Genomic DNA, 144,179 nt, shown 5'->3' with positions numbered 1-144,179 from the left:
TACAATATTATTTCAAACTAAATAAATAGTGTTCATTATTGCACGCGCTCTATAATACTTGAATGTGATTGGTCAATCGCGAGATGTAGTAGTCAGTCACTCCATAGCGATGCAGTTTATTAGTCAGCTCGTCCATGTAAAAACAACCAATCAGCTACCCCGTTAAAAGTTCTTTCAGTCAGTAGATTTGCTAAGACCGATTCGGTTTCTTGTGACACACCGCGAAAAGGCAAATGACACGTCATGTGTCTCAGCAGGTATCGATTTTATATAGCTACTATAGTATTGTTACACTGTTCATATTGATGCTAGGTCGGTTGTTTTGTACATTTTAAATTTACTATTTTATGAAAGTAACTTACTCCAAAAATAAATAATTATAAATAAATAAATAATCGCAAAATAAAACTCGTCGGGCTGTCCAGGACACATGAGCAGTTGAGGAAAAATGTGACATTTCATATTTGACTAGGTAAAAATTACAATATCAAAGCCACTGTTGGGTAAAACTTGACTTATGAAACAAACTCATAATGTCAACTACACTTGAAGGTTCAACCTGCTTTAAAAACAAGATAAAACAAAATACCATTAAGTTTTGGCTGGGTGCAGCAGATTTGTTAGAGGCAAAATCTGCTTACCTTGTCAAGAAAACAGAGCTGTTCTTAGGTTTTTGAGTCCAGAATTTCGACCTGGAAGATTAGAGCCATAAATCCAGCTGGGTCAATAGCTGCACAGCACAGACACTATGAAGCATACTTACTTTTTAATTCAATCAACATAAATCAAGTTGATTTAGTGAAGGCCTGGCCTCAGGGTGAAGCTGCCCATCACTTCTCCCAGAAATTTCTGCTTCATGAATGCATCACAAAACTGACAACTGAAGGAATAAAACCTGAAGCTGTCACATATTTTCATATTAATAGGACATAAAGAGAGTTTAGGAATAATTAGCAACATGTTGCTCCTTGAGTAATCATAAAAAATGTGCTGTGAAGTGAATAACCTAAACTTTTTAATTCTGACAGTTTTCCAACTGTATCCGAGAAGCCCATGAGCACCCAATGAGGGCGGTTATACCGATCAGAGCTTCAGTTTTGACAGCTCTGTCCCTATTTAAGCTCATTGCAGTCATTCATCAGTAAAAAAAAAGCTGAATCTCCGCTATCACCTGTTTCTGACCAGTCAGAGCTCTGAATTCCAAGGATATATCTGTTTGCAGTACAGGGGTCTTTTTAATCTTAATTAAAAGGCGTCAGCGTTGATCTACGGAGTACGCACTGTGAGTTGACTCTGCTGCAAAGCACAGCTGTCAACCTGACACTGCTGTTAAACTGGCTAGTGGAATAATCGTCTAATGGGCACACAGGATTAGCCTGATGCTCATCTTAAAGACAGAATCCTGTTGGTTGACTGGTTGAGGTTATTCTGCAGATGGAGATGTCTGGGATCATTACCTGCAGATGTTGCACCTGATGCGGATTTGTCTAAATTCAGCGGGGAGTTTTCTAAACTCTCACACTTTTATGGCAGATGTTTGTTGAAAAGTTATCTGTGTATTGCAAAAATTATATAAATATTTTTGGTTTTTATATTTGTGTCGGTATTTAAAAATAAGGAATAATATTCTATATAATAATAATACAAATATATTCTATAAATAATATTGCAGATATGAATATGCAAAAGTGACCAGAAACACATTTTCACTTTGCTTTTCTTGTTAGATGACTAGCCATGCAGTAAACTTGTCCCGTTTTCAATTAGGCAGAGTAATCAATAAAAGCACTCTCTGAATTTCTGAGTGCTATTGACAGGACGTCCTGCCTCTGTTATCCCCATCCCCCAGTATTGTAAATACATCAGTAATGATGAGGACTGTATCAGCCTCAAAACATCGGTTTTGTTCGAGGCTTTGAAGTTCTTGTTTTCTTTGTTTACTTCTCGAAGGCGGTTTGGGACATTAGATTGGAATGTTTGATTTCTATACATTTAATTGTGAAGTTGTTTAATGCGTGTTAATCAATAGCACAGTCTCTGGTGGTGTTACAGTAGGCAGTGGAAATGCCTGAGAGAGTTCATTAGTCCTCCACAGATGACAGGCCTGTCGGTTATGGGCTGAATTATATTTACTTGTTTATGTTCAGCAAGCGTAAAATTAAAGCAATCCGGCATACAGCAAATTTGCTCTTACAGTATGATACCCAACTGGAGGAACTGAGGACTAGATAGGAATAGATAGATAAATAGATTTTTCTATGAACTGATTAGAATGGAAATGCTTGCTTTTTGTTATTAAATAAATGACCTCAAGGCATTAATACGATGGAGATATTTTTCTCAGAAAGAGATGACAGAACATTTTCTACATTAATTCCCAATTATTACCAGGTTCCAGGTTTTGCCAGTGTTTCCCAGTTTACAGTCATTTCTGTCTTCGTTGTCAAGTGAGTCTAGTCACGTCTACGTCAAGTGGCTTAGACATGGCGATTGAAGCTTGACTCTTTGTTGAAGTGTAGTGCAGAGGCCCTTGGTCTCAGCCCAGCAAACTCAGTCTGAGTGCAAAGCATGTATTCAGAAATCTTCCAGCACTTCAGAGAGCTCACATATCTGCCGTGCCACATTCAGTGTCCATGACAGCATCTGCTGCCATTCTGAAGAAACCCCAACCTCTGCTGGTAATAATAACCACAGACAGCCCGAAAGACTGATCATGTTTTATCATTCTTCAGGAGTCTTGGGTGATGTCTCTAAGATTGTCCTCAAGGTCAGATTTGTTCTCCTGTCATGATGGGGATCCTCTATTTCTCACCATTTTCACGTCTGTGGTTGCTCAGCCACACAGGCAAAGCCCCCGTCACAGAACTTCTGACCCAGCTGCCACAAATGTGTGAAATTCAGATGAAGAAACTCTCTGAATTGCCAAAGGCACTCAAGACACTTCAGGGAAGTCGGCTGACAGAGTTCCTCTTCAGCATTCAAGGGCAAAATGAGCACACAAGTACAGCCCAGAGAGTGTTTATTTGATAAAGGGCTGTGGACCAACTGCATGAGTGTCTCACTGACAAATTGGGTAAAATATGAAGGTATTAGTGGATTAACTAGAAACAAGGGAGATGAGCAGAAACTCTGTTTGGGATTATATTAAATTTGCCACTAGAGGGTGCTGTAAACTTGTTAAAGCATCAGTGATTGTTGACACCCTTCACGCGTGGAGGAACTTAAAAGTGGCCTTCTGAAGATATGCTGACCTAAGACATCTCTATATTACGTAGAGATAACATTTAACGTTTCTGTTGATTTCAGTGTCAGGTTTCTGCTGGTGCATGACTAGTTTGTTTAATTCTGAATGTGCAGATGCTCTAATTATCAGCCAAACATTGAACCCTTGGGCCCTTGACCTGTGGAGGATGTCTTCTTGATGTTGTGCAACTTAAAATGAACATTTAGGGCTTTAGCTGGTGGTTTAATTAATTGATTTTAGAATAAATTATTTTTATAGTTTTTTTCAGTCAACAAAGTTGGCCTTGAACCTGCAAGCCTACTTGGTCTGCATCTTAAATTAAATTATTTTTAAATTAATTTTTTGCTGCTTGTTATCTGCTTAGCATCAAAAAATAAACCCCGCAATGCATTGCCCAGGTATCAATTTTGATTTTAAATCTGTCCTGATTACCTTTAATAAAAGAAAACTCAATCCTGCAAAAGCCTGGCCCATGATGCTGACATTTTAATTTGAGCATTTTCAAATAATTAATTTCGTCTCTATGGAAAGACCATTTTCTCTGAGAGCTCAAGAAAAAAATTCTAATGTGCCATCTGTTATTAACTTTTTCAGCATTCACTATCTGTTTTGAGCATGTATTATGCTGGTGTTGCCTTGGGGTAATTTATGATTTTTATTTGTAGTACCCCATGGCTTTGTTGCATATCCATAAGCCCTCATGTTCTTTGTTATTCCCTTTGATTTTGGTGAGATGTCTGCCATCTCTTGCTCTGTTTTGATATCTGACAGGATTTCAATCTCGAGGCTTGTGAAGTCTCCGAGTTTTGTCTCACATCTCTCTAGTTATTTTGCCTGAACTCATACAGGCGTCATCCGAACTCACCAACACCTGTTCATTTGCTTCCCTCGCCATCTGCCTGCTTTCCATTGTGCCGTTTAAGATGGCTCATTAGAGAAAATCCATATAGATCTGAGGTGCTGAGTGTTTCCTGGTAGGTGTGTTTTGGCTGCAATGGATGGAGTGCTAAATAAAATTTTCAAGAAGGGCCTCAGGAAGGCTAATTGCCGCCTCATCTTAATGTCACAGAGACCGACGTGAATAAAAAGAGCTGATATGGCATTAAAAGCAACCGTTGTGCTTTACGCCAGTTTCCCTTTGTCAGTACAAAGAACTTAACTTAATTGGTAAATTAATGTTATTGATCTGGCACAGCAGGGAAATCCTTCTAGTGTGCTCGTTTTTAGGGAGCATTTTATTTGGCTCATTTTATGTTCTCAATTTTTTTGGGGGGGTGGCTGTCCAAATGATTTGTTTTCTTCTTTTGTGCCTTAGTTTGGCTGAAAAAGACTACTGTAGTTAAAGGATTACATTTTTCTTTTTTTTTTTAAGCGGATGTAAACAAACTTATTCAATATCTTCTCATTCCACAAAGTCATTTTAATGTCTCCATCTGTAAGAGGCAGCAGGCTCTAAACCATCTAACAATGCCACATCTGTGTTTTTTTAAATACATATAGACATGCCTCTCAGACCAACTTCCTTCCTTTTGTTTGGCTTTGTCTGTCAGAACCCCCAAATTCTGGCAAGTTAAAAATGTCTTTTGCAACTTTATAAATCATTTGCCTCTTAACCGACACGTCCTTATTTCAGTAACTTGCATCAGCCAGACTACTGGTGATTTATTACCCAATTACTCGGCCTGCACACCTAGTGTTTAAACTCCTGAATCTTTCCCAATCATTGGCGTCCGTTTTCGCGGTTTCACATATGAGTGCTCGCAGACATTTGGTCCTTTTGTGAGCGTGCTGAGCAATGAAAAAACCTGTGGTCCTCTACAGACGCCCCACGTTCTTCTGTGCACCTGCATTTGCATGCAAAGCGAGCAGTCGTGTGCTGCACTGAGGCATCCAGCTCTGTGAAATGTGTAGAGCGCTGTTGGTGTTTTGGTGCTGATCAGATTTATTGCCAGAGGCGCCTGAGTCACAATACGATAAAACAGGGGTGGGTGACAGTCGGGGACACTGTGGTCATTAGCGTTTATGTGCAGGCATACACCCCACGCGATGAAGATGAAATAATGGTGAGTCTAGTCAGCTGTAATCCTGTGTTGTAACAAAAGCAAAGCCAGAAGGGCTTTAAAAGAGCTGCTGTTATGCGCCTCTGCAGTTAAGAGAGCCATCATATCTCTTTGGGTCCGATTATCAAACTACGCTCTTTTAGTGAGGCCTCAAGCAATTTACAATTAAAAGCAAAACATTTAGAGTTAAAAGCAAACTTTAGATTCCATACCCTCAGAAATGATGCAAGCAGAGAAAATATTCAGTTGAATGCATAAATATATATATATATATTTTGATAATGGGCATCATCCGATGAAGACATAACTAGCAAAGCTAACTGCTTTCATTCTATATGGATATTTGCGATATTGTGATATTTGTGTATTTTTTAAATACACAAATATCTCATGATGTAATTTCTTAATACAAGGAGCACAGTATTCATTATCTTATAGAATGGTTTTCACTAAATTCAAGAAATAAAGCTACAAAAGGCAATAGCGTATATTCAAAACATTTATATTTAACATTATATTATATTATATTTGTGACTTTAAACTTTTAAAAATAATGAACAAAAAATGTGAGGGAAATGTATTCACCCTCAGGCCGGCCCATATGTACAGTAGATGAGTTTGTTTCTTAATTAGAATAAATTTGGAGAAATTATGGACTGCTATTTTGGCCATAAGAGACGGTTTAACGTTAAAACACCATAATACGTTTCTTACAAACTTGCAGCTTTTAATTGAGATTAATTGATGGAATGGAGTCATGTGGATTATTGCAATGTTTTAATCCGCTCTTTAGACTCTCGTTCTGACGGCACCCATTCACTACAGAGGGTCCACTGGTGAGCAAGATGTAATGCTACATTTCTTTAAATCTTTTCAGGTGAAGATTCAAACTCGCCTGCATCCTGGATGTCCTGAGTGTGAGTAAATTTTCAGCAATTTAAAAAAAAAAATTGGGCTGAACTAATAAAATCTAAAAGTATGCTACTATTTAATTAAGTGTTTTATTGATTTAAATATTTTGCTATAAAATAAAAGGCCTAAATGCAGACTCATTAATTAGATTTTATTAAATGAATTACACTCAATAATATGCAAAACAAGGATCTGCTACTCGAAGCTAGAGAAGCCAGTGATCTGAGCACTCAAATGTGTGCATGCTTTATATTCTGTCTGATGTTTACAAGCCTAGTTTCATTCATTCATATTTTTGAATAGCGAGGGCTAAATGCATCATGTTCTATTTCTCTCCGTGGCCCATTTTCTGAAGGCTAGGTCAGTCCCCACTCTGTTTTATGATGAAGTCATTGCTTGTTCCAGCCTGGTCAACCATGACAGTCCAGCTCTTATTAACAGCGTGGCAGGATCCCTCAGTCAAAGCAAGAGAGACCTAGAGCTCTTCCACACCTGCTATGTCGGAGTACATCATTGCTCCTGGCATATTGAATGTCTGGATGGGCTCCAGACTCTCTCAGCATGGTAGAGGAGGTGGGCAACAGCCAGAGCTGTGAGCTGAATGAGAGAGATATAAGCAAATAACCTCATCTGAACTTAGCTATGCTAATCATTGACAAAAGGAACGCCAAGGCTGGAAAAACAATAGAATACCAATCTGCTTAATGGGTGACTGTTTAGTGGCCGAAGTCACAGATAAAACACCCTTCAGATACCTTTGTGTTCACTGCCAGGTGTTCATGAGTCATTCAGTGGAGTGAAGAAAAAATATAAAAAATAAATAAGAAGTCAGAGGAGAAGACAGGGATATAATAATGTGCATTTTAAATAATCGTTTGATGTAGAATTTTTTATTTGTTTAATTTGGTTCAAATATGTGTTAAATGTTTTTTTTAATTCTGTTGATTTATACTTCAAATGTGTGTATTTTCCTTTTTATACAAATCTGTTCAGAGTTGTAGTTTTCATTTATTCATTTAATATTTATTCTATTCGAAATTTGGTTTGCCGATATTAATAGCGAGCATCGCAAATGAAGTGGAATTAAACAAATGCAGAAAAAAATTATATTCCAAAACATAGTATGGCCACAATCCACTCACAGACACTTTGAGGCAAACATGGGCAAAGCAGGATGCTACATGAGAGTGATGGAGGACAGCCTGACAGCCTGGGTTGTACTGACGTGTTTTTATGTTTGTGCTTCAAGAAAGACTTGCCTGTAGCTTTCGGTAAGCCTTCATCACCCTCTCGCTGGCGGTTACCATGGCACTAGTGCGTTAGGTCAGGCTGGACCCACAGACCTTTCCTCTGAGCACAGCAATCCCAGAGGACCGTCTAATGAGAACTAAAATGACGAAAACAAAGCAGATGAACAGCCTGACGCTGCCACTGCATTCCTTTTTTATTTACTGCTTCTCTTTTACTTCATCAAAATAGACTTCAGATTGGGTTTATCCATCGTAGCAGAGAATGAACATCTAGTCCTTGAAATGCACCAGACTTTAAAAACATCTTACGTGATTTAGCATCTTTCATCTCTGCGGTCTATCTATCATGTCACAAGCTGTTTCTCTCGGTCGAGAAGCGAGATTACATGATGTTATTTACAAAGAAAGGCGCCCGCTGAACCATGCGCTCGGTGACACATTCACATGTTCTTTTTCGTTGTGGAACAAAAAGTTAATTCGTTTAAAGTCTGTGCATAGACGGGAAAGTAATTACAGAGCCGAGGAACATTTTCCATGCCATACAGAGTGTTCACTAATGAAAAAACAGGTGAGTGACTCCGGTAATTAATTTCCAAGGAGACTGAATCAACATGTTGAAATTATTGATGTTTATTTGAAGTCTGCGGCACATTTATGATGATGCTTTTTGGAGTTGGATGGGCTTTTTTATTTTAACTTTTAAAAAATTGCGTGTGGGTGTAATCCAATCATGTAACCAGATTCTAAAAATGAAGTAGGGCTACATGCAGGTGAGAGTTTTTTTTCAGGGTTGGCGCTGAACTCGCCTACCCCTGCACTAGACCATGATGTCTGACTGATTGGCTCATTTTAAGATGGGAACTGACCAAGATTCTGCATGCAAAAGTGACCTTGGCCACCACATGTACGTTAACACATTGCTATGTAAGCATAGTCAATCAACAAATGACACACTCCTTGCACAAACATGCATGTTCATCTCCCTCTGTTGGAACAAGATAAGAGGTCAGGGCAAACAGCGATAGTGGAGCAGAGCTTTTTGGTTCACTTGACCTCAGATGCCAAGCAAATAATCCCTCAAATTTTATTTTGGTTTTGGGCTTGCCTGCTTCTATTTAGAATCAACCAGTTCTAATGTAGTGACACATTTGCTCGCTGCTTAGAGTAATTATAGAGACAGAAGAACCTCTGTATTGCAGATAAACAGATAATAAATATCTTCAAGAAAAATGCATGTTCATACGTAGTGGGTTTATTGCAGCTGCAACAATTATTCCTTGTTACTTGCAACAGTTCTTTTGGCTTCTCTTAGCAATCCCTCCCTTGGGACCTTGTTGTGGTCTCCGCTTCAAGCTGAGTGAACTTCTTATTTGACTCATCCAGGAGAGTGATCAACAGGGGAGTGATGTGTTTGGAGTGAGACAGTTACTGGCAGTGCACCTGGATGGAAGAGACGGCTGCTGGACTCATTATTGTCAATGACATTTTAAGCATCCCTTTATAGCAAACTGCCATTGTAAGTCAATGCCAAAGAGATGATAAGGGAATTGTGTGCAGTACAGCTAGCCAACTAGGTTCAACTGATCCAGCATTAGTCTGTGGGGCAGATTTACAACTACTGGCAGTATTTACTAAAGGCACAAAGTGAAAAATTCACTCTGAAAAGGTGTGGACAGACCTTATTGCATATGCATTTAGGAGTTTCTGTGGTGGCCCAGTAGTGTGCAACACAACGAAATCTCCACAACACAACGGAAACGAGCACAAAGTAGCACAAGACAATGGAATAAAGCCTCAACAAAATTAGCACAAAACAATCGATACAAGACACAACATAGCTTAATTAGTACAACACAACAAAATTAGTCCTATGTGTTGTGCAGTACTGGGTCACCATAAATTTCCCTTTCAGATGCCAAATTTATCGAAAGCAGATTATTTAAAAGAATCTCGCAACATGATTTACGAAGGTTTGCGATGCATGTCTTAAACCAAACTCTAATTTCCACTGTTCTTGGTAGATTGTGCTGGTTATTATGCTAATTTAAATTCCTATTCACCTGTTAGATTAAGCAATATAGTGATCAGTAATGCAATTGCATAAAAGTATCCACCTAAATAAAAACCGGACATACATAAAACACTCAGATTTTTTTTAAAGTTGTTTGTATTTTCTTCAACTTATTTTATTTATAAAAACACAATACTTGATCAAACGGTGTCTCTTTGATTGGAACTGATCTTGTGGAATCTATTAATTTTCCAATTAAGTGCCAGGCTCAGTCTGCCTTCTGATGCAAATGTGATGGTATTTACATGGTTCCCTCAATTTGCATTTATAGTGCTTCTCAGCCTGGATATATACAAACGTTTAGCACTTAGTCTTAGTATTAGTTGACCAGCCATTCAAGCGGGTATAAAATATATATATATATACCATATATACTGTATATTCAGAAACACTCTCCAACACCACCTTAAGAGAAATCCATACAAACAAAGCCTAGAAACTTTATCTAGCTTCAAAAGTGAAGGAAAATTCACTCAGAACAGAAGGAAATAAAGTAGTGAAAATAAGATTCATGAGGATAATTTAATTTGAACTAGGATGTAAATAACAAACAGAATGATTCATTCTTTCTGAAAAGTGACACATCAGGTTTGTGTTGCTTTCATTAGGAAGGCTCGGAATAAAATGTAATCAGTTTTCATTAAAACTGACACAACTTTCCTCCTTTATCCTAGAGGAGTCCAACGATGCTACACCACACAGTATGGATTCATCTCACTGTGGGATTTTAATAAGACCTGCATATGAAACTGTTAAATTGAACTAATGAAATACATTTTTGAATGTATAGAATTAAGTTAAAAGACATGAATTCAAATTTGGATGCATAATGTTACTAAATGTACTGTAATATCACATTAAGAAGCCCATTGCCTGATTCTTCATTGACTGAGCATTGAGATGTCAGATTATGCACCCTGTGATTCAATATAGATTTTTCACTCTCAAATATGATTTTCTCACTTCCAATAGTATAGACCCTAAATAGCTGGAGCTACTTAAACATAGCCATCATTTCCCAAGACTACTATATATGATTAAAAACAACATGCATAATGATTTTGAAAGATTCAAAATAGTAAAAAATACCTTTTTGATTAATTTTTAAACATAATATACCAGAGAAATGCTAAACAATGAAGGCCAACCTTTTGATTTCCATATTTTGCTTCCCTCAGAAACAGGTTGACTGAGTTTGAATAACTTTCAGTCGAGAGATTGATTTGCCCATGCCTTTGTTTCATTTCAGTTATGAAACGACCTTTGTATGCGTGCAGCACACTTAAGGTGAGCACACTGGTTTCAATGTGCTCACATTTTCACAAACAGATGACCACAAATTATCCGAGTGTCACCTGCCAGCTAGAGTGTCACCTGTCCATCTTATGGCTCTTCATGATGTTTCACCATTGAGTCTGTGTGGTATTTCCACAAAAGTAATCTCACATTCTAATCAATGGCGGAAACCTCAAGGGTGAGGAACGCGGCTTGCTGGCACGTAAAGACAGATAAGAAACCGCAATGATAAGGATAATAATTGGAATTTTTTTTTGTGTGGAATATACAGTAATTGGACATTGAGGGAGAGACTATTAATCTGACACTGTTATTTGCGAAGTGACCTGATTAGGCAGAAATGGACTGTGGAGTAGTGCTGATTGAACCGTGTCTTTCCCTTGCGTCTTTATTGAAATTCATGGCAGTGGAAAACCTTTCCCTCAGGTGCTTACCTCTCTCCATTTCAAAGATCCTTCACAAAGATTTGATGTGCCTTTGTTTGGGTGGTGGGGTTGGGGTGAAACACTTTACATTTCCTAACATAACACTGGGCGACACCAGCAGTGGAGGAATCATAAAGAATACCAATAATACAACGCTGGGGAGCTCGACGAAACGAATCACACGTACACGCACACACAAGTACATTGAGAAATAACAGGTTACCGTGATTGATATGGAAATCAGTGTTTTTTTTTGTTTGTTTTTTTTACTCTTTTAAATGTGAAATGAAATGCAGGCCGCTGTTGATCTGCTGGTGAATTACTCTCCGCTTTAGTTTGAGCCAGTGACAGGATGGCAAAAGGCAATGTTGGAATGCTAGACTTGTGTGGGGAAATAATCAAAGGTTGTTCAGTAAATACCACTCTACATTCATAATGTGGTGGGATATTGAGTTTGAACATATATTGTAGTGCTCGGCTTTCATCTTTTTTTTTCTTCGTCAAATTGTATTGAATTCTCTCTAGAGCTGTTGGGATTTGGGGAAAACAGCAAATCATCAGTGCCATGAATATACCTTCTAGGGCTGTGGATGTAACATGCAAAATTAGTATAGTTGATTATACAAACAGTAAAGAAAGAAAACTAAGTGACACAACAGAAACTAACTGAAAAAAAGTGAGTTTATGTCCATGCATGAATCATGAATTAACCTGCGATGTCTGATGCTGCTGCATGTAAAAGTCATTTGGCAATGATGTTTAAAACCAGTGTGATTAAACTCGTAATTGCCCAATTTGACAAGAAAAGCTTTAATCAAGAATCAAGTCGACCATCAGATGTATTGTGTGATCTGAACTTCCTGCTGGGATCTAAGCCTGCTGTTAAAGAAAGACATTTGAGACCTAAAACGTCTAGCTGAACACTGTATGCCTTTTAATTGGTGGTTGTTTAGAGGGCCAGAAAAGAAACTCCCTTGAGAAACAGCAGCACTTCAAGAAGTTTATGTCTTTATAGTGAAGATCTGACACTCAAGACTCACACTGCAGCAGCCGTGCCATATTCAAACTCATTTGCATAATCACATAAGTAATGATCTTTCTGAATAAGACGAAAGCCAGTTCAGCATTAAGGACAGATGTTATCAGCTCAAGCTACAGACAGATGTCTTAGATCAGTGTCGCAGACAGATGTCTTTCAGGAAAAGAGTGAAAGCCAGATTGGTGTTGGTTTTTTTCTCTTCTCATTATATAATTGACCCAGTGTTCCTAATCTGTGCGAGAAAACTCAATAAAATAAGAACGCTTTCTAAAAGTCACTGAAAAGTCAGAAGTTTGTTCCTTTTATCATGCAGTCTCCCTTGCGGCATTAGTTTTCTTTTTAAACTCAGCCTTCATTTCTTGACTAGTTAGTGGAGAGATAGCTTGAACAAATTACTCGGATGGAGTATAGATTTAAAATGTGATTGCATTTCATCAAAAGATTGTGGGAATTCTGTGCTATTGATTTTTATGCAAATTATTTGTGGCTTTGGAGACATCAGAATAATTTTCATGTGACTACAATTTTCTGCAGATTTGTTGTCTGAAAAGCTCGCAAAAATGAAGTCCCAAGTAAGGCTATAACTGAATGCTCGAATATGAATATATTTTAATAATATTATAAAATAGTAGTGGACATTTCTGTGAATTTAACATCTCTTTTTGAATATCACATGGGATTCATATTCGTGATTCTTCCACAAGCAAGTTTTTTTTCCCAGTAGGTTACAGAAAAAGGGGTAAAATGGGTCTAAATATATCTGCGAAAGAATGGAGAATAGAAATAGTATGGCATCCCACAGACTTTCTCATTTTTTTCGCACATTCTCTGGAATTTTAGATGAACAATGTAAAATACAGATTGCCTTAACCGAAACTGTCAGGTGACTGCTGAGGAGATATTGTTTAGTATCAGTCTTGTTTACATTTATCATCTGATAAAACAATATTATGAATTATAAATTATATTCATATACTGTAGACATTGCTCCTCTGCTGAGCTATTTATTTTATACATTTGTAAAACAGGCCTCATTATAATGTGGCCCAAAAAATACCAAGCTCTTATGAACAATTTACAGACCCACAGGAAATTGTGGCTTCCCATAGCAGTAGTAAAAATTTAGGAAAATACAAAATTTGGGGCTTTAAATAGAAATTGTTATTTTCAAATGTAACTTTATTTAAATAAAGTATTAAATATTTAAATTTACATTTAAATTGCTGCACCAATATAAAAACTAAAAAGCTATTTAAAGGGGTCATATGATGTTACTAAAAAGAACATTATTTGGTGTAATGAAATGTGTTTATGTGGTTTAAGGTAAAAAAAAAAAACAACAGCATTATTTTCCACATAATGTACATTATTGTTTCTCCTCTATGCCCCGCCTTCTGTAATGCGTCAATTTGTACAAGACTCATTGCTCTGAAAAAGCGAGGTGGGCTCTCATTGGCCAGATATCTAGTGCATTGTGATTGGCCAAATGTTTAAAGCATCTGATGGAAATGTTACGCCCCTCAACATTTACAGTTATTGCGTGTCCCGGTCAGCACACCGGCATGACAGGACAAAAACAATACAACTCGTTACAAAGGAGGCAGGTGTTGCATTCAGTGGGATCATAATTACTGATTATAAAGTCTTTTTATGCAATGCATTGCGTATCGTGCCGCGTAAACATAGAACTATGTCTGCATTTGTGATCGGAGAATTGACAAACAAGTGCTACTCTACACTGCTCAATACTCGCGTTTGAATCATCGGTGGCAAGTCCTTTACATATGAAAACCTACTTACACACCGTGAGTCAGAAGCACCAGACTGTCCTTGCAAAGAGTGAGGAATGGCCGGGGGCTTGAGTGAGGAACAGCCTTCGGCTTGAGTGATTGGGTGGCTAAAACAAGGAACGTCCTGCGGATTTGACGTAGGAGCAACTGGGGGTTGTGACCCAGGGCTGGACTCTGTTTCGTCCACAGTGAAAGCCAATCCTGCGATCCATAGCACAAAGTTGATGTATTTCCACAGTGACCAGCACGGATCAGCTCTAAGCATGACGAAGCAGATATGACGCTTTTTTGGAAGGCCAAACAAAGTAGTTTCACTTTCAAAATAAAACACACAGCTTCTCCACGAAATAGCACAGGCAGCAACCGTGAGAATAAAAGGTACGCCTTCTTCCTTTGTGTGTACATTTGGGCGGCGTTTTGCAAATCTTCCCACATCGTGACATAGAGATGTGGGGGTGTGTTTAAACGAGGCGTTTTAGGGGGGCGTGGCGAGTCTTACATTTTATAAAGAATATCTCTTTGGATTTGACACTTTAATCTTTGCAACTTTACAGATCTTCGTCATGCACCAATAGCTTGTAACACTCCAAAGAGAAAGGAAAAATTGAAATCGCATCATATGACTCCTTTAAACTTTCTGCTAGCAGATATGTTACAAGACTATGTTGCAAGAAATATTCATAAGAGATGCACTGGATGTGATGAGAGGAAACAGCAGTAAAAAATCCCTATGGGTGATCTATTCCCAACACTGAATTGATGGCGGTAAAAGTGCATTTAAATTTCCAGTGCCCTAGCAGACAGGGAGGCTTGACACAGACATGAAGGGAGAGGAAATTGCCGAGAGGAGTTGGAATCATCCCCTCCCAGCTTCTGTGCCCTTGATCTTGATTGAAAATGCCATAGGACAGCATTCAAAGTCATCAAGTAAGAATGGCTGCCCATAAATGAATGTGAATGCAACTGCAGTCGGGCTTGTCACAATCATCAGCAAATGACCTCATTATAACCCAGACCGAATCCTGACGAAATTGCTCTGTGTCACACATGGACCTTTTCTGTTCTGTTGTTTACATTTATGGATGTAGATTTGTGGCTTCATTCCAGCTGATTTATTGTTTTGTTCTAGATTTAATATAAAATGTTTCCTCTCACAGTGACAATCAATGTTACAGTCGTTTACATAGGTTCATATGCAGGGCTCTACAGTTTGTACAACTAAACCTGACACAACATTAGATTACCAGGAGAGTCTGGAGAAATCAGAGTCGCCAAAAACACACCACTATATAAGAAAATGGAATTTCTGGTATATAGAAAGACCACGGAACGGATAACAAATGCGAAAGAGTCAGACATTCATGCAGTAGAGCAATCCATCTGTGGCTCACGTTGTGATATATTGCAAGTAAGGCCTAACTTTCACAGCAGTTATGAGCAGATGAATAAAAGAGCTTCAAAACGTTCTGTTTGTAATGACATTGCATCATCAAGTCTTCATGTGTCATCAGTCACGACGAGACAATGCTTGACTCAAACTGCAATCTATGGTGAAGTACAGTTAATATATCTCATTAATTTGGGGAAAAGAACGAGTAGAAAATAACAGCAGAAATTCAAACTGAATTGTCCTTCTTTCTTTTATCCTTTAAGTCCATTAGGAGTCATCTTCGGTTTTGATGACATGAAAAAGCGTGACATTGAAAAGGACCTGATGTCCATTGTTCCAGGCATAAAGCGCCCGTTCTCGAGCATTGTAGTCGAGCATGGAGATGTGAAAGTACTGGTTGTGGAACGGGATGTCCATGTACTCATAAGTCGAGGTCTTTGTGTTGTACGAATAATACACCTTGGCTCCGGTCAGGTGGGAATTGGTGATGTAGAGCGTGCCGCAGATCATGAAGGACTCACCTGCGTTCCTTTTGGAGTATTCCGTGTTCCACGTCTGGAGAACTTCTAGCGTCTGAGGTTCTAACTGAGAAATCACAATATTTCCTGCGTTCTGGTTGGTGGCATATACAGCCCACAAACCCAGCTCGTCCGCCATCAGGTCGATATCCGAGAAGCCTCCCCAGGTGTAGGGGTAGACGTTGTGGAAGCCGGCGTACTCCAAAGCACGTTGGGCGAGTACCCGTCCGGTCTCGAAGCTGTATTTGACAATGATGTTGCTCTGCTCCTTGTTATAGTATAGAGAGCCATTGTAGACAACATGGTTGGTTCCAGCCCATTTAAAGGGAAGGTAATAGGTTCTTGATTCCAGGCCGGAAATGAAGTCTGCGATGCTTTTGTACTCTCGAACCACCTTGCTGTTGGTGTAAGTGTCCATATACCAAACCTTTGGGAATATAAAGAGTGAGATTAAAAGAATGTAGATGAGTAGCTCACTAAATTATTTTTTACCCCTGGTGGAAAGCAGGTGTAAGTAATCCTGGGGAGGAAGAAGATTAATCAGGTATATGGCAGAACATTCATCAGACTGAAGAACGTAGTGCCGCCCACTTCAGAACTCACCCGGTTATTTCTTGGAGATGCAAGAGGGTCGGTCATCCATGCGCCAAACCGCGTTCCAGATGTCTTTATAGTCACAGGGCCGGCGATTTTCATTAATTTCCCACATGCTGGAAAAAAAAGAATATTCTTTATTTAAATATAATCATCTTCTATTGTTCAAACGGCTGTTTTCGTAGAAGCAATTTCATGCATTGTAAAGACTGTTGCTTTCAGTGCATGTGAAAAACAACGGCAACTCTTAATGATGTACTAGCTTAGTGCATCCAACCCTCAACACAAGGATGTAATTATCAGATATTAATTACATATTGGAACATCTGTTGAATTTGCCTACTAGCTAACTTATTAATAGTATAAGGCTTTTTAGCACTTCATCTTGAGAATCACAAGTGTTATGTGAGGACCGCTGAAAACACATTGTTATTTAATTGCAAAGAAATAAACCACCAATACAGAAGAACAGAGGTTGGAGGTAAATCTGTGATTTTTGTAATTTGCTTTGAGCAGGATATTTTTTTTATTTTTTTTTAACTGAGCCATCACTTTGTGTCTTTATTTTGCAGGCTGTACTTTAATGTACTTTTTTGCTTATCAATTTACACTGCGCTATAAATCAAGAGCCGGGAAATGGAAAAACAGGATGTTGAAAAAAGAAAAGATTTTTACACCCAGAGCGGTTTAAATTTTGGTGACAGTATGATTTTTGTAAAATGATTCTGTAATGATGCATTAAATTGATCACTAAGACACTAAACAACCCTTAATATTGAGCAGTACAGCTGTTTTCAATGTTTATAAAAATAGGATATTGTTCTTAAGCAGCAAATCAGCATATTAGAATGATTTCCGAAGGATCATGTGACACTAAAGACTGCAGTAATGGTTGTTAATAATTCAGTTTTGCCATCACAGGAGTAAATTACCTCTTAAAGAAAACAGTTATAGATTTAATAATAATATTCCACAATATTACTGCTTTTACAGTACCTTTGGTCAGCTAAATGTGAAATAAATTGTAATAGTTTTGAAGCACTGTCACTACAGCCATATTTCATCCCATCTCATCTTTTTTTTGAGCATCCTGCCTGCCATGAATGTAGCATTTTAAATATTGCCTGTCGTGTTAAAAAGTCCAACTAAAGTTCAAACCCAACATTTTATTTACATTGCTTCACCTCCACCTTCATCAAACTGTTTTTAAATGAGCTAGATGTAAATACCCCTCTTTGGAGCAGGTGAGTCTGAATCCAAATTAGGCTTGTTGGCTATTAATTGATATATTAAAGATATACCAATGTATCTTTAAGTGTTCTTTCAAAATGAAATAAAACTAGTAGAATATGGTCCTTTTAAAAATTCACAAAAACTGCTTAAACTGTGCATAGCTGTGGATTACTTACTGAGTTTGCTCATGCAGTTTCTTAGCCGACTGTCCAGGCTGAGCACTCTCTGATAGAGCTGCTCATAGTCATAAGCTCCCAGCTCCTCCTGGATGCCCGTCAGCACGGCAGACAGATTCCTGATTTCCTCTTTGAACTGAGAGATCAGCTTAGCATCTGTTTTGTACTGCTCTAGCACAGGAATCAATGGCTGGAGTTCATCCATGCGATCTTTCAGCTCCTGTAGACACACACCCACACAGATGTTCTTACGCTTCACACATTGCTCCCAATAAACAATGTTTAGCCGTAAAACGCATTCCATTATGTAGTTATAGTGTAATTCTATTATACATATATTTCACCATTTGAGATAACACATGCAATATTCATGGCTAATGCTGATGTTTGCATTTCCAGCAGCTGGTCTTTTGTAACCTAATAAAAGCACACCTTAAAGTTTCTAGCCATTATAGTTTTCCTGTCCTCTTCAATTTGCCGGAACTTGGTGCGTAACCCTTTCATTTGATTTTCCATTTTCATGACATACTGGAAATCACGCTGCGTGCGCAGATTCAGGACTTCAATTGATTGTGACATATTCTGCACCTGCATCACAAAACCACAAGTCAGGAAGTTAGACAAGAAATAAACTAGAAATAGAAATAAACAGCATAAACGATTTCAACATTGCTAATCAGTATTAGAATGGTTTCTGAAGGATCATGTGACACTAAAGACTGGAAAAAAGTAAAAGTATTTTAAATTGTAATAATATTTCACAATTCACATTTTTTTTATTGTATTTTTGATTAAATAAATGCAGCCTTGGTGAACATACTGTAAGACACCTATTTTGTACTGTCCCAAAATATTTGAATTGAATTGTAGAACTGCACTTTCGTACCAGTAAACAATTGTCCATAGACATTTTCAATTAATTTACTATTTTGTTTGTTTTGATCCTTGACAGCAACTGGTCACCATTTTTATGAAAAACAATACATTAGTTGGGCATCATGAGGGTGAGTCGTTGAATTTATTATTTTGCGATCTATCCATTCTACCTCAGCAGGTCTGCGTAAGACATATTGGGAACAATTTTCCAAAAAACACATTTCATAAGTTATGGATAAACTGACTACAATTAATGAATCTTTAAAAAGGGGTTGATAAAAAACCCTAAACAGTGGCTCCAATCTCATTGTGTTTGTCTCCGTCAAACGGTCTGATTAGCTACCTTGACTGGGGTGCGAGAAAAGCGGAAATCCATGAATCATGAATGAGATGCATCCTCTGTGGCGCCCGACTTTCTTTTCAGGCTATAGGGGAAATGGAGGCGTTAAAAAATGTACATATCAATATTAACGGCAGTCAGGCTCCCGCTGGATTGCAGCATGTATCATTTATCATAAAATCAGGTATTAATGACCTGCATATAATCAACCTCTTGCGAAAACAGTTGAAGCAACTAACAGCGCCTTTTTTTCTTTTTTTTTTTTTTTTTACTTGTGTGCAAGTGTGTGTGTGTGTGTGTGTGTGTGTTTATGCCAGTATTAGTGGCAGGCTAAAGTAGCTCCTGAAATGTGTCCCTGAGGCAAAACAGTACATTAGTTGTCCACACAATATATACTAGACAAATGATGCCTATGTGTGTTGAAAGAAAGAATAGAACGCATGAAGAAATGCTTCATGAGAAAAAATCCTGTGCTATTACTAGGCTTTGCGATATTTTGAATATTCAAATTATTTTTGCAATGCATGTGCTAGCAATATAAAACTAAGAAACAGTGTAAATATCATGATTTTAATCTGTTGTTTTTTTAGGCCATTAAGGGCCAGATTTACCAAACGGGAAATTAGCGTTAGAGCGCAATTCCATAAAAGCGCTGTTGGGAGCGGAAAATCCTGTGGGTGATTTACTACCAATGCACACTTTTAAGAACATGCAGCCAGATCATTTCCATAATGACCAGGATAATCTACCAGGAGAAGCTCAAATTACTGCCTGCTTTTTTTGGGGTGTTAAATAATGGTGCAAATACCAGGAAATTTAACCAGCGCAAACATTATTAAATGACGTTGCGTGATTCATTTTAATACTCTCCTCCCATAAATGATCTGTCTGAAAGGGAAACTCCTCCAAATGCATATTCAGTTATGTCAGGCACAAAAATAACTCTGTCCATGCCTTTTCAGGACCAATTCTTCATTGCGCGTCTTAAATCCTGACAGTACTATTTTAATGCCAAAAGATGTATTGTGCTGGCAAAGCTGTTAGTAAATCTGGCTGTCAGTTTCCAAAAGACCGTCCCAGTAGGCAAATTTTTTTACCATTTCATGAGTATGAGAAGATAAAGACAAATATTCTAATAACATTAAACGTGTTAAGTATTCAATTGTAAATAACACATTCGATTTGTAAGTTTGATTCATTGTGTCATATGCACTATACTGTTCAAAAGTTCTACAGTCAGTAAGAATATCTTTTGCTCAACAAGGCTGCATTTATTTGATCAAAAATACAGTAAAACAGTAAAAATTTTAAATATTACAATTTAAAAGAACTATCTTTTGTAATAAGTTATATAATGTAATTTATTCTTGTCAAAGCTACATTTTCAGCACTATTAATCTAGTCTTCATTGTTACATGATCCTTCAGAAATCATTCTAATATGCTGATTTACTGCTCAATAAACATTTATTATTATCAATGTTGGCTGCATTTATTTGATCAAAAATACAGTAAAACAGTAAAAATTTTAAATATTACAATTTAAAAGAACTATCTTTTGTAATAAGTTATATAATGTAATTTATTCTTGTCAAAGCTACATTTTCAGCACTATTAATCTAGTCTTCATTGTTACATGATCCTTCAGAAATCATTCTTATATGCTGATTTACTGCTCAATAAACATTTATTATTATCAATGTTGGAAGAATTTGTGCTGCTTAGTAGTTTTGTGGAAACCATGATACATATTATTCAGGATTCTTTAATAAACAGAAAGTTCAAAAGAACAGCATTTATTTGAAATAGCCTTTTTGTATCAATGTAAAAGTATTTACTCTCACTTGATAAATGTAATGCTTTTTATTTTTTGCTTTTTCTTTAGAAAATAAGCTTTTGAATGGTAAAATATATATATATATACTACAAATATTTTATCCAGTATACAGTGTGATTGTGATATATATGATATATTTATCAGAAGAATAAAGAAGCGCAGTAAAAATGTGTGTGTTTATGCATGAGACCTTCTCCAGCAGCTGTCGGAGCTGTCTGCTCTTGGCATCCCTGGAGCAGAGGTTTTGTTCCGGTGCGACCACAGTGCAGATACAGCGTCCGTCAGCATCCTGTGCTGAACTATACACCTGCCATCCTTCCTTGGGACCAATCGTCTGCACACACACACACACACACACTCACTTTAAAATACTAGTTCACCCAAAAAAGTCAATTCTGTCATCATTCACTCATCCTGATGTCTTTCCAAAACAATATGTTGTGACTTTCACATTATGACACTCTTCTGCTTGAAAGAGAATACTGTTTTTTATAGTCTTTTCCATGCAGTTACAAAGAACAGGGACATTGCCAGTGCCTCAAAAAAGCACAGATAAAAGCAAATTAAACGTACTTTGAAGAGGTCCATGAGCTCCGGACAAAATACAGACAGGAATTTACATGTGTTATTTTCTGAATAAATAATGAATTAATAAATTATCATCAAAACTACTACTAATAAAAGTGATAATTATTTTTAGCATTATTAATATTAATTACTTTTAGCATAATGAATATTACCACCAATAATAATAATAATTTGCCATTATTATTCACTTGTAATCTTCACCAACAATTAATGTTATGAACATATCATTTAATATGTTAGTTTGATTCTTAATTAAACTGGATCAGGTGTTTCATCGAAAAGATCCAAATAAAAAAAAATATTTGTTTATGGATTGGACATTGCTACTTGTCATGCAAATACCAAGTCAAACTAGGGCAGATGTCAAGATTTTCAGTGAATTTCCATCTATTTGGTGCACAAAGCAATCATACGGTATGACTTCAGAAGACAAATATTTCACACAATGAAATATGGAGCTGTTGCATGCTTTTTGAAGTTTGAAAACTGTTAAGCTATGGCTAAGTCATACCAGTTTGGACTGACATGAGGGTGAGAAAGTGACAGATTTTTTTTGTTGTGAACTGTCCCTTTTACTTATCATTGAACTTATTTATTTAATTGTGCAGTAGGTAGAAAATATGACAGATTTTATCCACTGAGTGAATTCAGAGGAATGTCATTTTAAATATTTATTTCTTGTGTAGCCTTTAGGTCACCTTTAACAACAAGGCTAAAGCGTGAATGCTAAAACCCACGGTTGTCATTTACATGAAGCATGCGGAGGCTTTGCTAACTGTTAAAGGCTAGTTTTTGCAGACTATAACAGTAAATCAGGCATGCCATTACCTCAGACGGCAGTTTCTCAGGAGATGAATGAAATAAATTGCTTAGGTGGACTGAAAAGCCAATGACCTGCTTTTATCTATTGGAAATACTGGACCCGAATGTGTGTGACATCATAAAGTGGGCGTGTCCCTGTCAGTCACAATGATGCCAGTATTCTCTTGCTCTAATCCACTTGCGCTGTAACTGATCCAATTCCCCAGCTTTGATGTATAATTTGTACAGTCGAGTCTGAGAGTTGATATGCGAGACGTGTAACTGTGCAGTCAACGAATCCACAAATACAAGCAGCGATTAAAAACAAACAAAAACAATACAGGAAGAAAGAATCTGGATAGCGAAAAAACAGGATGGAAAACTTTAGGGAGGTTTTGAGGATTCACTTGAGAGGACAAAAAGATAAGCTGAGGACAGAGGAATCGCATGTCATATATACATGTGCACACACTGATTTTACTACTGCCATCCTTGACTGCCTCCGCTTCTTCTTCTCTTTTGCCACTGGTATATATTTTCAATTTCTTAAAAAACATTCTGTTCTCAGTTTGAGTTTGACATTACTGTGATACAACTGTTCAATTAACAATTTGATAATACTGAGTAACTTACATTTTAGACACAAAATTGCCAGTTACTTACGGCTTTTTGCTCTGTCAACAAAATATTACAAATGAAGCCTAAGGAACACACAAGAGCATCACTTATTGTTAAACGAATCAAAATAATTATTATTTTCCCCCGTTTCTGAATAAATGTTCTTTTTCAGGTGAATGAATAATAACTCACTCATAAAGAAGGCAACTAGTTTATTTCTTGAATGAATTTGTTTTTAAACAAATCTGTACATTATTGATTCAGTGACTTACAAAGATGGCCGCTTGTTTTGATCCTGAATGAATCAGTTTTGAGTAAATTCATTACGAAGATGGCTGCTTGTTTCATTCAAACATTAGTCTTAGTTCATTCCTGAAAAATTTGGAGTTTCAATGAATTGGTTAAGTGAATGGTGACTCGTTCATAAAGGCAGCCACTAGTTTGGTTTCTGAACAGTGTTTTTTTTTTTTTTTTTGGAATGAATCCGTTGAGGGAATGGCGACTCCTTCAAAAAGACTGTCACATCTTTTAGTCCTGAATGAACTGGTATTTTGAAAAAATCAGTTGAATGGCCCTAACTAGGGAAGTCGTGGCCTAATGGTTAGAGAGTTGGACTCCCAATCGAAAGGTTGTGAGTTCGAGCTCCGGGTGTGTGTTCACAGTGTGTGTGTGTTCACTGCTCTGTGTGTGTGCACTTCGGATGGGTTAAATGCAGAGCACAAATTCTGAGTATGGGTCACCATACTTGGCTGAATGTCACGTCACTTTCACTTTCACTTTTTAAACGAATTGGTTAAGGGTATCATTCAATGACACAAAGTCAATCTTGCTTTTTTCCTGAATAAGTGACTCGCTCATAAAAACAGCCACTATATTTCCGTTCCTGAATTAAGCACTGTTTTGCACAAATTGGTTGAAGGCACAAAGGCGATCACATGTCACCATCTACTGGGAAAACTATATAACTCGCATACAGAGCGACTGAAAAATCCCCACCACTAATGGACAGACTTGACAGCCTGTGTAAACCAGTAGTGAAATTGCTTCTATTTTGCATTGCAGTATTTTCCAAAATAGAGTAATTTATGATAAATGCAGCATAAGGCAGTTATACGTGTACCTTACATTACGACATCAGCAGTATCTCAACAAAGCGCTTCAGTTAAAAATGATGGATTCTTTTACAGTCACACAGAGTACGACATTCGCGTCCACTCCCATTTAAGTTGATGAAAACAAATCGTGCATGCCATCCAGACAGAGAGAGAGAGAGGTTTGAAAAACAGAATATATCACTACAGAGCATGGAAGAATATACAATGACCTTTCAGGTACTGATGATCATGTCTTTTAAATGGACTCCCATTTCAGTCCTGATAGTGGAAGTTATGTTTTTAAAAGTGACTGTTAAGACTAAATTCAAATAGTTCATTTGAAAAAGTTTGGCGGGGAAAAAATGTGTAAAGTTGTACATTTGTGTGTGTGCTGCTCACACACTAGTAAATGTTCATGTCTGATATTTATACTGTGATAATTAAATACAAAGCAGAGAAAACAGTCCTCTACTATTTTGTTCTCACTAGTATCTGCCTCTGCTATGCTTTTCATCAAGTGCTGGTATCAACACACCTGTTTGAAAATTAAAATGCTTAGCCTGCTGCTTACAGAAATTGCTATTTTTTTCTCCCTTTCTGTGGCTTGCTTACTCTTGCTTTCTTGTGCTCTGACCTCTAGACTATATCTCCATATCTGAGTACACTTCTGAAAGCAAGCGAGGCATAGAAAGATAAAAAAGGCTTTCATTCATTATCAGCCATGTTTATAAATCTCAGCAATAAATCTAGTGAGGGTGTAGCAGTGTTCATGCATAGCAGATTTGTTATTTATTGTGCAAGTATGATGGTTTATTTCATTCATCATACGTGTGTACTACAGTTATCGGTTCTGCTATGCTAAATGAAAACACGTGTATGCGGTTACTTTCATTCATTCATTGTTGTTCATAATGTTCAGATTAGAAAAGTATAGTCAGCAAACATATCTCTTGTGATTACATAAAGTGATTTATGAATGTCACATAGGCTACATCAATATTTTGAGTGTATTCGGGGTCAGATCGCGAAAGATATTCACAACTGTTATTTTATTATCATTGAGATACAGTATAGTTTTATTTATCATTTTAATTTGTTTATATTGTTGTATTTTGTTTTTATTTAGTTTTTATATTTTAAAGTTTGTCATTCTGTTGTGTTTTTATCATTTTTATTATTATTAATATTATTTTTTATGTCAATATAGTTTTAACTAATTACTATTTCTGTTTTAGTTGTTTTAATTTATCAAGTTAAAGTAACTGAAAATGGCCTTTTTTCTGGCTGAAATAAAATGTTTTTGTATATTTTATTTTATTTCAAGGAATGCAAATGCTTATGGTTTTATTTTTTTGTGAACTGTTATAACCCTGATCCACAGCACCACATTAAGAAACATAATGACATTGGATCAATACATGACTGAATTGACTTTTCCATTCAAACTCGCACAAAAACTGTCCTGCTATAAAACTAAACTCTGGATGCTAAATGAGGTGAAGGTTTGTATTATTATGGATCCCTTCACCAACATTAGAAAGCTGTATCCCGTAGGTGTGTAATGCAATTTGTCACCATAAAAAGCGCATTTCAGCACATCAAATTAATCATCATGAATCACTCATCCCACAAGCAACAACAATGTAATTAGAAGCCCATTACGCTAACGTCCATTCAGTTTCATAGTCAGACAGCTCAAACACCCTCTTGCTGGGGTCTATAGGGGATTTACAATTTTCTTTTGTGTGAGTGTTTATTTATGGACCTTTTGGCATTCTGAAGAATTTTGATGGGGAGGTCAAAAATCCAGCATAGAACTACTAGCAAAGTTGTTCATTGGTTAAACAAATGGTTTCCACTAAAAGCCATTCACTGTCTAGTCCATGCAGACATATGTCTGTATGTGATTAGTTCACTTCAGCACCACGACGTTGTGGACAGCTCCTGTCCACCTATGACTTAACAGCTGAAGCACATCACCACACTCATTTTAGCACTTGTTACATCTTTTCATGGGGATTTTTTTTTTTTTTTCAAGAGAAAACTGCTTAAAAAAATCTGTAAATTTAATGAAAATGCTATTAGCAAACTAAAATTTATATATACTTTATTATATATTGTATTTACATTTTATAAGTTATTATAATATTATATTTTGTTTTCATTTTATCGATATTTTAATACCAAAAATTTGAATTTTTTGTTGTTGTTAAGGCTGTAATAGACTGAATATGACTGTGTAAATCCAACCAACTGCAAATAAGGAATTTTAAATTTATATGCATTTCCTTTCAGTCCCATGTGTCCCCTTCCCAAGGTGTACTGGGGCATGAATAATTATGGTTGTGTTTTCTAACTGTTTGTCAGTTATATTTACACTGAAGTTGATTTTTTTTTTTTTGTCACTTGTTAGTCTGTTTGCATTTAAAATGATCAGATTGTTGTTACCTTGTCTTGTTTCATAAAATTTTAGGTACTCAATGCATATTTTTTGTCACTTTATGTGATAAGTGATGTTGTCATTACAAGCACTTGGGTTCAACAAAGGAAACAGTTTGCTTATCATCTGATACAGCATTTTCAAATAATATTCTTAGTTAATCAATCTAATACTTTTTTTTTATACTATACATTAAATTGGAAGTTGTTTTGCAACAACAGATGCAGTTTCTCATTTTAATTATTCACTTTAGTGGAGCCCATATGATTAATACTTTTAAACATTTTATTTAATTAATAATATTGCTTTATATTGCTTCCTCTATCATTTTTACAGTGACAGGTTATTTTGCTTATTTACTGTGCTGGGCAGTGGACCAGAATTTTGCATTACACCATTATATTCACTGGCTGGTGAAATCATAAGCATGCATCTTATGAATATACACTGGCGACAGTGTAAAAAAATAATCTACAAAATTCACATTTCCAGTGCTTATAAATATCTGCTGCATGTCACTTTATCTGTTTGTGACTCACTAATGCATTCCTAGCAAAACTGGAAAACATCTGGGAAGACAAATGGTGCTTCATTCATGCTTGAATAAACCAAAGTTTATTATCTGTGGACCGCAGATGCAACATATTTATTTTCCTGCAACACGTACATATCATGTATTATATGATGCATAATACTGAGGACTCCAGTGTTGAGGAAATTATGTTAAACAATTCTATACCGATTTACATCTTTGAAGGCACCTTGCTATAATTTTAAATAATAACTAAATAATTTCATATATACTCACACAGAGATAAAAAATCAAGAAATGCATTATCATGAAATATTTTAGCTTGCAACTCGTCACATCAACTTACCATGGATGGGCACAGTCCGAAGACGATGAGGAAAAGCAGGGGATTTAATGCACCGAACAGAAGGATCATGCTGTCACGGCTCTATCACACTTTTCTGGCGTTAATATCGCGTCCTCGGCGTGGCAGATGATGCCCGAACAGAACAGGGCGGATAGATCCACATTCATTACCGTGCTGCTCTGCCGCGCGAGCTCCCGCGTGCAGCCAATACTGAGCGCGCGCTGTCCAAAGTTGCGACCGCACGCGCATGAGGATTCAGCAGACAGCGCGCGAGATCATCCAACACTACCAAGGAGTCATTCACAGCGGATGTGACATCATTTCATTATTCCAAACGTTAACTTGTTGAGCAAAGTTGGCGAGTGTATGCGGAAACTGCAGCGTCAATAGAGCCCGCAATTCCAAATACACGCAACACTTTGCTTTGTGAGCTGAAATGGTCATATTGCCACAGTCGCCTGTGGTTCTTAGGACAAACGTTCACGGAAAAAGTTCCACCTGCAATTGCATATACAGGTTAATCTCAATAAATTAGAATGTCGTGGAAAAGTTAATTTAGTTCAGTAATTCAACTCAAATTGTGAAACAATCCACAAAGACTGAAGTAATTTAAGTCTTTAATTTAATTACTGTCTCAATTCGGCATGGCATGGAGGTGATCAATATGTGGCACTGCTGAGGTGGCATGGAAGCCCATGTTTCTTTTACAGTGGCCTTCAGCCCTTCTGCATTTTTTGGTCTCTTGTTTCTCGTTTTCCTCTTGGTTCAGGTCTGGTGAGACTCCATGGTCATTTAATCAACTTTTGGTGCTTTTGGCATAGTGGGCAGGTGCCAAATCCTGCTGGAAAAGGAAATCAGCATCTTCAAAAACCTGGTCAGCAGAAGGAAGCATAAAGTGCTCCAGAATGTCTTGTTAAACAGGTGCAGTGACTTTGGTTTTTAAAAAACAAAATGGACCAACATCAGCAGATGACATTGCAAATCATCACAGACTGTGGAAACTTAAACACTGGACTTTAAGCAACTTGGGCTATGAGCTTCTCCACTCTTCCTCCAGACCTTGGACCTTGGTTTCCAAATGAAATACAAAACTTGCTCTCATCTGAAAAGAGGACTTTGGACCACTGGGCAACAGTCCAGTTCTTCTTCTCCTTAGCCAAGGTAAGACACCTCAGGAGTGGCTTAACAAGAAGAATACGACAACTGTAGCCAAATTACTTGACACCACTGTGTTGTGGTGGCTCTTGATGCCTTGACCCCAGCCTCAGTCCATTCCTTGAATCTTGAATCTTGAATAAATATTGTTTGACAATCCTCATAAGGCTGCGGTTCTCTCGGTTGGTTGTGCATATTTTTCTTGCACACTTATTCCTTCCACTCAACTTTCTGTTAAGATGCTTGGATACAGCACTCTGTGATATGGCAATGAATGTTTGTGGCTTACCCTTCTTTTGAAGGGTGTCAGTGATTGTCTTTTGGACCACTGGCAGTCTTCCCCATGATTGCGTAACTGAGAGACCATTTTGAATGCACCTTTGCAGGTGTTTTGAGTTGATTAGCTGATTGGCATGTCACCATATTCTAATTTGTTGAGATTTGTTGAATTAGTGGGTTTTCGTTAAATGTGAGCCAAAATCATCACAGTTAAAAGAACCAAAGACTTGAACTACTCAAGTCTTCACGGAACGCAAGCAGCAGAAAGGCGCTTTTTTAGTTTAGCCAAGTTTAACTTGAGTCACACTTTCTGGAACAGTGTGTCTTGCAAAAGACACAAAACTCAAGCGAAGCTCTCAATCACGTCCATTTAGAACAAATTCCATAGGAAAAAAAGGTGACATGTACTTTTTGAGTAAAATGCTGCTAAAGAAGATATAAGCATAAGTTGGAAGGTGGTGAACAGTAATAGGATGTTCCCAAATGTACCAACTTTAAACAAATTTGATTAAAATTATTATTTTGTTCCCGATACTTTAAAGCAACTGTATGCAGTTTTGTGTATTTTTGTGACTTATAAATACAAGTATGTACTTGTAAATACATACAGTTACAATACATATAATTACACTTCAATGTAGTTTTGGCGCCTGTACAGCTGTACAGGAAATCTGATTATAGCCTAATTCAAATTTTAAAACAGAAATTGAACAACATTTTTTAAGTTTAAGTAGGTGGAATTATATATATAGTTTTTTTCTGTATTATTTCAGTGATGACGCTTTGTGTCTGTACCAATGAATAGTGTCTACATATGTTTATTAGTCATGGCTTATGAAAAGGTTAATTTCGAGGAACTTTAATTCATCATGTGGCCTTCTATTTTACCACCTTCATTATTATAGTGAATGCATATTTTAAAGGGCAAAGCAGATTTTAATCAGTGTAATAAGTTGTTATATAACAATGTTTATCAAATAAATGCTTATAAAGACTCAGATACACAAATAATTCTTCAATTCAAGTTTACACTCAAATGTTTGATGATAATACAGTAGTACAGTGCTGTTCTGACAGAGACAGAATGTACTGAAATACAGCATCCTAAAGTGTTAATGATTTATGCAAAATGGATGCCGAACATCTTCCAAACCACCCACATCTGTTGAACTGATGTCCATGAGGGATGTCTAAATGAGATTCATTCAGGCAAAGGTGGTTGCTCAACACACCTACTGCCAAGATAATATTTCAATATGGCACAGTGGGTATTCTTTAAAGATCTGGTCATATATTGTTATAGATAACTGCTACTTCCTTTCTTTTTTGGATGAATGTAGTTTTTAACCACCTGCATTTTACTCACTTTTTGCTAATGTTAGTCACATCAGTTAATTATACAGCCAACAGTATAATTAGACCCTACTCCTGTCTCATGTAGAGTAAGTAAAAGCTTTCCATGAGAGTTTGCAGCTTGGGCAAGACAGCAGCCTCCAATTCAAGCTAATACAAGTAAATATTAAAGCAGTTAAGAAATGAGAGTTTCTAGATGAAGAATGTTGATTCGCTTTCAGGCTCATAACCTGAGCTGCTTTCTCTTATGAAAAGTTATTGTTACTCTAGTTAACGAAATAAAACAAATCAAAGTTATGAAAGTTCTCCGCCGTACATGGTATAATGGCTGTCGGATGGTTTTGTTCACACACAGCAAATCCTCATCGCGGGCAAATTATGCTCGGCAAACAATTTGAGTTCATCGCTGGCGGAGCGTCTTGTTTGAGGATGGTAAATTGGAGAAATTCTCATCTCGCGTTTATTTGCACATACAGCCTTCTGTGAGAAAACAAAGTCAAGTGTTCGAAAATGAGCTTTTGTTGAATCTTTCTCCGCATGTTTATGTAAAACTTATTGTAATTTGCCCTTTCATATTTCCCTTGCATTATTCATGAGTCTATCAGAGGACTCTATAAAACTGTTTACTTTTGCTAATGATCAGGAGACGGTGTTGTTCCTTACAAATTCTCCTCCTGCTTGTCTTCCTATCTGTTCAGTTCACTCTTGTACACTTACATACTAATAAGGCAAAGTTTGAGTGCTCCTGGTCTGTATTTCGCTCGTGAATACAAGCTTGTTGTGTTTTTTGAGAGTAGGTGTGCGTGTTACTGTCTAGTGTTAATGAGCCACCGAGCACCTGAGCTTCCCACACCACCTCACGATCACATTAATCTCACTTGCCCTCCTTGATCTTTTCTCGCTCAAACCATTTTCTTTTCCATGTGACTTGGCATGGTGTCTTCTCTCTCTCTTATTCATTATTGCTTTACTCAAGAGCTCAGTTGCTCAGCAACACCTGCTGATGCCTTTAAAATTAGTACGTTTCTGCGTAATTTTGTTTTACTAAAAAGCTAAAAGATACCGTTACGTCCATTTCGATTATCTATACTGTTTTCCAATTCTGTCAGAATTCATCTTGTATTTCATTCTTTTAAAGAGTTCACCCCAAAATGGAAATGAACTGAAAATCAGGGTGCCGAAGATGTAGATGAGTAATTTTCTTCATCAGAACAGGTATGGAGAAATGTACTGTTACATCACTCTCTCTCCAATTTGTCCTCTGCAGTGAATGGGTGCCGTCAGAGTGAGAGTCCAAACATCTGATGAAAACATCACAATAATGCACAAGCAATCCAGTCCATTAATTAACACCTTGTAAAGTAAAAAAAAGAAGCTATTTTGGAGAGTTTTCACTTGTAAACAGTGCTTGTTCTGTGCATATTTCTCTCCTGATTCTGACGAGATAACTTTTTTTTTTTTTTTGTCAATGTAAAAAGCAATATTATGGATAGAGGACTCAAGCAATGGGCTAAATTTAAAAACATTTTAATGTTGCTTACAAACCTTCAGCTCTTCACTTCACAAGATTTTAATTTATGGATTACTTTTGGATTATTGTGATATTTTTATCAGCAATTCAGACCCTCATTCTGACCGCACCCATTCACTGCAGAGGATCCATTGGTAAGCAAGTGATGTAATGCAAAATGTCTCCAAATCTGATGAAGAAACAAACTCATCTACAACTTGGATGTCCTGAGGATGAGTAAATTTTCATTCTTGGGTGGACTGTTCCTTTAATGTGTAGACATACTCTTTTAAATATAAAAAATATATACAGTGTATCAAATTTTTTTACCTACATGTAAAGCACTTTGTCTAATTACCACAGGTTTTTGCAAGAGGAATCTAATGCGGAACAAACAAGGAACATTGCTTTTCTATCATTCTCCGGTAACAGGCCACAATTTAGCAGTACACTGACTGCTGGAAAATAACAACTACTGCATCACATGCATACACAAAAAACCCCTGAGATTTATATTTCAATTGTGTATGATTAATAATGACATATTATAATTTAATCAGTAGTATAAATGTCTGAAGACAAATGTTATATGCTGCTCTAGTGAAAAACGTATACAATTAATGAATACAAAAGTAATACAGTAAATTTTTTTGAACCACAGAACCTCAAGTGTACTGGTACTGCACTAATTACCGCAGCGAGGAACCCAATGCAGCAAAAAACATTTTTTTTCCTGCCTAAGCTGCTCTCCAGTGACAGAGCACAGGGAAGCAGTGTCTCCAGACAGAAATGATTACCTGAAATGGTCATTTTGCACCAGCTCTCCTAAAATTATTATGGATTTTAAATGCAAGTTTATTAGTAGTTGATTTTGATATAGATTTTTCCCCCCCAGTCAATGCAGGTTTAATTTAGGTTTATCACTGTTCAATATCTTAAAAAATATGCCTGGAAGAGAGAGAAATGACACTGGAGAAATAGGATGGGTGGTTCAGTATTTGAGATATTAATAGAGTGCAGTATTTGAAAGCGTGTGTATTTATTAGTGGCATTGCATTGGGATATAATCTTGTGCGGTTGCAGCTATCTGCAGCAGCACATACTGATTCAAAACAATGATACAAACCCCAAGAAATGCAGAAAACAAAAGCAGCTACTTTCCCTCTCATAAATCACTGGAAACCTCTTTTCCATTACAGCTGAACAAATAACATCTCCGTATTACAAAACACCTGAAGCGCCGGGAGGCTTCTGCAACAGTCGATGGCCAATAATAATCTAATATTAGCTTTGTCGCAACACTCTTTGTTGAGTGTTGTGAGGAAGAGTGACGGTAAAAGTGAGAGACAAAGAGAAAATGCGGATAGAATGGATAGAGGGGAGTTCAAGGTGAGGTGTGTAATTTTCACTTCATTAATACTGTATATTCAGTATGTGAGATTTGGAATAGTTAATCCCAAATCATAATATTTTGAAAGCAGTATGTGTAATATTTCAGGTGGATTCTCTAAGTACTCTACGTAAAAAAATATTTTTTTCAAATGTTTTTCAAATCTGTTAACTGAGAGCAATAGTGCAATAGTATAAAGCATATGTGGTATCAAGATTGTAATTTTATTATGTAGAAGTTTGTTCCATTACTACCATATACATGCTTCAGCCTACATACTTTCCATTCACCAGCGAAGTACATAATTGTAGTGCATAGTAGCAGTGAGTGAATTATGATGCAGCCAGTGAGCTGTTAAACTGATTTCCACTGTCTCGTTTTCTCTTTCTTTCTCTCTCTCTCTCTCACCTCTGCAGAAAATGAATAACGACAGTTTATTCCAACACAGAGTTTGGTCAGCCCGTCCCATGATGCACATCTCAATCATCCTTGTCATTATCCTGTGCTGATTAGTTTAAACAAAGTGTCGACGGAGCGCATCAGGGAGAAACGGCTCTCAGGGGTACTTTTCGTTTAAACCCCCAGCATGGTGCAATGCATCCAAATGCCTCCTTACATCACTGTGTGCCTGCAGGGACGAGGAAGACATGGTTGATCTTCCTCACTCCCTGTGTTGAATTCTACAGGCTCTCCTGTGCGCCTGCTTCACAGATCTCTGCTCAAACAAAAATGGCTGAAGGAGTGATCTGTCTCACGGCCCATCAGACCGAGGCATCCTGTTTCTGTTGTTGAGGTGCTGCTTCATGCTTGCACGGGGGATTCAGCGAATCCCTTTGTTCCCAATTTCCTCCCTTCCTCGCCCCCAGTGGAATCAGAGTTCTTCTCACAAAATCACTGATTTTCAGGAAGGCTTATTTTAAAAAGTTGTTCTTTTATTTGCCCTCCCTCTGGGCTCAGAGTCTGACTTTCTGTAACTGATCCAGAGAGGCCACGTTTGATCTTACATAAAGACAGATAGAGCTAGAAGTTTTAAGAAAGTTTTCTAGAGTTCAGAACTTACTGAGTCATACTGTAAATGTCCCTCATTGCACAAAACCCACCTGACTCCTTGTTTTAGTGCAGGATTGGCATCTAATCATATACAAGAGTCAGTCTGTCTATAAGGACTCAGTTTGAACAAATGGATTCTGACCGTAGGACTGGACACAGCCAGACGGTTTTTTTTTTTTGAGTAGAATTGATTGCAATTTAGTCTTAAAGAGCAGCAATTCTTCAATTGCATTTTCAAATATTGCAACATACAGTGTGCATTTAGGATTTAATATTAAAAACAGAACACACAGCATCTTGTGCAAAATACATAAAAATCACACACATTGAAACAACACTTAATTGTACTCTTTTTAGCTCTCCTTATACAGTCCAAATTAAAATATGTGCTGGAAATATGCTGCATTAGCTGTTTTTACTTGTTGTTGTTGTTTATTGGCATTTTCAGTCATCTTCTTCAACTAAGACTTAACAAGCAACCGTGAGTGTCTGGTGGACACACCAATTAGTGCAGTTAATTCCAGACACGTGCAGAAGATACACATGTGCACAAGGTTGGAAAAGTTATGCACAGTCTAGCAAGCACTGCTAAAAATGACATTTAGATTATTTAAATTGTTTTGTGTTTCTGAGCTGCCTGATGGTGAAATTTAAATGATGTGTTTTTGAGCAAGATGAAAATGGGGGTATTTGTTAATGTTTAATATTAATGTTATTTGGGCATGTTGGGGTCTACCATTTTACTGAAGAGCTGTGCTTGAAGATAATTTCAAACCGATGGGACCAGATTGTTTATACCCTAGTGCCGAATAGGCCATTCCAGGATGATACAAGTTGTAATCTTTGGAGAAGATCCACCAATATGTTCTTTCTGTCGAAAGCCCTTATGCTTGAAGCATGGTTTTAACCTTGTGAGAAACCTTTTTTACTCAAAGTTAAACCAAATAGTTTTAGAGTATCTAGCAAAAATAGATATAGTATAACTATAAACTTTCTCACCAGGAAAATAGCCACAGAAGCTGACATGGCGTTTAACAAACAAACTTTGGTTTTCTATAGCAAAATTTGTTTTACTTTTTTACATGTTGCTACTCAGTTGGTTATTGCAAATATCATTGTAATGCCCAGTCACATTTTCTTGCATTTCCAGTTAGAAGAATACATTATTTACAGAAAAAGGAGAAACGATAGCATTGTTAGCTATAAAACATTTACTGTAGGACAAAAGGGTTTGAGGGTTGTTCTCTTAATATAAAGGTTTCCTCCAAGTGTTTTTCTTTCTTCTTCTGAAGCCGAAATAAGACTCTAAAATTGAAACTAACCAACTAGATCTCAGCTTTAGAGTGAAATCTAATTATACACAGCAAATCATTCTAAAATTGGATTTTTTTTTGTCACTCTTGCGGTACAACGTTTCAGGATGTAGGATGCTAATTCATATCAGACCTGAGGCAACTTCAGCATAAAACATTTAATGAAACATGCTAAGTGGAGTGACTCTAGCCTGGGGAGTAACATAAAATCCATATAATCCTTTTACTTGCCATGTTGTCAGCTCCTGTCAAAGTACAAAATACATTCCTCATATGAGAAATAACAAGATTTAATTGACTAAACTATGTGCATGTGGTCTGAGTGTTGGAGCCACAGGAGCTGTTACTGACAGAGTGCTGGAAACACATAGCCACACCAGACACCATAGCTGCCATTGTTTCCGCAGTTTACAACTTGTTGTGGAAAGGCAAAGAAAGCATCTGCCCAACAAATGAACATATGTTAGCAGATGAAGCCTGTTAGAGCCAAACAAATGAGGTTCCCTCCACAACTGATGAGTCTTCATACGCAAGTCTGTTTATTAGAAACTTTGTTGGAAATATGAATGGAGTCTTGGGGTTGTGGGATGTTTAGAAATATAAAAAGCGATGGATGTTTTATTGAGTCAGTGTCTGTGTGAGTGTCTGTTGGTGGATATCTGATCCATTTATTAGTGCTGCTATTTGAGGCACATATTGAGCAATTAGACAGTAATGATTTTCCCTTGGCGACTGAGAAAATTGGAAAAAAATCCCATAGACTTCCACTAAAGGGGGATATAAATTATATTTCTATCTATCTATCCATCCATCCATCCATCAATCACAGTGAATGGACGGACGGTCCGGAATGACATTTATTTACATTTTTTTTATTTTTATGCATGGGTCAATTTATACTAAATACAACAAAGAAACACTCTATTTAAGATTAAATTATGAGTTGAAAATATAGCACATAGTACAGTGAACTGAAGTGGTGAATCGTTTTTATGGACAAGTTAATTTATGTCTGATAAAATGAATCAAATTTTCCTGCACTACTTATATGAGAGAGGGATGAATCGGTTTTCCCTGAGTTATACACATGAGAGAGAGAGAGAGAACCATTTACAATAAATTGATTCAACGGAATGAATCATTCTATGTAATTATGAGACCAAAATGATGATGACCAAACCAATGCACTACAATGAATACGAGTAGCATTTTCTTGCACTTCAAATGAAGAAAGCAAAAAGAGGTGTATGCATTTGATTAAACTCCGCTGATAAAAAGTAAAGCCTTCTAACACACTACAGTGCTATTTGCCTTTATAAGTAGCTAGATTATTATATAAAAAAACAGCTGTACCACTGTCACATTACAGAGAATGTGGTTAAATTAGTATGCTTATTTGGATGGGCTTGTTATAGTGTTGTTTTTTTCAACTGCAGTGTGGACTTAGTGTTAAAGTGGCAGACTTGATAGAAAAAAATAATGTCTTTTGCAAAAATCCTTGAGGGCAAAAGCCACAGCACATTCACATCTTATAGTAAGTGCAAGCAATGACTGTGTGATAGGCTAATTGCCCCAGACTTCGAACCATTTAATGTTTGTTTCTTTATTTTTTCACCCTTAAGTACACACAAATCCTTATCACCAACATCATCAATTAAATGTTGAATCAAATGGCAACCCAGGAGCCAACAGAATCAGAAAACAACAACAGCTCAATAGAGTGAAGAGACAGACAGCAGGCTAGATTTCCTTCTCGAACTCAACATAAGCTACTTTTACTTTTAACAAATGATAGTTTTTATCCAAAACAAACTGTACGCAATTTATATACTAGAGCACTTATTAAAGTGATAGCTGGTGTGTTCAAAATCATAAGTTGCATCCGAAGTTGCATAATGCATGACTATATTTTAGGTAAAAACAGTATGTGAAAAGAAAAGTATATATTCACAGTATAAAATAGAAGCAGAAAAATCTCTGGATGACCTATTATTTTCTGTGAGATTCTGAAGTGTGCATCCAATAGACACTTTAAGAGGAGTTGTGAAGCGATGCAAAACTTTTTTTGTTCTTTTTTTTTTACCAAGTGAATGGCTACCAGCAGCTATTTGGTTACCAACGTTCATCAAAATATAATTTTTTATGGCCCACTCAACATAAACTCATTCAACTTGAGGATGAGCATCATGAAAAAGATAAAAGTTTGGGGTGAACTAACTTTCATGGCAAACACAATAAAGATAAAGATATAGATAAAGCTATCATTTTTTAAATCTTTCTAAATGTAAAAGAATAGCAGTGTCTTCACCTCAGCTATAATGATAATGGCAAAGAGGAACGATGTCACTGGAATCATTATCTTAAACATGTTTTTTTTTTTTAGCTAATGAATAATTAAAAACATTGACAATCAAAAATCCATCCTGATTTAAAGAAGTCGAGCATTGAAAGTGACAGAACTGCAGCATGCTGATAACAAACAGGATGTTTTGCATTGGTGTGGATGATAATATGGTTATCAGTTTTGGTATGAATGGGCCTTTATGCTCAAAAGTGTGTACTTTCCCAAAATAGACAACACATACTTTACTTTCACTGCATAGTAAAAGTATACAAATTGATACAACCTATATCGCTCCCATTCTAATCAAGCTGCAAGCATTGGGACGTAGACGGCTTTGTTGATTAAAATGGGAGCAATCTAGTTGTCACTTTGCTTGCTTGCAGTTTAGACAGAGCGGTGCACTAAAATTGAGGCCGTGGGAGTCATTCATATACAAACCCATAAAATATTCCAGACAGTCTGCGATACACATTGTTGATTGATTTTTTTTCAATGTTGTTTGCTTCCTTTGACATAACTGTGTCTGGGATGTGTTACTCATCAGATTTCTAATCTTTTTAACATAAGCAGGGAACTGCAGGCGGCTGGAAGATGCCCTGTGATTGTCGGTGGTTAAAGCTGAGAAAGAGTCTCCTGTGGCTGCTGTGGTTTGCTATTCTATCACATGTGCACATTAACATGAATATGAATTAATGTAAATGCTCATCATCCTGTGCGTTTGCAAACTATAATTCAGGTGAGTTCGATATAATTTTCTTGTCCTTGGTAATGAGTTTGTGAACACTATTGTATTCTTCCTTGAAATTATATCATTTTATTTTTTGTTTCAAAAGCGAGTCCTTCACAATAGTCAGAAGACAGTAGCGTTTCAAACTGCTTTGTGCAACGTCTTGTGTATTTGAAATTGCATTTGACCCTAAACGCTTGCTGTGCATGTTCAATCAGCACACATTTATCAAAAGAAAAAAAAGTTTCTTTTTGAAATCTTTTACTGGAGTGAAATGATTACCTCTGCCTCTTAAATGACTTCTGTTTTTGATTGAAATCATCTCATTTATTTAATTATTTATCAATTGTAAAATGTCAGCAAACTGCAATAAATAAATGAATGAATAAATAGATAAGAGGGTCAATGATGAGTTTTAGTCCAGTCTATTTATTAAAAAAATACGTTAAAAATGCAAATCTTGTAAATTTTCTATAACAAGCATATTTAAATTAAATCAAATGAACAAATTCATGGCATAAAAAAAAAACAAAAAAAAACTTTACCCTGAAAAATAATGAAAACGTTTAAGATTTGGGCATTGTTTATGGGCTTGTGCTTTTTTTTAATTAAAAACACTTAAGTATGTCACATTACACAAGGAAAATTGGTCGCAGATGCGGTTTCATGTTGATTTAAAACCGTTTGTGTTTACTGTGAAGTGACCAACTTGCAAAGAACAATTTTAGCTAATGACACTGAGCAATGTTTAATTTTTAATACAGATAGCAGTAATTACGAAGCCATCTAAACACAGCCTTTCACGGTCATCAATAATTCAGCCAATCAATTCCAGCAGCACTTGGTTAGCAGCAGGCTTGGCAGAAGATTTATACCGATCTGTGGAGCATGGCTCCCTCTCGCAGTGTCAAATCACCGTTGGAGACAACGCAATAACACTTTTTCTCTGGTGCACATCACGTTAGATCTTTTTGTGCTGTTGCTTAACTTCATCAGTCAGGCAGTCTAAAACAAGCCACTGATTCATCTTTATATCGTTAATATGGGTTTAATGTAACTTTAATGTTATATATTGTCTGCTGGCCGAGGTCCAGAAGTCAATTTTTCCTCTTTTGGCACCAAACCAACTTGGAATATGGGGATATTTTCTCCCAGGTAGGATCCAAACCATCATAAGGTTCCTGGACTATCTGAAAAAAAAAAAAAAATCTACTTTCTGGTCGAGACTAGTTTTGTAAAAACTGCATCAAATAAAAGTCAGTTCAAGAGGACATCCTTGAAACATCTATTAAACATATTTTCACAGAATATTCTATGATGAGAGCCACTTTACATTCAGAATCCACCTACATGAGTTCTCAGTTTCCCGTCTTTTGATTTGTCCTTTGATCGTAGTTGTCAAGCGATACGCCTCCTCTCTTGGAGAACACAGTCTTCTCACCTGTCCTTTGCACGGCCAGCACTTGCCCCGTCCCGCTGGTGCCGCTGACCATCTTCTGAGGGGCCACAAGCATTGAGGTGGATGAGGCTGGCGGTTTGAGCGTTATTCGCCTCGACACTCTGCTGCATCACGTTACAGTCCGTGGCAGCAGGACCTGATTGAACTTATTCAAATGCTGGGGTGTCTTTGAAGAGGGTAGATGGGAAGCTTTGTAAGGCAGCCCAGTGGGGCTCCGTGTTGACAGTCTCTCAGGTCTCTGAGAGAGAGAGAGACCTCGCAGAGCGCCTCGGGCCCTGTTCAGCATCGCTTTTCTTCTTTCTCTGATCACCTCGCCTCTTGTCTCAGCTCTACCCTTGAAGTCCGTGCACACTATGAAAGACAAACAAGTGATGAGGGCTCACTTTCTGCCAGATTCACGTCACTGTCAGTGTCTTTCTGACATGTTGAACTTGGTATCCTTGAGTACTGAAGGTAGTTGAGATGAGAGAGTGCCGTGTTGAAGAGACATCAACTTTGGAAAAGACAACTTTGAAAGAAAGGAAGATCCCTTGGTTCAAGTGACTTTAAATAGAACTTCCAAAAAAAAAAAAGTTTCATTAATAACAAATGGGTTAATGAATGAATGAATTAATGAATGAACACAAAATGCTAAAATAAATAAATTGTTCAAAAGTGTCATATATCAAAGCAAATATGGATATTATAACATTTATGGTGCAAACTGTGAAGTGAAAAAAAATTCTCCTGGGCAGTGTTATTTGAATATTATATACATTACATATGCATATTGTATTTTTACTCCAGTTAATTTTATTAGTTTGTAATTTTGGTTTGTATTTTTGACAGTTTTATTCATTTTTATTTCACTGTTTGTTTTAGCTGTAGCAAGTTTTTTTATGGTTTTAATTTTAGTTTTAGTTAACTATAATAACCCTGCTTTATTGTTTGTCACATAATGAACTAGTTTAGTTAAGGTGAAGGAATTAGTTAATTCAGAAAAAAGTAATTATGCATTCTTACACTGCATTCAAGTCTGGTATTTATTTTATATCACATTCCTCTTTACATTTATAAGTTCAACTGCATTGAAATGCACAAAGAACCAAGTAAACCAAGACAATTATTGCCTCAAAAATAATAGGTGCAGGACACCACAGGATGCAGCCATGCACACACACTTACATCACTGCTATCACACACTCTTAAGTTGTACACAGAAGCTGTGATTACAGTGTGGTTCAAAGATCAGATCTTAATGACACTTCTGAGCAGTAACGGCTCATTAGTCGATGCCTCTGCCATAATGAACACTTTTCCACCCATTAAACTCATTTGTTGTCCACAAGAGAACACTGAGCAGGTGAAGGAGATTAGCAAGTCTTCCCCCACTAAACGAAACCATTGGTTGGTCTCCCACTCCCCCCATGCACACTCACACACAGACCTTGCTGCCCTGACCCTTAACAGCCTCAAATCACACGATCAATAAATAGCAGAGCAGCTGCACTTGTGACTGGATGCTACAGCAGACTCATCAGAATTTGGCAATTTTTTTATTTTATTTCTAGCATTGAGGTACAGAACCATCCTTTACATTTACACTGAATATATATATATATATATATATATATATATATATATATATATATATATATATATATATATATATATATATATATATATATATACATATACATGTATATATGTGTGTGTGTGTGTGTGTGTGTGTGTGTGTGTGTGTGTAAATTCATAATTATTTATTGGCTTTTTAGAATTTAAATTTAAATAGAAATTTTCAAATATTTTTAGACGGTACTTATTCTGATATTGGATCTTCAGACAAACTATCAGTATGCATTAGTATTTATAATTCTTCAGTGACTCTTTCTGCAGAGCAGATTTCAATGTTCCACCAATGTTTGTTAATGTTTGGTGTTTCTCAATTGGCATTCTTAAGCAGTCTTGCATCCTTGTATTTTTTTACTACATCGTCATCAACTGCTGAAGATCAGTTTCAGTGGCCAGATGAGTTGTTGATGTCAAGAATGCATCGAATGTAGATTTAAGAGAATCAAACCATTAGAAATCCCAGAAGACGCTGTACCTCTCACAAAGATGCATTCTCTGTCTTTCCATCCTTCCGAGTTTGTTCTTCCAAGGTAGCCTGGTAATACCAATCTCCACGAGAACAGAAGTCTGTTCTTTGCATTCTTAGTTTGTTGAGAAACAGCCTCTTTATAAATGAGTCATTGAATCATTTACTTAACCAACTGATTTAAAACACTGCATTATTCACTGCTGCGATTGTTCTGCTTTTGTAGAGGCTTTTGTTTGAAACGATTTTTATTGGTGGATCAAAAACAAAGTAATGGCAATGTTGTTTTAAAGATTTAAGTTACTAAATCCACTCTGTAAGAAAGTTTTCCAGTAGTAGATATTGATTTGGTGATCACTTTGTTACCAAAAATCTTTAGCCAAAATGACATGATATTAGATTTTGAACAAGACAAAACAAGCTTTTGTTGGACTTTTGACTCAAAACATCATGGACAGCCCTGGTCACTTTTACAATAGTAGTAGTCTAGATTTCATTCTGCACTGATATGAAATCATGCTTGGACTATTTGTGAAATTGCCTGTGAATTCTGATACCCTCAACCATAAAGGAAATTTTATATTCCAGTGTCAGGCCTGTACAAATGCGAGCCAGCAATAAAGCCTAACCACCATTATATACAAAAAGCTTATGTCTCTCACAGCGACAAGTTGTTAGTGGCCATGAGGTTCTGAAGGTTATGTGTACAATTACATCTGCCCACCAGGCGTTAAATACTCATTTCTGTAAAAGGCAGCAAATCCATACACCACCTGCTGTACTTCCCATCATAATCAGTGTAGCTTTAACACCTCTGCGCTTGTGCATTTTTCTAATAGCCGGACTTAATTACCTGCATAGAGCTTCATATCCTCATTGCAGTAGTTATGAAACGTCCCCGTTATGCTGAATTCCTTGTTAAGTTTGCTTTAGAGTCTTTTTAATGCACGGCTACCTTTTAGCTTAGCAATTCAGAATACCTCCTCCTCTTCTTTCAGCTTTTCTCTTTGAGGATTGCCTTGACTGACAGCGACGGAAACTCTCCTGATCTTTATTTTTTAAAATGGGTGGCTGTTTTATGATTTGAGGCTTAGCGTTCCTTTTGAAGGAATTATGGGCTGGCAGTTACGTGGCGTCTCTCTGTACCCATGCAGCCTGAATATTCAAAGTTAATGCCATCGGCCAGCCCTGTTTGATCTTTGTTCATCTGGCTTTGAGGAGACGGAGAAGAGACAGGCAGGTCCCATAAAGCCCCTGAAGAGAGAGGTGTGGGTGTTTTTCCTCCATTCCACAATAATGCTGCAAAAGACAGCACATGCAGAGAATTAATTGGGCATTTTCTTTGTTGGACAGCTCAGGTAATTACTGATGAAGTGAGGAGACAAAACCCAGGCAAACACCTCTGTTATGGTATATCTTTCGGAACAAATTAGAAAAACTACATCTTTCAAGTTTCCATGCATCCAGCAGAGCAATGCAGGTGATGGGGGGAGGGTTTATAGTCACATCTTCCTGTGATTGGATGATATATGTGTCAATCAAACAGTAGTGATCTGTGGAATCTTAGGAGGGTGTTTCCAGCCAAACACTGTCTGCTTTGACTATCGACGTAAAATAATATTTATAGCTAAGTCTTAGCCCAATATGACTTTTGGCTCATTTTTCAGAGATTTGTTAACTGTTAAGACGTCCATAACACTGAATCAGTAAGCGGTTAATTCGAAATCACGAATTAATCATTCAGTGCAGTTTTTTTTTTGGAAGCCCATTTCTGCCACAAAATAAAATAAATAAATAAATAAAACTGTTATAGTGCCTTTTTTTCTTTTCTTGCAGTTCTATTTTTATATCTCACAATTCATACTTTGGTTTGGTTTGGTCTGTGGTGTAAAAAACATCAATTTCAAATTGAGAGATGTGAAACTCGAAGTCATTTTTTTCTTCTTCTCACAATTCCAGGTTTACATTTCACAATCCTGAAAACACGTTTCGCAATGTTCATTGCTGCTTTTAATTTCAGACGCTAAATAAAAAAAATAAAAAGGTAAATGTGACTTTTAACATCACAATTCTGACCTTTTTCTTACAATTGCAATTTTATATCTTACAATTCTGAATTTTCCGAACTGCGCGTTTTAACATGTGGAAATTCTGAGTTTATATTGTTTCGATTTTTTTTAATTATTATTTTGAATTTTATTTTAAAGATATTATTAGTTTAGAATTGAACTATAATATCATTTTTTTTCAGTGGAGAAAATTGGCTTTGTAAGATTTGGATACTAGTAAAGGTTTATTCATTTTAAAATATTTTGTTAAAGTGCAGATAATTCAAAAATCTATTACCATTAGAAGAAATATGCGAAGTGAGCAACCAGTTCGTTAAGGTTTCCCCCCAAAAATGCTTTCTTATCTGAAAAAAAAAAAAAAATTGTTTTCATTGTTTGTCTTGGTTGTGTGCTTGGGATGTACAATGTCTGTCTAACCACCAGAAACAATAATACAGAGAAGGAACAGCTTCCTGGAAGCTCCACTAAGAGCATGAACTGATTTTAAGCTTTAAACATGGATATTTGCTTTGGCTCTTACGCTGTTTAAGAACAAAAACACACTCCCACAGGCATATGGTCTTTTATGCATTTCCCGCTTTAGCTTTGTGAAATAGACTAAGCATACATTTTGAGAAAACCATTTCACTTTTATTTTGACTATAAAGAGGTTACCAGTCTTTGATTAGGCAACCAACCCCCAGACAAGTTTGCTCAATTATAACACCTCTCCTCTTATTGTATGTCATATTTTTAAGTCACAGTTACCTCATATATCTTAGTAGTTTGAAATGTCATGCAGAAAAGTTCTTGAGATGCCGCTCAAATGGAGTCCATCCAGAGAGAGTCAAATCCTTTGAAAATCTCTTTAAATGCTAAACAGAGAATGCCTGCCACAAAGGCTCGTGGTGAAATGGCACACTCAAAGTCTTTGCCTAAAGAAAAATATCAAATTGGCATTCCTTTGAAAGCGTGAATAGAGATGTCCAATAATAATGCAGAGAATTCATTGCTGATCGAACCAGTGAGGATACACAGACATCAAACAGCGGATAGAGAGAGAGCTCTTATTCTTAAATGGAGACGGGGCTTTCACATTAAACGCAGTGCCTAATGAGACTCCATGTGTAGGTACCATCAGATTGTGTAGCTTCCAGCACTCGATTAGGAAAGGAGCCAGAGGGACCTGTGTGAAATGAGTGTGAAAGTTTTTCTTAAGTAAACACGCTGTTCTCATCCTGTTCAGACATCCCAGACGACCTGCTAATGAGCTGTAATGCATGATAAATGATACGAGGAAGTAATTAATTAAACAACGTGTTATGCATGAGTTAGCAAACATTTATTTTAACCAATGCAATTTTGGGATATTACAGCTCACATATTGGCATCTTTCAAACTGAAGGTATATGGGTCAGATAGATTGCACAGATGTCATTTAAAACCTTTTAAGATCTAAAGATGCACATACCAAACAGACAATAAAACGGACTGATCTGACGAAGCCAACAAACAATCCACAACTCCGTTTCATGGTTGGTTTGGAATCCAGTTTTTAATAATGAAATGAACCATAAAAAGCACATTTAAAACAATTTCTCATTTTAGTTACAAAAATGGGTCACCGAAAAGGCCTTAGCATTGCATTCACAGAAGGTTTCGAACAAAAAGAGGCCTAACAGATATGTATTTTTCCCATTTAAAAAAAAAAACAAAAAACAAAATCCCCACCCAAAATATATAAACTTAACTGTATAACCAAGTTATATACAGGGCACATCATACTTGCATCGGTATGGTTAATTTCAAGATAGTTTGAGGTATGCGACCGATCTACAACTGAAAAAATAAAAATCCTAAAAACAAACAAATAACAAACAAAAATTAAATTAAAGTGAATGAATGGCAAGATTACTTAAATCAAGCACAGGAGCCAACATCAGTTGCGTTGCATGTGCTGTAGAATCTTCCTCGAGGTGTTCAAGGGCCAGACTGTGAGCGACTTTGGGATGGTCAATATATACAAAGGACTTACATTATAATTAATAATAGGGAACTGTTTGAATGCTGTCTTTTATTTGCTTAATAATAAGTACACAGTATTTCATCCACAAAATATCATTATTTCATTCTTTATTTATTCAGTTCTATAACTTATAAACCTTTGTGAGGGATTTGGAAATTAAGAGCCAGATGCAATTGTTACACACATGCAAGTTTTGAAAGTGGATTCAGAAACAACAATAATGTACAAAATAATAATTACAGTTTTATTAAAATACATCCTCTTTCTCATAGCACCTCTTTTTTTGTATTTTGAACAAGCACCATTGTTGTCGTCTTTTTTTCTTTTAATTTATTTTTTATTTTTTGCGCTGCACCGATAGACTCCGGATGAGAGGTCCTCCCTTTCTCCGTCTCGTGGACCTCCCAGGTTCACCGATTGCCTTGGCTTGACGTTGTCCTTCACCTTTTCGTTTCATAACAGGTTTCATGTGATCCTTGCCCTACAAGGGCAACAAGTATTTTCCTGGGTAATACATACATACAAGGTAAGACGTGTTTGCAACCCCATTTATTTATTTTTTATTCAAAACTTGCATGTGGCTGGAACAGGGTCTTGATGGTTTGATGAGATCAAGAAAAAAAGTCTTGACTCGTGCGCTAACCCGTCCTACCCTGCCAAGTTATGGGTATTTTTTTCTTTGTCTGTGTTTTTATTAGCCAAGGAAGCAGACTGGACCAACTTCGAATCCAAATTTCTGATTAGGATCCCCAAAGTCAGTGATCATCACATCGATGATCGGAACCTGATCGATCTTGGGAGTGTTAATCTCCAGCACCGTCTTTCCGTAGCCCTTTTTCACCTACAGGACGAGAGAAGGACAGTCAGAAATGTGCGTTGCATATTTAAACGATGCATATTTCAATCTATGATGGAAGACTTACCGCACAGCCGTCTGACAGGGCCTTGATGAAGGGGTTGCTGTCATATGACAGCTCCTCGTCATTGGAGCCGAGGAAGCGAATTGCCTTCTCGTAGCTGTCCGTAGTGGCGTCGTGCCAGGCGACCGACTGGTGGCAGCTGTAGGTCAGGTTTTGCCTGGCGGAAGCTGTCAGTAGTTTGAGGAAGGTCATCTGGACCTCGTTTATCGAGTTGCCTTCTGCGTCCACGTATGAAAGCTTGAGGGTGAAAACAAAAACAATAGAATGTTTTGCGGAATTCATCAGCAGTATTTTCAATTGGCACATTAAATAAGTTTTTGTGTAAATGTTTATATTTATATATATATATATATATATATATATATATATATATATATATATATATATATATATATATATATATACACACACACACACACACACACACACATATATACAGTTTAAATATTTGTAGTAGTAGTAGCAGAAATAGTAATAATAATAATAATAATATGTTATTATACATTTTTTATTGAGCACTAATTATTCTTTACGAAAAATACTTAGGTTTTTAAATATGCAATAATACCTTTTTAAAAAAATCATTAAGTATTAACGTTAAAGCAAGTCACTGGTTTTCATTGGCACCAATAAAATGAATGAATTAATGAATAAATAGTAAATTTTGAACTTTGAATAATAATAAAAAAAAAATCAAAAACACCAATACACTGATTTAATACTGGTGAAGTTCGAAACTCTGAATAATAGAAAAAACATTTCTTCTGACAAAGTAGAAAACAGTCAGAATCATAAGGTGCAGCGGTGCCTTTATAACTGCATCAAATATAAATGTGGTATGTGTGTTTGTGTTTGTAGGTGTGCTTGGCTTGTTGATGGATCCAGCGCTGCAGTGACAGCATCTTTTAAAAGCTGGTGTCTGTCCATTGGTTGAGTAAAGAAAAAAGACCAAGCAGACCACTCAGGTCCTTTTAGTTTTCGAAGGACAAGATGCTGTTTTTCATAAAGGAGAAGATGAAAGAAGAACGAGAGAGTGCACTTACCATTTTGCCACGCTTAAATTCACTGAACCAGGAGCCAGGAAGCTCTTTGGGCCATGAAGATATTCTCACCTTAAAGACGACACAAAGATGAATGTGAAAAAAATAAATAAAATAAAAATAAATAACAGAAGAAGACCAGCTGTGCGCATAGTTCTAAATAAACAGGAAATTTACTATCGCAGGAAATTCAATAAAATTAAACCCAGCTATTTATCATACAGCATTTGTTCCAACAATTGGAATCAAATGGAGAACAATCTCACTGAAATATACGACTTTGTTTAACAAAGCATGAGAAAACTAGTTTATTTTAATGTTGAGAATGAGGTTTCCACTTAAATGTAATTTTGTAAAAAAAAATAATAAAAGAAAAATTATATATATATATATATATATATATATATATATATATATATATATATATATATATATATATATATATATATATATCCTAAAATCATAAAGGTGTTATACTATTGTGGTATTATTTTCAATGGAATTCCTCCTCCTTCCACACTCCCTTTCTTTCTTTCTTTTTCTTTCTTTCTTTTTTTCTTTCTTTCTTTCTTTCTTTCTCTCTTGATTTGAAAGTGACCCAGATAATGTCATACGTTTCACCCTTTAAGGTGTTTTTAAATTGTCACCTCCAAAAACGAACAATCCCACCAAAAGCATCTCTTTGAAGTGACTGATTCAAGCACTCCCATGGTCTTTAGGAGAAAACCCTTTGTATGTGACAGAGGTAAGATGTTGTGATCTCGTCTGGCTGTTATCGGCCAGTTCATCTTTAGGGGGTTTCAGAATGCCACTCACTCCATTTGACTGTTTATCAGGGAAGATGCAGGTCTCGCCTCCCGCCGTGAAGTTGCAGTACACTTTGAAGGAGTCCCCTGAGCATCCCTGGTTGGGATCAATGTAGTAATCACCTGAGAGAAAAACCCCATCAGACATCAGTATCTAGAACGACCACAGGTACAGTAAGAAATCATTTAGATCATACACGAAGATATCCTCCCACCCCTGCCTGGCTTTCTATTAATTTCCTCCGCTAAAATCACACACTTCACAGGCATCAGCAGTGGCGATGCATTGTGTAAATAAAATAGCAGGCTAATGCGAGTGCGGAAAAACCAGCTCTGAAAGGTCAGTGTAAGAGCTGGCATTTTGTAAGCCATGATTTGGGAGGGAGAGGTTAGCTCTCGCCGGAGTCCGCAGAATGCTAAACATCTTCCCAATCAGCCGTCGACTGCTGCTGCTGTTATTCAAATCCTCCTGAGTGACACACTAAGAATTTTAGAAGCACAGCCAATACTGAGTAGCTTGGAAACCAGCAAACGCTGCATGTTTTCCTTTATTTATCTGTTCGCCAGGGTCTCTTCTACCCTCCACCTCGTTCACTCACCATCTGGGAATTCTGGGTGAGCGAGCTGTAGGTCTTTACAGCTTCGTGCGGGGTTGCTTTGCGTGCCCATGGGGTACTTCATGCGCTCGATGTCCTGTTTGAGGTTATTCAAGGAGCTGAAGATGTCTTCCATGCCCTCTCCGTAGTCCAGCATGGTGCCAGCCTCGTCCGCTTGCATGTCGATGGAGCGACGGGACTTCTTGGGCATCTGGAAAGGCAGAGGCTGGATGATCTCACCAGGGGGACCCTACAGAATGAGAAAATGAGTGTACGCTCCAGGAGCCTTTTGCATTTTATATAATTAAAATCTCCTTGAAGCGGGCAGAAGTTCACTTACAGGAGGACCAGGAGGTCCAGCTGAGCCGGTGTCTCCCTTTTGACCGGCAGGACCCTGCAGGAAGACCATTTAAAAATCATAAGCTCTTTTCTCTTTATAGCAAGCCCTTCACATTTATTGATGATTAAGTGGTACTTACAGTCGAACCCTTGGATCCCTTTGGCCCTTGTGGACCCTAAAGAAAAATAGAAAATGTATTCTGTGAACACTGATTTATATATATTTGTAATATATTTTATATTGTTTATAAGTGTTGAGCCAGCCAAACAGAGTTAAAATTACAATTTGTGTAGAATTTAAGAAGAATCAGGTCATTTATTAAAAAATTAAAAATGATATGTTACAAAATAAAATATCAAATGAAAAATTAAATATGCTCTTTGATCAAAAATACAGTAAAAAAATGGAATATTGTTAAATATTATTACAATTAACAATAACTGTTTTCTCGTTTATTTTAAATAATTTCATTTATTCCTGTGATGGCACAGCTGAATTTCCAGCCGTCTTCAGTGTCACATGATCCTTTAGAAATCATTCTAATAATTTTAAAGATTTTTTGATGACTAGAAAGTTCAAAACAACAGCATCTGTTTAATCTTTTGTAACATTATAAATACCTTTACAGCCTTTTTTTAATAAATGTAATGTGTCCTGGGTAAATAAAAACAAAAACTTTACTGATGCCAAATATTTGTCAAAATTTTGAAACTTGTATACATTTTAATGATGAATACGGTCAGTGTTGGCAAGACTGCTGAGGTGGGCAGTCCAAAATTACAATTTTAACAATAATTTGATGTATTTAAAATGTATTACTATTCATGCTGTCTTAATTTTAACATATCTTATAGTTCTTTTATTTTAATGGTTTACACAGATCACCTGACAACAGTGTCAGAAAGTGTTCGATCTGACGGCAACACAACATTGAATGCAAGATGCCAGAAACAGAGCAAATACTCACAGGCAATCCAGGAGGACCGGGTGGACCAAGCGGACCAGAAGCACCACTGACACCCTACAGTTAACAGAGCAGCAGGTTAGAAAGCAGAACTTCATGTGATTCGTTTGTAAAGATGAGATGCATTCTCTCTCAAAGAACTGTCTTTAAAATTGCAATTCGTTTGTCACAGAGATGAAAATGACTCCTAATCCTCTGGTGTGTATTACACACTGATCATTACACTCCATTAGAGTCAAGGACTTTTGAGTTAATTCTGTGGAGAGGAATGCAGCCTCTGTTACTAAACACAGCAGCAGATCGCAAATCTGTCTAGTGGGAAATGTCAGTGAGATGGGATCGTTTTCAATTTTTTTCTAACTCACAGAAGGGGAGACTACAATTTCATTAAGCTTAATCGGAGTACATCTAAAGTTGCATTGCTTTAAACTACTGAAAAAAGGCGGACCAATGCAATTTCTAATAGATTATTCCATCAACTTTCAAAGGTTTTCTATATATTTACTGAAGCGTTTGACTGCATTGGATAAGTGTTGTATGGTTCTTCAATGAGGTAAAGAAAAACAAACATTTCACAGTTTGACTGTGAAAAAATGTAATCGCACTGGTGTTTGATGGGAATGTCTGGTGTAATAGAATTACCGCTGGCTCTGAGAACCTTTCATGACAGCATCATCCATAACACAATTATGATGATGTACACAGATGCAATAAGTGCAGACGTTATTGTTTCAGTCAGTCGTTACTTTAATTTGCAAGCATTACAGGAGGAGACGTCCTGATAGGTGCGCTGCTGGAGGTCTGACATTAGTTGTGTGATGGGGTGGAAAGGACACATAAATCATTAGTGACTCACAGAATCACCCTTGCTGCCAGCATTGCCCTGAGGACCAGGCAAACCCCGATCTCCCTTCTCTCCCTGCTCACCGGGGGGTCCGATGAGACCAATAAGACCGGGGTGACCCTGGAAGAAAAGCACATATGATAGTGGATGTCACAGAGCAGAAGATCTGATGGTCGACTTTTCAGCAAAATGTACAGACAGCAATGTTTTTATACACAGAGCCTGGAGCCAACAACCAAATTACCAAAGACAATGACCATGAATTCACATTGTACCAAAGTTTTTAGAAATTATTAAGAAAAGAGGAAAAAAATAAAAATTACAAACTAAAGTAACACACAAAAAATATATAAATTAAAAACTAAATTGGCAACTGGGAAAAAATTTACTAACGAAATAATCACATGATAAATTATTTAAATTACATGAATAAATAAATAAATTTTCATGGCTAATCATGGAAAAAATAAATAAATAAATAAAATAGTTTATACATAAATACATTTTCATGGCAGTGTATGAAAATTAAATCAGTCAAAATCACTAAAATGTAGAAAATAAAAAAAATTAATAACTGGAAAATGTCATGATTATATTATTTACCTCATATAAATAAATACATTTACATGGCTATATATATATATATATATATATATATATATATATATATATATATATATATATATATATATATATATATATATATATATATACCAAACACCAAAAGACAACAAAAAATTATTAGTATGTATACAATAAAATTAATTATATTTTTTTAAATTAATGATTGAAAGTGGATTGTGAATTAATGAATTCAAAGTGGATTCCTAAACGTATATTATGTTTAAAATAAAAAGGTTTTTAAATAAAAACAAAACACTTCTGTATTTCATATTGAAACTTTTCCTCTGGCTTCCTGGAGTGACCAAGTCTAGTCTTTATCTGTGACCTTGAGCCTCTCTGAAATGTAAGACCCCACATTAATAAAAATGTCAGGAACAGAAATAGAATGTCACTCACCTTCTCACCCTTAGAGCCGGGGTCTCCTTTCAGGCCTGGGAGACCAGGAGGTCCCTAAATATCAAAGAACCGATAGTGAGAATTCAATTTGCACACATATCCTCACATGTACACACACACACACACACACACACACACACAGACACACAGAAAAGAGAGAGAGAGGATGAAAGGTAGAAAAGAAAGAACGAGCAAGGGCAACAGGGTCTCTTTTCTTACCATTGGTCCAGGTGGGCCGTCTTGTCCAGGAGCACCAGGAAGTCCTTGTTCACCCTGAGAAAATCCATCCAATTACAATAGCCATTATTGCATTGTTTTTTGCTTATGGTCTGGCATTGATTTACTGTGGGCTGGACAATGATTAATAGCCAAGATACTACAAAAAGTGTTTTCAAATAGACAAGAAACAGATACAGATTGTAGAAGAGAAAGATACAGATTGTAAACTAAAAGAGTTTACTGTTCCTGTGCATATTTATGCTATTCAGTGGCCGCACAAATTATTTGAATACTTAAACCACATTAAAAATGCATGAATTCCATTGCATTGCTTGTCCGCAGTGTAAAGAATACAATCATAGCTGCCCTTGTACACCGACAATTATAAGACCAGGCAAAAGCCGCTAACATTGGCATTGGTGAGAACAGTTAGAACTATTGGGAAAATGCCATGTCACGTATTAAATATTCATGAGCTTGAGAAAGTTTAGAGAAAAGGTTAAACATCTTATATTTACAGAAACCTCTTGGTTTCATATATACATTATGATATTAAATTCACAGTTCTTTAAGTGCATCTTGAGTGTCCTAATACTGTTTGGGGTCAATGTATGTACAGTATGTGTATGTATTATGATGAATGGATGGGTGATGAATGACATGGGAACCCACCACAGGACCAGGGATTCCTCGTAGACCTTCGGGACCAGGCTTTCCGGGAGGGCCCTGAGGGCCAACTGGCCCAGTTTTACCTGGTGGACCCTCAGCTCCTGCCTCACCCTAAAGAGAAGAGAGGAATACAGAAACGATTTAGATTTCTGATGCATACATTTGACATGCAATGTCTACTGAAATATCACTGAAAAAGAAAGAAAACTTTTATAAAATAATATCTATATTTCATAAAAAGTGCATAAATGGAAGCATACTGTACACACTACTGTTGAAATGTTTAATGTCAATATTGTGGTTATTGTGAAATATTATTCAGCAAGGATGCAAATAAACTGATCAAATATGTCACCGTTATACATAAACAAGCTTTCGCATCGTATTAAAAATTTATTTGTTTTCATACTCAACTTTCTATCAAAAATTAAAGGTAAAAAAAAAATATATAAATATAATTGTATTATATTATATAAATGACTCTTTGAAGGTAAGATACACTACATTAAAAACACTCAGCATACTTCAAATATGCAATTTAGATCATAAGGGTTCAGTTGATGAACTGAAGCTAAAACACAGCCTACACACTTCAGTCCCACAGTGACAATCTTTCCACATGTATTAACAGTGAGTCACTCTGTCAGAGATGTGCTTTTCTCCCATGGCTCGCTGTGCTTTAATTATGGCAGTGGAGGCTGTGCCTGGGCTGAATTGATTTGGAATGATGCGTTACCTTGGCGCCCTTCTCTCCTTGTCTGCCTTCAGCTCCAGAAGCCCCCGGGGGTCCCTGCGGATACAGAAAAGGAGATTTTTTCTCTGCTAGGCTGTAAAACAAATTAGGGGAAAAGGTCACGGTGAGACATCACGGTAGCCCTTCGGGGATCTTACTTGATGGCTATTAATGGGCAAATGGATCCGCTTGAAGGTCTTTTGTGCGAGCATATACTCATTCTGTTATTTGTAAACTTGACTGGAGCTAGTTGTCACATATTTACTTTAGTGAATATTTCCTTAGAGAATTGGCTATAAAAAACATTTCCCTTAAAGCAATGGTTATTGAACATGTCTCTCATTACATCCGGGAAAAAAATGTAAACTATGTCCAGCAAAAAATGCTACAGGTAACGTACAAAAAAAAAAAAAAAAAAATTGGATTTCTACTACATAAAATGTGATAGCTTGCCCCAGTCTGACATTTCTGAAAAATACCCTTGCCCTGGTAACATATTTCCACTTTTCTGTTAAAATCTACCTTCCTTTCATATTTAAACCTTGTTTGAAGTGTTTACGTAACAAGGTTGTTAAAAAAAAAAAAAAAAAAATTAGTTATGGTGATAATAACAAATTTAAGATGGTTTGAAGTCAATGTTTGAAATTAGCATATAATGTAAAACCACTGCTAGAGAAAATATACATTTGTTTAATTGGACTTTTGATCTTATACTGTACAGTTACTGAGATCAAATCTGCTTGACAATTGGCCCTTGTCTTCCTTGTGTGATTTTAATTTAATGAAGAGCAGGAAGGAATCAACTAATGACAGCTGAAAGATTCACCAAATCCAATTATTCTCAAGATAGTTGAAAGACTCCCTAGTCTCTTGGGTCCAAGACTGAACAGAGTCAAAGAAATAAACAGAGAGAGAGAATACGCAAAAGGAATCTCCATATTTATTTCCAACCGCAGTCGGTAAAATGCTGAGAAAGCAGAACATCCCTTTGTTTGATGCAAAATAAGCTCTAGCTGGAATTGTTGATGCAGGAGACTTAATTCCACGAGATCAGTCTCCTCTTGCAGGATTTAAACACCTTTGCTGATGATATGGCAGTTTCTCTAGCCACAGTTGGTCAGCCATTGCTATCCTCATGTGCTGATAGGATGTATAATTTTTCCAGGGAGAGCTCCATCAAGCATATTGGGAAAGTGAGTGGGGTTTTCTCTCCATTTTGCATGGATAATGGATGTGTGTGAAAAGAGATGCTATAAAGCTTTATGGAGGAATAATGGGATAGCATAGCACTGCTGGGCTGGCTAATAAAATTGAAGGAGAACTGTTTGCCTGATAGTTATAGTAGGAGTCTTTACCAAACGATCCATGACCCCTAGAGACTGCAAAGTGGTACTATAGGGGGTCCAGCACTCATATTATCACCCAGTCTGGCTGGTCCAGTCAAAAATAAACAAGAGGTCCAAAATATCAGAAACACGCGACCACTAAATTGTGAAAATGCAAGTATATGACGTTGTGCATCGATGAAGATCGCAAAAAATCTCCTGCAAGTTCAGTGTAAATGCAGTAAAATTTATATTGTCTACAAGACAAGAGATGATAATAATATTTCACTTGCCGGTTTGATAGAGTGCCGTGAGAAACGCCTCAATACAATCTAAATTGAAAAAGTTAACTTTCTGGCGAAACAACCCTGTTTTCTGAGAGGCGACGAGGTGTCATTTGGCAGAACAAATTTCTCTTGATGTGGCAGTGGGAGAGGATTTCGAATTCCTGTCCCAAATGTGACAGTTATATTTCCTCTTCCTCTGTAACATCCTTTACACTGCTGTCCCCTCATCGCTGTCACTCAAACAGGCCAGGGATCAATATAACGTCTGGACTGATTTTCTTCTTTCATCCTGAGAGAGATGTAGGACTGCAGTGGAGGAAATGAGTTCTGGCTCAGACGCCGTTTAAACGCTGTTTTCGATTTCAGACTGATGATTTAGTATGCACTATTCATCGTGCTGTGAAGGACTTTGTTTTTTCGGTTTGCCATTGAATAGTGCGACCCGGGGGGAAAAACAAACCGATTATCTGTGCTGATGAGGAGGAGTCTTTAAACAAGATGAATCTTCAATCAATACAATCAATAGCAGTTATAGTTTATTGTTCCATTCTTAGCGAGAAATGCTATTTTGTCTATTCCTTGGAAAACACAAAATATTGATCATTAGGAAAGCTTGTTTTCCATGCCAGGGATGTAAAAAAAGAAAAAAACTGCTAAATAGATGCTGCTTAAAATATAATAGAGAAGACTTATGCATACTCTTTTGCCAGGAGGTCCTGGTGGGCCAGCTTCTCCAGAAGGACCAGGAGGACCCTGAAACAGAAAGAAGGAAGAAACTCAATCAATAACAACACAAATGAACCAGCCTAATGTAGATAATAGACTTTAGGTTTAAAACAAAACTTTTCACAACTAAACTGTCTTTTATAATTTGGCAAAAATTTACTGAACACAATAAATTGACACTGATTGTTTCAAAAGCATGCCAAAATTATTCAGCTGTGTGAATGGTTTGATTTAAAGAGGATAAACTTCTAATTAGAGAAGGGTAGCTGTATGCATTTTTGTGAAAGTTTGTTGCTCAAAACAAACCTCCTCTCAGTAAATTTTCATAGAACTGTAGCTTATAAATGGGCTTCGCAATGAGACTCTCAATGCAAGACGTTCACATTTGTAAACCTGTAGATTCAGATACATTGAATTTAATGGTAAATTAACCAATTTCCCTGCACTGGAAAATCCAAATTACAATAATAAATGTTAATAAGGACTGCAATTTATGGGCTGCCACTGTAGGCTCAGGCAATTATGTCTGACTTCTGCATATCCAAAAGCAGTTTATTAATCTATCTGTACTGTATATATACTTATACTATAGGAAAAAAAACGAAAGAAAAAAACAATGCTCTACAATTTAATGTGTACAGCAGGAAATAATAATAGAAGTCATACATATAGTCAAAAAAAAAAAAAAAACCTATAGTCAAAGGTATTCCACCTAAATATGCTGATACTCACAGGTTGACCAGACTCTCCATCCTCTCCTTTTTCTCCTGGGCCTCCATCAATTCCCTGATAATCCACAATATTTCAGAGACAAATAAATTGACAATTGAAAAACTAAACAAATGCCTTGCTGACAATTTACACTGCAAAGACATTTTAATAATTCAAAATCAATGGTATGATATAATATTATAATAATTTACAGGACTTTTAGTGATGGATTTTGGCACTTACAGCAACACCTGGCTCACCAGGTGGACCTGGGTCTCCAGGAAAACCAACAGGGCCCTTAAGTAAAAGATTGAAAACACAGGTTTAACAGAATAATGTATCAATAACTTAAGTGTCCTTAATAAATATTAGGACCTGCAAAACCAAATGTATCAGTCAGAGGCACAGTATCGTTTCAATTTAATTGAAATCTCATATTTAATTGACATAATCATCTAAAAAAAACTATTTCTTTCAGTAAAGCTCACCTCATTGCTGTAGTGGCATCTAACTTTTCATGCCGTTTATACATGCATAAGACCTCACCTAGTTGTGTCACACTTACAGGATTACCCTTGGGTCCATCATCTCCAGGGGGTCCTTTGGGACCTGCAGGTCCAGCAGCACCAGAGGGACCAGCTTCACCTTTCTCTCCTCTCTCACCTTTTGGGCCCTGCAGCATATATAACAAAGATGAAAGGGCAGAATAAAGAGCCCTGAGGCACTCCATGAACAAAAGCACCCTGAGAACAATGAGTGCAGCCAAGCTCTACATTTTGATATAGCAATTCAAAAGAGTTAATCAGCCATTCATGTCGGTATTGACAGGTTAAGAGTTTTGACAGGCTGTAATTTAGATTTTAAACACACACCTTTATTCTAAAAGTTTGAGAGAAATGTTATTCTTCATGATATAAAGTTAACTGACAACAGTGTGAGAAATATTATATTGCAAACATCACTGTATTAAACATTTCATTATATAAGGAAAGGAAACACCTTTATTGGAAGCATTTCTGCAATTTAGCCACTCACTTAGTGTGGCTGCTTAATTTGAGACAATCAATAAAGCCAGAGAAGCATACAGGAAGTGATTACCCGCACCATCACACCGATCGCTCTCGAAAACTTCACTTACCCCAGGTCCAGGCTCGCCAGGAGGTCCAGGGTTTCCAGCTTCTCCTTGCTCACCCTGTTAAGAATATTGCAAGTTATAAGTTATTACACAACACCATATAATTGTGCTATATAATGTTCCATCTGACTGGAAATCCAGAATTTCGAGCATTCAGGTAGGCAAAATGCAAACAAATCATACTGAAATTAAAGCTGAACTTACATTATGGAAACGTTAATGGAAGTTTTAAATTTAGCTCTAGTTTCTTCAACTTCAGACAATTAGCAGCACTAACATTTTGTTGCTTTATACGTCATCTTCAATGTTTTTGACAAATGACTGAAGATCAGAGATGTCAAGTGGATTCTAATGGAATGAATCATAAGTACTATTATCGAAACAAAACTGCAAGTTGTTTCTTGGTTGTTTTCTAGCTTAGCTGGTCTATAGAGGACATAACGTTTAGCTCCAAATGGATGTAACCTCATGGTGACCTGTTACATATTCTTAATTCATCTCCACAACCAGCTACAGCGTTAAATATTGATGGCCTGTAGGCCTGCCAAATAGCTGTGAAACTGAGGGGGTTTATCAGAACGGCGGTAATGTACACATGGATTGTTTTGTTAAACTAATTAAGACAAAAACGATGACACCAATAATAAATGAATGAAGTCTGTAACAGAGATTTGAAACCATATTTTTGGGAATAAACACCAAAGATGGGAATATTCTTACCTTCTCACCTACAGATCCCATTCCTCCTATTCCACCAGGAGGACCTTGTGGACCCTTCAATAAATGGAGTCGATTTGTTAAGCGGCATACATGAAAACCATTAACGCTAGAGCCATTTAGTTAAACAAAGTAGTGTAATTAATGGATTTGCTGATAGGATAAGAAGTTCAATGGTGAGAGATGGTCTTACGTCAGCACCGGAAGGACCTTGAGGACCTCTGGGACCAGGTGGGCCAGGGGGACCCTGTGGCGAAACAAGAAGAGAGACAATTGAGACTTAATAGCTGTAGATTAATACATAAAAAATAAAATAACATAATGTGAATAAATGACCAAATCATATAAAGTCACATCAAAGGCAGTTAAAGAGATAAATAAATTATAATAATTAATAACTAGTTAATAATTGGATAAAACATCTTACCATAGGACCAACGTCTCCATTTTCTCCTTTCTCACCAGATGGTCCAGGAAGACCCTATAAAAAAAAACAAATGAATATTCTTGTATTATGTGCATTTATAATAATAACATAAACTGACATCAGCAGCCGTGCAAAGAAATGTGCAAAGACACACTGTTGCTGTAAGGCACCGAAATGGTCCCGTTGATGAAAAGAGAAGAATAATCTGGCTCAGACGCAGTTACCGGAGGACAGCAATAATGCTTCATTTCAGAATTGGCGGAGAAAGGCAAAAGGGCCATATGGCAAATGGAAGAGGCAGAGGCGGAGTACAGGAGTGTTTATTGAGTTTCGCTGTCTGTCCTCTTGAAATCCAAGAGAGCAGCTAATATCCTTTGTCAGATTTTTAGCTCATGTTCAGTGTGAACACTATATTGTTTGTCACCTTTTCATATGCGGCGAATGGCGGGAGGACTTTCAACACTAAGTATAATATGAAAGCTATTTTACCCAGCACAGAAACCCATCTATGCACATTTACCAAATATATTTCCCCAGAGCGGAACAAGTTTTATTTGAACATTTGGGGAAGGACATGTCCCCCATCAAAACACTATTACTCCCTAAAAATGCACCTAGGACGAAACACAATCCGGAACATTGTGAGAATAAAACGGGCCACCAAAAAGAAGTTAGAAGGCAAGCAGTGTACCACTAAGGGGCTATCGGAAAAATTCTAACCGTTTTTTTAAGCTTAATTAATTGCCAATTAAATGTTTTACCCAGCAGAAAAGGTGAAACATCCATAAGTGTGAGAAACCACAGAAGCATTGAAGTCCAAAGCACTATATCATTAGAGACCTCGGATAAAACACAGCTGCGCTGGAGAATACACAAGCTAGGGATGTGACCCTGGTATCATATCTGTTTGATCCTTGACATTTACTCCCTAATTGCGCTGCTCATTCAAAGGCATTTCTTCGCTAACCGTAACATGTCAGAAGTGAGCACATCTAAAGTCTAATTTTGTCTGATATTTACTCGTCCAACACGTGCCCTGCAGACTTGGCAGACCAACACGTTCTCGCTGACTGGTAATAGATCTCATCGGGGCAGAAGCCCTTAGTCAGAGACCATTAACATGAACACTCATGGAGTTGCCTGAAGGGTGTTAGTGCACTGCTCTAATGTCTATTGGACCGGGTCACTAAATGCAATTAATGAAATCCAAATGGAAGTGCATTACGCCCAATTAAAACTCAATTGTATCAAATGGCTCTGAGATTTGGTGGCGTAAGAGGACTATAGGAGCAGTCGATGTTACTCCATTACAGCAATGACTTGCCTTCAGAGGAATCAGCTAATTGATAGATAGAGAAATGGCAGAACCTTCAGGTTTCAGATCGTAATGTGATTAAAAAAAAAAAAGAGAGAGATGAGATGATTAATATAAATCTTCTACAAATACAGTGTTTACCACTCAAACATGACATGACTGTGATTTGTATGTTTCACAACACTGAAACTACGAGTATATTCGTTGACAGGTGCAAAAAAAACTAATTATAAAAAATATTATAAATTAATATTTGCTGTTACAATAAAGAATACATTTATTTCAAATTATAAAAATAACTCTGTATTTTAATAAAATAAATGCAGACTTAAAAAACATAAAAAATGTTTATACAAATCCGATTCCAAAAAGGTTGGGACACTGTACCAATTTTGAGTAAAAAAGGAATGGAATAATTTTTAAATCTCATAAACTTAAATTTTATTCACAATATAATATAGAAAACATATCAAATGTTGAAAGTGAGACATTTTGAAATGTCATGCAAAATATCGGCTCATTTTGGATTTCATGAGAGCTACACATTCCAAAAAAGTTGGGACAGGTAGCAATAGGAGGCCGGAAAAGTTAAATGTAAATATAAGGAACAGCTGGAGGACCAATTTGCAACTTATTAAGTCAATTGGCAACTTGATTGGGTATAAAAAGAGCCTCTCAAGTTGCAGTGTCTCTCAGAAGTCAAGATGGACAGAGGATCACCAATTCCCCCAATGCTGCGGCGAAAAATAGTGGAGCAATATCAGAAAGGAGTTTCTCAGAGAAAAATTGCAAAGAGTTTGAAGTTCTCATCATCTACGGTGCATAATATCATCCAAAGATTCAGAAAATCTGGAACAATCTCTGTGCGTAAGGGTCAAGGCTGGAAAACCATACTGGATGCCCCATCACATCACTGGCTAAAACTCTATAGGTAAAAAAATAAGTTATATCTAAACATGATCCAGAAGCACAGACGTTTTCTCTGGGCCATGGCTCATTTAAAATGGACTGTGGCAAAGTGGAAAACTGTTCTGTGGTCAGACGAATCAAAATTTGAAGTTCTTTTTGGAAAACTGGGACTCCATGTCATCCGGACTAAAGAGGACAAGGACAACCCAAGTTGTAATCAGTGCTCAGTTCAGAAGCCTGCATCTCTGATGGTATGGGGTTGCATGAGTGCGTGTGGCATGGGCAGCTTACACCTCTAGAAAGGCACCATCAATGCTGAAAGGTATATCCAAGTTCTAGAACAACATATGCTCCCATCCAGGCATCGTTTCTTTCAGGGAAGACCTTGCATTTTCCAACATGACAATGTCAGACCACATACAGTACTGCATTAATTACAACATCATGGCTGCATAGAAGAAGGATCCAGGTACTAAAATGGCCAGCCTGCAGTCCAGATCTTCCACCCATAGAAAACATTTGGGAACTCATAAAGAGGAAGATACGACAAAGAAGGCCTAAGACAGTTGAGCACCTAGAAACCTGTATTAGACAAGAATGGGACAACATTCCTATTTTCTCCTCAGTCCCCAGACGTTTGCAGACTGTTATAAAAAGAAGAGGGGATACCACACCGTGGTAAACATGGCCTTGTTCCAACTTTTTTGAGATGTGTTGATGCCATGAAGTTTAAAATCAACTTTATTTTTCCCTTAAAATTATACGTTTTCTCAATTTAAACATTTGATATGTCATCTATGTTGTATTCTTTGAAATTTCCACATCATTGCATTCTGTTTTTATTAACAATTTGTGTCCCAAAATTTTTGGAATCGGTTTGTGTATATATATTTTTATATATTATTTTAACACATTGAGAGCTCATACTCTCCCATAAAAAAGAAAAGAAAAATATCAATAAAAATTAATATGACTGAATTTGTCTGAATATGTTTGTTTTAATTGGTCAAGAATGGTGTCAGTCAATAATGGCAACAACTCATTGAGCAAATATATATTTTAATGCATAAATATATATAGATTACTAAACTCTAGGTAAAATTACTGTGCAAACATTTTGGGACTTATATTGCACAAAACCTTTTCTACTTCTAATACATTCTCTAATTAGTAGCAGAATTGAATTGGTAGTAATTATACCACCAGCAAACCATCTGGTTTTAAACGGTTTATGTACTGGACCCTACTCTTGCATGTCTGTACTGAGTCTGTACTTGTTTATAGGGCGATTCCAGCAGAGGGGGAATCAAAAGGAAATCAATTCACATCCCAAACACCTCCCAATGCATCTACTGCCCAGGGCCACCAGTTAATGTTGTTTGTGCAGCATTAGTCTGAGTTACCATGGGACTGGGGACTCAGTGCTGCACAAAAATAAAACATATTTGGGCCGTCATTGGCACAGCGGCACTCACCTGCAGACCGATGGGACCAGGAGGTCCAGGGAAGCCTCGGGATCCTTCATCTCCCTTCTGTCCAAACATACCCTGCTGTCCACGAGGACCTGGCTCACCATCACTTCCCTGAAAAAGACATTAGTCAGAGTTGAGATGCATTTCATTATATGCAAAATGTCACAAATAAAAGATTTTTGTATGTGCAGTCAAGAATTACAGCAGGTCCAGGAGCTCCAACAGTTCCCTGAAGACCAGGTGGACCCGGGGGACCCTAATGGACACAATAAAAGAACATAATCAAAACAACAGATCTGTACTAAGAGATGGGAATCTTAAGTAATTCAACAATTCTGTTTCCTTAATAATTCAAATACTGTCTGTTTCTGTACTTTTGAGGCAATTGTTTACTTTTAGTTAATTAATTTTAAGTTGGACAAGATGGTAAGTGTGAAAATCATTCAGTCATTGCATTTTAAGCAAAACTGATTCCAAATGCAAATCGTACTGTGTGTATAATAAAGGATTTTACAATTGAATATACTCACATGTTCGCCTTTGTCACCTTTGCTTCCTTTCTGGCCTGGTTCTCCCACTTCTCCCTGAAAAGGTTTAAAAATCAGTCATGCAATATCCAATTTGCCTTATTAAATCTATGTAACACATAAATCACACACACACAACTGAAAGAAGCTCCATGTGAAAGTAAACCATTTACTGTGCAGTAAAAGATATGACATTGCCGTCAACATGCATTTAGTTTTACTGTAAATTAAATGCTAAATATTGTCTCTGAACTAACAGACATGACCAAATAAAGCATTTCTACAACATATTCTTTGCACGTAAGCTCATGAAGCTTGTTAGAAGATACTGATGGAGAGACAACGTTTATGGTACTCTGCGCTAATTTGATTATAGGCGGCCTTCGCTGATGATGATGGATTGGCGGCAAGGTAGAGTGACTGAGAGATGGCCGTGCAGTGTGTGTTTGTGATGATAAAGATTGATCGCTGTCCTAAAAGTGAGTGCAAGTAATTCTGGGAAGAGATGTGAGATATACTAAAGTGATATGAGATAAATAATATTCCTGTTTTCTAGTACAATATTTAAGAAGCAACATTGTAAAAGTGTTCTTCTTGAATAAAGTGTATTTTTTCTTTCTTACCTCACTGGCAAATAGTTTTTTTAAGGACAAAATGAAGACATTTTAGTGAGATTTATTCTTGAAATCTATTTAAGATATATTTTCTGAAAACTCTTTCATTTCACTCCTACTTAGTTTTTTTTTTAGCCGTGTACAGCCTGTTAATGTAGCTTTAGAAATTGACAGAAAACCTCTAAATTAAAGTAAAGATGAAGTGAAATCCATTACAGTCGTGTTTTAGTGGCTGTGAATAGTCTTCAGGAACTGACACATCAAGAAAAGCAGTGTATTAATATATATATGTGGTAATGTAATGTATCCCCTCTGTTCTGTGTAAACGTATTAAAGTGAATCAAAATTGCAGTTAACCTTGTCACCATCTTCTCCAGGTGGACCCTGAGGTCCTGCTGGACCTGGCAGACCAACTGGACCTTGTACTCCATCCCGACCAGCTGGACCTGGGGGACCTCTCTCTCCCTGAACAAAAAAAATAAAAAGATTTTTCAGCTTGTGCAAAATCACATTCCGAATTGCAATCTTAATCATAACCTTTTTTTGTACATTTACGGAAAAATAGTAGTATCATAAGTGATGCTGAGGTGGAGCCTATGCAGTTGCTTTGCTATAAGAAACCTTAAACTTTTTAATGTCACTGTAATATAAGAAACAAATTGATCATTTTTATGTCTAATCAGAATAATTACCGGTCCACCCTTCTCTCCAGCAGGTCCTGGGGGTCCCTGAGGTCCAGTGCGTCCAGACAGACCAATGGGGCCAGCAGGTCCTGCTGCTCCTCTCTCACCAGGGGAACCCTATAACAACAGGTGATTTAACATATTTGACACGTAGATACTCCATAGACATATACATGCTACACGAGTCTAATTTATTGAAGCATGTAGACCACATTAATATGCTTCTAAAGATCAGGCGTACCTCACTCATTAGTCATGTACAAAGGATTAAACCAGTTTTTCCCAAGCAACCACCAAACCACGTCCTATTAAGGATGTATTTTTAGTCCTGAAAATCCAAATGAGGAGCTTTTGCTTTTGAATCATTTTACTCTAGTCCGAAAAATCAAGCCTTGCTGAAAAATTTAAGCCCTGTCAAAATAACTCCAGACCAGCCAAACATGAAGGGCTCTGTGTAAAACTATGTTTACTGTAAGTCTGTGTTGATATAAGGGGGTTGCTATGTGGTTGCTACGGTGTTCCGAGTGTAAGTTGTAAGTTTGTAACGTAATAAGTGTTAAATCATAAGTCCCACAACTTTCCTTAATAAAGCTGATAAATGTGTGGTATCATATCGTATCATATCATATCCACGGTACAAGCCATGCGGGACAGTATATGCACCAAAGTACACCTGATAGTGATCTTCAACACATGTGAATGAAATTGCCCAAACCTGTGTACTGTGTTATGGCAAGTTCAAAAAGCTTCTATACAACAGAGTGTGGATGATCACATTGGCACAAAGCTGTTCTTCCTGTTGGGTGCCAAATCTGCTCTTACTAGCCCATTGACGCCACACCTCTTTTTCTAAACATGGTTTAATTGGTAGACCCCTACATCTTCATACAAATGCAAATGTATCCTTTATAGGACTGACACAGCTGAATATAAAACTCCTCAATGAATTTCCATCCCTCTATTCTAATCTGGCAGCACACTGTCAAGGCCTGAAAAAGAGCAATTATAGGGTGATAATACTTATCTTTTTTTCCTTAAGAGAAATGAATCAGTGATGAAAAGAATGTGGTTTTAATTCGAGAAACTCTTGAGGACATTCAGCCTCATGCTCGTCACATTAAATCTAATGAAACGGCTATGGTACAAAATGTCAAGAGGAGGTAAGGTAATTACAAACCAGTGCAGTGAATTTATCTCGAGACACTCTGGTGGTCACCATCACACCCTCTAGTGTTAACTAATGCCACTGCATGAGGCACTGTGGGAGACATTGATCCAAATCTGTTTGCTTCGGTTTTTCTTGTTTATTGAGAGTATGAATCAGCGGTACACTCTTCTTTGTTTGTGCGTGTGTTCGGTGGTGAAGAACACTTTTAAAATCCTTAATGGTGTTTTTGAGTCTTAGATCTTCCTGACCACTCCCTCTCAACCCTCTCAGACTCCTAAATATTGAATGTTGCTTTTGGGAGAATGAGCTACTCGCATTGAATGATGGGAAACCAAGGATACAGAGTACTTACAACAGGACCAGGTGGGCCCTGAGGGCCCTCGGCTCCTTTCAAACCAGATGGACCCTGCAGAGGGCAAAAGAGAAAGAAAAAGAAGAACAAAATATGAGTGAGTAAATAGACCTAACAAGAAGGTTCATATCAAAGTGTCAGCATTCATTGTTTTCTCTTGCGCATTATTCAACATGTCATCTATAGATGCACAAAGCCAGATATAAACATGTACAGTAGGTTTTAGTGCACCGTGCCAGAGCAAACAAATCTAGCTATGATCAACACATAATATGATCAACACATAATGGAGATTTCACATTCAAAGCTTTTGAGAATCCATACTGAAAGTGTCTGTGGTTGTGCTTTTTTAAAATTCAGTTCTTTCATGTGTTGTGACCAGTCATGATGTACGACAACCATTGGTGTTTGTCTACATTATTGACATTAAATCTAATTTTAGGCATCTCTCGTGCTAAGTTTGAATCTATGGAAGATAGGCTATTTGAGAACTGCAGCTTAAATTTCTGACTTTTTCTTAGGCTATTGTATGACTTCAGAAAACTTGGAATATAGTGCAAAAATGATATTGTTTTGAAAAAATATCTTTTTATACTTAATGAAACTCATTACATGAAACAAAGAAAGAGTTTCAAATGAATTGACGGTAAAGGGTTTTTGAGATGACAAAATGTCTATCTATCATTTTTAGAAGAACTATTACTTTCAGCCCATGATCATAATTACTCTACTCCTGCTCTTTTTCTTGCCCATAAACTTAACTTCTTCAAATATTACCTTGAACACTGTGGGAAAAACAAAATCCCGAAAGAATGATGCTCTAATGAATTCCTATGAACTCCTATTCTGCAATTTCATGAATACATCCAGAGATATGGTGATCTCAGATTTCACCAACACTATTGTAAGCTTTTTATTAATGGTAATAGCTGACCAAAAAAAAAGAAAATACCTACCCTCATGTTGCTTAAAACCCTCACTTTGAAAGAACCTTTACAAAGTTCCAAAAAGCACTATAAACAGTCCATATATATTATTTATTCCAATTTCTCCATCTTCTGAAGTCATATCAGTGACATTTAATGTTATTCACATCCATCCTGTACCATGGACACCATATTTGGTTCAGGAGTTGTCACACAGATAGATTATAACAAATTTAAATCTGTTCCTCACTTGAAACATAGTGCATAGTGGACCCCTTTTTATGGGACTTTTTGTCCTTTTTGGCACTTGTATAGTTAACTTGAAAAATTAACATACTGTGTTGGTAATAACATGAATGTGAGTAACGAATTCTGAGGATGGGTCACCATACTTGGCTGTGTCATGTCACTTTTAAATTAATGAACTACTTCTGAAAGTAAGCACAATTATGTAATGAAGAAATTATTGTAGAACTTTCACCCACAAAATAGACTGTTGAGTTCTTCTGCTTCTAAGCTGATTTTTATACTCGCACAAACCACAGTGCAAACGGACAGCGAGTTTGGTCTCTTCTGACTGTGGCTTTCATTAATCTCCCATATGGGAGAGAAATCCACAGAACTCGACTGCCTGCTGGTTCTGCCTCTACCTGATTGATATTTACTGGCCCCTTTTTCTCTCACAGGACAATTGTCAACTGGGACACAGTAAAAATCAAAGAGCTGACAAAAGCTCTCATGTGTGTATATGTGAGAAGATTTCTGAATCCACATAGAGTAAAATAACTTTTGGTCCCATAAACTATGCTTATATGCTAATATGAAACTAATATAAAATATCATGTAGTTGTTTCATGAATGTTATTATAGGTGCATCTGTGTGTGTGTCAGGTCTCATGCTTTGTGAGTGAGGGCTTGAGACAGCCTCTCTAAAGGGCAGACACACACGGTGGTCTCAGTAATGACTGTTGCTGTCCTAAGAGAGAGGAAAAAAATTGCCCCAGTAGAAAACAATCAGGCAGTGCATGGAGAGCCAGTCTCTGCCACTGACCTTGAGATCAGACAGCAACAATGAACAAACAACCTCGTCTCCCAAAATCTAATTGGCAACATTTCCAATTAAATCATTCTCTGGACAGATAATACATATAAAAGACAACAACCCAGCCGCTTCAAAAGGTGGCAAAGGGAAAAAACGTGAACAGCTATCAAATTAGCATAATGTATCTCCGCATTAAACAATGCAAAGTTAGCTTTTTTTAGAGGTTATATGCCCTTTTCAAGTTTTTGTGGAGTGTATTGAAGTCCAATTCTGTGGATGTAATGAGCCTGGGCTGCTGTCTTACTCTCTGTCTACCTCTAAGATTAGGAGGATTTATTGCAGCGATTTATTCGTGATGGGAGCATGATCTTACCGTCACTCCAGGAAGACCTCTCTCTCCTGGGAACCCTCTCAGTCCTGGAGGACCGTCTTTTCCTGGACTGCCCGAAGGACCTGGATCTCCCTGTGGACAGACAGTTGGCAATTGAATACTTTATTGGACGTCAAATATAATGAACAGAAAATTTACACAAAATGAATTTTCAGCTGATGCTAATGAGCTCTGAACTGATGAAATGATCCTGAATTATTGCTAGCTTCGAATCCAGCGTCGCCAGTGCTGGCAGGTCGATTCCATTACTATCTCTGACTCCACAGCATGATTAAAACTAAAGTGTGTAAATTCTAGATAATGAAAAATGTTTTCAAAGAGATTTTTCATGGAATCCTTCTATCTTAAATTGGTCTGACAAACAGAAACTAAAATTTGCAGGCCCAAGAAAGTTTTTTGGACCAACAGTTTTTGAAAGAATTAAGCTGGAATAGGAACCTGGAAGGATTTTATGAAAATAAAATGTAATATGTCCAACTTGTATTCATTACGCTAATTGCAACTGAAAGACAGAATTGTGTACACTACCATTCAAACGTTGGTGTCAAATCGATTTTTTTAATGTTCTTGGTTCTTATGCTCAGAAAGTCTGCATTTCTTCAATCAAAAACAGCACAAATGATTGAACGATAGTGTACATTATTGATAGCGCCAAATAAATGTAATAAAAAAACACAGTTAATATTTCAGCACAATTAAAACAAGCCTGCCTAAAACAAGTATTAAGGATATTAAAGTGTCTTGAGGGGCCAACAAGTGCCTTCGAATGGTAAACTGCAATCAGACAGGCCTGCATTAGGCACAAGACACTCAAGAGTGAATTTTAGATTTAAAATCGCTAAAAAGCTTAACACTGTTTTAGCCATTTGAAAGACGACCTCCACTTGACCTCAGTATCTCTGCATTTTGATTGGGCCACTGAAAGTGTCATATTCAGCTAATAAGATGAAGAAACCAACGAGCGGAATCAGTAAAATGACTGCAGGAAGACCGTGAGTCTGACCGCTTAGATTGCGGCAGCGTAATCTGCCTCCGGGGTGTTCACTCACGTCTGACAGCCCGTCTGAAGTGGGCCGATCCAGCTGATTAAAGTGTCTCCATTTAGGAGTGGCAGAAATTGAAACCGAGACAGGAAGGTTGGACACTCAGAGAAATTCAGTTCAGCATTAAAAGCCACGTCTACTAACAATTTAGACTCTATTTACAAAGGGAATTCGGCAATTCTCCACAGTACGGACGTTATAGCTCTTGAAAACTTGGATACACTTGGACAGAACGAGTTCTTAGTTTGATCAACGTATTGATCTCCACTGGCTCTTTTGTCCTAAAGATATAATAACTGGGAGTCATAATACATCATTTTTAGTTCTGTTTGACATTGCCTGCTGGGCACTTTTTGTTTTTGTTGTTACATTATGTAGTTTTTCAATAAGAAAGGTTTGAAATTGAACTTAACTATTGATAACAAGACAATCAATTTCTGTTTGTACTTGCCCTCCTTATATTCTATTTGGCTAAAAGTCATGTAAACATAAACCTCATTCACCTTTGCACCTTCTTTTCCACCAGCACCTGGAAGACCTTGCTCTCCGGGGGGCCCAGGGGGTCCAGGATGTCCTCTCTCACCAACAGGGCCGGTTTCTCCTGTTGGACCCTTTCAAGCCATTACAGACATATTTGTGCGATTAATAGGCAAATCCTTGTGCTTATCTCAAATAATATGCATATGTGTATATAATATGCAAAAAACATAAAACACCTACCTGTGGTCCAACAACACCTCCAGGTCCTGGTGGGCCAGTTTTGCCTTGGAAACCCTAGGGTAAAAAAAAAACAAAAAACACTTACTGCCTGAAAAGCAACCATCTATTGGTGGACCATCAAGTACAACTGGATTTTATATGTCACAGTTTCACAGGCAAAATATAGCTGCAGTAATTCCCACTAAGTTTATTGCTCTTAAATGTGATAAATAACCATCTCCTGCTCGGTCATGTCATTAATAAAGCCTCTGCCTGATTCAGACAGAACCTCCATACCTCCTTCAGATTTACACATAACTCAGAGGAAGTGGGCTGAGCTCATTCAGTCCCTGAACACACTCTTGCTGGAGTAACTGATCAGTGATGTCTGCTATAGGTTATCACTTAGACTGTTTAGGTGATCTATAAGCGTGAGTGATCGGAAACACTTACAGTCTCTCCCCGCTGGCCGGGGTGACCGGGCAGCCCATCCTTTCCAGGTGGTCCCTAAAACACAGAACAAGATGAAATATATTGTAAATGTCAAATTTGTCAGCATCTAAAAGAGTATAGATAAACAGGTACTTACAGGGGGGCCCTTTGGTCCTGAAAAACCAACGGGACCCTGGGGCCCTTGAGGTCCCTGGAAAAGAATGGTGAAAAGTCTGCTGTTTTATTTCAAAATAAGGTAACAATGGAGTGCAGAGCGCAGATTGCAATATCAGAATCTGAAAAGTGAACTAAAATAAATTAATGTTTATTCTGACCTGATCTTTTGTCTTATAATCTCAGTAAAAGGAAAGAAGCATAATTTATAAATACTCATGATAACAAAACTTTAATAAAATATTACAAGCTGAAACTAAGCACAATGTAGGTAAAGTCAACAGAAACCCTGAGAAACCGAATAAATAAACAGGAAAACACTGAAAAATAGAGGAAGAAACAAGAACAGGATTTCACAGCAGAAATAAACAGTGCAACATCAGATTTCGAGTGATGTGAGCCTTGGACAACAGACTTCCAATGGTCTAATGCTCAAGAGCTCTTCATAAATCTATAATAGCTTCCAGACGAAAACACAGGTCTGGTGGTAAGTCCTCTTATCTGGAGTACACCCACATGCTGAGCTAATCCTCACTGCACTTCCTGCTAAAGCACCCTCTCTGAGCGCTTCAAGCCGTACACAATCTCACTGTAGATGGTATGATGGGATAAAAATGTTTCCTCCAATGCATTCTGGGTGGCACTTACTCTCTCGCCGGGTGGGCCAGGTGGACCATCGTTGCCCGATGTGCCCTGTTGGATAATGAGAGAGGAAAGCATAAGAACTGTGCAATGGAAGTGTTAACAAAAACAATGTCTGAGGGAAGTAGTACCTTAGGGCCTGGTTTTCCTGTTGGGCCTCTGGCACCGCGTGCACCACGGGGACCCTATAAAAATCAGCACATTTAGGGCTTGGTGACTTGCATAATTAAATAAAGCAAAATTAAGTAAAAATGGAAGGGGAAAGTGCTGAAGCAGTACATACCGTCGGACCTCTTTGACCTCTTGGACCGGGTTTCCCTGCAACTCCCTTTGAAAAGAAACAAGAAAAATGAGTGTGGTAAAAATTGAGGGTGAATTCAATAGCTACACAAAGCAAATGCAATCATTGCAGTTGCTGCCGTTCTTTTTGCCAAGATGAGATGGCAGTGTGTATGGGGGAAAGCAAGCATTGGTTACCTTCCCCTAGGATTTCTTGGAGCCACGGCAATATTTGTTTCAGATGAGGTGCAGGTGTATTAGAAGCACACAAACATACACACATACAGTACACTGTCATTTTGCTCTCTGCTCATGGGCAGGATCTACACATTTGGGAAAATAGCAGCTAACCTGACATTTAGTTATGAATAATCATACACGTTTAGGGCAAAGTTGATTTTGCTAAGAGGTTTCCCATTAACAACATTGGACAAACTCAAGGTTCATTTGCAAGTAAGAGCGATTTCCATTGAATTATTCGGTGAGGGTCTATCAAGGGATATTTTTTATTAGATTTCCTTATCGATGGTCAGCACAATTTACCCTTTCCATGTGTGATGTACAATATGCAGAGCAATAGCACTTTTTGCTCCATGATTATTCTGCATTTCAGTCAGGATGTGTTGTAATTTCCATCTACTGTGATGAATTATTGAATTTCTACTAGTTAGGAAAATATATTAGTTAAAAAAATCACTTAACTTGCATCTAGCAAGGCAGCTGTATTGGTAGGTTATTTACCCTTTCAAAAAATCATAGTAAATGTGTAGTAGCTAACCATGTTTTTTTTTTTTTTTTTGACATTTTGATTACAATTTGTATAAGTACAAAACCATGGTTATTTTGTGGTCACCATTGTTTACTATGGTAACTGCTTTATTGTTTTTATTTTATTTGTTGTAAATCTTTGGTTGATTTTCATAATTGTAGACTTAATTTATCTTTAGGATTCTGTAAACGAAATAGTCACAAACATACAGTATATACCCAATGCTTTGATAAAATGTCTCTAAAATGTGAATCTAAGTGGAATGTACACAGTAAAATCCAGACTCTCTTATGGAAGGATTTAGCACAACAGTGCTACTGATGTAGCTTAATATGCTAACGAGAGAAAACATCCTGCTAACTCTCTAAATGAGGTAATTTTGATGATGCAATTAATAGCTAATTAAAGTAAGCTAAATTAAATGTCATTTAAAAACAGAATTAGCTTAAGCTAAGCTAGTACACTGAATGGCAGCTTGAAAAAGGAAAGCTAACTAAATAACAACAACAACAAGAATGTTTAATTCAATCTTCTTTGGTAATATACTATAAAATATAACAAAGTGATTTGGTTACAAAGTGATCTCTAATCAGGCACTGAATAATTTCAAACAGGATTCAATTTAACAAGTCTTCTTTTAACCGGTGGGTTAAATTTTGATGACACTACCTCTATTTTACTGAATACCATGTAAATCAGCCTTAAATGTGAAGGTACAGTACGTTTAGTCTACGTGTGAAGATAAATGCAAATGCAAATGTAAATGTAGTAGCCTAAGTAAAATTATACATGTAAAGGCAACTGTGATGGTGAGTGTCTGTGTAAAGGAAAGTACATTCAGATGACCTTTGACCCAACATATTTACGCACTTCTGCCCACTTTCTGCAAGTGAATAGTTTTCCAGATGCGTGATTTTTGTTGAATCACCATGAACACAATTGTTCCAGCATCTTTTGTAGTCACATATTGATTCGTGCCCATGTTTTTGTACAAAGTCATCATACAAATCCTTTCATAAAAGGAATCAATCAGCCTTTTTCATATGTTTGTTATAATGCAGTGTGCACTTCACACAAAGCAGGTTGGAAGAATCCATCTCACCCTGCCTCCTTTCTCTCCATTGGCTCCTGGGAATCCGGGGAAACCAGTCGAACCCTGCAAATCAAAGAAAAAGACTTAAGGGAGGAAGAGAAGACAGCAGGACCTGCATATTAACGAGGGATGAACTCCAAGAGTCCCGACTCTCCTACTGATTCCGACAGTTAAATGCCATTACAATCTGTTAGTATTAGCATCCTTGGCTTTGCTATACTTCCACTGTAGAGTTTTAAATAGCTGTGAGACTGCATTGTCCCCACTGTTGGCAAGCTTTTTTCTCAGAATAATTCAGCGGTTGAAAGATAGACTTTGAATGCGTATGATATATCCCAAGATAAACAAGGCCAATCTCGATTATCAGTTTCCTTGTTTTGTTTGCACAAGACTAAGCAAAGGAGAGCTTCGGGAAGGGATAGCTTGTCAGTGTTGAAATACAAAGGGTCCACCGAGGACAGAGGACGATATAATCAACTGAAACAACAGACGTTGGACAAAAACAAATGGCCACTCAGTCAGATAAAAAACCAGAGTTTAAGATGAAGAGTCACAAATGATGAGTCTTAATCGCTCTCATTCACACTTCTTGTCTGTTTCTTTCTCTCATTTTCAATGCAGTGAATTAAAAAACAGCTTACCCACGTTCCTCAATCCTGGCAGCGGAATAAGCATTCAAGAAAGAAAATCAATACATTGTTTTACACATTCATTTTAAGGCCAGGCCTCCTACAGAGAAATCAGATTTGATTTACCACAAAGGATATTATGAAACTGTAAAGGTGAGACTTTGACGAATACGCAATGACACTCTATAAAAAATGCTACAACTCTGACGCCAGTAACCACTCAGACAGTGATGGCTGGTCTTCAAAAGTGCACTTCATGATAATTTGAGAGTTGGCAGGCTGTTTGAATCCATTCCAGAGATGATGGCATGTCAAAGTGCTTGTAATCACATCACTTGTTTGTTGTTCATTAATGCTTCGAAATAGGAGTGGATTTACGAGACCATAAGTCTACCAAAGGAGTCAGCACCTTCGCTAGGACTGGGCTTTATTCCATCTTATTCAAACAAATTCACGATAAGCTTTAAAGGTGAAAAATGCAATTTCTACTCCACTATTGACTACTGCAAAAATAGTAAACAAGGTTTCCCTGAACACTCCCTCCGTCTGCCACTGGTTTGACAGACAAATACTCACGCAGTTGGTTTAGCCGAATGAAAGAAAATCTAGTAAAATACAAAATTAATTTACATAATTTGGCATTGTTGGCTTCATTTGTGTTTTCATGTGGACATAGATTTTTTTTGTAGAAACAGAAGAAGGAAAAGCATCTCCTTTACCCCAGCTTCAGTTAATAAATGTTAATATGAATGTTAAAGAATTTGGCATTGTTGTCTTTATAATATCTTCTTTGGTGATGGAGTTTTCATTAATAGTTGACAATTCAGTTTCAAATTTAACTTCATTAAGCTATTCATATTCTGAAAGTATACCATTTTGCATGCAGAAACAGTGCGTTGATTTAAAAATATTTATTTTTATTTAAATAAACAAGTATTAATATCTTATATTTTAGGATGTTTTATGACAAAACATACTGATTATAAATTTTAAATGACTTTGATGTGCACTCCATATACATTTACCAAGCAATGTATCAAATTGTGAACTGAAAACTCTAGACCTCCAAGGCCACTTAAGGTCTGGTTTGGGGCTGGCTTGAGCCAGATTGGTAACTGACTGCTGCTACAGCTGATGCTGTTGTTGATGAAAGGCACTGAGGTCTGACACAGGCATCTGTGCTCCGACTTCTTCTTGCTGCCTGCGTGACCAGCATCCCCAACAGCACAGGGAACAATCCTGGCATGAGCTGCTCGTTTTAAAAAAGCCTCACTCGGTGCAGCATGCATAATGCATTCTCAGGAGGGCATTAGTTCATGCTAATGAGCCAAGTTGTTGTTTTGCTCATAAGTGAAACAATCGTGATGCAGATACAGGTGTCATGTTCAATTTAAGTGCATACCTTTGGCCCTTGACGTCCTGGATAGCCGGGCAATCCCGGAACACCAAGTTTGCCCTGGTGGAAAACAAGCCAAGGATCATTAGTGCAAGAACATCTCTGGACAAACAAACATCATTTGATATTAATATTCCAAACACAATCTCGGCATCACTTCCTGACACCCCGAGCCTAGGTAATCAACTAATAATGGTAATCCGTATTCAACAAGCAAAGTACCTTTTCTCCAGCAGGTCCCAGGGGTCCAGATTCACCATTGGGACCTGCACGACCCTTCGGGCCCTCTGGTCCGTCCTCACCTCTGGGTCCGGCCAATCCAAGCTCACCCTAAACATGCACAGAAAACCATCCAATCAGTGCAGTCCTTCATGGGTTAAATTAGCATGGGCTTGAAGCCAGCAAGGCTGGATGCTGTGTATTTACCCGGTCGCCTTTGAGACCCATGTCTCCCTTGAAACCTGGAAAACCATCCTCGCCCTGAAAAGTAGGATGACACATTTAGGAAAACAAATGTGATAAAGCTATAGCTTCTGCATATAAATGCAGCACCATGAATTCTTTAGCATTGTACTAGATCTCCATCTGCTGACAAAAATGCAATACTGCAACACTGTCAATGATTTCATTAAGTCTAGAAGTTGCTGTATTGTATATATGGAATAAATTAGACCAAAACTGTGGGAAGAGTGAACTACAGCTGAAATATACTTAATTGCTAAATGTGTGCTAACGGCTAAATGTAAGCTAACAGCTAAATGTATGCTAATCGTTATGATACAGAGTGTTGATCTATGATTTAATTCTTATTTAACAGCCTAAATTTTTGACACGTGTGATTCATTTTGCAACTTTGTGATCACCTCACGGCACTTGATTAAATGCGTGCTAATGGCTAAAAGTACACTAGCAGCTAAAGGTATGCTAACTATTATGGTGCATGCTGTTGATTTATGATTGAATTCTCATTCTCTGTCACCAAATATCAGTCTTAATCTCTCGCCTGCATGTGCAAGATTCATTACGTAACTTTGTGACCACCTGACAGTGTTTTATATGGATGTGGACATAGCTACACACTCAATCTTGTTATGATGGCACTACAGCATCAATCCCACCATCAGTTGAGTTTCATTCTCAAACATGTTTTTTCTACATTGCTAAATTACAGATTCAGATTAGCATTTGTTTCAAAATGTCTTAATGGTTTTTGAGAAGGGGAAAGAAGAGGTTTGTGCAGCTCTGGACCTACTTAATAGTGATGGAGTGATTTTGTGTCTTGAATAAGTGTTATGACATTCTCTCTGCATGATTAAACAGCACTTATAGTATTATGTTTAAGAGGAGAGAACGTGTAGTGGCTATTGGATTTTTTTAATGCAGATTTAGTGACCAGTAAGTGCCACTGCAATGATTCTTAGTGCAAGCATCAATTTCTAGCAGCGTCATTCAAAAAAGATGTGGATTTTTGTGTACCTTCTCTCCTTTGCCTCCCTTCAGTCCACGAACGCCATCAGCACCCTGTAAGACACAGAGCATGTGTTCAAGCAAAGATCACAAACTCCAACAAAACACCAATAAATCTCTATCAAATATAAAAAATGCTTTACCTTCACACCGCGAGGGCCAGGATAGCCGATGGGGCCCTGGGGGCCGGGCTGGCCCTGAAAGTGACAACATTGAAAAATTATGAAATGTGTGCGGCGAAGAACAAATATCTGTGGCTGAGGTAACCTTGCAAGAGGTTTATAGCTAAACATACTGAGCAGATACTTTCAAACAATGTTTTCTAAATCTGAAAGAAGAAAACCAAAGTCAGGGACAAACATTAGCTAAAAGATCAAGACTAAATGCTCTCCGAGACACATTTGGATTATAAATTTTTGCTGCTTTTAGCTAAAAAGCAGCCTGGCATTAGCATCATCACAAAATTAAATACATTTTATATAACGTATCCATAAAATTATAATAATACATATAGAAAACTGATTGACCAGTATACATTCTGCATAAATGCTCCCCTAAAATAGTTTCCTTACCAAAGCTCCTTTCTCTCCAGGTGGACCCTCTTTACCAGGATGTCCCTGTAAAATAAAGAGAGATAATTAGTAAAAAGTGACAGGCAAGAGATGTATTTGTATAGTATGTGACATTAACTGTAGTTCTCAAAGTTTGCTGTAAATATTTAAAGACTGTGTTTTAAATCACTTGAATTGCATAATCAACATACATCTTTGCTATGATGCTTCTATAGAATCATGCCAGCAAGCAAAATATGTAAGAAGATGGTCTTTGTCAGAGTTTTAGACAACGGGCTGTCAAATATGTTTCAGTCATCACCTATCAGTAGTTTAGCAGACATGAATCACTTAATATATCAGTATCACTGATACTTACAGGAGGTCCGTCTGCGCCAGGCAATCCTGGCAAACCGGACCTTCCCTGAGGACCCTGTATGAAGAGACAGAGAAAAAGATCTTCGATTGGATTAAGAACAATTTCTAAGACCATAGATGCCCGACAGGCAATAACATGCTACAGAAATAAATGCATGCTCCACCGATGTTTCAAGACTAAGTTACATCTATCATGCATATATATATATATATATATATATATATATATATATATATATATATATATATATATATATATATATATATATATATATATATATATGAGCATGTGTCTGTATATATATATATATGTGCATGTGTCTGTATTTATATATAAATGATAAATGTACACAGAACACACACATATATTATGTAAACAGACACTTTTATTTTGGATGCAATTTATCGTAATTTCGTGATATGAATAAATACCTCTATACATTATATAAAATAATATAAAAAAATACATAACTCTTTGACAGCAGTAACACACACACACACACACACACACACACACACACACACACACACACACACACACATATATATATATATATATATATATATATATATATATATATATATATATACATATGTTTCAAAATCTTTCTTTTTGGTCTCCTTCTGTTCAAAGGGACTCCACAGAATTATATGCATGAAAACCACAAAAGACTTACTTTTTCTCCAGGAGGTCCGATGGGGCCCTGTGGACCTGGAAGACCCTGTACAACAGAAAACAGACAGCAAACGTCAAACTTTGTTGACATGGCAGCAGGGCAGGGAGGATAGAAGGGTAGGTGTGTGGTAGAGAGGAGCCCAAACTGATGACTTACACCCAATAATGGACTTATTGTATTGTCCCTGTGTGTGTGTTGGCAGGGTCGCTCATGTTTGCACAGTGTGCTTGAGTGTGTGTGCATACACACGTGTGTTTACTGTGTGTGTGTGTTTACAGTGGCTGATTCAGTGTATTTGTGTATGGGCTGACCAGGAGTTCACTCCAGGGAAATTTGAGCTCACTGCTCCGATGCGACCGCTGCAGGTGGGGTGTTATGAATGAGACGCTTTCAGCTGCGCACTTCCTCTGAGCCCAGCAGAGGCTTACAGAAATATTTCAAATAATTTCACCATGCCCTCTGAGCTTCAGAGTCGTTCGGAATTAAAAATGATAGTGGGGATTAGAAATTACAAAAAAGAGGTGCAATGAACTGGTAATAATACTTAATATACTAAATAATAATTCAGAATTAAGTTGATAAATTAATTAAAGCTTAAAATCAGTAATTAAGCTAAATCAAGAAAAAAAAAAAATATATATATATATATATAAAGATATATATATATATATATATATATATATATATATATATTTTTTTTTTTTCAGATATGTATTTATATATTTGAATAATTAATAATACATACATACATATATATATATATATATATATATATATATATATATATATATATATATATATATATATATATATATATATATATATATATTCTATACACATAAGTTATTATTTATTGTGGAGCTATATATTAATTATTGTTTTTAAGTTTTTCAATCATAGGATTGCACAAAACAATAGTCAAACCTTGCAGGAAAACCTCTAGAGTTTGTTTGTTCTCACCTGTGATCCTGGGATTCCCTGTTGACCAGGAGGCCCCGGCTCTCCCTGGGGTCCCTGTTCAACAAGAAAAATTACAGTACATGTCATATATGTGCTGTGAATATGATGCTAATATAGTGAACACAATGCTAACAAAACTAAATTTGTTATATGAACAATATTAATGTTAAAGCTAACTGAAAAAAGGCTAATGTATACCTTGTCAGCTTCAGAATGCCTGTCCTCATATTTGACAGAAAGTTCAGTGTTTAACATGTGTTTAGTTGAAAAATGAGCAAGATTAGCTTATTCTAACGGAGTAGCTTTATTTGAAACTCTTATATCTGATCATGACATATATTCAAATAAACAGATGACTTAACTGTTGTTTTTGTTCGTCATAATTTGGTTCCAAAACAGCTGCGTTTCGTATTTGATAGGCCAAACTTTTTTCTAGTTTATTCGACCACTGTGATGTCACTGTGGCAGTAAGAAATGTATTTGTATTTCATTACGAAATGACATTTCAACTTGACAGTGGTCATAGTAAACATACATAAAGGCTGAAACATGTCTAAAACCCACAGTGATTCACTCAACAAGTATTATCAGCATCTGCTACGCTGATTTTATCTTAAAGAAAATGCCATATTTACGAGATCCGTGTCTCTTACCATGTTTCCTTTGGGACCCTGTGGACCATCAACACCAGCAATGCCCTGCAGAAATCAATTGTGAAAGATTAGAAGCGAGCAAACAGCACCAGATCCACAAGGTTATAAATTAAAAATCACTTACAGGTTGTCCAGGAGATCCAGGAGGGCCTCTGGGGCCGAGCAGACCTCGTGGCCCCTGAGATAAAAAGAAATGAGAAGGTTCTGATTAAAAAGAGCAAGTATTCTCTTCTGAATTTTAAATAGGGATCGTCAAGAGTCACTGTTGAGTGACTCTGCCCCCTGGTGGCAGACTGGAAGTAAAACATTTAAAAGGAAATGCAACACTTACACTCTCACCAGCAAGTCCTCTTGGTCCAATCTCTCCATCTTCTCCCTGTAAAGGAGAAGAAGTGAAGAGAATATGGTTATTCTAATAGCCGAAACAATTAAATGATACGTTTTTTCTTCTCTTTTTTTTCTTCTTCTTATTTTACAGGTGATTCAGAAAAGCATTTACCCTTGGTCCGTCCTCTCCGGGAGATCCAGGTGGACCAGGAGGACCGTTCTCACCCTGCCAGAAAGAGACAGACAGGAAGCATCATACTTTATTACATCCAGCTTAATATATAATCATTCTATCTTAGCTTGAAAGTGTTCTAGAGAGCAATTTTGGATCCTATAATTATTATCTGTGCTGACATGGGAAAAGGCTGGAAATACCCTTCTGTAAAGTTTCAAGAGTAGAAGACTTAATTTCACCTTGGAAGAGCTCATGATTCTTCTCTGGATCATTATTTGTTATATATCCTTAGTGCAACGAAGAACAAAATGATCAGCTAATGTTGTGTGTTTGATGTCCATGTTTCTGATGTACAGTACGGGGGTCAGATATTAGTTGAGAGAGCCCTAGTCATTTACTCTTCTTTTACTGCATTTGTCGAATTGATTTGTATGCGTTCATACTCACCCTGTGTCCCTTCTCGCCGGGCAGACCTGGAAGCCCATCAAAACCTCTGTCACCCTAAGAGGTAAAAGATTCAAACAATATATTTCTATGTGCTATATAGCATATCAAATATATGTGGGTGAGATTTTTTTCTTGTACCTTAGATCCAGATTCTCCAGGCATTCCACGGGCCCCGTCGGCTCCAGCACGACCCTGAAAGGTCAGAGAAGACACATGACTATTATGTATCCATATGCTAACTGAAGACTCATTCAAATCAGAGCAAAAAAAGAATAATCGTTTGTCCTTGTGAAAAATAAAGAAAATTGTCTTACTCTCTTGCCAGGTTTTCCCATTTGCCCTGGTGGGCCTTGGATACCCCTTGGACCCTATGGTGGAAAGATAAATGATTATTTTAAGTAGATAATTAGGTAAGATGACCTTTGGTGATGAGAAATGATTTGTTTTACCTGAGGACCAGAGTCTCCACTATCTCCCTTCAGCCCAGGGGCTCCTGGAAGACCCTGAATGTGATTGACACCAGAGAGAGAGAGAGATGTATTAGACCAAGACTAGATCAAACCAACATGTTTTTGACAGATACAGAAAAGATTGAAATGCCTGCACTATATACAAAGAAACAGCAGATGGCAATATTCCACAGCATATACTACTCTTGATCGTCACTCACCCCAGAGAATCAAAATAAGCCCTGAATAACAGTAAATGTAGTTGACATAATGGGTTGCACTTGTTTAAAGATGTAGTTATTGCACTTTACTTTAGGGAATCGTGCCGTTTCTTTTGCATCACACCACATGAAGTGGAATACTCAGAAAATAAACTTGTTGATTTCAAAATTGCTGCCTTTTCAGACAGACTGTCCTAGTATTTTGTAACTGATTTCAAAGATAATTTAAGAGTTGAGTTGCATTTATTCCTAAAAGTACACCCTACTGTAAGGAACCATTTGGAAACTTGATTCTCATTTGCCTGCTGTTTAAATGACACACAAATTCCCAACTAGCTATTAAACAGCAGCTGTGATTATGATTTCAAAGTCTCTCTTAAATTCCCAGCACTCATTTCATGCTCAGTCAGTTACCTAAGATAGGTATGACATGACATGGCTGTGGTTTTCACTTCTCAAATGCTTATTTGAGGTATTTTGTCATGAGTTTGGTTGCATCTGAGTAGGATCATTTGTTGAGTTCACCGGCCCATCGTGTTTCAACTGGTCTGCTCTTAATCTAGTTACCTGGTCCAGTGTTAGAGAGATATTATTATGGTTTTTAATAATATTTTGGATACATTTTTTATTTTAATGTTTTCAGTTTTCATTTAAAGTTTATTTAAAGTTTTTTATTTAGTTGTTTCTTAAAGTCCTTTTCAGTTTTTAGACTTTAAGTATAAGATTACATTCATTTTAATTTAATTTATTTCGTTATTTTAGTGTATCTAGTTGAAATAAATGAAAATGCTTTGGCAACAACCTGAAGTTGTATGTTTTTATATTTTACTATTTTCCAGTTAAGGTTTGTTTCAATTCAGGCAATGACAATGTTAACTAAGATAACCGCGAACCTTGCCTCTCTACCCATTAAAAAGTAGTTATAGAAAAAATATGGTTATATAAACATGTTGGAGCCCAACGTGTTTTCTTATAGAGGACATTTGTTGGGATGATTTGGGATGTTAAAAACATTTTACATATATAAATAACAGGACATTGATGGTGTTTTGCATATTGATCGCTATGAAATTTGAATCCATGCATTTAAATGCATTGCTCTGATTGGAAACTGATTGGGTGGGACTTTTGCAGAGGTCATGGGGTCACTGAAACTCACCACTGGGCCGGATCTTCCAGTGAGACCCATTGGACCTGGTGGACCTCTCATGGCGAGCTGCGAAAACAAACCAAAGAATCAAAATCACTAAAATATTATCAAAAATATACAAGAATTGGCAGACATAAACTCTCTTCAGTCAGAGGAGGAGGGGAAGTGACTGCATTTGTCTAGGACAGATCTGAGCACTAATCTGCAGCACCTGTCGGGTTGCCCTCATGCAGGTCATGAACCTTGCTAGTATTTTTAACTAGTTTCTCCGCATGAGTCAAAGCAGCCTGTGCTGCTGTGTTTCACTCTGGTTTTAGTGCAAACAAGGCCGGAGCAAATCCCCTCCCCACCCTGTGACCTACCGCCCCACCTCTTCCCTAAAACAGTCAAGAGCCCCCCACCTCCCCCTCAGCAAACAGCTGGGTGAAGCTCAAGGGCCATTTGGCCCTTCACTTCTCATACTCACCCTGGCCTGAGAGAGAATGGCCTGAGCCTGGGCCTCCTGAGCCGACACCACTGGACCCTTTTCCCCATCACCTCCAAACCGAAACTGTCAAACATGAACCGAGTATTCATTATTATCATTTTCATAAGAAAAAAAATAAAACACTTCAAACTACAGTATCCTATACTATAAATATTGAGTCAATCCAACGCAAAAAGCAATATTTTGAATATTTAATAGGAATGCTCTAACGAATGGAAGTCTACAGTCACATAACACTTTATACTGTACTATACTGGAAATACTAAGTAAATCAAATCTTTTGGATTTACTCCTATATGCTTTAAAGAAATTAAATATGCAATCATTATTTTCATTTTATAGCTTCATTGCATAAAACACAAAATACTATATTATGTCTAAACTGTATATATTATTTGGTTAACAAATGAAAAGCAGATACTTTTGCAATTTACTAAACAATATTATCTAAACAAATGAAGTATGCAGTATGCCACTTTATACTAAAATATACAAAAATATATTAAAATACTACATTTAACAACTGTGAAATGCTACATTTGGAATCTTTAGTCAAGATTTCGATTTTCAATGCATTTGTAAAGTCCTAAAGAATACTGCTTTAAAGAAGTAAAGTATGCAGTTAATATTTTCATTTATGTATCAGTATGTATAACACTTCATATTATCATTTACTATACTGTAAAAACTATGTGCTTAGGATTTAGATGTTTTTCCAAACCTCAAACTACTTCACAACAACGAAGTCTAAAGAAGTCAAGAATGCAGTCATTATATATATATATATATATATATATATATATATATATATATATATATATATATATATATATATATATATATATATATCATCATATATCCAGGATTTTCAGCTTACATATAAATAAAAAACAATGAGATATAAACATTTTTTATTACTTTTCAAGCTACTGCACAATCATATACTCTGAACAAGTGTGTTGTCCTTGTTTTCATGTATGTATTATTGCTGAATACAAGCATGAAACTGATGTGCAGAATAGGCTAGACATATCTGCAAAGATTTTTGGTATTTTTTTGTCTTACTGGCAGCATCAGCATAGTACCAGGGGGTCCTGGCATGCCATCCGCTCCGGGAAGACCAGCACGGCCAGGAGGACCCTGAGGAAGCAGGAAGAGTCGGGGTGTATCAGTAATTTGACACTTCTCGACTTGACAACACAGAGGTAAGAGAATTCCTAAACAGGAGAGACCCTCTCACTTCCATTAACCTTTAGTGAAGTTGTCCATTTTTAAGATAGCCCACTGATCCAGATAGTTCCCTGTTGTCTTCACCAAGTCCAGTCACAGCTAATTATCACATGGTTTCATTTTTGCTACAATAATAGCTCGGCAGGTTATGCTAAATAACACTAATAAACAATATCACATGCCATTCTGGAGTGTACAGGTCTTAGTTTGACAAAACCATTAACAGGAAGTACTCAGATCCCACATTTTGTTGATATGCATTTCATAGCTATTTGTGCTTTAACAGTCTTCTATTTAAATGGTCTTTACTTTATTTTCACTTGTAAAATGGACTGTATTTGTCTTCAACTGAATTATATTCTGATGCAAATGATTTACTTAGTTTCATCATTAGCATTCTTGCATGCGTGCAGTTCTGTCTGAGTGTGGGTTTACATAGACGTGTAATACCCACGACACAACCTAACATCAGAACTCCAGACAGACTTTGGAGTTGGTTTGGAAATTTGTTATGATAATTATGCTCAAACAGTTTAAGGAAGACGATGTTTTTTGTCAGCAATGGGTGTTTTTTACATACAGAAATAGGCTGAGGGTAACATGCTGCATTTGATCAGAAATTTGACGATTGAACAATGCCTGCTCATTCTGAAGTAATGTGAATTACTTCAATTCGTCCTCTTGGAACGTTAACTTGCTTTAATCTGTTTCTAAATAAAGCCACTCAGGGTTTCACATCTGAAAACTAAATGTGTCAGAGAGGGTGTAAATGTGCCCTCAGGGTCAGGAATCTGCCATGACCCTGTTCAGAATAAATCAGCATTGGGTCTTGTTTACTGACACATTTTCAAACGGACTTGCGGTTTTCTAAGCCTTTCTTGCTAGCACACAAGTTTTTCTCTAGCCTAGCCTGTGTCTCAATATGTTCAAATATGTTCATCATTTTTTTCTTCTCTTTCTGCTCCCAGCTGCTGTGGAGGAGCAGTTATGAAGTATTAAACTAAAGTAGCCAACAACAGTTACCTTACAGTGTTCAGGAGTGCTTAAAAAGGGTTTAAACACTGAATTTTGAATTTCTTCTCGTAAATGTAGAGATTGGGAATCAGACGACAATTGAAATACCACACGACAGGTTTGGTAATTCGGCTTTTTATGGGGGTGTTGGGAAATAAACACCGACATTCTGGATTTGGCTGGCTATAAAATCACTGACTACCCCTTTGTAAATGGTGAAAATTACTTACGTCTCCATGAGAAACAATTATGACAAAAGAAAGATCAAGTCCTAAACCTTGTTAATGAACTGAAAATACCTGTGGTCTTCATAAGTAAACATAGCCTGGAGTCAAAGACTGAAAATTTTTTTTACCCTGTCACCAGGATCTCCGGCTGAACCAGGGGGGCCTTGTAAACCTGAAGGGCCTGGAAGACCCTGAACACAAAAGGAAAATTGTATAAACAGACAAACTGGAGCACAATGATGATGACACTTTTACCAAAAGATTTTAGACTTTAAAAAAACTTGCTAGAACACAGTGGTTAAATATTGCATTTTACAAGTGACGTAGACAAAAATGCAGGTGACTTACAGCAGGTCCAGGTGGTCCAGCAGGTCCTTCAATCAGCATTCCCTACGGATCACAACAAAGCCAGAGTAAAACAAACTGACCAGAAGAGACTGCAGCATCAAATTACTAAATTCATGTTTATAAACTAATATCAGTACTGCTCCCAAGGTGATGAATGTCCATCATTCGCTTTTTTAACTCACCGGCTCAATCACTGCAGGTTCTCCTTTTTCTCCCTTCTGACCCAGAGCAGCACCACCACCCAACTGCAAACATATAACAGAGGTTAGACACAACATATGATAGATAGAACCACAGAACTATAGATAACATAGAGAGAACAGACAGACAGACAGACAGACAGACAGACAGACCGATAGATAGATAGATAGATAGATAGATAGATAGATAGATAGATAGATAGATAGATAGATAGATAGATAGATAGATAGATAGATAGATAGATAGATAGATAGATAGATAGATAGAAGACCAATAGAGACCAATTCTCACTATTAATTAGTTACATATTAGCATGCATAGCATATTGGCTGTTTATTATAATTTATAAAACACACATTAATGATTTATTCTGCATGACCAAATTTTAGATCCCTCAATTCAATCCCATTCCTAAACTTAATAACTATTACTAACTATTAAGTTTAGTTTATTGAAGCAAACATCATAGTTAAAGGTGCTGTAGGGAACTTTTGTAAAAAAATATTTTTTACATATTTATTAAACCTGTCATTATGTCCTGACAGTAGAATATGAGACAGATAATCTGTGAAAAAAATCAAGCTCCTCTGGCTCCTGCCAGTGGTCCTATTGCCATTTGCAGAAACTCCATCGCTCCCGGTAAAAAATAACCAATCAGAGCTGCGGTCCGTAACTTTGTTTGTGTTCAAAATGTAGAAAAATATATATAATAAGCGAGTACACCATGAATCCATTTTCCAAACCGTGTTTTTGACTTGTCCTGAATCACTTGGGTGCACCTATAATAAGTGTTTATATTCGGACTATTTTAGATTGCTTCGGGGATACCGTGGCGGAGTAACCCAGTACCTTTGTGATTCTTCATTGACATAAACAGAGAGAAGTAGTTCCGGCTACGATGTTCTTCCGCAAGATGCAAGCAGTTCTGTTTATTAACCGCTAGAGCGTCAAAAGTTCCCTACCGCAGCTTTAATAGTGAGAATTGGTCCCCAAACTAAAGTGTGACCCTAAATTCAGAACGTTAATCTCTCTTAGATTAACAAGATGGAAAGTGTGTAACCAGCAATGTAACGGACAAGATCTGATGCCGTCAAACCTTAGCTCATGTGGGCTGTAAGATACAGGTACTGGAGTTTTTGACGGAGGGGAAGTATGAGCTTCTTAAGGGGGTGGAGGTGGAGAAAGGTGTGTCTGAACAGACAGCTGGGTCTGTGGTATGAGGTAATTGCCATATCCCGGGGCGATATGGGAGATAAGGTGCTGACAGTCAGAGAGTTCAAACCACAGTTGGTATGAGAGAGTGCATGTAAGTGATCTGTGAATCTATATGATCGATGTGATCTGTCATACACAGAGATGGGAGTGAGAGAAAACCAATACGGACAAGAGGAAGAAGTGCAGTGCAGATTAGTATAAACCAACACACCAAACAGAAAAAATGATTGGACCCCATGCAAAATAGTGCACTACAAAGCCAACAATGCATGCTAGATTCCCATATCCAACAGTCTGAGTGCTGGACAACACCCTCATTTGGGGGTCAATACTTACATCCGACGTCACTTCTGTTTCAGCGATGTCGGTTTCGGCAGCAACCCCTGGCCCGAAACTATCCTCGTAATTGGACGTAGGATTTGGAGCCACATTGCCAAACTCATCATACGCCCCATACTCATATTGATTTTTGCCAGTCACATCATATTCCTTAAGATCATACTCCTTAAAGTCATACGCATCCACTCCAACGGGTTCTGTGGTGCCGCTTGGCAGCGCGGCTTCTGGGGCAATGGTTGGATCCAGACCAGCTTGGGCCGTCTCAGTGACATAATCACCGAAAACGTCCTCTTCCACAGCCTTATTATACCCAAGCAATGCGGCCGGGTGGAGGGGAAGGGAGTTCGAGCAACGGAGGGAAGATGGATGTTAGTTAAGCAGTCAAAGCAAAAACTACTGTATCTAATGCAAAGCAGGAGCGAAATTATTTGCATGAGAAATATTTATTAAGAATACTTTATAATTTTTGGGCAGCAACAAGATAACACTTCTTAGTCCCATTTAAATATATCAGATGATTTGAATTGGATTCAAGGATTTGGATAAATGGTGAAATGAGAATTTAATGTGCAAATTAATCTGGTTAAATAAATCACATTATACAAGTTATACAACAGATACTGTAGAATCAGTAATGCACATTTATAATGTGATCTCATAGAAATACTGTTACACGCAAATTTGATCTTGCAAAGTATATTGCAACACTTACTGTAAAACATTTCTTAATCTGTTCAAATTTTGGGGGCATTTTTGTGTGTTATTTGCAGAGGGACAAATAAAGTGTTAACTTTATAATTAAAAAGGCATTATTTTTTAAATATTTTATAATCACACATAAAAGTCTATGATAGACTTCAGGATATTCCTGTCTTTTTCCCACAATAAACATAATGTTAAAGTTAAATTATGTTTAGAGGTGAAAAAGCAGACAGAAATAAATGACATAAGTCTGAAATAACACTACCATGTTTACAAATACACAAACTAATGCATAAATGATGTGATCAAATGCAGGAACAGATCAAATTGTAAAAGTCTGACTCTGCATTTGATCACAACAGCCAAAATTTACGGTATGCTTTAGTACATAACCATAAAAAAATAGTCAAGGGACACCAGTTTTTATTTCAATACTGAAAAATTTAGACATTTCATACTGCGTTTAATTTGAGAAAAGACACACCTACACTTATAATGTGTCTTTAATATCCAACATAAACTTACTGTAGAACTACTGTACCCTGAAAATACATCTATATGGCTGTGAAAGAGTGCAATTCTGTTGAATATAGTTCTGATAACTATAGAACAGAATACATCTGGGACGAATGGTTTTATGGTTTGTTTCTTTTTCAAAGGTCCACATATTTGGGTCACTTACTGAGGGAACTGTTTGTAATGGGACGTGCCATCTTCTCAATGATAGTTAGGGCTAGAAAATGGGCAACCAATCAACATTTAAGCAACCAATTCCAAAACTTAAGCCAAAAAGACAAACATATATAATTTTCACTTAGCTGTGTGATCAAATCACTGCTTTAAATTTAGATCGGATGGTTAAACATTCATAAATTTCTGATTTTTCTTTAATCCAGCATTAAATATCATTGATATCCACAACAGAAAGCTGAAATGACAGAACAGTAACCAGCTGCATGGCAATCCACTGAGAAATATTTACTTGATATTCAAGACATGTTCAAAGTTTCAGACTGGAAAACATTACAGGAAGTGGATTGGTTAAATTTAGAACTTGCCGGTTTTATTGTGAATATCAGCTTTATGTTGTTAGATAAAACAGTTCCCTTGTGGTGACAGTGCCAGAGTCGAAAAACACAGAACAATTGCCATGAATTGTTTTGTTTTTTGTCATTTCAAATCAAATACTTCCTCGTCACACCTGCTCCTGGATTTTCCCCCATTCTTTCCCACATTTTATTCGTCCTATCATCATAATATATAATCAAATGATTACCTGGTTTGGTCCAGTGGTTGCGACAGGAGACTGAGTTTTGGAAGCATCTACTGTTCCGTAGTCAAGTTCACTGTCTGTATAGTACTCCCCATCTACATTGTTAGGCTATAGCAGTTTCAAAGTGAGAAGAAAAGAAGAAGAAGAAGATAAGAAAGGAGGAATTAACACAGTTCAAGCAGTTCCACAAGAGATACAGGCTGGATCCACGAGGACTGCACCTAGAGAAATGGGGCGGACGGTGCGCTCAGACTAGCATCAGAGATTTCCCTCACCGAAAGAGAGATCTTGATGGGTTCTGACATGAGCTACGCTTGTACTATTACCCCTAGAACGGCTTGTCTTGGTGACGGTGGCTGGTATCCATATCTCTTCTTCTTAGGTGCTAACTTTTTAGCCTGTTTTGGCTCCTGGTACTTATAGGGTTTGGAAAAAGATTTAGGGGACTTTCTCGTCCTCTTCGTTTTCATGGAGACACTACGTTTCACTCTCTGGAAGAAGGTTAATGTGAAGGGAAAAACACACAACACATCAAAATATCTGTGTTAGAAGTTAAATTGGTCCACATTTTTTCAAACATGGCTTACTTAGCTTAAGAATAACTAATTACCTATAATACTAATAACTAATAAAGAATAGGATAATACACTATCCTTCAAAAGTTTGGTCAGTTTTTATTCATTTAAAAAATAAATTATCAAAAGTAACTTTTACGTTGTATTAAAAAACTATTTCAGACAAATGTTGCTCTTTTGAACTTTACATTCATCAAAAGGTTTACACAAAAATATTAAACATCAACCATTTTCTAATCTAAAGGATCATGTGACACCGAAGACTGAAGTAATGGCTGGTGAAAATTCAAATGACATTAAAAACAGTTAATCTTCACAATATAACTGTTTTTACTGTATTTTTGATCAAATTAAATGCAAATGCAGCATAAAAACATAAAAAAAACATTTTAAATAAATGACCAACTTACAGTGTAAATCTATCATGGATATTGAGTAGTCAAATATGTTGTTCTGATACCATAACTGAAATGATTTCAGGCTTGCTTCAAAAACGGTCACCCTCAAACTTAAAGCAACATATGTTTGATAAAATGGACACCATTTTTTTTTATATAAACCTAGTGTTAAGAGTTTACAAAAACATGGACAGACAACATACACTACATGGGCAAAAGTATGTGAACTGCTACAGTAATTTATGGGCCTGGCTATTGAAGACAAAGCCCACACCGCATACTTTAGCCCATGTAATTTATACAGGTCAAGGAAAAGGGGCGGGGCCACCCCATGATTGACATAACAAACACATCACATATTTCCCACATTTACCTGCGGCTCAGAATATCCATCTGTGGCTGTGGGGGTCGCTCCCTCATAATAATCATATAAATCACCGTAATCAACAGCAGTTGTGTACTGCACACAGGGAGAGGATGAGAGAGAGGTTAGCAAAGCATACAAAATTCATGTAGAATGTAATCTACCCTTTGGTCTATTACATACTTTGATGATTAGATTGACTGTATAGGCTGTTTTATACAAGTGCAGGTGATTAGAAACAGGTTTATCATATACAGCATATGATAATATATATATATATATATATATATATATATATATATATATATTTTTTTTTTTTTTTTTTTTTTACTAAAGCAACCAATGTTAGAGTGCAATGTCATGATCAAAATGATCTAAACATCTAAAATGTTTGTGCAGCATGTATGAACATACTGCATTAATTACGTTAATGTATAACATGTGATGCACTTATCCTGATATACAGGTGGGTGTTTAAAACCCTATAAAAACTCCCTGCATGTCCGAAGCAGAGATAACAGCCATATGTTTTGTGTGTAAAACCCCAGCTGGCTTCTAAAGCAAAGGCTGATTAAACACTTAGATCTACAGAAAGAGTCAAATCTAGATGATTCTCTTATTTCTATTAGCTATAAAACTTAGTGTGTCATGTATGAACTTGTCCTGGGTCGAGGGATTTTATACACACACCAAAATATTTACTGCACAACCAAAATGTATAACTGGCATCATACATTGCATAGATGTTAATTGTTAAGTTTCTATTCCTTCACTGAAAGTAACGGCAGCAGGAAGGCCGATAAAGCCACTGAGCCTGGCTCTCCAGGGCTTCATCCATCAAACACAAGTATATGTTAATCTTAATACAGCATAAGAGCTCATAAAACAGCCACTGCGCTATGATCTAGCCCTCTTTCATGGCTGGTGATCAGTTAGTGTTCAGTAGGACACCGTTCAGCCAGGCCGGGGGTGAATTATGAGCAGAGCATCTCACACACAAATGCCAAGACGAGATGCGAGGAAAAGGGTTATGGATTTCTCCCATACAGGAAATGAACTTCTCCTTGTTTTGGCAGGATTTAATGGGTTAAAATGACTTGCATGTGGCGTCTGTGTTTACAGGAGTCGTCACAGAGGTCAAAAAGTGTCAAGGTGTGGCTGACTTTTGACCTGTTATGTTTTTATGGACACTTATGGAAATTAGCACTTTTATTCACCAAGAATGCATTAAATTGACGATAAAGATCACATCAAATAAATCAAGTAAAAATACTGTTCTTTTGAACTTTCCAATCATCAAAGAATCCTGAAAAATCCAGGTTTCCTCAAAAAAAATATTACGCAGCACAACTGTTTTCAACACTGATAGTAAGAAATGTTTATTGAGCACCAAATATATATATATATATATATATATATATATATATATATATATATATATATAAATTCTTTCAAACCCAAAATGTTTGATGTTTGTATGTTTGTAAATTATATGACATTATATTATGTAATACATATATCTAATATCTTTGTAGCATGAGATATTTTATTCAGTCACTATTTCTGACTGTGATATGTTGCTTCTTTTATTTCTTATATAAAATAATAATACTTAAAATATATGATCAAATTTTACTTTTCCATACTGTCTAAAAAAGTCCAACAACAATAATAAAGCACCAAAGTATGATTTTAATTAAAAATGCAGTTTTGATTTGTAATTTTTTTTGCCCACTACATAATTCCTGTACTTGAGTGTTATTTCATAGTTTTGATGACTTGTATATTATTCTAATTTTTGGAAAACAACAATGAAGTTTGAGTCTGTGTGTCCAGTTGTTGGACTGGTAGTGTCAAAAGTATCATCAACATGCCAGACTTCCAGAAACCTTTGGTCTACTGGATACTGCAGGAAAGACCATTTCCTCTGCTGGTCAGAGCAAAAGGTCTATACTAACCTCCTCTCTGGGCTCCTGTGCTTGAAGGGTGTCCTTATGGGGGACGTCACAGTCTGGGCTGTAGTGTTCACAGTAGTCGTAAGCTGCTTTAGGGTCGGCCACAATCAGCAGTTGCTGGATGTCACCCTGAGGGGACGATTGACAGGAAGATACATGAGATACATGTGCCAAAAACACCTCTGTTATTAGTGCAGAGACACATACATGTAACATATTTTCTTCATGCAAAAATAACAAACCCGTCTTATCCTGGTTAGTCAAAACATAATAAAAATACCACTCTTGTTCTGTAAGAAATACATGCAGTTTTGGAATTGCAAGGCAACAAACCACTTTCACAGTGAGGAAAGCAGGTCAGATGGTTCAGGAAATTGCTGCTTTATAAGCAGGTAAATAAAACGTGTTTCATCATGAAACACCTGTAATAGAAACCCACACAGGAAGCTTGCTCTCATATAAAATGCTGCCTGCCTAACAATTCTTATAGGCAACAATACATAAAACCTTCTGGTCAACAACATGTTAAACACATGCATGGTCTGTCTTCCAAATGAGTGAAATCTGTTTCTCGAAATCTGTTGTGTCAATAGCATACATGCATTCTGCACTATAATCAACAACTGGATGATAAAAGACATAATTTACTGAGGTTTTGATTTAAGTGATTACATTTGTGCATTTTAGGCCACATGTTTCTTATGGACTGTAATTATCAGATCCAGATCTTTCTGTTCAAATGCTGGAGTGATTCAGAGTGACCTGGGTCTGTTACGAGGAACAACCATGACTTTAACAGTACAGTACAGTCCACGAGTAGAACTAGGGATGTGTTGGAACCTGAGAGGTCTTTCCTTGGCACTGTCACAAAGAGAGAGAGAGAGAGACTGTGCGATGTAGCAGCAAGGCAACCCCGAAAGATAAAAAAAAAACCCAGCAGGCTTGGACTTGTTATGGACATGTGTGTGTCTGCATGTGTTTTTTGAATTTTTGAAGAATATTCTGGCCTTGTTTTCAATACAATGAAAGTTGAGAAGAAGAGCTTCGCATTTTCAAGCTTCACATTAACAAGTGTTTCAATTATCGACTTAAGTCACCTGATAGTTTTGTTTGAGGTAAAGGATGAAATTTAAGTCGCTGTTAAGTGAAAATCTTGACATCCACCTTTAATCTGAATTGAAAAGTTGATGAAATAAGTAGACTGTGGATGAATATCTAGTGAATCTTTTGTTTACCAAAGAAATAATGTTGCAGATTTAAAACACCATGAGTGATTAAATTAGCATTTTTTGGATGAACTATCACTTTAAATATAACATTATCCTTCACTGTCTCTTCTTAATCATCCACAATAATCTAAATAAATAAAAAAACAATATGATTACAGTTGCTGCAATGCTGTTCCAAGCCATGTTTGCATTGATCACCTGTTGCTCTGTTACATACAGTACGTTTACCAGACCATGAAAGCCAGGATTGGCCCCAAAAAACAGGCTTGGCATTACAGTCTGGTGCTAAGATGGAGGGAAAAACAGGGAGATCAAGCCAGTGGCTGAATAAAAGTGACACGTATTACCTCATTTGTCACCCACAACAACTCTCTGGACCCAGCAGAGCTTTTTCTGAGCAAAGTACGCATGAAATCCTCGTCTAAGACTAGAATCAATTCAAACAAACCCAAGCAAATAATTTAGAAAGATCAAGCCCACCCAGTGATTTACAGTAATGCAATTACATCTGACTTGTATAGAAGCTTTTTTCTGCCATGTAATAAAACATAAAAAAGGTCACTGCAATGTTTTTCTTCAGAATCGTGAGGAAACAACATGAACCAATAGCATCACTCAACAGCTATTTGCTAATGACCCATGAGTGATTCATAAACATCTCAGGTTTGTACTAAGAAGGTTGGTTGTCTTGAAGGTCCAGTGTGTGAAAAACTATTTCAAATGTAGACCCCCAGCATGAGCATACAGTAAACTGTTCAAATAGCAACGTAGCACAGTAGGAAACCTGCCATTAAGCACTGTAATGCCTCAGCTTTACAACATGAGAGAATTTAGTCAGTTTTCCTCAGTCACTTAATTGTACTTAACTGCTCTAATTACAGAACTGGAGCTAGCCAGTGGTGGCGAACACCAAATCGGAAACAAAGGAAGCAGTGAACTTTGATGTACCTGAGCCTAGAGCCGTGAATCAAGCGACCCGGCAACACACCCAACACTATTAGCTACAGTCAACGCTATTTCCTCACATAACAGACAATATAGTAATTAAGATAGCAACCTGGCCATTTAGGAAAAGAAACGTGGATGTGTTTCTGAACTGCCATTCAAAGTGTGTCTACAGCCAATGCAACAATTCAGGCCTTTAGCCAAGCATTTTTGTAGGTTTAATTGATTTGGTAGGGGAGCAGTAGGTATGAGGAGCCCTGCTGGTTGAAGAAAGGTTCTTATTCATTACAGAAATGAGACATGTAGAAAAAAAAATAAAAAATAAACACTATGCCATCTCATATCCTTTTTGTGGGCCACTATCCTGCAAATAGCACATTGTAAACTTTCAAACTCTGCAAAATCAAAGGATTCTTTACAGGGCCTACAAAGTGTTGATTCAAGGCTAGTAAGAGATGTCGCTCCTATGGGTCTGACCAGGTATTTCCTCCATATTTCCCAAAATACACTTCAGAAGTAGCCTTACAGTGGGAACAGGCATAGCGTTCACACTCTCACACAGAGAACTCTCTGTTTTCAACTTTACAAATCCCAAATGACACGCCAAATCTAAATACTGGGCATACCTCTCTCTCTCTCATTCTCTCTGTCTATATGTATATATACATATACATATAAATGCTGATTTAAACAGAGGTAAAAAAATAAGAAACTGAATTACATTTTGACACATTTTTTTTTTACATTAAACTGCTTTTATTACCAAAAGCCCAATAAATCTACTGAAAATATTACATTGCAAAAACATTAGATAAATAAAATAGATTTTATGTTCACAAAATAAGAATTGATTTCAACAATTTATCAATTCCATACTATGTTTTGTTTATGAGTGTCCTCATTTTTGTTAAATTATGGTAATGACTTAAACAAACTAATAAAATGGGAATCATTTGTTAATTCGTGGCCAAATTCTCTTCTCTTTTTTTTTTTTTGTGTGTGTTTGTGTGTGTGTGTGTGTGTGGGGGGGGGGGTCATCTGTGGAGCTCCATAGATATTAAATATTGAGTTTTAAATTGGCATTTTAGTTCATAAATAACTATGAATTGGTCAGTAAGTCACATAGTCACATTCATAATCTGGCCCAAATTCACAGTTCATTTTGAGAACTAATGTTACAAGGTCATCATGTTAACAACAAGAAGTTATTAAAATTACTTGCATTAAAGGAATTTCCGCAACAATATGGGGCAACAAGACATCACTCCCATCCCCCACTGAGTTCGCTTTCCATCACATGGGTAAACACACACCCAAACCCTCCTCCTTACCAAGACGCAAAGCATTTCAATATCACCTGTCAATCGGCCCATTGTACTAAATTATTTACAGCTTTAACTCATTTTGACCCTATACAGTCCACACCGCTTCAATTGTGACTTTTAAGAGAACAAACACACACAAAACACTGTGAAACAGCAGTTACCTTCCAGACACAAGCAACACTTTTGCACCAAAAAACTGTCAAACAGATGTGTTGAAAAGTGCAGAAAGAAGTTGCTAATCAGATCTATTTATATATGTCATAAAGTATCATAACACACATGACTGTGAAAATATTTGAATAGTTTCTGCACTAATCGAGATGATGTCAGGGCTGCTGACTCTCCTTTAAACCTGTAATTTGCCATGTCTGCTAATTAATATTTGGCCTAGAGTTCAGGTCTGAAATAAATATGCCACCCCTTCGGTTTTTATACAGTGCAAAGCGCTTGGCAAAGAAAGTTCTACACTTTTTTTCTGATGCTTTTCAGTCATTAAATCCACATCTTTATCCACACTTTTCAATACCTTAAAACAGCAAACAATAATCAGGTTCTTCTTTTATGATGATGCACATACTGTAGTTTACTGTACAGAATTTACAACATTAACCATGTTGAATGAAAGCCTCGGTTGAGCAATCTGTTAATGAAGAGGACTCTTCTGGCTTTGTGTAGCTTTAATTACAAGGTGAAAGAAGCCTTCAAACAGGAAGCAAGGGAAACCCCGACAACTTAAAGGTAAACAGTGACACAAGGCTTGTCTGTCTTATACTAAGCAAGCTCATGTCCAGAGGGACAAATTTTCACCTCTGCCATTACGAAAATGATCTCTGATAGTAGTCAAATCTACAGAATGTGGACACAGCCTTATTCTCATAGTCTTTAAAACAATGTAAGTGCATGTATCGCTAAAGTGGAAATTAACAACAAAGGCCAAATTAGGCTACTGAACAAAGACTCCACATACCATAATGTTACATAAAAAGATGCTTAAGACAGGTTTCCATAGAGATCTTTCTCATGGAGCTATAAAAGACAATAATGAATGGGATGCTAAGGCAAATAGCTAGCTCGTGGCAAACAATGCTAAGACCTACATAGCATCCCACAAACTAGTTTGAACTACACAGTTGCTTAACCCTCAGAAACTCATGAAATTTTCAGAGTCTTTGAAATTGGGCAACTTTCACAACTGCAAATTTAAAAAGGCAGTCACCACATTTAGCATGACTTTAGCATGCTGGGTCGCTCAGAATGTAGATCTATTCCTGATGCTGAAAAACAAACAAACAAACAAAACAAGCTTAGCTGGGGCGTGATTCCTAAAAGCAACTATGGCAGCAAGTTCTGTCATAGCCAATAGTTCAGTGGAATTAGCGACCATAAGCTAACAATGCTTTTGGGAAACAGCACCTGGTTGGCTGGTTTTAGCTGGCTCGTTTTAGAGGGGGTTTGACAACTTCTTTAGGTGGTCACAAAGGTTTTAGCTGGTCAGGCTGGGAGACCAGCTGACCAACCATCTGAACACCAACTTGACCAGTTTAAACCAGCTAAGACAGCTGGGACACTGTTACTATGATACAAGTGAATAAAATAGGAATTTAAAAGGATAGTCCACACAAATTTTTTTATTCTGTCATCATTTACTCACTCGAATGTCTTTCTTTGTTCTGTGCATGAACATAAAAGAAGATATTTTGAAGAGCAACCTGCTAACCGAACTGTTTCAGTTCCCATTTACTTTCATTATATGGACAAAAAGTACAATGGACGTAAATTTTGAAGAACATTCTTCGAAATATCTTCTTTTGTGTTTTACAGAAAAAAGTCCTCCAGGCTTGTTACAACATGAGGGTTAAATTATAGGGATAAATTATGTTTTCATTCATCAGAATTTAAATTTTTCACTTTTTAACCGACTGTGTTGAAATTTCACTGAAGTGAGTTTCTGAGGGTTAAATACTTTAGACGAGATGTATGCGTGCATGCAGGGCCATTTAATCTACTAGATGGACAAAAGGAAATACCATCTTATCCGCAGTCCAAAACTTCTCAGCAGGACCCCTTTTTTTTTGTTTTTTTTGTATTAACAGGGCTGTTGATTTCTCCCCCATGCTAGTTTTATTTGTCATTAAATGGGCTTGAAAAAAGTATGTGTAGACCCCCGGAGCTTAATTATAAATTAAGCTATAGTTTGCTCTTCTGTTCTCAAATGAACAGATGTTGTTCTAATAATGTTAGATGCATTAAATACACGTCAGTTTATACTTGATCACACCATCAGGCCGACACCAGTGTGGTGCATTAATGCAATGACTACATGACTTTACCTCAAACGCTTCTTCATCCAGGATCCTGGTTCCAAAAACGGTTATACCACTGGTGTCAATTCCAGCATGGTCACTCCTGCCCAAGGGCTTTGTCAGTTTCTTCTTGCAGTCAACAATGATGGTCACGGTCTTCTTCTCAACACTGATGCCTACACGATGCCACCTGCGATGAACAGGAGGAGTAGGTAATTACAATCCCAGCAAATGGTTAAAGGCCTCCACACGTGAGACGCGCCTTACTTTAAAACCTTAGACAATTTGCTTTCATTCTTGAGATATAACATTCCTGAGTGGACCACATTCCAGCCTTCAAACTTTGGCCTTGTTTAACACTGGATTAGACTCATTAAACTCTAGACCAAATCCCCTCTGTGAGTTATTCAGCATGACAGACACCGTGAACATTGTAAAAAGTGTGTCTCAGGAAGGTATGACTGAGAAACTGAACTGTAGAGTCAAAACACTGAGCTGCGGAGGGAAATTGTTGTACAGGTTTGCGGTAAGAAACCACAGCAAGATTTCAAAGGCGTATCAAAGGCACCCACAAGGGTGATCAATTTCCCATAATCCACTTCATTAGAAAGAAAAACCTTTATTCTGGCCCTTGTCTTTAATGTACTTGGCAAACTTGAACCGAGACAAGCTTTACTGTGTCTGGAGACCAACATTTCTGGATAATTTAGCTGCTAACAGAATACAATTTACATAGTTAAGAGCGATTATGTGAATGATTGATAGATGTGTGACAGTGTAAAACCACAATATCACACCTTTAGGCATTAAAACATCCTGGGAATATTCTAGAACTTTAGTTTTAACCCCTGGACTCACCACATGCAATGATTTAAAGTCACAAAGTTTCCCAAAGGACATACTGCGCTGTCTTTCCAAGTGCCATTTTCATGAATTATGCTGAAAACACACTGTTGCACTTTCTGATTATAATGCTGTAAACAACCCATTTAACACAAATTCTTTTCAGATTCTTTATCACATTTCCGTCATGACCAACTGTAATTTTATGTCTCTGAGGAAGAGAAACCACAAAAGCATATGAAAGTTATATTAAAATGGTGATAGCTAATCTGTTTAGCTGTACAAATGATTTTTGAAAGCCACTTTTAACCCTAATTCTTCCTGCATGAGGGAACTGGAATGACAGAATTAGCCCAATTGGTGTATTTAACCTCAAATCCTCGTCAGCACTATAATCAACATAAGCACTATAATCCCTCATGGAAATATTGCTGTTTTTACAGCAAAACACCCCACTAAACTGATACCTACAATAAATCCTGTTAAAATCTAATATGACAAAGCACGTCCATTGCTGTCAATTCATTTTAGCGCTTGGGGATTTCTAATTAAGTCTAAATGGGTATCAGGACAATAAAAAGCATTTGAAATGTTAAATGCACATTTTAATACAATCACTATTTTCTAAGGAAGCATTTTACATCTTAGACCAAATAAATATAAAAAAAGTAATATTCATAATTGCTACAATTTTTACAGCTGTGACTTTATGCATTGCAAATTGACCTTTTATCTCATAATTGTTACTTCGTTTCTCATAAATGTGACTCTGTATCTCATAATGTGACTTTTGTCTTGTTTTGTAATTCTGACATCATCACTCACAATTTTGACTTATACCTATATAGTACATCTCAGGTGCATTCCTTTCTTATAACTGTGACTTTATGACTCATAACTGTGACTATATTTCACAATGTGACTTTTTATCTCAAAATTATTAATTTGTTTATCAAAAACATGACTTTATTTCTCAATATGACTTTTTTTTTGTAATTGTGACTTTGTTTCACAACTGTTCCACTGTATCTTATAATGTTTTGTAGAATTTTGTTTCATAATTGTTATTGTATTTCTCGAAAATTTGACTTTATATATCATAATGTGATTTTGATGAGATGTTACTTTATTTCTAGCAACAGTGTTTTGAATATATTGATTTTTTTCCTCTTGTAATTGTGATTTTTTTTTCTCACGACAATGTCTTTATCTCACAATATGACCTTTTTATATACATTTGAATTTATATTTCACAATGTGACTTTTTATCTTGTGGATGTGACTTTATTCCTCAAAACTGACTTTATTCCTAATAATGTGGATTTATCTCATAATTGTGTCTTTATTTCTCACTGTAACTACACATATCATGTGACTTTTTATTTAATAACTGTGACTTTATTATTATTATTATTATTTTTACTTTGAGACAGGAACAGGCTTCCATAAATATATCTTAATGTTGGTAAGAGCTTCCTGATGATGTTATTCAAGAGGTTAATTTCTGAGGTCATGCATCTGCCCCAATGGATCCAACTGTACATCTTTCTAAAATAACAGTCCCCCGAAAGATCACTGCTGAGGTCAGATCACCTACGGCCCTGTCTGCTTCACTCCATCAGTCCAGAGTCACAATGAGATCTCCTCTGGCTCGCCTCACAGAAGAAACCACACATAACTAATGCTTCAACAGACACCTGAAATTCTGATTTGTCTACTTGTTAACTCTCGTCAACCGAAATGACTCTAAAACAGAAATATCTTCCTCCACATTTGATCGCTCAGGACTACTGTGTAAAACTCCAGGCTGGCAACAAATGACTTCCTGCTGATGACTGACCTCTGTCTGACCCTGTCTGGAGTCAGTCTCATTCTCTGTCTCTGTGGATGGATCTAAACAGCCTTAAAAAGGCTGCTGCACATTCAGCTTCGTGCTTTGTGACTTACTTTCCGTCGGCCAGGTTGAGGGAGCGGAACAGTGGGTAATCCTCCGGGGCAGGCTTGCCTGTCTGATCCTCGTACAGGAAGACAGGTGAGCGGCCCACCTCCACGCCTAGTTGCTGGACGCCTTTCTCGTTGTAGATGGACAAAAGGAAGGACTGGATTCCAGCTTTGGGCTTGATGGTGGTTAGGATGGAAAAGTCTTCAGGGAACACACCATCTAGAACACAGCACAGACCGAAAACAAGCTCACTGAAGGGTTCACTGGGTTTTTAAAGTCCATCCAAACAGCTAATTGCAATCTTAGAACTGGAAACATAATGGAGGACTAGAAGTGCCACTTAAAAACTAAATAAAGGAATGAACTGAGTATTACAAAAATACAAATGTAACTAAAAAAATAGGCCATTAATGGCACAAAATTAGAAAAAAGTTGAAATAAGATTTGATATTTTATTTAAAAGACCATTAATATCCAGCTAAATAGGGGTGATGCAAGAAACTTGATAATAAACACCAGACACATGGCATTATATAGGCTGAACAGATATTAACAAGTAATAAACATGCATCTGTTTTCCACCATATAAAGAAACATCTGCAACTTTATAACCTTGTTCCGATTACATAATGCATCTCAAACCTATCCTAAAAACTCAGAGGACTTAGATTATTTTTTTTATTTGTACATAAATGAGCAGCTTGGACATTCTTCAAAACATCTTCTTTTGTGTTGCCCAAAAGTAAGAAAGTAATTTGGAATGACACAAGGCTGTGTAAATGATGACAGAATTTAAATTTTTGAGTGAACTATCGCTTTAAAATTTTCTGTTCATTTCTTATGCAACTAAGCAGACAAGCCATGCTGTGGTCAAGAGATTTCAGCCAAGTTCTCCTGCCGCTTAACAATACAAGCGTCTGAGTGAAACATGGCCCTGCACAATCAGGGATGGCATCTGCTGTCAAAAGCCTTGGCAACCACAACAAAGGGGCACATTTAAACGGAGGGAGGATATGGAGACATGTTCATGGGGTTCAGCTTACCTGGGAAAAGCTGCTTGGTTGGGGCACTGATCTGGGCATTCTTGCCTATTTTGTAGGCCGTGTCCGGCTGTGATGCTCTTCGGTTTGTGCAAAATCCTGAAGTTTTCTCTACTCCTTCTGGGACAGTGGGAAATTCTAATACTTTTAGGACATCCACAGGTTCTGCTGTATGGGGTAGAAAATATACACAAAAATGTTAACAAATAAATAAGGAGAAATCCATTCAATGTTTAGTAGATAATCTTTTTTATAATAATACGTTTAAATATATTTTTTTTTATTTAAACTGAACTGAAAAATGTGTTTTTATAATTTTAACTTAAACTTAGAATTACACTAGTTTATTTTAAATAATAATTTAGTATAAAATTCTAGGATAAAATTTAAAAAGCATCTAAAATGTTAAAGATTTTGCTGCTTATATTAAATTTAATGATTACCTATGAAGTTTCTCTAATTGGTATTAAAGCCCTATAATAGGTTGTGGATGGTAAGTTTAATAAAAATTCAGTCAAATGAACCAATCTATGACCAGAGAGAGTGTATCACATTTAACATTGATTTTTGACCCACAACCACAAAAAATAAGCCAATATTTGAAATTCAATTTGTTTTACTTGGCTATGCGACCAAACTCACATCATTGGTTCTTCCTATGAGATCTGACCCTTGTAAACTCTATGGATGATACTTCAGCAACAGCTGGGTTAAGTAAACTTGAACAAACGGTTTCATTATGGCAAACGAAGCGAGATGAAAGACAAACACTGTTCACCCCGGATCACCCAAGAACTCAAAACCTTAGAAAGCACCATTGAGAAGAGTTTCTTTATGATTCATTGTGAATGTATGGCACATGTTTGGCCGTTGGGTGTTATCCAGAGTCTACCAACAGTGCCATATGTGTCTTCTGGGACTTGAGTGAATCTTTGGCATCTACCACATAAAACTGAACACTCAAACCGCCAAAAATAAAAGGCTGCTATACGTCACAATAGGCTGGACTCATCCGAGGGAGGTCTAAAATGCTGTAATAAAAACGCTGAGGCATTCTCACTGTGAAGAAAACATTTACCACCCCATTTCAATCTCTAAAAGGCGAAGCTGATGATCCATTCTTCTGCAGGTTCTTTGTGCTGAATGAAAAGATTCCCCACTATACCTCAAACTCAACCAATACAATGACAGAGCTGAGAAGGAGAGTTGTTGTGAGGGATCTTCTGGAGTCGTTCTCCACAGCCTCAGGCCTCATATATTCCAGATGTGGTGCTGCAGCCCGAGTCTGACCTTTTGCCATGCAAGTACCAAAGAAAAACGTCAATACTCCTAAATCCTTCAGAAAACCAACTGAGAATGTGCCATCGTTAGGAGAGTGCAGCTGATGACCTAGTGCGATTTTAACCAGACTGCCGTGCAAACACACACGCTGGTCTTTTTCACTGTCATTCTTTGCATTAGACAGACTGGTGTGTGTGTGTGTGTGTGTTTGTGTGTGTGTGCGGGAGAGAAGGTTGATTAGACATTGAGTGTGAATGTAGAAGGAGGTACTAACTGAGAGAGAGAGAGTTGCACATCATCAAGATCATAAACCTGCCATCATTTGATTCTACCGAACACTCGTGAGTGGGAGGGGCTTTTACTTTCATTAAGAAAGTCACTGTTATGGTAACAGATGTAGAGTTAAAATAACCCAATGGATATGTTTTCATAGGGTCCATAGAAATGCATTTAGAATATTTTTCAAATTTCCTTTTTTAGGGTGATGTTAAATGGAAGAAGCTGGGGACCTTTTTACCTGCTGCTCCTTGAGACTCTAATAATGAATTCAGGCAGAATCACTCTCTCTCTTTTTCATCCTCTATCTCTCACTCTCTCTCTCTCCCCCTTCTCTTCTCACTCTCCCCTCTTTGACACATGTGTGCCGCTTGAACAAGACCGCATTATGCCACAGGCTCTCTGAGAGGCAACCTCACTGACGGAATTTTTTTGGAAAAAATTTTTTCCCCATGACCCCCCCCCCCCCCTTCATGACTGTAGAGAAACTTCAAAGAACAATAAAGCCTTTCAACCATCTGCCTCCCAATACTGTTCTGTTCACCTCATATTCCAGTATTAAAGGGACAGTTCAGCCACTTTTGTTACAGATAGTCTCCCTCATGTTGTTCCAAACCCTTTCTTTCTTGAGTGGATAACTTAAGAAGCAGAATGGAGGTGGATGAGGACCTGATATAGACAGCTGTAGACAACATAGAGACTAAGTTTATGCTCATGGAACAATACTTTAGTTGTATATAAAAGAATAGCTTGGTATTTCAACAATAATATAAACATCTAATTTTGTGTTCCAGGAAACAAAAAAAAGTCTCACAGGTTTTGAACAACATGAAATTAAGCCAGTGATGATGGATTGTTCTGGAACTTTTTATCGGAAGAACAGCATGCAATTATGTTACATCAAAATGTTTGAAAAAAGAAAAGAAATAAAAGACTGAACCACATTTCTATCCTACAAACATGCATAGAGTTTCATCACTAAAGCATGACTCGTGAATGCAGCCCAAATGTTCTTGAGACCTTGTTGGCAACGTCTACAATAAAAGTAAGCAAAGATTTCTGAAATGTGTGCATTGTCTGAAGGAATGCACATCTGAGGTTCCTCAGCCTGAGGGGCTGAGAAAACATGTCAGTACACTGCCAGCTCAGGAGGGCATCCTACAGAAATGCCTACAGTAGGGAAGTATCGCACAGTTTTGGAAGTCAAATGAGATTAATACATTTTAAGATTCATCATCAGCTTTGATAGACCAAAGAGGGTTATTAAGCTCGGATCGCTTACACATTTTAGTCACATTCAAGCAGTCTTAAGGAAATGTAGTAAATGAGAACAACGGCACTCTATTATCTTATTTACACCTGTCATTTCCGAACAACATAAATGCCTACTTTAATTTGTTAAGGACCTTTGTTCCTGCAAGGCTGAGCGAGACCTATCATAAGGCCAGGCTGGGGCCCCTGAATGGCTTCAGGCCCTTTGAAGCTTCTAAAATAATAGGGATGAGCAGAGAGGACAGTCATCAAATAACGGGAAGGCACTAAGTGAAGAACCATTCCCACTGGGAAACTCAGCGTGAAGACTGGGAGACATGGGAGTCACAGTGTTGCAAAAGCCCCTGCTTGGGCTTCAGTGGAACTAGGGGTGATTTTGTGATCTATGCTAATTCATTACCCAGTGGAAATTGTGGTGCTAAACCACTTTGACTCCAAAATGCTAAAAAGTGTATAGGATATGTACATAATATATATATATTATAACTATACACATGTAGGTATTCATAATCAAATCACTTTTTTCACTTATGATCAATAAATCAGTCACGCCCATTGTAAATTGGACCTCCTAGGTCTCATTTTAATATAAATCAAATTCCTATCATAATTAATGATATTTTAATTTAAAACTAGAACACTAGAACACTGAAGTCTTGTGAGTATACATTAGTATATCAATTACTGGCAATCAAAATGTAGCTTTCTTTGAATACACACAATTAAGCTCACAATCCCATCCCTAAAATCACACCATTCAAGCAGATACTTTACATTTTCTTTCCCTAAAAAATTAAGGCATGGGTGTAAAACCCTGAGGAACTGCACCCTGCTAACCGTGTCCACACACACCTAATGGACCACAGGTTCAAACAAAGAGCTTTGTTCCCCAGAAGTAAACCCTAAAGTGTCCCTCCATGACACTCTCTTGACACATTCCCCCTCTCCACCCTCCCATAGAGTTTATTAGACTAGAAAATATGCAGAGAAAAAATGCATGTCTTTTTGAATTAAAGATTAGGAATATGCAAATTAAATGGACAGATGGTGAACAAACCAAGTCTTGCGGTAAACGGTAAACAGGTTGATACTTTACTAACTGCTTCAAAGTATAGGATCATGATCCAAAGTGTAGGTTTGTTATGCACAGACTATAGATACAGTCTCTAAAGCCTGAATTAACTTTATCTGTTATATGTGCATAAAATTGCATTAATAAATGTATTGAATGCTCTTTGGGGGAACTAGTGGTTTTATTTTAACGAACTCCGCAGACTCTTCTTCTTTTTAAAATAAAGTTATATATATATATATATATACTTCTTGGGCACTGGTAATATTGGATCTCACAGCACACACACACATACGGGATGCAGATCTGCGATCACCTGTCTAAATCAAACGCGTAAAAATCCGCAGGCGCAAAAGCGCATCGCCTATCTGACAGTCCCTACAACTTCATCAAAAGTTTGGAAGTCTATCTTTCCTTACCTGCTCTGACATTTGGAGCCTGCAGAACCAGGACGAGGGAAACTGTGATGAATTTGAAAACAGTGGAATCCAAAAGCCACCTTTTCGTTTTCCACATTGGGGACCACCTTGGCCTCTCCATGGTCGGGCGCCCACAAATGTGTACAAAACCCAGGGCGACCTCTGCTAATTTGAAAATGATGTCCCTTCTACAATCCCAAATGTGCCCGATCTGCTCTAAACAGCCATAGATGAAGGGTATTATGTCTCGCCGGGCCCCCTTCGATCCTCCTTTTCTTGCGCCCAGCCTTCAGACTGAAGGGATTCGGGCTTTAATCAAAATGAGACGCGGAGCGCTCGATCGCCTCACCGTCAAGAGGGCTGGACCCAGTCCCTGAATTACAGGAAAATGACAAGGAAAAAATACCCCGATTAGCAAATCACGGGGCTTAAAGTTGGCCAGGGATCCACCCATCAGTTTTCCTAAGCCTCCCCTGGTCACCCTCTTGCGCGTCCCCCTATGAAAACCGGTAGAAATTCCCCCGGAGTAGCCTGGGAATGAGAGAGAGAGAGAGAGAGAGAGAGAGAGAGAGAGAGAGGGAGCATGCAAGCAATTCCAAATGTTTGTTAGGTTTCGGATTAGGGCATATTATGCAGTTCAGTTTGCATTACCAACAAAACAGTGTATATATATATATATATATATATATATATATATATATATATATATATATATATATATATATATATATATATAGTATAATCTCCAAATTGACGATTTGGTCAGTTGTATTATTTTATTTTGTATGAATATATATATATATATATATATATATATATATATATATATATATATATATATATATATATATATATATATATATATATATATATATATATATATAAAATAATTTTTTTTTTTTTTTTTTTTTTTTAGTTCTTAGCTATTTAAGAGCCTGGACACGAACTTGGAAACATTTGACTGCTTATTGCAGCGACTGACCAATCAGAATCAAGTATTCCAGAACGCTGTATAATGATGTTTGCGGATGATTCCATCAGTTAGTTTTTACATTTGCGCTAACTTCGCGTAGAACCTACTTCAAATTACACATTTTTTTTAATGTCAGTAAGCAGGACAAAAAGCAAAAGACAAGAAAGTATTACAACACGAAAACACCATGTTTTGCAGATTTTTATTTTTCAAGAGTACATGTGGAGGTTGAGTGAGAGGGGCTAAGTTTGACTGACAGAAGACTGGCAGGCCTTTAGGTTTTCCAGTTTGAGCCCTCCAGTTTCTGTATTGGAAAAGCAGAAAAGTTAATTAATCACATGACTAAAAATCAGAATTAAATAAACATAACTATGAATAAAATTATTGTATACAATACTTGTAATATGCACCATCCTTTCAGTTTTTGGAAAATTGGCATCTCTAGGAAATTTCTCTGTTGGATTTGGTCAATAAAGATCCCCTTGATCATTCCATATAGTGTCTGTCTATTTCAGATTCAGATTTGCCATGTTAGTTAGAAATGGAATTGTTCAACTTTATGTAATGGATCATTCAAACTGATTAGATTATCAGATTTGCTTCTAGAACACTGTATGAATTAAATGAACAATCAGCTCTGACAACAAATGGCGAGTAACCAGCTCATGATTCATGCCAAAAATCATCTTGTTAGCTCCATTTTTGTTAGCACACCAAAGTCACTTCTCTTCTTTATGAATACAGTAATGAATGATTGAATGATTAAATGAATCAAAGAATAAAGGTGAAATAAAATAAAAAAATTACTGTGGCATTTGCATGCACTATAATGCAAACTCAATTCATCACCAGCAGCATCATCATTAAAAAAAAAAAAAAAAAAAAAAAAATCCCTTCATCACCTAAGGGCAAGTTGGAACAGCACTCAGTGAACTGTCTGCAGAAACATGCACTGTAGATCTTCAGATTATTTGCATGCAGCAATGCCTGTGTTCATGATTACAAGGTTTGATTTGATGAGCAAATGATTTATCAACTCCTAAAAAATTACAATATCTATATTTTATACAAATCTGTTGTGTGATGTGTAAGTGGTTAATATTTTGTATTACATAATATATTATGTTGCAGTTCAGTGCTAAATTATTTACACTAATTGTACTCACCTTTCTCTCTGCTGATGGAAACTGTCAGAGATCAAAGGTCAAAACACATTTTTACAGTTACATAACTCTGATATAACAAATGAGCATTTACATACATATTTATCATGCAGCACTCTGGTTGAAAATCATAATTCCATAAATTAATAAATAAAAACATAAAAAGTGATCCTCATTGCCAAGAACATGTGTAAAGTTGTGCGCAGAACAAGTTTTCATTTACAATACAGATTCCTGTCAAGTGAGCTGATGTAATGGATGCTCTGAGCAAAATGGTTAAAATAATGCTTTTTTAACGTGTTTGCATGAATTTGATACATAACAGGCTCAGGCCTTGCATCTCTTCATAATAGCAAAATAGTTCAGTTTCAGGGCTTTTCATGGGCCACCTCTGAAACAACATGTATCATTGATTTGAACTAAAACAAACTCCATATACAAAAACATTTTCATTATTATGTAAAATAAATATTAAACACATTATAAAATTATTGTTACAAATGCAATAAAACAAAACAGTATTTTTTTTATTCAGTTTCACTGTTTTGTTTAGTTAAAGTACCACATTTCATAAATTAATAAAAGTAATAAATAAAAATGTATAGTAAATCCAAAGTTGCAAAAAATAAAAATAAAAAGATTATTGGAGTGTGTTATACAGTTCATAATTCCATGTTTAATTAATTGTGTTACTTGCCAAGATTTTATTATCTCTGTATGCATATTGAATTTTTTTTCACTCAGAATCAGATTTCTTAAATGTATAATGTGTGTGTGTGTGTCTGATACATATGTGTTTGTAGTGTATGTTTATTATGCATATATAAAGACACACACACACACACACACACACACAACATATATTTTGCAAATATTTAAAGTACATGTATTCAGATGTACAGTATATATTTATATTCATATAAATTCTATCATATATAAGTATATTTAATATATAAACTAGACATTTGTCTCAAATACATACATGCATGTGTGTGTATTTATATATTCATAATAAATATAAAAACATACAGATATATTATGTAAACAAAAACGTTTATTTTGGTTGCGAATAATCGTATATATTAATATTAAATTTGGTCCATTTGACTGTAACTTTATTTTAAATTCTTTAAAATCCTATATTTTTATACAGATTTAAAGGAGAAATAAAAATGACTTTTGAACCCCTCTTCTAAAAGAGTGGGACATTACCAAGCCACTTTTGTCAACTGGTCAAAACTGGTTTCTCTGTACTGATTCAGTGGCAATTTAGATATGACTAAGTTTCCCTTCAGCATTTGACCTTAAGTGGAATTGTAAGGAAATAACTTTTCACAGGCACACACTAACCATCCACTAGCTTCTGTCCACCAGGGTCTAAACACACAGAGCCTGAGGGAGTATAAAGGGCTCTTTCTGTCTCAGCTCAGGGCCAGAGCGCACCGAGAGCTCAGTCACTCAACATACAACCTGTGCTCTGTGTTCAACAAAGAACTCCCACAGAACACATTCCCTCAACCTGGGGAGTGAACTTAAACATGAGAAACAATCGAAAATACTCAAATTGTACATTTGAGAAGACTCTGTGAGGTAAAAATTTCTAGACAGTGGTAGGACTGTCATTCTGGGATTGTAACCCGGTTATTTTCACTGTGGTCTACCATGGTGGGTACCAGAATGAATACTGGTTAAACATTGCTTCCATTTTAAGAGCGTCTACATCTGTAATGTCCACATTGTGCATGATGAAAGCCAAACGGGGCACTGCTGCTAACTTTATTTGAATAAACAGACATAATAAGCCTACACAAGCATGAAATAGCTTTGGGCAGATGTTCATAAATGCCTAGACCTTTGTAGTGATGTTATTAAGCATTTAAAAGCTTGTGTTGGAAGTTTAAGAAATCATACACCTACAGTAGATCGTTGACTATTGCTGTGTAGGCTAATGTAAGTCTCATATCCTGGTTTATGTGCAAACTAAACCATGTTCGAAAGCCATCCTTATTTTCATGTCTCTAGAGGTCAAATTTCAGTTTAACACCTAACAAAGTGGATCACAAACTGGGCGGCAGGAAGTCTATATACATTTTCCCCTCACATTTCAAACCTTTCCTACACCCTTGATCATAAACGTTCTACATTACAAGCGGTAATGGCTCTTTCCTTATGTTTAGCAGTGGTTGGAAACTCACCCCAGGGCCCTTTCAGTTATTCAAAGCGGGGTTGTAGATGTGAAATCTCACAGTAGTTCATTCACTCTTATTTAAGAATGCCATTTTGTCTGGGCAAGCATTTTATACCTAAGGAAGCATCAAGTTCTTTTTTTCTATATAGAATATTACCCTAGATTCAACGGTGGTCACTCAAACTATTTACTTTTTTGAATAAACTGTTTAGATGGGTTGGTGAGGTTAAAAAGTGAACTTAGACTTGAAATAAACACAATCTGAAGAACTTGTGTAACTATGGAACTTAAGTAAATTAATAATAATAATAAAAACTAAAAACTAAAAGTAATGTTTGAGCAAAATTCTGAATTCCGAAATTCAAGGAGTAAGTATTTTTACCTGGCTTTTAAAAAATGACGGGTAGTTTTGTATGCGTTTGGCCAATCAGCGTACACTCACATCACTGGTAGTTCCTATCGAATTGTTTTAGACTCCTAACAGAGTTCCTAGGACTAAATCCGTTCCAAGTTCCTGGGGTGCGAATGTGACAGAGGCAAGCGAGTAGGTGCTGTGCAGGTAAACCTCACTCCCCTTATCTCAAGAGACACACTAGCGACTGATGCTAGAGGCTGCGGTCTTTAGCATCCTTGCTAGTTTGTCTGCCTCCCACGGCAGAGACCCAGGTTCGAGACCCACTCGGAACGAGAATGAGGTGTGGCGGTGAGGACCCGGGAGAGAGGGGTTACATTGGTGCCGTGACCCGGGTGGGAGTGAGGTTTAGTGGGGTGAGACCCACTCGGAATGAGAATGAGGTGCGGCGGTGAGGACTCGGGAGGGAGGGGTTACACAAACACGCCAAAAAGCAGGTAGTTCTGCCAGTAGTTCTAGGAACTATAATGGTGCCTCCAGTGCAAAAGCCCCTATAGAACAACCATTTTTAGTTCCACTAAGAACCATTAAGTCAAAGGTTCTTTAAAGAACCATTTCTTTCTTCCCTTTTAATAATCTGAAGAAACTTCTTTTGCCACAAAGAACATTTGAACTGAATTTGTGAAACAGAAAGGTTCTTCAGATCTGAAAGGTTCTTTATGGAACCATTTAGTAAAAAAAAGGTTCTTCTATGCCATCGTGCAGCACCTTTGTTTTTGAGAGTGTAGCTTGATTGGGATATACTCAAAACAGTTTACATTTAGCAACACAATAGAAGCAAATTAAAAACAATTTATGTATTTTTTATCCATTTTAATTTAATTTCACTGCAATATGAATCTTTTTATGCTTTTAATTCATAATTTAAATGTATCATTCTCAGTTCAATTCTGAATGCCACACAACTTACTAAGGCTATGCACTAACAATCTTCTAAAACCACATGAAGAACATCTGCTATGACACATAAACCCACTATATTTAAAAAGCAGTTTGGTTTCAGCGATGGTGAACAGCACCGGGTCTTACATAGCTGTGACTGCTGGATCTTTGAGGAGCACCAAGGACGTATGGCGAGTGAAAACTGTAAAGAGGTCAGTGAGTCAGTCATTGGAGGTCAAACCAAATGATCCCAGATGGACCACAGGAAGGGTGAGGTTAGCAGGAAGCACCCAGTGTCTTAGGACATGAGGTCCCAGGGTACAGTAGATGGGTGTTCTGGCACTGCAGGACGGTATTCACAACCCCCCAAAGTAGCCAATATGGACAAGTCCATGAAAGATCCATTCGTCAGGCCTTTTAGAACATGAAATATGATCTTGGCATTGATATGATCTGCCAGCGTCAGGGAGCCAAGGCCTTGGCATCTCTCTCTAGAACAGGTCAAAAAAGACATCATATGAAAGATCAGATCATTTACTCTCCTATTGCTGACTTTAATAAGGCCACAGTCCATCAACCTCGTCTTCTCCCTGCTGTCACTCTCTCCATTGCTTACTCACACACTTTAGAAATATATCCCATAAAGTTTAACAAGTACATAACTCAAACATACAAAGGCTCTTGAGTGCTCCTACAAACTTTATGTTTTATTTAGCCAAACAGATAAAAGTGTGGCTGTCACTGAGCGCTTATTTAAAGAGCAGTAAACATTTAGGGGGACCACACATGTCTACCCATCTGGCTCTGGGTGTGGAAATGCATTTACAATTCATGGGAAGTCTTTGCAAGCCTAACATAACCTAAAATCCCAATATTATTAATTTGAGTTGTTTCTTTGACAAAATGCTTAAAAGTTATGAAATACCCCTGCCATGATCGTAAACATTTTTGGGAATGGACAGGCTTTAATGTAACGTGTTTAACTTAATGTGTTATTTTAAACATGAAATATAAAAACATTAACATGTTTTGTAATGCATTACAATTATAAGTTTATTTTAAAGTGTAGATAAGTTTTTTTTTTAAAGGGTTAAGGATGACTAACATGGGAGAGCCTTATATCTTGAGTATGTTTAAACACTCTTCCAGCTCAGTGTAAACATCGCATTCCTCTTCATCCCTTACAAAAGAAGAAGCTCTTCATATACACAAACCACTGAGCCAAAGCCTACAGAACCTCTCAATAATCATGTAGGTTAGATAGATAGATAGATAGATAGATAGATAGATAGATAGATAGATAGATAGATAGATAGATAGATAGATAGATAGATAGATAGATAGATAGATAGATAGATAGATAGATAGATAGATAGATAGATATAATGCATTTAAAAGATTATAGTTCTGCGCATATTCATACCCAGAAATTTCTGTCTGAACTTGTTCAGTCAACAAACCCCTGTATATATATACACATACTGTACAGTATGCCCTTATACATTTTCCATCCTCAGGGTGATGTCTTTTTATTTGCCCAAGATGATTTCTATACTGGTTATAGAAGAATCTGGAAAGATCTTCAGTGTAACAGCGCTTTATCGGGTGCTGCGCACACATCGCCAAAGCAAACCAAAACTGGCTAACATTGGTTTTGCTAAATAAAGATATGATGAATTAATTTCATACTAACTTCCATCAGTTTCTTTTTGATGAATGCTTTATTCCGTTTCTGGATGTTGCATGTAATCCAGTCCTTTCTCACATGCATCCACATACCAAAAACTCAAGCTCCGCCAATGGGCATGATGCTCGGTTGGCAATGGTTGTGCCAATTATTTCATGCTCTCTGATGCTGTCAAATGCAATAACCTAATCATCTGATGAGAACTCTGCATGAAGTCTGCTGTTTGCTTAATATAATTACAGCTAATTGATTAAGAAGTCAAATGATGTGGGAGACTGGCTCGTAAAGCCAAAAGACGTTCATTAATGAATCAAAACCCTGAAGTCTTTTTTAAATCACCATTCTGGTCTACAGTAAATTCATTCTCTAAATCTGCAGCATTATTGGTAAATGTCATTCTTTAAAATGGCTAAAAACACATAGGTGGAGTCTGTCACCCTCCTCCCCATGCATAACACAACAACTCTGAATTTATCTGACTGCTCCAACGGCTAATTATATTTCCATTCTCGATAAACGCAGCTTGACTGAACATTTTGGCAGCATCTGGAGTGTAAAACAACAGCTCACTGATACAGGAAACATCTGATCAAACACATCAGGAACTCCAGACTGATTCAACAAAGCACTCCGACACACCAGGGAATATTTGCCCAGCCTCTGATACAGAGGCACTGATGCACATGGTTCCAACCTGCTGATGTTACTGAGCACTTGCTTGTGATTCCAAGAAAAACCCATAGGAAACATCACGAAAGAGATCTCTTTAATGTCTCAGTTGTTCTTAGCAATGGAGAGCAAGCCTCTTACTTCTCCGATGTTTTTTTTCTACTGAGGAACAAAAACAGATGTATCTCATGTATCTTTTCTAAATTTCAGAAGAGACCTCAACAATGTCTCAGACAGGGCTCAGATTGGCCAAGACACCAAGTCTCCAATCAAAAGTCAGAGATCAAACTTTGAATCAAATGTTTCTTATCAAAAACTTCTAAAACCTAATAATCTGGTCTATACACCCTACATTCCTCTTCTGGACCAATACTTTTATTTCTATGCCATTTAGCCCAAATGCCTTAGAATAAACTTTTCTACAGTAGTTCCACCTAAAACCTTTTCGTTTTTAAGCATGGCTGCTGGTTTGAGTTGGTTTAAGCTGGTCCTTAGCTGGTCATGAGCTGGTTTAATCTGGTTCTTAGCTGGTCATGAGACAACAATTGTTCTTGAAAATGGTTCTTCTTTTATCAAATGATAAAAAATCATAATGGTTTCAACTGTAAGTGAAAAACCATGTCTAAAGACTGGAATAAGTTCTGAAGTCTTAAAAAATATTCTTGAATACATTCTTGGTGGTGAAATAAAGCTTAAATCTGTGGTAGCTGCAGAGAACACAGATTTTTAGATATAATATGTATATAAAATATGTCTTGCGTTCAGGATGAGGGAAGTGAAGACAACATTTTAATGACATCTTTCCTCTCTTAGAGATACTAAAATAAAACCAAATCTCACACACACTGATCACTGGGTAGCTGTAATCACGGTCTCTTAAATTACTATCCCTCTCTAGAACTGTTCTGTGATTGCACGCCAAGAGTTCCTTAATTACAAATGCTCATGTAAAGACAAAAATAGAATTAAAACGTGATGATTAATTACTGAACTTTAGAAGAGCTGGATCACTTATTGTAAAATTTACACAAGAAACATATCAGTCAATATTATTGCCATAGGAACAGAAGTCCCGCCATTCACTTTAAAAAAAGCTGACTTGCCATTTGGTATTAGTGACCTTAGCGCTGTCACCCATAACAAACTAAGTCCCACCTTAGGTCTAGCTGCATTGCTAGTCTTGGCTCTGTTCAGACCTGCACTGCCTCCCCCTCCTCTCTCTTCCTCTCCAAGCCGCCTGATCTCTGCCTTGTCCCAGTCATGCTCCACCCGCTGCAAGCCACTTACAGCCCCAACCGACTGCTTGATTTAGTACACTGCCAAACACAGTGGGACCTTTGGCCTGTGTCCGTTTCAAAACCAATGAAAGTTAATTAAAATTAATATTAAATTAATATATCTTGTTGCTAAAAAAAGGACATTATTTTGTTCATTTGGTGTAATGTAATGTGTTTATGCAGTTTCAGGTAAAAAAAAAAAAAATAACATTATTTTCCACACAGTGTACCTTATTGTTTCTCCTCTATGCCATACCTTTCTGAAACGTGTTGATTTTTACAAAGCGTGTGCTCTGATTGGCTAGCGATCTAGTGCATTGTGATTGGCCAAATTCCTCAAGCATGTGACAGAAATGTTATGCTCCTTACTATATTGTGATGCCGTGTCCTGGTGCAATGAAACGAAAACAATAAAACCCATTGCAAACGAGGCATTTGTTGCATCCAATGGGGACATAATTACTGATGATAATGACTTATAATGTCTTTTTATGTGTTGTGTTGCTTTGCAGTTGCATCGCATCGCTTCACTCCACCTAAACATAAAACCATGTCTGCATTTGTGATGAGAAAACGACAAACAATAGGTGCTACTCTACACTGCTTTAAATTCGCATTTGAATCATCAGTGGCAAATTCTTTAAATACGAAAACATGCTTACAGGTTTTGAGTCAGACCAGCAGGCATTGTACGCTACTCTCCTAGGTTCAGGAAACATTCCTTCTTAAAATGCGCTGCACGCACTCGTATATTTGTGTTGGATCATTCTGGAACAATTTTTTATATAATTATAATTAAATATTTAATCAATTAAATACAAATTAACATGAAAACCTTCTAAAAATATCTCATGACATGATTATGAATAATCATTGTTTTGTGTAAACTGTCATAAATTTGTTCTATATATCACCATCAGAAAGCATCAACTACACACACACACACACACACACACACACACACACACATATATATATATATATATATATATATATATATATATATATATATATATATATATATATATATATATATATCTACACAATAAATGTAATACCACACCTGATGCACAAAAGCTAAGCTTCCCACTCAAGACCATTTTTCAAGGCAGACTATCAATGCACCCTTCTTTAGGTAACCACATATCAATGTTGGATGTTGTAATCAATAATTTGTGTCCATGGGGATGTCGAATATAATGACGTTTTTCATTTTCAATATGATTTATCATAGAGGAACTATGAGGAGTTATGCTGGTACAACCCATATGCATTTTTACAATTATGTCTTGGCGTACATTTATTCAACAAAATGTTGGTCGATTGCATGTTAACAGGTAATGAAAATCTCTATCATGTATTCAATTTTTTACTGCTTCAAAGAAAAGATTGTGGAAAGCAACTGAATTAACTTAAATGAAGCCTTGGTTTTATATGAAATAATGTATTTGCATGATTTTATGTTCAAATATGGAGAAAAGTGATACGAATACAAACCAGTTGACCATTAACATTTCCATCTCTCTTTAAAGCTAATGAGTGGTTTATAGAGTAAAAAAAAGCAAAAACACACATCCAAAAACACCCCTCATGCAAGAAAATGTCTCTATTGAAGTAATCACAACATTCCAGCAGCTTCAAATACAGGGGGTGTAGCCCCAGAAAAAATAACTTTCCAACATTTTCATCACTAAAGGGCTTTAACAACAAGGACGGCAGTTTAAATGGCGAGGAGGCAGACCCTCATCTTTCAAAAGACAGATACTTGAACCACCAGCGTGTCTATGCTTGTCATTTTCAAATGGAAAAGCTCTAACACTCTGCAGATGCTTCAAAATCCCTTAGGCTGTTCCTCAGTGCAGTATATGCATTTATGATGGCTAAATGTTTTAACTGCAGCAAAATAAAATATATAAGTCACTACATGTAGTACGTAACACAAGCTAGGTTTAGCGAGGAACAGTTTAGCTAAATGCTAACAAGCATGTTTTCCTGAATTGTCTGTTCTATATGGACTCTTTTTCTTTCAGAATGCTGATGCTGATACTGAAACTCAAACTAACTTAGTTTAACCTAAAGTATGTTTCTAAAATATGTTTATCTCGGAAAAAGGAAACACAAGCTAATTTCATTAGCATTAAAGACTCTATATAACTGATCACACTCTAGAACAGGATCCAAAACAATGATTCATAAAGCTACATGACCTACATTTCCAAAAAAAATTGCTAAATTATGTCTGGAAATTTAAATAGACCTGCAACCTGTCTGTGATGTACCACTCCATGATTTTTACATCTCTCAATCCTATTCAGGTGCCCACATCAAGGACTTCAAGGTTGTCTACCTACTCAATAAAGACGTTTCAAGAGGAAAAAAGACAGAATCAATTGTGCAACTTCAAAGTGATCACTGATGGCACAGTTAGGGTGAAGGAGGAGACCGCTATAGCGGTTATGGTGAACGTGTTCATGGCCATGTGGTCCACACAGCTGTGAGGGGTGGGGCGCAGCATCACTGAGATAATTGCTGGCTGGGACAGCTCTGCCTGGTAGGGCCTTTGCATTGGGCGAGGTGCATGGAACTTAGATCAAACGAAAATATACAGCTAGACTGCTCAGCAAATCTCTTATTAGCGTGGCTCGGAAGCCAAAATAGCATGATCTCCTCATGCATGAACATTGTGGTCACCTTGAAACTTTATAAAGTGCTCTAAGTTGAGTAATAAATGGACGTAGCAATAGCAATTAGCTGTAGTTAGGGTTTGGCATTGAATGCTATTCCTTACTTTAATAATCCAGCCTGGTCTAATCTTAACTCTAATAAGGCCATCAATAATTTGGGGTGGAAATTTAACCTCGTTTAGCCATTTAAATGATTCATTTAAATGATATACATCACTTTCTAGTCTATGATTATTCTGAGCATAACCATAAAATCACTGCAAAGTCTTCATGGCAAGAGTAAAACACAGAGTACCTCCCAGCCCAAAGGACATGGTTTGATTTGTGAATCTCTTATTTTTCTCTGAAGCATACAGCGCCTTGCCTCACATTCCTTTTAGCACTTGTTAACAAACTCAACATATATCTTCCACAAGAGGACGTTGAAACATGAGAATGAGGTCAGAAATTGAACACCCTGAGTAATGTGTGCGCGAGGCTTTTTTTGAAAACATCCCAAATGATTCTAATCTGATATTTCATGTTGATGCAGGGTTCGTTTTAAGCCTGGCTGACCTGTCAAAACAGTTCTATGATAAACACGGTCAAAACAACACAGATCAAAGCTCCTGTGATCAAGGAAATGATGCCACAGAACTTCTATAATTGATGGTCTAAAACCACGGTTAAAAGCTAAATATGGAGAGCAAAGATAAAATTAAAGCTTGAAACAACTCAAATGTTTCTTCAGTCCCGTTTTTTTTTCTTCGTAACTTTCATTTAACTTAATTCTCCGCGGGATCTTTCCCATTATGTCATTCGCAATGGCAAAATGGTTTCATTATGGAATCATTGTACAGAAAATCACTGTCTGGAATCTGAATAAAAAGTTACACACTGGAGCAAAAATTGGTCTGAATCATTGAAGAACAATTGTAATCTCAAATCACTGAAAAAAATAAAATAACTGAAGCACAGTCACTGTCTGAAAATCACTGCAGCACAGGCACCATCTGCAATCATTGGAGAACAATCAGTATCTTAAAACTCTTGAGTACAGCTACTGTGAAATCTTTGGAAAACAGTCGCAGTCTGAAAACAATGCTGAAGAGTCACAGTTTGAAAATCACTCGATAGCAGACATTGACTGGAAACACTGCAGTAAAGGTAGCTTACTGTCTGAAATAGCCTGAGATCACTGGCACACAGGTGCCATCTAAAATCACAGGATAACAGTCACTGTCTGTAAACACTGGAAAACAGCCACTTAAAACACTGGAGCACTGGTATTATGCACATCTGCTGTCTGGTTCATATTCACAAGCCTCGGTGTCTTTTGTCATGATAAAATATCAAAACGAGCAAAGCATGACAAAACAGAATGTTTAAAGAAACCCAGGCTTGCTTGCTTCCATTGTATTGAGCTCACATCTGCAAAGCACATTGCTCAGGAATCTGGCTTTTGCTGATATCACCATCATATGGACCTGATTTACTGTTGTCCTGGGACTAATTAAAGGACTGATAACTCTAATCCACTCCACTGGCGCATTGTTACATCTGTCTTAATTACAACCCGAGTGAGACCCAAATTACCCCAAAGTAGAAGCTAGTGTCGACGGCATGTTGTTTGGACACTGGCAGGTGCTGAAGGCCTGTTAAAGAGAAAGTCAGAAACCGACAGAAAGAAGGTGAGAGAAAGATGAATGACGACACATACAGTATTTCTTCTTGGTTTTCTTGATGAATGCTTGTACTCAATGACATGAGGAATTACTTAGTGTAATAATTAATTACTTAAGTGGCTTCCTTCATCTGTAAAATAACTTCTGATGAAATCTTTCCTTTCACTTTTAGAGATAGGAAGACAGCAAAGGGAAGCAGTGGTATCAACCTCGTTGTCAGTGTGATTTAAAGTGTAAGCAGTTTGCTAACTTTAATCACACACTCGATCTACAATACCATTCCAGTACTTTTTACTTCAGTTAAATCCAAATAAGTTACATCACACTTGAACTATGATTTAAACTTGCTATTGATCAAAATAAGTTATTTTTACGGGAAGAGACATTGTCATTATAGAGAGAATTCAATTAGACAAAAAACGCTTGCAAGTACAAGATGAGTCACAAGTATTTTTCATTTCCCCCAGAAAGACAATTGTGAATTGTAGATGCTACTAATGCCACAAAACTCCAAATTCTGTTCAAAACAAGACCACATTTATTGACTCACTTCTTTAAGAGTGTTTACGCTACTGTGCAGAATATAAAAAAATTATAAGCATCTTAAAATAACTGTAAAAAAAATAAATAAAAAATAAGATGTGTTGTTTTTGCTTCCCTTTTATGTTTTATGAGACAAAAATGTCTTTGCTAGGAATTTATGAAAATGGGAAAAGCACACATCCATTCCCAAATAGATTAAACAGGAAATTTGGGATTGTTTATCTGTTTATTTACTTTCCTTTCGACATAAAACTGTCTGTGTCTGTTTCTGAACATTTGGGATTAAGAATTCTTTGCCTACAGCACGGACAACAGGCTTGTTTTAGAGCTGTCCTATAAATTACAGCTCGAGGAATGTGGTGTCTCTGCTTGTGTTGATCCAGAAAGCACTTTTACTGCAGACAAGCCTGTTACACTGATCTCTAGCCCCCCATCCTTACCCAAATTAATGTTTGTTACTGGCAAACAACTCAGACTGGCTTTACTGTCCCAAGCCACAGTGCAGTGTGTCTGTTTGTAGAGCTCAACCCTGGATGCTTAAACACGGAAGCTCACTAATAAACATTTTCCTGATTTCAATGTTCATCATATTTCAGGTACAGAGTTCAGAGTTGGCTTTTAACCCTTTTAAGGTCTTCATTTGTTAATTGGTTTGTTTTAATACGGTTATCTCAAATTTAGCTCATTATAAAAATTTATATTCAACTAAAATTAACTACTGTGGATTTTTGTCCATTAACCTCTGCAGCTGCTAATGTAGTAGTAGCAATCAACGTTATTAGATTATAATTTATTTTATACTAAAAAAAAATTTAAATAAAAAAAAAATAATTATATTAAACAAACAAATGAACAAATTAAGTAAATACATAAAAACTACACAGTTTACCTGCAAAAATGAACCCGTAAAAGAGCAGGACAAAGCTACAGATATACCAAAAAAACAATTAAATAAATAAAAATATAAAAATAAACAAACAAACAAGACAGAAATTAACGTGTATCAAATCCATTTAAATAAGCAGCCAAAAATATAGTGTTAATATAAAATAATTTATATATATATATATATATATATATATATATATATATATATATATATATATATATATATATATATATATATATATATATATATATTTATGTAAAGAAAAAGAGATACTGCAGAGTTTAACTACAAAATTTAATTTGTAACTACACAGAATTTATATAAGCTGATAGTATAATATAATATAATATAATATAATATAATATAATATAATATAATATAATATAATATAATATAATATAATATACATTTTTAAAACAGCAGGACTATTTAAATAATCTGCCAAAAAAATAAAAACAAACAAAAAACAACAACAACAAAGCCCACAGTAATATAGTAATATAATTTAGTAGTAAAATGGTGAAGTGTTCAATACATATTTTAATTGCTATATATATATATATATATATATATATATATATATATATATATATATATTTTTTTTTTTTTTTTTTTTTTTTTTTCATGAAGCAAATTATATGAACTTCAGTCTCAATCATCAGACAATGACCGACATGCTTAGAGAGTTCACAGTACTGTCTGACCATGAGTAGTCAGCATGAAAGCTGATTTGTGCTTCACAAGGCAATGCTGATGGAGCACAGGACTTTCTGTTCTGACATGTTTCTGTCACTTGTGGGCCAGCTGACAGGGTGGTCAGAAGCAGGCAACCCCCTTTCCTGCTCTCTCCAGGCTCGGACTGTTCAGTCAGGGATTAGATACCTTCCGCTCCTCCCTTCACCTGTGAAATTTCAGAGCCAGCCAGGCTGAAAGGGGGCATTGTTCCCCCCTGTCAGGAATGCCCATGTTGTCTGCAATGAAAAAACTTCATTTGCACTGGAATCTGGAGGCTGTCTGACAATAGTGAAGACAATCTCCAAGTTAAGTTGGCCCATTAACCGGGCTCAGTCTCTGTGATTGTTCCCCGAGTATGAAAGTGAACTCATAAAGGCTGTCATCGGGTTTGAAATTATGTTCTAATGAAGTTATTTTTCATAACTCATAAACATCAAAGCTAATAGACAATATTCCATGGATTGAAATGCAGCAAATAATTTGTGTTTGTGAAGCACAATGGGGACAATCAATCCAGATCTGCAACCACTGTCCGCACTTAGCAAACATTAGCTGTTGCTAGCACATTGGATATGCATTTTTGAAAATGTGAAACAGGGGTGTCATGGAAAGAAATCCTGAATAGGTGGGACTCAGGACACTGAGGGGCAGTGTGGTAAAACTGTGAAGGAGGAAGGGAGGCCATAATTTGGCTTGGTCATATGCCAGCCGTACACACATTTGTCTGATCTCCACATACTACGAGCAATACAGAGAAGAACCAATAAAGTCAAGACCTTAACACTTAGAAAGGTCAGCACACTGACACAAATACACTTTCATCAAGTTTAACCATATAACTTGGTTAACTACATTACTTTAAGAAAGAAAATGGGAATAAATAAATAATACATGGCAACATTTTATATGTATCATTATATTATTAATCAGTATAGCTGTAATTATTACTACTATAATTATTTACTATTTACTATTATTTACTACTACTTTTTAAATAGTAAATTTATTTATTTTTGATGTACTACCATCTTTAGAAAATTATATATATATAAAAAAAGAAAACAGCTCATATAACCCGAGGTCGATGAACACTTGTTTAAAGTTAAAAGACTCTTACTGGCTAAATAAAAAAAAAAAAAAAAAAAAAAATGCTGTCTAAAATACTGATCATTATTATTTTTGTGAACAACTGTGCCATCTCCTGGCCGGAAAAAAAAATGTTTTCTGAATTTGGACCGTTTGTGATTGATGTGCATTGCGCACCAAACAGTGACGTGACTGACCCACATTCAACCAATCAGGTATCAGAGTTCCTTGACCTCTTTAGCCACGCCCACAAACCTTGTGCGGAAGAGCGTGAATTTGAACCGGGTACGTGCGTCTCACATCTCTCATAAACATTTACATGTCTCTGTTTTTTTTCCTTAATACTGTGGTCTACATTTATTTACTAGCACAATGTTTTACTCTTCGTTGTTTTATTTTAACTTTAAGCTCCTTATTTTAACACTCGAGTTTTGTTGTGAGCTGTTGAAGCTAACGATTTGTGAGGTTCGCTTCAGAACAAAACCTCTAAACTTTCAAGTGCATTTGCTTATTTTTAACTTGTTTACTTACTAACACAGTTTTAAGCCTGATACTCCTTAAATGCAAACCCGAAGTGTCTTTATGTGTTATATAAGGGCTGATATTTGCTATAAGTCCTTTTTAGTCTGAACAGATAACGTTACTGTGTTTCTAGAATTCATTCCCCTGAGCAGCACTAGATGCTTGAATTCAGTTCCGGACAGATGCGCAGGAGTTTTAATTAATAACATCATGAAGCGTTATACTCTATTATATCACGACATAAAATGACTAGAATACGTTAACCCTTGCAGTTTGTTATTTTTTTTTATACAACAAAAAAGTATTCATATTTAATAATGAGTGTAATAACTACTTGAAAAACTACTGTTGAATTCCGTCGTGTTATCGACAAGTTCTCATTGATGCAGAAACAAATCAATACTTTTATCACTGTAATGCAAAATAATAATTTATTAAAAATTATAAATTGTACATCGTAATGGTAAGATATTATCCAATTTTACATTATTTTGAAATTGGGAACATATACAATTGTTTGTTAAATTTATTATGCACATTACTGCATTTGTATTGACATTAAAACATTAATTTGGTGTGCAATGTAAAGGAAAGCTGTGGACAAGAAATCAGAATGAAAGTTTACCTTGTAAATTTTATTTAATAATGCAGCAAGTCACTAAATTAGAGTACACACCGGCTTTTTTAACCTCTGCTCATCTTAAGGTTTCACATGTTATTTGATGAGAATAGAATAGATGAGTTACTGATCGAATTGTTTGTCTTTTTTAGAATCATGGCAGAGACAGACGAGGCTGATGTTCAAACGAAGAAAAGCAAAACCCTCATCGTACGACATCTGCCCAGAGAACTCACCAGAGATGAAAAAGAGGATCTCCTGAAATATTTTGGTGCCTCGTCTGTCAGAGTGCTGTCAGAGAAAGGACCGCTAGTAAGTTGCGAGATTTTTGAGTATGGAAGCTGCAAATTGCTATGGGTAAATGATGGAGCGAATAAATGCAGCTGACCTAATTGTGTTGTCATTTGCAGAAACATATGGCATTTGCAACCTTTAGCAGTGAGACCTCAGCCTCTAAGGTAAAACTAAAATACCCATGCTGCTCTTGTGGTTTAAGAGTTGGTTTCGACATATGCTAGTAAACACAATTGTTTCTTTCCACCCACAGGCATTGAACAGACTTCATCAGCTGAGAATCCTTGGTCACACACTAGTGGTTGAGTTTGCGAAAGATCAAGACCATGTCACTGTTTTGAAAGACCCACCAGTGTCTAAGAGGTAAATGGAGAAAAAATCTATAATAATGCCCCCCCACAAATGAGCAGTCTAGATGTGTTTCTGTCGACAAACTGTCTATTTTTATATTTTATCAGAACCATGTTTAAGAGTGTTTCTTCAATTATGTGCACATGTTACAGTGATTGATGTAATATATTTCATTTTGTTATGTGATATTCACATTAAACTGTCTTGGATTTGTATTTATTTACTAATTAGCTTATTATTATTTTTTTTATTGTAAAACATTGTTTACAAAAATATATGTAAGTTTAGTCATGACAAAGTAAATTTGCTGCTGATAAAATTATATTAAAAGTTAGGTTACTTTTATTCCATGGTGGCAAGATTGTCAGTTTACTTGAGATAAAATATGAGACATGTGATATGTAATGAAAAACAGGCAATCTAGGGTAGAATCAATTGTCACTCAGAATTGCTAGTCATTTTTTCAATTAATTACAAAAACTGTAAGAAACAAACAAAAAAAAGTGCTCCAGGAGTCTTGGATTTATTTACAGCTTTGAACAGTATAATAAAGCTTTAATTTTGTAAAATTATGCAAAATAGTGTGAAAATATTGTTTTAAATTGTGTATCTGGGGATGTATTAAATACTAGCTATGAAATTAGATTTAGACAGAGTAGCTGTTTTATTCCAAAAGGTTAAAAACATAGTTTCCAACACACAATTAAATTAAACAGTACATCATTTGAGATAAGGTGAAGATTAGGTACCACTTTCTATGAAGCCCGTATTTATAATACATGATAAGGGTATTCTTAAGGCATTATAAAGAATGCAAATGCAAAATGCATTATAGAAAAACCTAATAAAATGTTGTATTGTCTCATGAATATTCATAAAAACAGTTTTAATATAATATTTACTTACTGAATGTGTAATATGACACATTTGCTTTGAACTGTTTTTATTGTAATATCAGTTTGATTATTTTGATGGTATCCCTTTAGACAGCTGTTGATAAGTAACTCTGCAACTACATATCAACTAGCCACTAGTCATTAGAGTATTAGTATGTCTGCTACTGTAAATATATGCTAACACTTTATTTTAATGGTACATCAACAGATAAACTGAAATGAGAGTCTTTGCAAGTACATAAGCTTATTCTACCATACTAGATTCTACCATTCTCGACCTTACTAATAACTAATACTCTAATGAGAGTTAGTTGGCATTCAGTTGCAAAGTTGCTTACAGTCGATTGATTAAGGGGACCATCAAAATAAAATATAACCCTATAAAACATTGCATTGTTTGTCAGTTGGAGTATTAAGCTCACATCAATGAATTAACATTAGCTCCACAGGAAACATTCAAATAACACTCAACATCTAACCACTCTCAAGCTGTAGTAAGATACTGTGCATCAGATCTTAAATAATGTCAAGATATGATACAGTCCATTATGCTGTACATGAAGTAGATTTAATATGGTGTTCATTGTGTGTTACAAATAATCATACTCTTAAACTTATAACCACAAATACGTAAGTGTTATGATGTATTATAATTGTTGTTATGATTATTCATGAGTTCATATAACATATTATAAGGTTCTTTATAATGTATTATGCATTCATTATAATCCCTTTAAGAGAGTTACTAGGGCTCTTCTAAGTATTAACCGTCTTTCCTTCTGTTTCAGTGGTGTTGGTGCTCAGTCTGAGAAGGGGAAGAAAGAAAAACAACAAAACAATGTTCCTCTGGTGGACAACAGCATTGCTCCCAGTCTGGGGTAGGTGTGCACACGCATCTGTGTTTTTGATCAGCACATTGACTTCCTCTGCATGCGCCATCTCGCTGTGTCACTGTGCTTTATGATGTCACTGGAGATTTGCTCTCGGTTGACATTCCTCACCTGGTGTCAGTAGTCCAGGTCCTGGTAACCCTAGGAAGTGCCCACAGCGAACAGAGAAAAATGGAGAGAGGAAGGAAGTTGACGAGTTGCTGTCACCATCCGTCTCATGTCCAATTACAGGCCCATGTCTCAAGAGTGTCTGTTCTGCGGTGACAGCCCGTCTGCTCTTGCCATGTGGTGGCACCAGGTGGCCTTTGATAAAGAGACCGTGGGCTAAGATATAATTTTGCACGAGGAGCCCGCACCTCACCTTCACTTAACGAGCGGAGCTGTGACAGATTTTTATTTATTTAATTCCGCTAGAGCTGCTCGTGCACAGAGCGGGGTCGCCTGATAAGCATGTTTTTCAGTGGTGTGATGCTCCGAATGAGGTTCAGACCATTTCGATGACAGAATACGCAATCAAATTCAACTTGAAAGAGTCTCTTGACATTCAAAGCGTTTGGTTTGCAAGAGTAGTCCATGCAACATAAGAAGCATAAAATGCATAAGCTGGATCGTGAAGTAGGGAGTTTTGGGTAGCATGTACCTTTTAAATAGCCATATTTATATATGTGTGTGTGTGTGTGTGTGTATATGTGTGTGTATATGTGTATGTATATATATATATATATATATATATATATATATATATATATATATTTGTGTTTATAAAAAAGTGTGTGTCTGTGTATATATATATATATATATAAATATATGTGTACATTTAAGCCAGGTAATCCTTAAATGCAAACCCAAAGTGTCTTTATGTGTTATATAAGGGCTGATATTTGCTATAAGTCCTTTTTAGTCTGAACAAATATACAGCTTTTCTGTTTGGATGCTTTAATGTTTAAATCGACAAGCGGTAAGGCGTAAAAGCATGTGAAAAAGATAAGCTTTCGTGACGATGCACAGCAGTGGCCCATCAACTGTCCTGAGCATCTTTTTAGGCTGGCTTCAGCTAGTCGGTTATATAAAATATCAAGATGAAAGTCATCATAGCTTGCTTAGTGTAGACCCAGCTCCCAACCCAACTTTGAGAATAGATTAATGGCGATTATTTTTTTTATCGCCTGATAAGAGTCTTGCGTTAACGCAGCATGTTAACGCCGATAACGGCCCACCACTAATATATATATATATATATATATATATATATATATATATATATATATATATATATATATATATATTTTTTTTTTTTTTTTTTTACTTTATATTTTAGATAAATTAATGTACTTTTATAACTAATGAGAGACACTTAAAGTCTCATTGGTATTTTATAATTATTATTAAATGAGTTATTCATTAAATTAGTTTAATATTTTAACAATTATTATTAAAATTATTATTAAAATCTTCCTTAAGTATGTCTTACTGTTGTCATACTAGCAAAGCCTCACTTAACTAGTCTATTGATGCCTTTATGAAACTTTATGAAATATTAAAAGCACATTGTTGTTTAATTTGATATAACCAGCAAAAAACATTTTGAGTATTTTATATATTACATGCCCTAAATAAATGACTATAGTGATAACCAGTGTTGAGGAGTTAATAATAAGTGACATTGCTACTAACCAATAGTTTTTCAAGTAGCAAGTAATATAAACAACTAACTTAGTAGTTTTCTCTTTTTGGAAATTTTCTGTATTTAAAAATTTTCATGTATAACTAGTTAAATTGTCTGTTTTATTAACTGTGTGTATATTTATGCATTGCAGTTTTGTTCAAGTTATATATTGCTTTTTTATTTTTATAATTAAAAATACTAAAAGATATAATGTTAGCTACTTTTTGTGGTGTAGAGTGAACTACTCAAGAAGAGTAGCTGCTCTCCCGTTCCCAAACGCTGACGTGTTTTGCATTTATGAAACACAGCCAAATGTTTGTACCTCGGTCTTATATTTATGCTTCACCATTATGTGCATGCATTTTGTCACGGGTAGCATTTCTGGAAATGTTTCCCTGTCTCCTCTCCGAGGCTAACGACTGGCAATATTTCATTTTTCTTTCCTCCCGCAGGTTGAAATTTCAGACAAATCCAACGCTGAAATATTTATACCCTCCTCCTTCAAGTGGAATTTTGACAAACATTACACACACTCTTCTGAGCGTGCCCAAGTTCTACGTTCAAGTGAGTAGAGGCTACAAAGATTTTTTTTTTTCCCCTTATCTTTTTTTTGTTGTTTTATTTATCAGTTCGTGTTGTGAATGTGTAACCACGCACATCTGTAGGCTTACCTCTTGCGTATCAGTATCTGTCTCCTATTTTCCAGTTTTTAGTTCAAATCAGGAAAAAAAAAATAATAATAATAAATGTTCAAATGTTTCTCAGACTGGCACTAATGTGTTATTTTTTTTCCAAATCAAGTCCAGTCTCTAAAACATCAAACCACAATATTTGCATGGAATTATTCTGACGGTATTAATATCGTGCTCATGTGGGAGGGATGAGTGATATATTTAACATTTTCCCCTTAAGCTACACCGCAACATATTGTATAACCAGGGAGATGTTATAATTTCCCAAGCTGCCTTTTGGTGGCGCTAGATTTCTGAGAAACAGGCTGGCGCTTTAAACACATTAAATCTGTTGCTCAGAGCTTCCTTTCAGAGCCTAAATATGTTCCCCACACAGCAATCTGGGTTACATATGGAGCCAGGGTCACGATTAATGTTTGTGTCCAAGAAATACTCAGTACCAGGTGTTTGGAAACAACACACACACTCTTTTCTTCATCAGGTGAACATGTTCTTCCACAGGTTCTTCACCTGATGAATAAGATGAACCTTCCCTGCCCGTTTGGACCAATGACGGCTCCTCCGCCAATGGTGAGTTGGTATTATGCTCTTTTGCACTGTTTATCTTAACTCAAACAATCAGGGCAACATGATGACGAATGTATAATATGAGTCACATCTTGGCGCATCGCTTGAATTCATCCCTGATGCTTTGCTTTCTGCTGAAACACCCATCAATATAAGTGCTCTGCTAATACTGAGGAGCTTGAGAGGTTGTAACCCACTCATCCGCACCGTTTCAGTTTGAGATGCCTCCAGGCCCACTGCCGCCCATGCCCCCACCCTTCCCCCCAGAGAACCCTCCTCTCCCGGAGCACGAGGAGGGGGCGTCCGGCAATGAAGAAGAATCTGAGTACGAAAGTGGAGATGAGGAGGACAAGGAGAGGTAGCTGGTTTTCCACCTTTCTGCTTTGTCTACAAACTGTTGAAGTAGTTTGACGTTGTTGGGTAACTATTATTAGGCAGTGTGCGCAAGCAAGTTGTTGTGTTTACAACTGTTTTAAAAACAGGTATAATAATAAGAAATGGTTCTTGAGCATCAAATCAGCAAATAAGATTGATTTCTGAAGGATAATGTGACAGTGAAGACTGAAAAATCATCTTTTCATCACAGGATATGATTAAATATATTTAAAAATAAATCAGGTATTTATAAATGTAATAATTTTCACATTATCACTGGTTTTATGTATTTCTATCAAATAAATGCAGCCTTGGTGGGCATACGAATTTACCAACCCTAAAAAATTTTTTAGGGTAGTATAACTATCCCATTACAAAATGTATAACTTAACCATTGACATATTTTTAAACCCCAAACAGTGAGAATTTTTTAATGAATGTATAGTACAGCCGATAATTTTCCATATTATGACGAATAACCATTACCCTATTTTCCGGACTATAAGTCACACTTTTTTTCATAGTTTGGCTGGTCCTGCGACTTATAGTCAGGTGCGACTTATTTATAAAAATTAATTTGACATGAACAAAGAGAAATGAACCAAGAGAAATGAACCAAGAGAAAACATTACCGTCTCCAGCTGCGAGAGGGCGCTCTATGCTGCTCAGTGCTCCTGTATCCTACACTGAAGACATAGAGCGCCCTCTCGCGGCTGTAGACGGTAATGTTTTCTCTTGGTTTTTGGTTCTAAATAAATGCAACTTATAGTCCAGTGCGACTTATATATGTTTTTTTCCTCATCATGACGTATTTTTGGATTGATGCGACTTATACTCAGGTGCGACTTATAGTCCGAAAAATACGGTTAATAGTCAATTAAAAAGTAGCCTTAAATGCTTGTGAGTTTAAGTATCACGACATTATAAAATATTGTTAAAGATTACATTTAACAGTGTTCTTAAATTATTAGTGTTCTTAAAAAAGTATGATCATTTTATACGAAGTGGTTGTTAGACAATTATGTAATCTGTATGTAAAATATAAGAGAAATGAGCATAGGCTATTATAGGATCTCTAATATGAACCAACACTGATGAATAAATACATTTTCTCACTCTATAGGGACCTTTCTCATTCAGATAGATTATTATTACCCATTTTTGTGTCTGCCACTTGCCTAAATCGTAAATGCATTCTCTGGTCCAATATCTAAAAATAACTGGTAGTATTTTTGACTATGTATCACCAGCATTGGCACGTTTTCTCATTGACAGATTGTCAGCCTCCGGAATGGCAGGAGCTGAAAGCTGCAAAGTGTTCAGTTTGTTTGTTTTGTTGCCGTGTTTTGCCTTGTGTTCAAAAGCCATAATAGCTTCTCACTTCTTCTCTCTGCGTTCCACAAAGGATGATCAGACTGATGGGCCTCGTTAACCAGTCATGCAAAAGACCGTTGAGAACAAAGACTTCTTCCAAGAGAAAGAAACCCAAACTAAAAGACCTCCTGTTTATTCCCAAACCAGATTCCCACGGGTAAACTCTCAGCTGCATTTCACCCAACCAGAAGCTTCTTTATCATTAATTAAGTAAAACAAAACTGCATCTTTTAGTTTCAAAAGACCACCGTCAGCAGTACATAAAAAGATAGCTCAGTGTTGTATCTTTCAGCCCCTCAGGCCCAGCCCTGCAGCCATCAGACGTGTTCGAGCAACCTCAGACGCTTGGACAGAAAAAGATTGAGTTCCATATATCGGCTGAGGTGTCCACCATCCTCGAGGGTCCCAGACAGAATCAGGAACCACAATTCACAGATGCGAGCGAAGGTAAGGCTTCACGTCCCCTGCCACTCCTTCCACATCATCCATTTATCTGTCCGCCTGCATCTCCGAAAGCGCCCCGGGTTCAGCCATCCATCCTGAGCGGACCTGCTCAATTAACACAGCAATTAGCCCTGAGAATAGTGACTCAGCTGGAGAGAAGATTTAATGTATCGGGCTGTCAGCCGAGCTGCTCTCGCCATGAGGCGTTGAGACCCTCCCCTGCGTCAGGATAACCATGAAACTTTATTTGGGAATCAGGAATGACGGAATGAGCAAACTAAAACAAACACACACAAAACTTTTCGGTGCACTGTTAAAAATGTCAAATTGAAAAAGAACGGATGTGTTTGCCAGATATTTACCATAAAAAAATACAGTAGCGACATTTTAGGTTTTACTGATTTAAATTACATTTATAGTGAAAACCTGTAGAAATTGATATGATGTTAATATACCAATCTACAATCTGCTCACAAATCATCACAAGTGGCTGAGGTCAATGCATAATCATAATTTAATATGATTTTGCCTTACGAAGAAGAAACAGTGATTTTAATGAAAAAGCATCAAATGTATAATTTTACTCTTATACATTCTGGGAATGCCAATTTACCGTTTTTCAGGGTAAATTGTAAGAAGACTTTGTTTTCATTTCCAAAAACTCGCAATTAATCGCATCCAAAATAAAAGTATGTGTTTACATAATGTATTTATATTTATGTATAAGTAATGTATATGTTTAAGAAATATATGCAGTGTTTTTAAAGTAAACACACAAATGTATATATTTTAAAAATAAATGTGATCTTCACATGTATATGTGTGTGTGTATATATATATGTGTGTGTGTACACACTTTTATTTTGGATGTGATTAATCGCGATTGATCAATTTGATAGCCCTACTTTTTAAAGTAAGGGAACTTGCTGTTAGCCAATTAACAAGCTTTTACCAATACAATTAAAATAATTCTTTACAGCGTGTAGGCATGTCAAAGCTATTATTTAACATAGAAAAAAAAAAGTCCTCGTCAAATTAAGATCCACAGTCTTTTGTTTACCTCATCTTCCTGTTTGTTGACCTAAGACCTAGATGGCAAACCTTTCAAAGTCAAAGACAAACAGCTTTCCTAACCTGTTTACAAAAGAAACGAGCACAGGGACGGTAGTTATTTCGCATTGACTGATAATAAACAATGTTTAAATGACGAGAAACGTCAAAGGAATCCACCTCTCTGAGGGAAACTTATCAGCACTTCTTGCTCTAGTACACATTAGGCACTAGATCTGTCAGACAAGTTTCCAGAGGATTTGTGTAGCCTCGCTGATTCCCGTAATTCCTCATATGCGTTTGCTTACGGCTTACTGCCAACTGCCAGGTGACATCTCCAACTGTGCTATGAAAGAACCTGAAAGAAAACCCCACGGAGCGTGACCCCACGCAAACACACCAGTGTCACCCTCAGAGATTAATACACTCGCCTGTTTCTTTTTCCTCTAGCATGGATTTTCCGTTCAAGCTGTTTTTACGTGCCTTTTGTTATTGATTACAGGAATCGTTTCGTGCACGACAAAAAAAAAAAAAAGGCATTTTTGTTTTCAGTTTGTTTTGAATAGTCATGGCTTGTCATTTTGATGCGTGTTCACACAAGACTTCAGTGCCGCTGTTTACTTGTCATTGTTGAAATTTGCAACAGGCCGCCTGTCTCCGACAGATTGAAATTGAGCACCGTGACAGTTCAAAGCACGCTCTAATTATGTTTATGAAAACGTATTCCTAGACACGGCAGAGTTGGAGGTTTCCGTTCAGGACACTGCAGAAGGGTTTGGGAAAATCTACCCAAGCGCTCAGGTCCCCAGACTCGAGGAAGAGAGGGAGGAAGATGAGGACATCCCCACGGAGTTCATCTCTAGGAGAGAGCTAGAGAGAGGGAGACTCTCCAGAGACGGTGAAACACTCTCTGTGCACACATACACTCTTGTTCTTTGTAGTACACTGAACATCAAATAGAATTGAGAAGCTCTGGCAGAGAATTTGCCTTGGAGTGTTTGCAAGAAACATGCAGCCGATCTTTAAAGAGGAAATTAATATTTGATATGGAGCACACCAGGCTGTTGTCATATGACTGTTTGCATGTTTCAGATGTTTGCATGTGATTGCTTAATGTATTTATTTTATGTCAGTCAGTCATTCCTAAACGTATTTTTGAAAGCTTTATCTCTCAGATTTACTATTCAAATGATTGTGTGCATCTGCTGTATTAATATATGTTTTTTTTTAACTGAGTCTTACTTTTACAGAGATGAAAAAAATGTCTGTGTTTAAAAATTATGAACCTGGAGAGCCAACCTGCAGACTTTATGTTAAAAATGTTGCAAGGCAAGTTGAGGAAAAAGTAAGTGTCTGCTCAGTATTATTTATTTATTAAATGGATACATTTGACTAGACAGTTATTGTATAACTAGTACGTGTCTGCTAGATAGTTAAATATTAAAACTAATTATCATTAAGACTAAATATTATTTATTTATTTGTACATTTATTTATTCATTCATTTATTCAATGGATGAATTAGAACAGAAAATTACTGTTTAACTTGATAATAACTTTTTTGTCTTGCATTGATATTTTCTTTATTTTAATATAATTGAATGAGTTGGACAGAACAATTATTGGATAACAGAATTTATGGATAATTATTGTTTTTGAAAAAAAAGTTAAATACATAATTTATTTTTTTAATTAATTTATATTTTATGATTAAGACCTTTGAATATCTGGATAATTTATGGATTAAATTACTTTTTTTGGAAACAGTATATCATTTTGATATTGTATTTATTGATTTTAATCATCGAATATTTTGATATAATATTTTGAATAAGTTGATTTATTTATTTATGAATTCATATTAAAGTATATATATATATATATATATATATATATATATATATATATATATATATGTATGTATATATATATATATATATATATATATATATATATATATATATATATATATATATATATATGTATGTATGTATATATTTTTTGTTTGTTTATTAATTGTTATTCATTTTTTAATTAATAATAATAATTTATAATTTATTGTTATTATTGCTATATGTTTTATACATTTATTTTATTGGACTGGCCCATTTTTATGATTCAGATTTTTTGATAACTGGATAATATATAATGTTTTTATTTATTATAATTTGTTTTAAACATGTTTTATATGTTTATTTTCTTGGACTGGACCATTTTTATGATTAAGACCTTTTGATAACTGGATAATGTATTATAATTTATGACTGGATAATTTATAATGATTTTTATAAACATATGTTTTATACATTTATTTTCTTGGACTGACCAATTTTTGGATAACCAGATAATTTATTAATGCATCAATAAATAATAACCAGTTTTGTTAATTGGCCAAGTGGGCATGAAATAATTTCAAGCTGGGGAAATATCAGCCTTTATCACTAGGTACTCTACATATATCAGATTCTTAAGATTGTATAACATTTGCTTAAGTGTGTGGTCTAGAACAGCCTGAGAGCTCTCAATTCCCACTTTATTACCAGCTACATAACCCAGCTCAATCTTTTCTGTAGGATCTGAAGTTCATCTACGGCCGGTATATCGACATCTCCTCAGAGGAGGAGAGAAACATGTAAGCACCACTGTCTCACGCCTCAGGCCATTGTCTGGGGCCTCAACTCCGCAAATCACAATCAAAGCCAATGAAAAGAAAACACCTCTCCTATTTTTCTCAGGAGTGGTGAATAAAGGTGAGTTCTTCAGGAACATGAGCTGATGTATAAAGTGTGTTTGTTCCCGTCAGGTTTGATATTGTTTTGATGAAAGAGGGGAGGATGAAAGGTCAGGCCTTCATCGGGCTCCCCAGCGAGAGAAGCGCAGAGAAGGCCTTAAAGGAAACCAATGGATATGTTCTCAGCGACAAACCTCTTGTGGTGGTATCCTTTGTTTTTCAGTCGTTTTGGCATTACATTTCTGACAGAATGTTTTGTCCTTCTTTCTCCAACAAAAACAGTGTTTTTGCTTGCTATACCTAGGATTTATTCCTACAAATGTTTTACTGTCAAACGAAATCAAGCCTTAACTTAATCTCCAGCAATTTGCCCGATCTGCAAAACCTAAACCGGAATCTGCTGACCCAAAGAAAGGAGGGAAAAAACACTGAACTGGTGGGTTAAAAGGCCAATTTTTGTATTTATGTATATATTTTTTTAGAACTGTCTGTTGAAGTGGGTGGGTGACCAATGTACTGATCATTTTTCTTTATAAATTATTATAACTGGTTTGGATAGCCTCTTGATCTTGAAGCTTGAAGATTGATTTTGATTTGATTTTTGATTTTTTTTGTGTCCAGATACATTTTAACCCAACATTTCTATTTGTTTAAGATGATGTTGATGTACAATCATGAGCCTACAGGAGCTCCATCTTACTTCATATCCTTTAAAATATCCTTTAAAAGAGTTCTTAAATTGCTTGCTTTGGTAAAAAAAAATATATAAAAAAAATATATATATCTAATTCTTCCAAATGTCAAGCAATGTTTTTTTATGTTACATTACACATAAAGCTTGTTATTAATATTTTTCCCTCCAATTTTATTGCAGAAGGCTGCTGTTGAGCTCTGTTGGACAGGAGTTCATCATTGATTGATGTAATCATTTTTTATTATTATTATATTTGATTTTGTTGATATGTCTTGCAATGCAAAAAAATAAAAGGTAAATAATACTTTTATCTGGATCTTCATTGAAACTGAAGCTGATTTCAAGACGCTCTCATAACAATATTGTTTATATATATATTCCTTTGCAATATTGTTATTAATCTGGGTTGTTTGTGTGCTCAAGGTTGCAAAAGGTTGGATCCTGATGTTTAATGGTACCAGTATTGTTCTGCACGCACAACATGTGCCTTTGATGTGAAGGAGAATAAATTTAGAAGTCGCTATCAGTCAGCCAGCTCATCTTCCAGCAGCACAGCAACAGATGGTGCTGTCAATACAGCAGAGCTCAGACAAACACAAACACTACACAAGAAAGACTGTGACCAGGGCTGGCCCGACTCGAAGATTAGCTGTTATTTGTTCACTGTACTTTAGTCTGAGATCTAAGATTCTCAAGAGGCATTGTGCCAGGTTTGATTTCAGGGACGCCAAATGCTATTGCTTTTCATGATCAGTCATGATGCTCAGTCATGATCTGTCTTGACACTGGTATTATGCATGAATGAGATTTGAGATTTTACTATGTCTTACTATCTTTTTTTGTTGTTGTTGTAAGGAAGTACTAGATCAAGTGATTAAGGGTTCAACATAAACCACACAGGTCAAAAGTTTGGAGTGATTTATTAATGGATGAAAACTTTTCACCAAGGCTGCTTTTATATACATTAAACCGTAATATTGTGAAATATTACAATTTAGAATCCATTTTAATTTTGAAGCTAATTTACTATTTTATCTGTTGATGAATGGGAAGTTCAAAGGAATCTTTAACATTTATTTGAAATAGAAAATTTTTGTGACATTATGAATGTCTTCAAATCTATTTATTTCTTCCTTGTTGAATTAAAAGCATGAATACATTTTTTACATTTCTTTCTTTATTATTCAAATAAATAAAACAATCTTGCTTACCCCAAACTTTTGAATGGTAGCAGATCATGGTTTTCAGAAAATCATTAAGCAGAAAAAACAGTTTTCAACATTGATAATGCGAACAAATTTTGGATGTGCATTAAATCAGTATATTAGAATGATTTCTTAAGGATCATGTGACACTTTATACCAGAATAATGACTGCTGATATTCCTCTTTGCCATCACAGGAATACATTAAAAAACAGTTCTTTTAAACTGTAGTGATATTCCACAATTATATTGATTTCACTTTATTTTTGATCAATTAAATTCAGCCTTGGTGAGCAAAAGGTCTTTCGAAAACATCAAGGAATCTTAATTGGTCCAAACTTTTGACCTGTTGTGTGTAGAATATTGTGGCGGGTCATACGAAGCCCATCTGATATTCAAATATTCTTGATTGGTTTGCCTAGATGAGAAAAAAAAAATCCAGTTTCCAGCTGTGTCCAATGGCATTCCCAACAAGGGCCCTTTTATCTTTGAAATTATTCCTGATAAATGTCTTGGTAATTCTCAATATTTCCACGGCGGTTGGTGCATTTGTCATCATTGAAGTCAGTGGCAGAGTATCTCACAGATGGGAACTCCTCACGGGTGGCATTGAAGTACGAGCCGCAGGTCGAGTGCCTCCTCTCCCCTACGCCCGACGCACATGTGTGATTGATGACAACGTCTGTGTAGATCTTCACCTGCAGGAGCCACATCGGTTCATTACCATGAGCCCACAGCACAACACTGCCTACCAGGACACATCAAAGGACACTGCTGTGCTTTCCTATCTACAGTGGGAACGCAATGAGGGAATCAAAGGGCTTTGGAGCTCTAATACAAGGAGAGCAGTTTTAATAAGGAAATCTGTATTTAAAGGAATATAATTCAGGACATCACTTGGGCAGGACAACTGGGACCATTATCCCATGTCCAAAGGGAGGGGGTCCACTCCCAAAAATGTGTTTTCACAAAAATGTAATTTATATTTTAACTAACATGTGTTGGTTTTTAATCTACTATTGTTAGGTGGCAAATTTTGCTACAGGACTACCCTAAGGCAGGGGGTTATTCTAGAACTAAATATAAGCTGGTCAATAGCCTATATAGTTAAACAGAATTGGCGCTTGAAGATACAGTATATCTTCATTATCGGTCCAATAAAAATAGAAATCATGTTTCTAGAATTCGTTTTACAATTCAGAAGTAGATACTACATGGTCAGGCTGAGCATTCATAACCTGTCACTGCTATAATGCCGCCTCTCATGTTAATATCATCGCATTGACTAGCTGATTACCCTGTCAATATGATATTCCCCGCCTATCAGGTTCTCTTCTTCACTATGATTGGCTAATTAGAGGGCTAACGCGAAAATACCTGCATCGTTCGCCCATAATCGGTTTCCTGGATTGGAGCACCTGGTGAAAATGGACACTTTAAAGCACATACTGCAAAATTTTAGATTCGAGTCAAAAGGAACTTGTGACAAACTTGAAATGATCCGTGAGTGAGCCATTTTTGGTGACCATTTAGCTCGACAGGTAAAATGAAAGTTGCCCCTCTAGTACGACAATATTTCTCGAACCGCGGATTTCTTGACCTTTAGACCGAAATTAAGGTGACTATTAATCATAACATTAACAGTAAATACTAGGAATGAAATTCTACAAAACATTTATATTCATCCATGTATGTTTGTATATAAAATCACCAATATCGTAAATGCATTATATTATATCACGGGGCCATTGAATGCTTGAATCCGATTGGCTGACGTTCAGTTCAGCAAACAGAAATGATTGATGAAATGCTCAAGTCTCTATAATCTAACCCTAAATCTAAGACCAACATGAGTGTTTAAAAAAAAAAAAAACATCTTGACCTACCAGTGAACTGTTTGGACCAACTGGAAACCAGCTGTCATGTTCCATGCGATAAACATAGCTACTTCCATCACAATGTAACTTTGTTTTACTCCTCACATGCAATTTTTTTTAACTTTTCCTCTGTTCAAATGTAGGTTCTTTTTGTTCTTAGGATCAGGGGTGAGAAGTGGAGATTGATGCCTTGTGACACAGCCCTGGTGTTTGTGAATAACCATGACAACCGAAGAGGTCATGGGGCAGTCGGGGCATCCGCCCACCCAGTCTAGGAGCCTAGGTAGGAGCTGTCCTGTCTGAGACTAAAGCACACTGACTGTTTCAGCAGGAGCCAAGCAGACATCGTGAAGGATGACTCTTGTCTACTCTCATGGTCTTCAAAATGTACAAAATGACTGTGGCCCATCCCTACGGAAAGGGTCACGTCAAGCTGCTGCTGGGACCGGTATGTTGTGAAAGGAAAGGTGGATTGCAGTGACGTAAAGCACTAGAGAGTCAGCGGGGTAAAATGTGACAGCTGTAGAGCTAAAAATAGCCGAAAAGTCTGGCTTAAACCTCGATGCCATTCATCCATCCATGTATCGTTCTGTCATTCTATCGATCTGTCTATTGTTCTATTGCATCATTCTATCTATCTCATATCTGTCTATTGTCTACATTTTGGAGTGTGTCCCAACAATATTTTGCTTACTGTGCTGAACAGAAACAGAAGATGAATGTTAAGATGCGCCATGAAGAACAAAACTCGCTTTCTCTCTTCGTGCTCAAAGAGTAAATGTGTCAATGCCAAGGTGTGCTTATTCATTATGAAATGAGTCATGGCTTCGCTGTAAATATTTCATGCGTGCAACTCCTAAAAGTTTCATGACGTTGTCCGATTGAGTAAGATTTGGACAGGAAGTGAAGTAATTCATTTGAATAATTGATGTTTAATGCCTTTGATAAGAGACGTCACAAAGGTCACCATTTCAATATAACCCAAGAGACTCCGTAATGAGCTCTTGTCTCTGTCAGAAAATGCTTATATTAGAAAAATATCTTCTGTGGTCTGTTCTGTATGAACATCAATACGAATGGGCATCTTAGTTACTATATATATATATATATATATATATATATACACACACACACACACACAACTGGGCCTCCCTGGAACCTTGTGTACTGCATGTGAAGTGTGTTCTGAGTGTTTGTGCTCTAAATCCATAAAGGCATCTCTGCTGTGCCTCCTCTGAACATAACATCTTAAAGTGTAGCTCAGGTTAACTAAGCGCTGACAAAACGAAGGCCAGAGCTGGTCTTCATCTCATTAGATTTTTTTTGTGCTGTCTGAAACCCCAGTAGAATCTTCGACTTATTTCATCTGCAGTAACCTTGCTTATTCCCGTCGGACGTATTTGTGTTGGTGTAAAGAATTTATGGCGATCTAAAAGAAATGTATAAATCCTGGGTTTGGCTTTTTCAGGGCCATTGGGGTGGACAATGATCAGAATGTGTAAGAACGTTCCCTCTGAGACTCTTTGTGACTAATACATCTCCCCTCCTTCTCTGAATGCCAAACAGGACCGACATGACTGCGGTGGGGTTCTGTAAGTTGGCCTTCAGTGCTGAATCTTAGTCGGGTTTTGTGCGCTTTGAGACAATCCTGTGCAAGTTTTTATGTTAGCAACAGATTCCCATATGAGATTTCGCTCCGCAGGAGTGAAGGAAGGAAATGGAATGGGGGCACAAGGATCTATATTTGCAGCTGAAAAAGGGATCTATCGTGCCGTTTGCCCAGAGACATGCTGTGAAATGTGTGTTCGTCATTGGCTTAACACTACACTCAAAGTACCAGAGCAAAAGCCATTATGCGTTTGGTTGGCAGGGACAATGGAGAACTTTGTATATAATGTTTTGTCAGTGAATAACTGCTTGATAGATTGAACTCACAGTATTGTCCCTCCGTTTCAAATTCAACTGATTCTGGTTCCTGTGAGCTGTGGCCAATTTTAAATTCCAATATATGATTTTAAAATCAAGCCTGTTCTTAAATTCTGGACCCTAGTTGGTAGTGTTGTCACGTTATCACAAAATTTGACTTCATGATACATGACTAAAATATTTTGATACTACTACTGAACCGATAATACGTCAAAAACAAGGAACAACAGGAAAAGTAATTGAATGATACAAATGAAGTTCATATAGTTTTATTTACTAAAAAAGCATTTCATCCACCTAAAAAAAAAAAATCACATGCCAGTGCAAATTTTTTTTTAAATAAATCTTATTCCTTTTTCTGGATTCCATTTTACCCCGTTTTCATTTTTCATTATTTGGAAAGCATGTCTAATTAATTAAAATCATGAAACATACATAATTTAACCGCAGTTAACAAAAATGAATTTAATAATTATCTGGTACATATTCCTTAAATCGGGCCTATTGTTTTAATAATATTTTTGTTAGTACTTGTACTAGCATTATATTAAGTAATAATATTTCTGTCAAGTTAAACTTTTATTTTGACGGGTTGCTGCAAACTATGTTTGGTCATATATGATATGACGATAGTGTTCCGCAAAAGAAACGGTAAAATTCTCGTAAACTGACTCATGAGCAGTTCTAGTGATTGTTCATGTACTCTTATATTGAGGAGGCAGAAAATACAGTGAGCATCATGCGTGCTTCAGAATGTGTGCAGTAAACAAAACTGTGATTTTTATGTCTGGATTCCATGATTTTGTTCATTTTTCCCACATTGCGGAATTCATAGCTCCCTAAAAAGACAGTGTTTTACTCTGGGAAATGTGGCTTTTTTTTAAAACGCCTTCTCGAAGTACGAGAACTTGTTAAATGAGGAATTGTTTTTAAAAGCAGGATACCTTTTTAGTACTGCTATATTGTGCAACACTAGTTGGTATTCCGCTCACATTTTTGATTTTTCTTGCTGTGATGCTGTGAACACAGACAAGCTAGAGGGATACAGAGAGTGGAGCATCTCAGTGCTGTTACACTAAATACCAGCAGTCTTGAAACGCTGTTTGGTCTTTGATTTGGAAGACTGCATCTGTTGTATAAATTCATCTAGTTTAGTTGGACAGGCTTTATATTATCAATGCATCATGCCCA

At 36.6% G+C, this 144,179-nt stretch overlaps 4 protein-coding genes and 1 pseudogene across 12 annotated transcripts; 1 reads left to right on the top strand and 4 right to left on the bottom strand.

Moving 5' to 3' along the window:
• Positions 1 to 7,523, bottom strand: part of LOC113042698 (very-long-chain enoyl-CoA reductase-like) — a 9,422-nt pseudogene extending 1,899 nt beyond the window's left edge.
• Positions 7,524 to 14,827: 7,304 nt separating this feature from the next.
• On the bottom strand, positions 14,828 to 27,538 carry olfm3a (olfactomedin 3a). The gene is made up of 6 exons (XM_026201428.1): positions 27,470 to 27,538; positions 21,241 to 21,384; positions 18,431 to 18,586; positions 17,999 to 18,218; positions 16,599 to 16,705; positions 14,828 to 16,422 (listed from the first exon to the last, which is right to left on the bottom strand). The coding sequence occupies exons 1-6, from the start codon at positions 27,536 to 27,538 to the stop codon at positions 15,745 to 15,747; spliced, it is 1,374 nt and encodes a 457-aa protein (XP_026057213.1). The 3' UTR covers positions 14,828 to 15,744.
• An 18,164-nt stretch (positions 27,539 to 45,702) lies between these two features.
• Positions 45,703 to 108,456, bottom strand: LOC113042513 (collagen alpha-1(XI) chain). Of its 5 annotated transcripts, XM_026201423.1 has the most exons (67): positions 107,965 to 108,456; positions 103,648 to 103,812; positions 102,610 to 102,823; positions 99,847 to 100,009; positions 94,021 to 94,146; positions 92,072 to 92,158; positions 90,729 to 90,833; positions 88,748 to 89,050; positions 87,178 to 87,240; positions 86,996 to 87,037; positions 86,776 to 86,838; positions 85,242 to 85,316; positions 84,156 to 84,239; positions 83,699 to 83,755; positions 82,319 to 82,372; positions 82,184 to 82,237; positions 82,008 to 82,061; positions 81,870 to 81,923; positions 81,420 to 81,473; positions 81,252 to 81,296; positions 81,045 to 81,098; positions 80,921 to 80,965; positions 80,268 to 80,321; positions 79,308 to 79,352; positions 78,632 to 78,685; positions 78,274 to 78,318; positions 77,845 to 77,898; positions 77,711 to 77,755; positions 76,661 to 76,714; positions 76,457 to 76,564; positions 76,241 to 76,294; positions 74,219 to 74,272; positions 72,352 to 72,396; positions 72,200 to 72,253; positions 72,075 to 72,119; positions 71,410 to 71,463; positions 71,274 to 71,327; positions 70,842 to 70,895; positions 70,625 to 70,732; positions 69,061 to 69,150; positions 66,720 to 66,773; positions 65,209 to 65,316; positions 64,874 to 64,981; positions 63,906 to 63,959; positions 63,578 to 63,631; positions 63,379 to 63,486; positions 59,680 to 59,733; positions 59,446 to 59,499; positions 59,256 to 59,309; positions 58,539 to 58,592; positions 57,966 to 58,073; positions 57,644 to 57,697; positions 57,422 to 57,475; positions 56,663 to 56,716; positions 54,355 to 54,408; positions 53,622 to 53,729; positions 52,950 to 53,003; positions 52,731 to 52,784; positions 51,723 to 51,830; positions 50,870 to 50,923; positions 50,042 to 50,077; positions 49,903 to 49,956; positions 49,566 to 49,812; positions 48,977 to 49,089; positions 48,164 to 48,232; positions 47,124 to 47,357; positions 45,703 to 47,041 (listed from the first exon to the last, which is right to left on the bottom strand). In XM_026201423.1, the coding sequence occupies exons 1-67, from the start codon at positions 108,083 to 108,085 to the stop codon at positions 46,895 to 46,897; spliced, it is 5,457 nt and encodes a 1,818-aa protein (XP_026057208.1). In that variant the 5' UTR covers positions 108,086 to 108,456; the 3' UTR covers positions 45,703 to 46,894. The 5 variants fall into 5 exon arrangements, with proteins under 5 accessions (XP_026057208.1, XP_026057210.1, XP_026057211.1 ...); XM_026201425.1 differs by lacking the exons at positions 88,748 to 89,050; positions 90,729 to 90,833 and adding an exon at positions 91,052 to 91,216; XM_026201426.1 differs by lacking the exon at positions 88,748 to 89,050.
• A 16,599-nt stretch (positions 108,457 to 125,055) lies between these two features.
• Positions 125,056 to 138,889, top strand: rnpc3 (RNA-binding region (RNP1, RRM) containing 3). Of its 5 annotated transcripts, XM_026201416.1 has the most exons (17): positions 125,056 to 125,101; positions 126,110 to 126,269; positions 126,368 to 126,415; positions 126,505 to 126,614; positions 128,287 to 128,376; positions 130,507 to 130,618; positions 131,248 to 131,316; positions 131,529 to 131,671; positions 133,094 to 133,219; positions 133,355 to 133,509; positions 135,287 to 135,454; positions 135,807 to 135,901; positions 137,130 to 137,188; positions 137,360 to 137,492; positions 137,651 to 137,723; positions 138,162 to 138,208; positions 138,405 to 138,889. In XM_026201416.1, exons 2-15 carry the CDS (start codon positions 126,114 to 126,116, stop codon positions 137,717 to 137,719), a joined length of 1,533 nt encoding a protein of 510 aa, XP_026057201.1. In that variant the 5' UTR covers positions 125,056 to 125,101; positions 126,110 to 126,113; the 3' UTR covers positions 137,720 to 137,723; positions 138,162 to 138,208; positions 138,405 to 138,889. The 5 variants fall into 5 exon arrangements, with proteins under 5 accessions (XP_026057201.1, XP_026057205.1, XP_026057202.1 ...); XM_026201417.1 differs by lacking the exons at positions 125,056 to 125,101; positions 138,405 to 138,889 and having other exon boundaries at positions 126,114 to 126,269; positions 138,162 to 138,285; XM_026201419.1 differs by lacking the exons at positions 125,056 to 125,101; positions 138,162 to 138,208; positions 138,405 to 138,889 and adding an exon at positions 137,909 to 138,139 and having other exon boundaries at positions 126,114 to 126,269.
• A 145-nt stretch (positions 138,890 to 139,034) lies between these two features.
• On the bottom strand, positions 139,035 to 141,172 carry LOC113042512 (pancreatic alpha-amylase-like). The gene is made up of 2 exons (XM_026201422.1): positions 141,072 to 141,172; positions 139,035 to 139,883 (listed from the first exon to the last, which is right to left on the bottom strand). The coding sequence occupies exons 1-2, from the start codon at positions 141,114 to 141,116 to the stop codon at positions 139,680 to 139,682; spliced, it is 249 nt and encodes an 82-aa protein (XP_026057207.1). The 5' UTR covers positions 141,117 to 141,172; the 3' UTR covers positions 139,035 to 139,679.
• Between the last annotated feature and the right edge of the window lie 3,007 nt (positions 141,173 to 144,179).

This window comes from Carassius auratus, chromosome 24 (assembly GCF_003368295.1).
Source record: "Carassius auratus strain Wakin chromosome 24, ASM336829v1, whole genome shotgun sequence".
In the NCBI taxonomy this organism is placed as follows: Eukaryota; Metazoa; Chordata; class Actinopteri; order Cypriniformes; family Cyprinidae; genus Carassius; species Carassius auratus.
This window is presented reverse-complemented; position numbering and strand designations above follow the sequence as displayed.

Coding starts and splice junctions, on each gene's coding strand:
- olfm3a (XM_026201428.1), bottom strand. CDS start 27,538: ATGATCCTTCTGTTCGGTGCATTAAATCCCCTGCTTTTCCTCATCGTC. Junction 18,587..21,240: donor TCCGACAGCTGCTGGAGAAG/GTCTCATGCATA, acceptor TTTGTGATGCAG/GTGCAGAATATGTCACAATC. Junction 18,219..18,430: donor TAATGGCTAGAAACTTTAAG/GTGTGCTTTTAT, acceptor GTGTGTCTACAG/GAGCTGAAAGATCGCATGGA.
- LOC113042513 (XM_026201423.1), bottom strand. CDS start 108,085: ATGGAGAGGCCAAGGTGGTCCCCAATGTGGAAAACGAAAAGGTGGCTT. Junction 90,834..92,071: donor ATGGATATTCTGAGCCGCAG/GTAAATGTGGGA, acceptor AAACTGCTATAG/CCTAACAATGTAGATGGGGA. Junction 72,397..74,218: donor ATGGAGAGAAAGGAGGCAGG/GTGAGATGGATT, acceptor TTCTTTTCAAAG/GGAGTTGCAGGGAAACCCGG.
- rnpc3 (XM_026201416.1), top strand. CDS start 126,114: ATGGCAGAGACAGACGAGGCTGATGTTCAAACGAAGAAAAGCAAAACC. Junction 131,672..133,093: donor GATGAGGAGGACAAGGAGAG/GTAGCTGGTTTT, acceptor CGTTCCACAAAG/GATGATCAGACTGATGGGCC. Junction 133,220..133,354: donor CCCAAACCAGATTCCCACGG/GTAAACTCTCAG, acceptor TGTATCTTTCAG/CCCCTCAGGCCCAGCCCTGC.
- LOC113042512 (XM_026201422.1), bottom strand. CDS start 141,116: ATGGAACATGACAGCTGGTTTCCAGTTGGTCCAAACAGTTCACTG. Junction 139,884..141,071: donor TTGGTCCAAACAGTTCACTG/GTAGGTCAAGAT, acceptor TGGCTCCTGCAG/GTGAAGATCTACACAGACGT.